Here is a 106049-nt window from a genome sequence, read left to right as displayed (position 1 = left end):
TTTAAACTGTTCCCAGAGTTAAGAATGAAATGGAAGGAGGGTCCAATTGTTCAATGGCAACTAGACTACAAATGGTTTTCTCCAACTTCTAAAAGCAGGGCCAGTTATAGCAACAACGAGAAAAAGACCCAGTTACAGAGCCAAGCATAATCCAGCAAAAGTACTGAGGAACACCACCTCATTTCAGAAAAAGAAGCCATCGCTAGGGGAGATGGGAGACCTCAAAGGGCTGAACATGGCATGTAGAAAGATTAATCTTTCATAAAAGGAAGATTAATGCCAAGTGGCTTTTCTGTTTCTCAGTTTCCTAGGAAAGCAGTAGGGTTGATTTCACTGGAGGGATGGTAGATACCATTCAGAAAGACAGGAAAAACAGTTTCCTCTGCTACAGATAATTTGGATGTTGCTATTAAGCTATCCTCAACACAACAAAGGAAAACAAAGGTTAACATAAGTAGTGAAACTAAATCTCCTGCCATCAATGAGAACCTGCAGTTAACCTGCCTGCATACTCTCCTGGCCTACTGGCAGCAGAAACAGCAAGGGGTGAACAAACAAAAGCCAAGGGTCTCAGTACATTTTAAACAAGTGTGGGTCTAAAGTGTACTTGATTATAAAACCTGGCTAGTTGTCTCTAACCTTCCAGAACGTTTCACCTGTCAGAATACAGCAGTGCTGAACGTGAACATTTATTTTATCCCTCTCTCTCAAGAAAAACAGAACTTGAAGCGTGTTCTGGAAAACTATCAACTTAGTTACAATCCAGAACTCCATCCAGGGAATCCTGGGACCAGCTAATAATCCATTTAAGTTAGACGTTTCGGGCAACTGCTACACCTTCCGACGTGTTTCGTATCCAGGCAACCCCAGTCGGGTTTTTTACATGTGCAAACAGGCAGGAAGCTTGTTCATGCGGAGAGGGGGTGGGGGTGGGGATGAGGGGAAACGCTGGAAGCCAAGACGCCTGGGTTCTTCTCCCTCCCTCATCCCCGCAATGACCGAAACCTTCCTTCATCCTCAGGCGCCCCTTCCTGTATCCGAAACCCCGTTTGGAAAAGGAACCCGCCCCACGAAGCCCTCTCCTTCACGATTCTTACCCTCGTCCGCTCCCTCGCCGGGCCCGTCCCTCAGCCAAACTACAGCGCAGCACAGCCGAACCTGTCCCCAGCCAGAGGCGGGCCCCAAAAACCGCGCCCACCGACCAATCGGAGCACACTTCGCATACTTCCTTAGCTAATCGCAGCATACTCGACTAAGGCGGGACATTCCTGGTCTTTCATCCCAAATCCTTTCCCTCCCCCCGCATTCAAGGCGCAATGGAAGGGGCGGAATAGAGCGCGGAGGAAAAAAAAACAGCACGAACGAATGGAACACGCGACCTTTGAAAAGGGGCGAGGAAAGGGCCTGTTTGGGAAAAGGTTCGGGATCCTGCAAACTCCATTTCTCCAACGCTCCGATCCATTCCTCTTCGGGAAGGCTACTTTCAGATCGCGCTTGTTCTCACGGCCTCCTAGAGCTCAGTTGTGCCCCTGCAGCCAGTGACGAGGCGGAAGGCCGGGCGCGGTCTGAACCCGAGGCATACAAGCTGATGGCAGGAGAGAGCACGACTTGTCGGTGCCTGGCGCTTATGTGCTGCGCGCTGTGGGCTAGGCATGCCGCTCTCTCATTGCACCGAGTTGGCCTTTAAGCCGGCTTGGGAGGAGACTAACATTCCCAACGAGCCCTGCCCCGAAACTAGTTTTCAGCTTGAAGGGCTGCTAGGAGAACGCAGAGATGGAATGGAAACGAGCGCCTTGAGTGTATAGCCTCGCCCGCCATCCACCCCACGGCCACGTCCGGTGGGGGTCGACTGGGGTGTGTGCGTGTAAGTTCTCCCTTGAGCCTCCACACCTCGGAGAGCCCTTTGTCTTGTCTTGTCTTTTGGCTGAGGAGGAGAGTGAAAATGATAAAGATGTAACTGGAGACTTCAGAGGAACCCAGATAAAGGTCGACGTGTAGACTCCCATCGAAGGAGTGGCTGTTGCTAGGCTTGGACTGTGTGGTTGTGTGTGCTTGCGTGCGAGTAAGCTCGGAGAACTTCCATGTAATTATTCCACCCATCTCAGAGTGTCTATCATGCTTGATCGCTATCCCGTCTCCCGCCATTTTATCTCCACAAATATCTTGATAAGGGGATTAGACAGGTACTGTGACCGGGGGCAGTCCTGCAGCGAGCCTCAATTCAGCGCATAAGGTCGGGTGTGGCAGCCCCCTTTAATCCTTCGGAGCAGGCCGGAACAACCATAAGCTGTCCCCACACTATATATTACGAAGTTTACTTACGATCTTCCTCACTGCAAATTCGCTGCACGCCAAGGAGAAAGTTCTGCCAGTGCTGGGACTGTGGCCTGCCTAAGTGGGGGAATGGACACATTCTAGATTTTCTTTTTAATGATTAAAACAGCTTACTAATTTTTCTTCAGCAGACCAGCAAACGTAATGAATTCCCCACTTTGGCTATACCTCCATTACTTAGAGGCTCACTAGGGGCAGGGGTTAGCTGATGCTCTGTCTTGCTGCCCTCCTCACATAGAAGTGCATTGAAGGTCATCCACAACCCACCACCCCGCATGCTAGCAAGCCATTCTGCCTCCACCTTCATCTGCACGGGTACCCCCGGGTCCTGCCAGCGAGCTACTGAGAATTTTAGTTTGATATCCTGTTGCCTGAAGAAGGCTGGTGGGTGGGATTAGGGTACTGCCAGTTACTGGAGAACGAATACAGTAACAAATTTTCTTCAATTTCATATAAGTCGAATTTATCTTCTCTGGGGCAGAGTGGGTGAGTAACATCAAAAAACAGAAGGCTCCATTCCAGCTTGTATGGGCCTCTACCACTGCATACTGTTGCAATGTGCAAACCAGACTCCAGTTCATTAATAATTTTCATATATAAAAACCATTCTCAGTAATTTGAGTTTAAAACATTACATCTATAAAATCCAAAAGTACATTACAGTATTTAAGGAGAAAAAAGAAACAGCAGATTATCAGACTAGTGATCTAAAATGTACTAAAAATAAGATTGAAAACCTTGGGAGACTAAAAACTGGCTCCAAGCTATTTAGCGCAGCAGCCTAGAACCTCTTTCAGCCCAAGGCCCAAATTCCATTTTGATCTCCTGGGTCTTGATGATGCAACAATCCAGCATGGACTAGAACACCATTACACACCATGAGTTCTCTGCAGGGTCTGTTCATATTAAACACAATGCACCGTCTTAACTGTCCATGGTAAGCTATCAATTTGCATCAGTGTATAAGCACAATGTTATCAAGCCACCTATAATATATACACGTGCAGGCAGGCAACTAACATTTAAGAGGGATGGTCCTCTTCTTCCACCATCCCATCTGCTTAACCTGTCTAAACAGACTATCATTTTTACATTGCTTCTCAAAGTTTATTTTTGGCATCTTCATTTATGGGTTTATTCTATTATGGGTTATTCTGGACTACTGAATTTTGAACAGCTACAGTATTCTTAGTCTATTGAACTTGCATGGTAAAACCATTTTTAGGGGAACTTTCATAGGAATTCCATTATGTTTTTCCAAGATTGAAACATCTGGTTTCTGGAATCAAAAATTTTACCTTTTGTCAGATGAACAAAACTGGCAATTTATTTTATTTAAAGCATTTCTATATTGTTCCTTTAGTCAAATAACTCTTAGGTGCTTCTAAGGTCATGTCCCCAAAATATTTTAAAAGGGGTATTGGTAAAGACTAGTTGCATCTGCAATTGCGGGGGGGGGGGGGGGGTGCCATAATTTTAAAAAATACAGTTTTACCACTTTCACTAGGATGCTCTTATGGCTATCCAGTAAGTAATGACAAGAGGCCCACTGTCACCTATTTTGAACACTGTTGCAAAGGACTGTGGAAGAAGTTATAGTAAGAGAAAAGAATAGCACAAGCTAGAAGCATCAAACATTAGGTATATGGGGAGAGAAGACTATCTCCCCATTTGGGAATGTAATCCTCAGTATTTTCTACCTTTTCAACACTTCTGACTCCAGTTAGTCCAGAAAGGGGAGATTTTAATTTCCCCCCACTTGTCCTGGTTCCTTTTTTATTGGTTACTGCAATTTCCTGACAGACTTTTTTTTTAAAGCTGAACATTTGCACACATTTAAGGTCTGGGAAGTATATGGCAGCAATATTTGCACATCTGCATGAAGTACTCGTTACAAACTTAACCAAGGAATATGGTTGAGCCAAAAGGATGAGCCAACACAACTTCAAAGGCATTCCTACAATAAACCATTTCAACATTAGAAATGGCATCTAATCTACTTATCGTTCATCTTTGTATATACACGTTCCAGTAATGGTACATATGCAGTGCATACAATGGAAGGTATAGCCAGTTACAGCTCTACCTACTGGACTACACATATACTTGATAATCACACATAGCACAGACATGGTGCAGACTGTTGGCAACAAGGAGTATTTTAGTTGGCAAAATGCTAGCCATACTTGAAGCAGCTCCAGCTCTGACAGGGTTGAAGTGTACCTGATGAATTAACCTGTGGTATTTGCCAGTCTGGGATAGGTTACCATATGTTACAGGAAGATGGTCTAATTATGGAATCTGAACAGTAAAACGGAATTCAGACTACTGTCTTTATCTGAGCTAGGGGTTCTTCTCATAGAGTTTCTATAATGCTTGTAGATAAGGAATTGTATGCACATAATTGTCATGTGGTAATTATACATACATCTATTGCACTGTAGATCCGCAAACAGTAAAGCTTCTGATAGCCACAGCTTTCAAGCATAAATATGCATCCATGCAAAAAAAGTACACAGGCAAACTTGACACATAGGGCAGTCTCTGCACACAGAATGAGATTTCCTATAATGCTAAACCTTAGACAATATGGTGGAAGCTCCCATTCACACTTTTGATAAGTGACTTTCTTTAGTTATTATGAAATCTCTTCTAGCAAATTTTTCTCAAGTCATGCAGTTCCCATGAGTTTTATATAAACAGTAGACTAGGCAGTACACTTGAAAGACATTATTTCCCTTTCGCTCTGGCCTAGACTTTCCCTGAGCAGTTTAGAGTATACCCCTTAAATATAATCCTGATACTATCATTAGGCCGTCGGGCATAGCAGGCAGAAACTTTTTATAAGTTTACATAATGCTGACTTTCTGCAAAGAGTTCGTGACCATTGTCATTATCACAAGACTGCTACAGAAGCACCCAGATAAAATAACTGCTGTAATGCAGCTACTTTTAGCATGTTGTTGCTGTCAGTACAATCTAGTAGCACAGGGCTAGGAATTTTTCTTGGGCTTTCAGCATATTTGGCAATTTTGAGAAACTTGTTGTGGGTTCCATCACAATCTGATTGCCATGGGAGAGCAAGTAACCTCCTCAAAAGACAAGGCAAAGGTAGAGCCTGTATTCCCAACATACTAGCCATTCTTCTTAACTGTTTTCAGCAACAAAAGAAATAAATTTCACAGCTCCAGCTACCAGTAAGAAACTGTTTAAAAAGTAGGGCAAGAAATGTGTTCAGGGATAGAATGGTCCTCATGGAAGCATATGGGCCATTACTGCAGCAGTGGGTCTTGGCTCATCAGCTGAAGACCAATATGGGCTTCTAACTAATTTCTCCCACAGGAAGAATCTTTCATATATGCATATTAAGTGCTAAACATTCACAAATACCTGTTTTATGTGCAAAACAACATATAGCACCTGAAACATGAGACAGACTGATGTTCTATAGCTGAACGTACATTTCTTGGTGAACTAGTAATGGTTACAGCACAGTGTCAACTGCAGTGATGTTGGGGAAACTATTTAGTGCAATTATGGTAGCTGGGCTACACATAGGATATCATTTTTGCTAAGTTATTCTTCTAAAACAGACACTGACAAATCCTAGTGCTCAACTGCCTGTGGGGCAACTGAAATAAAGTATGACAACCCCTTCCTGGGCATGATGCAGTTGACTCAGGCTGTGTCTGGACCAGATTTATACATGGTGTATTTGCCCTCTATTGCTAAACATTCAACAGATGGAAGGAAAACTGAAACTAAGACTGGGACTACTGCTTTTTTTCTACATTCCTTAACACAGCACCTCATTTCTTCTCTTGAATAACACATTAGGTCTCCCCTGACTCATCCAGTAACTTTGGTTACTTTGAGCTAAGTCAAAATGTCAAAACACAAGATTAGTGTACAGCACCACTATAGTAAAAACACTTAAGAAAAAAGACAAGTTGGTATACACAAATATCTTGGAGAGGAGTATGTTAACAATGCAACAAGAATGAAGCATGTAACACATAGAGAACAATCCTGAAAATATACATGAAGCATACAGAGAGATACTACAAAGCAGTGACAGAAATTTGAGTATTAGAAAATTTTCTAGTTCTCCTTTTTCTATAAAACCCACATCATTGGTCAATCACAACTCCTTTTAAGAACATTTTGCATAAAAGAATGGGTAAGAAGTGATCTTGCAGAGAAAACTGAGGACACCTTTCTAGAAGAAACTGGCTAAGCTTGACTATGGTAGTTTCAGCTTTTTCCTTCCCACTCAATGCCAGTTTAATCCTTCTTTAGGATCAAGACAGCACAGTTGAATGCCTAGTCAGAACACTGGCTAGTGGAAAATGTAACAAAATAGGTGCATAATTTGTGTTGTAGCTAAAAAATGCTCTTTGCACTGTTGAATGTGCCTATATATTCCATTGTAGTCTTGTTTTTGAACAGTGCATTACTGAAATACCTGTATTGATGAGGAAAATACTGCACTTGTCTGGTTTTGCTTCACAACCACAAACCAAGGACTACCTACTTTTGTCCTGAAGCATCTGCCCATTTTTAATAGTTGATATCAATTTTTATTTGAATATTTACAGAAGGCAATTGTTTACTAGAAACAAAAACTTCCCTATAAAAATACCTATTTTTGTACATACTTTTCAAAGGTTCACACCCTTTGAAATCTGTTTATTCAAACAAGTCTTTGACTATGAATATTTGACACAGATCTTCTGTGCGCCCAATCATTACACACAGGGTGAGTGACTCATCAGTGTATAGGAAAAAACTCAGATTTTGCTGAAAAGCTTGTATCTCTTTACAAGCTTTCCAGAAGTTATCAGGCTGTGTTGTTGGCCAGAATCTTACAATCTCAGAATGTCCACCCATGCTTCTGAAAGAGGGAAAATTATCTTCATTGCTAAATTTCAGAATACTTTCCTTCCAGAAGCATCAGCAGATGGCACCACTTAAGAAAACCTTAGTAAGGGCATTCATTAGAAGAGTGGAAAAGCTAGAGAACTGAACAGTGAAGATATCTCACTGGGAAAAAGGATGTGTAGAATGTGACAAGAGACAACACAATACAGCAGTGACAAGAGATGAAGTTTACTTATGAAGTCCAGTTTAGATTTTAGTCTCATTCTTTTCAATGGAGAACATACATGGGCACGCCCTAACTTAGGCAAGCCAAATAAATGAGGGCAGGAATCATGACTGGTTGTCATCCTTATGTTCAATTGTGAGATGTTCTGCTGACTTTTTATCAGTAACTGCTCATTGCTGTTAAGAGTTCTCAACAATGACAACTTGGGTCTACAGTCACTGAGCAGTGCAATATTCATCTTGCAAGATCTGGACTCTCTGAAAAGTTCTTTGCAACACGAAGGTACTCCATACCAACTGCCAAAACAGACCCTGAAATCCTGATTTCAGCCCCAAATCCTCTGGGTTTGGAGGCACTGCAGTCCAGCTCTGTCAGTCCTACTATATTGGCAAGATCTGTTCTAGGGTACTTTTGCAAGACGGTGGAATTCTGTCTGGGAATCTTATATCAAACTCAATAATAAGATCACCCCGCTGGTTTGGACTCTTGGGAAAGGGAAGGCCTTCTCCAGGAATTCTTCGCTTCATTCCAGGTTTAATGACATCCTTGAATACCATTGGTATGGACCTACCATCTAGTGTTGGTATATTCACAGTGCAGCCACACAGAGCCTAAATAAAAACAAAGAGCAGAGATTAGAACATTTTTTTTAGGTAGAAAAGATAGCCTCCTCTAGAAAATTAATTCTTGTTTTACTTCATGAACTCTAATTGTGATTTTATATCTTCATTAAGAAATAGAATAAGGTAGACTAAAATGAATCTACATCACCACACCAGGAATTCCCAGTGTGTCCCACTTTGCAAGTTATTAGATGAGATCTGCCTCAAGCATGGTTCCTTGAAGCTCTGATGTCTTGATAACTTAGCCATTCAGTATTGTGACAGACATAAATTTACAACACAGAACTTGTTCAGATGCTGGAAAGATGCTTCTAAGCATCTTACTGGATTGGAAATAGCAAAAGTAAAGTTAATTTAGGAACTTCAAACATGTGTCACTAACAAATCTGGCAGCACCACTTACCTCACGGAGGCTGATCTTGGCTGGGTATATAATATCAGACCCGTCTCTCTTAAAAGTGCTGTGTGGCTTGTCCTTTAAAACAAAGACAATATCAGCTGGAATGTTGCTTGGTGTTTGATCGCCTTCTTTGGGGAATGTAATCTTAGTTCCTTCTTTCCAGCCACGTTTAACTTCAATTGTTAGAATCTTGTCCTCATTACGAGTGCTCTTCCCATCTAGATTAAGACGTTTGTGAGAAATTTTCATTTTCTTGGTGCATCCACTATAAATCTCCTCCAGGGATACTCTCAATTCATGGGTAATGGGAGGGTCTTGTTTCTTGCGTAGGTTTTCATGGCCTCCCCGACCTCGAGAAAAGCCAATATTGCCAAAGTTTTGAAAAGATGTGAAGGCGTCATCAACATCCATGTCTTCATCTCCATTTCTCTGCACAAAGAAAGTATCAAAAGGATTCTGCCCGCCAAAGAATTCCGCGAACATAGCATGAGGATCTCCATGAAAGGTGTAGGTAAATGAAGTGCCATTAAGACCTCCTCCACTGCAGCTGGGACCACCTCCCTTTAGTCCTGAAATTCAGAGAACATACAAATAAAACCTCTTGAAACAGTTATTGAACTGATCTTTTATGTTACATTAGGAAGTGTAATCCTGAAAAGCTTGTCCTTTAATATTCTTTTTACTTTGACATTTAAGTTTACTGTTAAAAGAACTATTATTAGGATTGTAGTTAAATACTGTGAGGACACCCCATATCAAAGAGCTGATCTGCAGGAACCAACAAAAAATATATATTAACACATATCCTTAGAAGTGTTCTAACTTTTCTCTCCTCCTTTCCCCCTTCCTTGATTCCTTTGTTAAGAACCCTACTGTATAAGTCAAATCAATCAGAAACTAGCCATCTACTTCATATTCAGCAATCAAATTAATGTTGCTATGCACATAGTACTACTTCAAAAAGCGAAAATAGGCTAATATAATGTACAAGTTGATATAACTTACAAACTATTTGATCTATAAAGATTATTATGGGAAAGTAATCCTATCAAATGAAATATTCTAACAGACAGGTTAGTAAAAGAAAGTGCTAGAATATTCTAGCAGCTACTAGAAGACTTTTGGAGCTCCACCTATCTTAGATAGCCTGTCATGCAGCCCAATTTATACAAGCAGTACATGGCACCAACACAAATTTATAGGGAACTGTTCAATAATGTACTATGAATGCAAGAGGGTCAAGAGAGTTCTACAAACCTAGCAGTTTGTATTTGTACATTTAGGGCTTTTATTTCATGCACTATAGCCACCACTGATGTTCCTCAAAACAAGTCCTCCACAAATAAGCCAGAATGAGTTGACAGGAGGCATATACATAAAGCAAGCTTTACTACTGCAAAAAATCTTAACAAATCTTTGAAGCGTTAATTTTAAAAGCTATGCCCCCTATTCAAAATATCTTCCTTAATGGAATGATTTCTACTTGATTTCTGAGTAGGCTTTCCAGACAGGAAGAACCTATAAGATAATGGTGGATTTTTGAGGAGTGACCTTAACAGAATCAGAACAATTCAAAGATGGCAACTCATCTGGCTAGTTTCCAGGACTACAAGAACTTGTTCGTTCTTTTCCCCCACTTTCCCCTTCCTTTGTTGGGAAACCAGTCCTGGTGGATTAATTGCTAAACTGTCATTCTAACAACAACTCTATAGAGAAATGCTTCTTAACAACTCTAACAGCCACCAAAAATACCTCTTCTTTTAAAAAAATCGTAAGATTCGGTGAAGGCAGGTTAAGAGGAAAAATCAGGGGGAAGTTATGACCTAGAAGAACAGAACGCAGCTTGACGGCACTTATCGAGGCAACGTCAGCAAAAACGAAAAGAGCAATTGGGCGGAAAAGTACGCAATATAAAGTATTCTGATGTTCTGCTGAAAGCCATTCGAGCACAACGTTACGAGTAAGGCAGCGAACTTTGTTCAATTTAAGTTCCCATGCGTTTCAACAACAGCAACCCTCTTCTGCAGTCAAAACAAGTTCTTGAAGCATATTAAAGATTCAACATTCATTCTAGCATAAACGTTTTTCAATACCGTAGAAGGGTTATTTGTGCATCTGGCCGCTTACATTGCACAGCAATTTCTCTCCCTTATTTAATTCAATCCCTTCCAGAACAGAAGGGACAAACAGATCGAGGCAGCTTTTGCAGACTTACAGCACGATTGAGAAAAAAAAACTGGTGCGCGCCCGCATTAATTTACCCAGGAGCAAGTCCGACTGGTCGGTCTCTGTGGGACTTGCTCCCATGTGAACACAAGCGGCTGCTCTGTCCCACCACGAGCTTCTCCCTCCCCTCCAAGCCCCCTCGCCCTCCTCCAGCCAACTCCACGCACCCTCCTCGCCGAACTTGTCGAAGATTTCGCGCTTCTTGGGGTCGCTCAGCACGTCGTATGCCTCGGCGATCTCTTTGAATCGCTCCTCGGCTCCGGGATCCTTGTTCTTGTCCGGATGATAACGCAGCGCCTGCTTACGATACGCCTTTTTAATGTCCTCCTCTGTGGACCCACGGGGCAGGCCCAATATCCGGTAATAATCTTTCCCCATCGCCGATCGCAAAAACTCGCCACCAACCTCACAACACGCAGCGCAACTATAGCTCCGCAGAAAGTACGTCCCCTTCGGTATTTATACGACGGGCGGAGGAATCTTCCAGAGCTTACCACAACAGTCTCCGCTCCAGCCACGCCCATATATTTTATTCCAGCCAATCACAGTCTAGCAGCTTGTACTCTTCGCCAATAAGGCTGCGGCGTGCGTCACTCCTGGTAGGGAAGTAACGGTTGCTGGAATCTTGCCCCCTGCTTTAATTGCGGGGGCGAAAAGCGTTCGCAGGGTCAGCAACGGTTTTCGCCTTCCCGAGTTCTACGGTTGTGATGCTGACCCAGGCGAAGCAAAGGGCTTCGGCTGGAAGGAGATGATGCTGCCACTCTCCCATTAAAAGATCTCGGGGTCGGAGCCCTGCAGTCATTGGCGCTCGAGTGAGAGGGAGGAGCGCTGCCCATAGGCCACGCCCCTTGTTTGCTGTTGTCTGACTAACCCAGCCAGTCCGCAGAGGCATGTTCATAGGTTACATTTTAGCTGATCCTACGCTTGGAAAACCTAAGATTTAGTTTCCCCGGGTGGTTTTAACAATGGTCAGCTATGCAGAAGAAGTTTTGAATCACAAAACGCCCATTTGCTACAACAAATGTGTGAACAATAAGCAGAACTGCAGTGTTCCTCCTGATACTACTTGACAACATACTAGTCAACAACTAGCCAGTTTTATGTGTCTCATTCAGCCAGTGACTACTGCAGTCAAAGATTCATATAATCTTTGTATTATTATTTTATATTGTTATTTTTCATATTGTTATTTTTACATTGTTATTTCTGTATTTTACTTCATGTTGTGAGCCGCCCCGAGGCTTCGGTGAATGGGGCGGCATAGAAATGTTTTAAAAAAAAATAAATAAATAACCAACCCTTGGCACAATTTTATGTGTCCCTGTCCACCTGCACTCAAGCTGCATAGGGCAGGACCTGGTGTCAAGGTAGGCATAGTTGGGCAACCAACAGGGACTGTGTGATCAGAAGCCCCAGAGCCTCTTGTTCTGGCCTAGACAAGGAGAAGCAGCAGATAGCATTGTCTGTTTGCTCTGTTTCTCAAGCAAGTAGTAGCAATGGGAGGGGAGCCAGGGAGCTGTAACAATGTGGGTGTGAGAAGATGACTCGCTGAGGAAGGAGGCCCACTAATGGTGTCTTGCCCAAGGGCCCTACAAAAGCCTGGACCCAGCACTGGCAATATAGATGCAACCAAATTAACAATTACCTATCTTTCCTCAGGACAATCAAGGGATCACAAAAAATGTAAGCTTTTGAGATCTCTTCAGCTCAACATATTAAAAAAGCAAAGGGGTTGCTAGAAGAGCAAAAAAAAAAAAAAAAAAAAAAAAACCAAATTATAAAGTCACAACAGAGTCCCAGGATGGGATGCAGGCCATGTGCTGGTTACATTTTGGACATGCCTTTAGGTTGCCCAGAACAAAAATGGAAAAGCTAGCTCTTCTATTTGTAAAAATGTAACATCCTACTGTTGAAAGTGTTTCTGTCCTGGGAAAAACACACACATTCCTTTTACCAATCAAGCCCAGAGAGAAATTAGGCAGTCTTTATATTAACAAAGCAAGAAATTATTTTAGATATTGTACTAGTGTTTTGAAAAAGGGGAAAGTCTGGTGTAACTTAAAACAGAGTGGTCTTATTCAGTGAAAAGTGTGGCAAGACAGCATTTAGTATTAGAATAAACACAGGTTAGGATGAGCTTAGAAGTAGTTCGGTTCAATTTACTTTGTGTTTTTATACACTTCATTGAGGAAGGATATTGAACACTGTTCAACTACAAGCACCCCCAAAAGCTGGGTACATGAACTTTAAAAAGGCAGGGACAGGGCATAAAGTTACTTGACAGGAACCAATCCACATTCAATCCAGGACAACTAGGGGGGATGAACAAGAGAAGAACCCATTAATACAACACATACTGTATCATATCTTAGGCTTGGAAGCATGAACTGTCTGTATTATCCAACAGTGTTAACCTTCATTGCTGCTGAAATGGTTTGACCTTACTTTCAGTCCTTCCTCCAAATTCTCAGAGTAGTTCTTACGATAAAAACCACATAGTAGTGTATTGTGTAATGCAGTATATGAACTGTTGTTTTATGTTTGCAATTTATACCTGTGAATTCAGAAAACAATGGCTTTAGAAGTTATTTCAATCGGTGTCTAACTGGAAAAATAACAGCCCTCCTAAGCTAATGTTGTGACAAGAAAACAGAATGTGTTTCCTAGCTATATTCTGCTGTCAGAGAGCCGTTCTGAGGAAGAAGTAACTGATCTCATTGTCAGAATGGAGAACCATTATGATGTTGTGGTGCTTATCTTTTGGGGCTGCAGCATTCTGGAATGTTGAGTATGCTTGATGGAGCTGTGAAAGGGACAATCATTAAAAGAAGCCTATCACTGCTTTCTTTCTGCATTCATTATTCTAAAGTATAATCATGCTGTGCACAAACAATTATTCTGATAATAGATTTTTAAAATATTATCACTACAATCCTCTATATACTCACTTGGAAACAGAGGGAAACATTCTTCTGAGTAAGCATGTGCAGGCATGCATTTGTGTACTGTCTCACTGAAAGTAGCCAAGAAATCCTTGTTCATCTTCAAGGATTCACCTAGCAGAATTGTTTCAGCATGATAATGAATGGCCTACTAATTCCAAGTTCTGCCTAGCTGAGCACTGAGTCACCTGTGATTCATTTGTAACCCTGTACACTGAAAAAAAACAAAATCATTCAATTCTATCTGTGCATCCCAATTTTAAGGTACCACATGTTCAGGCGTGTCCTGTTACCCCACCCTGCTGGATTAGTTTCAAGCTCTCACTTCAGCCAATGCAGAGAGGATTCTTCAACTGGTGCCCATTCTGGCTTGTGAAAGTTAGTTGGGAAAGAAGTGATCCTCTGCTGCCTAGAGTTATGAATGGCTCATTCAGACAGAATAGGATTTAGGACAGGCTTAAATCTGCAACGATCCATTCTGTGTTAAATGCCTACCCTGCATTAGATTTCCTAATCTCTATGCACCATGGATGCCATCAGCTTTCCAGACCTCTGCAAGTCTTGTTTTCAGCCTGGTTATGCCAATGAGTCTACTAAGTCTCTTGGCATTTGTAGATGATCCATATCTAGAGACTGATAGGTGAAATGGCACCCTATTAATCCTGCAGATGGTTTCCTGGGAAGTGCCTCATGAAATATTGGGGTGTGTCCAAACGTACCTACTTCAAGAAGTGATGCTGCTATAGCTGCACATTTGTACTTTGTTCCTGTAATCTGCTCCCCAGAATTGAAGTCAGGGAAAACCAGTTCTGCATCTCTGGAGAAGCTGGTTGCTCATTAGATTGCCTTCTGATTGTCTTCTCTCCTGTACAATGTATTACACTACACACTGGAGACATTGGTATTATCAACTTTATTATTGTTGTTTTGAAATGGTATCAAATCAGAGTGCTTTGCATCTGATAAAATCATAGACAGGCTTCTCTCATATGCTCAGATTGTAAATTTTATATGGAGTCTAATGCTCTTGGTACAATACATCTTAGCTGATTATACCTGCTGCCTGCTGATAGCAGATGAAACTGTTCTGAGAAGAATGCACGGGAAAGTGGTAAATAAAGATTTCAAATATATGCAATTAAAATAAAACATCCAGCCCACTCCTTTTTTCATCTGGATGAGGCCCTGAATCTTGAGGATCTTCTCTGTGAGAGTGGGAACTTGTCCCCTCCTGAGGAACGTAAAGGAAAGTCTGGATAATGATCCAAGCTCCAGGTGTATCGAGGCCCTTCATGCTTGTAAAGACTAAGTTCCTCTTCTGGGCTTTATGGTTTTCCGAAAAGAAGAATTAGTTCAGTGCATGCAGGCGTTGTCCCAGGCAAGTGCAGGCACTGAGTACATATCAAACCATGGCTTCTCCAAGGAAGCAGCAAATAGGCCTTCTGCTAGTCTCTTAGCAGGCAATTGAATCCAAGCTGAGCAAAACAGTAAAACAGGGCAACGACGACTCTTTCAAGGAGTTGGGCAAAAAGGCTGATCAGGACTGCAGGCTTAGCTTGGAGCAAGGGTGGGTCTCTTCAGCTCTGTTCCCTGGGTCTGGAACTCTGCACAGCAAAGTTTGTTAGTAAGTTGCATTGGGAGGACTATGCTCTTTAAAAGCGAAAACAGGGTTAAAATTATGTACTGTGATGCTTTTTGAAGGCTGGGGAATTGGAAACAGAATTGGGTTTTGCAAAGGCATGAATGGTATAATGAAATATGGAACATGGTAATTAATGATGAACTGATGACAGAAATAAAAATTAAAAGAGGGTTAATGAAAGCAAATAAATATAATGAAATCTGGGAAATTTTTGTAAAAGCACTATTGATAGAAGGCAAAGGCTGTAAACCCAGGCAAGATGAGCTTCTGGAGGGGATATGGAAATAATTGAAGTATATTATATATAATTTATTGTTATGGTATGTGAATGGTGGTAGCATTGGTCTCCGGGGTGGCGGCACTTTATTATTTACTTTTTATTATTGCGTTTTTGTTATATTATTATTGTTGTGATGTATTGTAATTTTTTTTGTAAAAAAATAAATGGGGGGGGGTAAAAAAAATGGCTAGGGACTACCCAATTCAAGAAGTAGAGCATGCATGCCATATTTTAAATACCCGTGGTCTGCAGCATTATTTGTGCCATATTCTTTTTTTTCTCTCTCTCCCTCTTTAAAGAGTTATGTGTGTGGTTTTTTTAAAGCTTGTACACAGTTTCCAGTGCTGAATAACACATATCGTTTAGGGGAAAGCAGCAAAAAAGCCTTCTATTATATACTGGCTGTATACTACACTGTTGGCATTGCTTCAATAGTATTGTTCATGGGGTGGAGGTTAAGCCAGAAAATTACAGACATGTTAGTCTAATGTCTGTCCAAGATAAATTGCAGAAAAACATAATTAAAGGTAGAATTATTATATGCAGAAGAAGTCTTGCTGAGGAAATCAACATGGAAAGGAAGTCCTACAAAGGTAATTTTTGGAGTCCTTTAAGAATTTTAATAATCATGCAGATAAAGATGATTCAGCTTTCATTTCATAAAAGCGTTTGGTAAATTCCCTTGGGAAACAATCCTGAATAAGCTTGGCATTTATGAGATTAGACAATGAGTGCTCTTGTGGAATAGCGACTGGTTACCAAACGAGGCAAAAGAGAAGAGGGAAGGAATACACGTTCAGTTCTCAGAATGAAAAAAAGTGTTTGTGACCCCAAGACTTTATATTGGATCTAGTAGTATTCTGCGTCATACTCCAACCCTTTCAGAAGAGCTTCTGACTCCACCCTCAGGATGGCGCCTGAGGGCTGGGCAGCTGGAACGCAGGACACTTCTTAATTGGTCCACTCATTTTGTCTGTTGTCTCCAGACAGGGTCAAGGAACGTCCTCTGTCTCCTCTCCCCACAAATCTGCCATGTCCCCCTCCTTTTCCAAAGTGAGCTGCTTCTCTGCCTGAGAATCTTCACTGGGTAACCTTGAAGCTACAAAGCCATCTTCCCCTACTCTGCTGCTCCACTTCCTCAGAATCAGGCAGTACTACTTGAGCAAACTGTAAAGTGCAAGAGCTGGGCCCCCTCTGTACAGAGTGCTGTTATGTCCCACGCTGTCATCTTCTTTCTGTCTAACATATGAGATTCCAGCCCTTCCTCAAAGGACTTACTGGATGGGTTCACATATATCAATAAGTAATAGTGAAAACCACCATGGCTTGTCATTTTGTGTGAGCCCAGCAAGCGTGGTGAAGGGTGGTCAGGATGGCTTCTACAGATGGCTTCTACATGGAACTACAGAGGAAAGCAGGGCTAGTAGCCACGGATAGCCTCCTTTATCACAAATCTGTCCAATTCCTTTTTAAAGCCATCCGGATTGCTGTCCATCACCATTTCCCGGGGCAACAAATTCCACAGTTTAACTATATGCTGTGTGAAGTAGTACTTCTTTTTATCTGACCTAAACCTCCCCCCCACCCACCCGTCAGCTTCAGGGAATGACCCTGGGTTCAAATGTTATGGGAGAGGGAGAAAAATGTCTTTCTCCATTTTCTCCAAGCCATGCGTTATTTTAAACACCTCTATAAGGTCTCCCCTTACTTGCCTTTTTTCTAAGCTGAACAGACCCAATTGTTGTGATCACTCCTCATAAGGAAGGGAGTTGCTCCAGTTCATTTTTTCATTGCTCTTCTCTGTACTTTTTCAAACTAATAATGTCCAGAAGGTGACCAGAATGGAACACAATATTCTAAGTGTGGTCATACCAAAGAGTTGTATAAGGGGAATAAAATCTTGGCAGTCCTATTTTCTATTTCATTCCTAATTATGCCTAGCATGGCATTTGCCTTTTTCACAGCAGCTGCACACTGGGACAACATTTTAATCGAGCTTCCCGCTATTGCCCCAAGATCCCTTTCTTGCTCAATCACCACTAGTTTAGATTTCATCAACTTTATACTAGAAGTTGCAATTGTTTGCCTCAATATGTATTACTTAACACCTGCTCACATTTGAATTGCATTTGTCATTTTGAGGTTCATTGGCTTAGCTTGAAGAGATCCTTTTAGAGCTCCCCACAATCCCATTGGTTTTACCTAAATTATTTGTTGTCATCAACAAAACTGGCCACTTCACTGCTTTTCTAATTCTAGATCATTTATGTATAGGTTGAAAAGCATTGGTCCTAGTACAGAACGCTTTGGAACTCCACTGGTTACATCTCTCCATTGGGAAAAAAAACCATTTATTCCTACTCTTTGTCTTCTGTTCTTTAACCAGTTAGTGATCCACCAAAAAAAGGTCTCTTTATTACATGACTGCTTAGTGAGGCTTTCTCAAAACCCTTTTGGAAATCCAAGTAAATAATGTCTACTGATTGTCCCCATTTGTGGGCTTATTGAGACTTGCAAAGAATTCCAGTAGGTTAGTGAGACAAGACTTTCCCATGCAGAAACCGTGCTGCTTTTTTCTAGCAGGGCTTGTCCCTCTATGTGCTTACTGATTCTACCATTAATAATGCTTTCAAACAGCTTATCCAGAACAGATGTTAAGCTAACTGGCCTGTATTTCCCCAGACTTCCTTCCAGAATACATATAGTCAGGGACAGGCATCTGCTCTGCATCCTCTGGTTTTTTTTTTTAAACCAGATTAAAAAAACTCCCCAAAACATTCAACTTCTCTGCAATCTCCTTGTCTTTTAGTGTCTCCTTCTCTTTTAGTGCTCCTTTAATTCCATTATTGTCCAATGGGCCAACTGCCTCTTTACCTGTTTTCTTCCTTTTGATATATTTAAATTTTTTTTATTGTTGGCCTTGCTGTTGCTAGCAATATGCTCCTCAGTCTGTTTCCCTCCTTCTCTGATTGTCTGCTTGCATCTTCCTTGTGCAAGCTTACGGCTGCTTCTGTCTCCCCCACTCCCCCCAATTTGGGCAAGATGTCCTTTTTTCCCCCCAGGAAGCTTTCTGCTTCCTAATAGCTTCCTTGACTCTATCAGTTAACCACACTGGTGATTTCCTGGACTTTGTGTTACCTTTCCTCACCTGTGGTATGCATATTATTCATGCCTCTGTTACAGAGCTTTTGAGTAATCTCCAAGTGCTTTGAAGCCATTTAAACTTGATTCACTTCTTCAACTTCTTTATCAGTTCCCTCATTTTTGACGAGTTGCCTCTTTTGAGGTCAAAAGCAACTGTGTTTGACCTCTTTAGCAGTTTTCCACCTAACTATATTAAATCTGATACCATGATCATTGTTCTCTTTTGGCTCAATAACATGGACATTCTGTACTATGTCCTGGACAACCCTGCCTAGGACTAAATCTCCTGTCTGGTTGGTTCCATGACCAACTTGCTCTAGGGCACAGTCATTTAGGACATTGAAACATTCAACCTCTCAGTCAGACTGGAACTTTTAACCAGTCAAAGCATGTATTCTGTCAAAGTGTGGGTAATTGATCTGTCTTTGTTGGAGGCCTCCCTGATTTCATTTCCCATCTCAAGATCACCCTGAGCATTCCAGTCTGGGAGATGATAGCATACTCCTATGACTTAGTTAGTTTTAGAAGCAAGCATTTTCACCCATAGTGCTTCTGCGGAGGAGTCTTCACACTTTAGATCAGAGCAGTCCAGCTTTTTGTACCTTGAGGGCCACATGAGAACTTTGACATAGAATATGGGGGTTGCACAATGAATTACATTTCCATATCATAAAGTGTTTGCAATATATTTATTTAAAATACACAATTAATATATTTAATTAACCATTAAACAAGGGAGAAAACCAATATGAGGTCTCAGAATTGGCTTTTTTCTGTGAGTTTGAAGAAACAAAATGGATTGTATGCCAGAAAACAGGGAGGAAGAAATGAGGGAGAAATGACTGAGGTCTCAGAGTTGGCCTTCCTGTGCAAATTCAAAGACACAAAACTGTCTGTGTGCTGGGATACAGGTTCAGACTGAAAAGATAGTTATGTAGTGAAATGGTCAGTTTGGAGTCACAGGCAAAACTATGCTGGTTTTTGTTCACCTAGCAACTTCATTGGGATGTCTGAACTTGAAAATGCGTTACAAGCTGATTGATGTCTGCCTTGAGTTGTGTTGTTGACATCCACAGGAAACTCTTGAGTGAATTGCCTGTTCAGTTGTTTTGAGTTTTGGACTTGATGAAGTTCATGTTTGAAAAAGCTTGTTTATAGATGTATGTGGAGCCGAACATTGACAATATGCAAAGCCTGAAATTGTGAAACAATACAAACTGCTCCTGTGAAAGCAATTTGAAGAACTCTGTACCTGTGGAAGAAATGGGTCAACCTGAAGTTCATAAAGTTCCACCTGACAGTGGGGTTCCACACTCGAAATGTTGATTGTTCTGAATAGCACGAGTGAGGAGTGAAGTTCAGTGAAGTCATGAAATTGTACTTCAACATTATGTTTCAGCATGTCCAAGTAAAGTTGATAGGGGCTAAAATCCGCAGAATCTCCAAGTTCATCATACACCTCCTTGCAAGCAGGAAAATGAAAAAAGTCACCATGTTCAAACTGCTTCACAAGCAAAGAGCTTGTGCTAAAACCCAGCAATTGCAGTGCACATCTGACAAACGCCATGATTTGTAACCTGAAGAGATGTATTGAGGATGTTAAGGTGGCTCGTGATATCAGTTAGAAACACTAGTTGTTCAATAAACTCAGTATCAACCATCTTCTGCTGAAAAGTCTCATCACAGTTCATTTCAGTGAGGAACAGATGCAACTCTTTCCTGACTGCAAAAAAAAAAAAAAAAAAAAAAATTCAAGACATTTTTCTGGACTAAGCCAGCAGACATTAGAGTGAAGGAGAAGGTCTCTAAGCTCCACATCAACCTCTTTGAGAAAACCTTTAGCTTTCCATGAAGGAAGGAGTGAACAATTTCCACCTCAAATCACATTTGTGATCTTAAAGACCATCTCCATGGCATCCTGCAGTTTTAGTTGGTTGGCACAAAGAGATTCCTGATGAATGATACAGTGAGTGAAAGGACACTTGACACCATGTTTCTGAAGCAAACCCACAAATCCTGAAGTTTTCCCTTTCATCAATGATGAACCATTTGTTGGTACGGAACTTAGCTTTTCCAGACTTCCAATTTTATTGGGTACAGTTACAACATCTTTGTAGATTTCATCTCCTGCTGTTGTTCCATGAAAAGAAGCCATGGCTAGTAGCTCCTCAAACACAGTGAAATCACTGCGCATGCCCCGGAGGATTATTATGAGCTGTGCAGTGCCCATCACGTCACTGCTCTCATCCACAGCAATTGAAATATATTCTGTGTTCGACAATTTCTCATGCAACTTGTCCAACACATTCTCAGATAAAAACTGTACCCGACATGATACTGCTTGATGTGAAAAGGACACCAGTTCGAAATGCTTTGCTCTTTTTTATCCTGAAAGGCTTTGGTCATACATATGGCACAGGATTTCATTAATTCACCATTGTTAAATGCTTTCAGATGTTGCTCAATTGATTTTGCCAGAACAAATGGTGCTTGGCAAGCAAATATCTGGTCAGAGATCCATTTCGGAAAGAATTACGTCTGATAAGCGAATTTCCTCATTAGTTCCTTAACAAGGGTTTCTCTTGCTTCATTTTTTACATTATAACACTTTGACACATGATTCGCTACATAATGACAATTGATATTGTACTGTTGGAGCACACTGACTACCTGCATGCACTCATGACATTGTGCCTTGTTGCTAGATCGCACAAAAAGATCGTGCAGTGTTCAGCAATCCTGAAAACGATGTTTCTCATCTTTGAACCAACCTCTTTCCCTTCCCACTCATGGCACTGGGACAAATAACAATAAAATGTGGTGTTTTTCAACATGGAAATAATCTAACTATAGCACTTATTGTTTAGAACTGGAAATGAAGTAATGACCTCATGGTTCAGTATGACAAGACTACAGTTTGTTCTTGAGCACTGGTATTTTGTGCCAATAATAAAGTTGTCTTCAATAAGAGATTACAGGTTGGTCCTTCTGTGCTGATCAGAATTTTCTGGAACTTGTTACTGTTTCTGGCACTGGTTAATCAACTGATTGCTTTATAGGCCTCTGCAACCTGGGCTCACTTGTGGCAGCTGCTTAATTTTAAGATGATTTTAGGACTAACTGAATGAAAAAGAACACTTTGTGAGTTTTCCTTCTCTAACCACACCCCAAGCCCAGTGACTGCTTCTCTGGGGTGGCCCATCCCTTTCTTCCCTGTTTTTTCCACCCAGTGTGCCCCCGGCCCCTCTTCCTTCTTGGAATTGGCGCACTGAGCCTCTGATCCAACAAACTCTCCCTAGCATGCCCTGCCTGCTCCTGCGGACGAGCGTAAAGATCCTCAGCTCCTGGATGCCTTTGTGCTCGCCAGCTTGTGTAGCGCAGGGCGTGCTGGGGCAAGTTCTCTTGAGGCTGTCAGCCTAACCCATTCTCTTTCTGAGCCTCAGGAAGAAAGAGGGACAGGCTAGAGGCCTCAGGAGAGTTCATCGCAATCATGCCCCCGCCATTGCTGGAATCCAGACTTTAAGCGGCAAGACAGCCACAGAAAAAAGGCCTTGGTGGCTAGATGCTGTCTGTGGGCCATGTATTGGTCAAGCCCCATGTTCTTGTGTTTTGATATATCTTTTCACAAGTTCATTGTTTCATTGAACAGGTCATGTTTACACATCAAGGAAATATCCTTACTTTTTCTATGTGCCTTATTGTTCTCACATACACTTCACATTACAAAGCAGCTGAAGGCTGAATAATCACAGTAGTCTCACTCATCTAGCCCTCAGCTTCGGCCACTCCCTATCCCAGCCAAGTGGACAGAAAAGGAGAAACACTCAGCCAGCTACACCTGTTATACTCTCCTTTCACTTCTCCTAAATTATAAATGAACAGGCAGCAGATTTCAGTCTGTTCCATTCTGGGTTGCTTTATTGAAAGTTTCTCCATTTGGGATGTGATCAACAAATCCAAAATTGTACATTTGTCAATCTTTAGAGAAAACAGAAATATAAATACCTTAAGAGTCATTCAATGATTATTGTCAAATTACCTTGTTAAATAACTTGTTCATACATGTGACTTAATTTTGTTGGGAACCAGTACCAGGCATCTATTTAGCTGATTATAGGTGACAGCAAGACAAAGAATATGAAGAAGGAAAAAAACCAATTTTTAAAAATATAGCAACAATAAAAATACCCACCCTGATCTAGCAGGACAGAACAGGCTAAATGAGAACTCAGGATGGAATAAGGAAACCCAGGAAACAGGAGGAACAAGAACAGGAAATCCTGAAAAAATGCCTATTGAACTTGTACTCTGGATCCTTGCAACAATTACAAATGTGGCCACAAACCTGAAAAGATTGCCTAGCGCTGAGTAATAGAATGTATATGAGCTAAAGCACTTGGTTACATGTCCTGACAGATATAAGTAGAATAAAAACTCAGTATAGAAACAGAGAGTGCTGAGCCCTAATTACATTGTCATTAGAAACAAGAGCCTTTCCAAAAGGGCAAGGCTTAAACCAAGCAATTCCTATATAGTTCATCTGGAAATCACCCAGTAGTGTGAATCACAGTTACTAGGTGTATGACACATCAAGCACAAGAAAAACAAAATAAAATAAAACAAAAGGATTCCTGAAAGATATTTCGGGAAAGCAGTGGAACAACCATCCTTGAGACTAGACACTTGAACAAGGAGATTTGACAGCTCATGGTGAAATTCTGTGCAGATCTTCTTGGAACAAGTCCCAGTGAGCTCAGTAGTACCCACTCCCAGCCTAAGAGAACTTTCTAGGATAATTCAGTCATTTTCATTTCTCATTAAGGGGGAACGAAAAAGGAGACAAGTTTTGTAGCATGTCTGAAAAACTAACAAATGGACATATAACTGCTTTCTGTTATTAGGTGTATGACAGTAATATGTAGATGAAACTACTGTCTTATAAAATGGTATGATTTTATGCTTAATGCATAAATTCAAGGGAAAAATGTTTGCTTGGTTAGGTCATAGAAACATTATTATTATTACTAATATTTCTATACTGCCCATAACCAAAGCTCTCTGGGTGGTTCACAACATTAAGTCACCCACCCAGATTTCAACCAGGCCTAGCCCTGCTTAGCTTCCAAAATTAAGCAGGATCAGGCACTTCAGGCTATAGCAAAGTTATAAATGTTGAAGTCTATCTACTTGGCCATTTTCCTTTGGATAAGTCTCTTAGATACTATTTGTCTAGAACCTAAGTTGTGTATACTCTAAGTTGAATATTGGAATTAGTTTGGGGAAAAAAGGCACACTTTTTGGGTCTGGCAATCTCCCCAGTGCTCTCTATGTATCTCCATGTAATATTATTTTTCTGTGAGCTATAACAAATTATACAACAATGCACTTCAACTTTCCTGAATAGTTTCTCCAATAAAATTATGTTTTGGATGGCATATTTTAATGCAGAGTTTGTTTGTTTTTTGTTCTAGGTTGGGTTGAGAGTCTGTGACTGGTTCAAAGTCGCCCAGTTAGGTCTATGGGAGAATGGAGATTAGAACGCAGATATCCTGAGTCCCAGTCCTGCACTCTTAACCACACCACCACACTGGCTCTTATTTGTACTATGGGAGGGACGGAGGGAGGGAGGGATCTATCTATCTATCTTGGTAGGTCCCTGAGATTCTATAGCAGCCTTTGGATATGTTCCAACTCCTATCATTCTAAGCTAGCTGGCCACATTCTATGTTCTATAGTCTCTACATCCTCTGAGAAAGTAAGCAGCTGTCAGTGTTTAAAGGAAATAGACCTAACAATGCTGAATGATAATAATTATGGAGTTTTAGCATGTTTCTATTCTATTGTCAGTTTATCTTGTTCTAAAATGCCAGTACTAAGAACAGGTAAGTCAAAGAGAAAGTAAGAACAATTTGAATTCTGAGTTGCACTGGAATCATGTGTATGCTCCTTCCATTTTCTTTGAAACAAATGTATAAAATAAATACATTATTTAGGACTGGGTATAAATTGATCTGAGACCTGCAACAGCAGTCTCAGTTATGCATGCAGATTATGTGGCACAAATAGAACCAGCTGGTCTCTTCCTGTTGCCAGTTCACGAGATCATATTATAAAGGTGTGGGCTAGCTCTGCCCCAGTATGTCCCACAGACTTGCATGGTTTCAGATGGTGCACATCCTGGCAAGTGACAGCAGGAAGAACAGAGGACAAGAAAAAAAAAATCCCAAGTAAAAAAGAGTAAGTCTATACTGAAAGAAATAAAGTATTGGTATACCTTTTTCTTTTTTTATTGCTTTCTGGAAAAAAGGAAGTACAGAAAGGAAGAAAAATGTAAAAGAAAAAGAAAAATGCCCAAGGATCTTACACAAATATAACCCATATATTCATAAGCTGCAAATTCCCATAAAAGCAAAAAAATCCTATCTGTCTGTCAATTTGTAATTTGTTGAGGTTCCCAAAAAACATAATTATAGCTCTCTAAACTAATGAATTTTCCAGTCACTTTGAATCAATTATAAATCATCAATAATATTTTACGATGTAGTCAAAAGCATCTAGAAAAGTAAATGCTGCTGTCATCTTCTTCTTCTTGACCAATTCCATTACATTAACCACATACAAAACATTATCTTTCATAAGTCTTTTTGGGGCAAACCCAGTCTGGTCTGTATAAACCTGCTATTTTATACATTTTCTTAGTCTTTTTCCATGATTGAAGTAAAAAGTATGTAATCCACATTTCATAATGATGTGGTCAGTAAGAATGTGGCATGGTGGGGTCACTGCCTTCTTTGTACATCAGTGTTATATGGGCTTCTTGCCATGTTGGCAGTAGTAGTTCTCTTCATTCATTCATTCATTCTCATTCATTACTTGTTTGCTGAAGTGGTAATACAGTAGAACCTTGACTCACGAACTTAAGCTGTTCCAGGACTCTGGTCATGACTCAAATTGGTCATGAGCCAAGTCAAATTTCCCCATAAGGTTCAATTTAAATAAAGTTAATCCATTCTGTAGCTATTTTTTTGATCACAAAAATTTGGAGCAAAGTGACAAAGTACAACAAAGATCATGGTCATCCCCCCAGCATGACTGCGATCGCGCCCGTGATCCCTGCTTGAGTGCGCCCGTGATCGCAGTCATAGATGAGCACACTGGTGCGGGGGAGACAGGCGTGATCACGATCGTCACCTGATGCAGAGTTCGCAACCTGAGGCAAAAGTTTTCAGAAATTCTTGTTTGCGACCCAATTTGGTCATGAGCTGAGGTGTTTGTGAGTCAAGGTACCACTGTATTAATTTTTTCTCTAGAGTCTAGGCATTTGTAGTACATAGCAGAGAATCCATCTGGTCTGAGTGCACTTTTAAAAAAAATTCTGATAGCTTGTGATAATTCTTGAATAGTGACAATATCATTCAGTATTGTCCTGTGATTGGATGTAAGTTTTTCAAGAGATGTTTCTTCTATATACTGCTCCATTCCATCTTCTGAAGTTGGTATTTTTGTGTATAAATTTGGAAAAAAACCCTAGTGAACTGCTCATGAATTTCCTTTTCCATGTATGAAATTTCATTGACTTTTCCTATCCTATTAGAGATCTCCTTTCCATTTCTCTTTTAAGACATTATCTTCCAGGTTTATTTGCATGTTCAAAACATTTTTGTTTTAAAAATCTCATTTTTGTGTCTCTTCTGTCTCTATCAGATCTAAACAGCAGCATGGGGAAGGAGGTACTCTGTTAATTTTGTATGGCAAGTTTTTAATGATGTTTTAATATGATGTATTTTATACTGTATTTTTAGTGTGCTGTTGTGAACGTGACTATAGAGCCTCAGATGTTGGGTGGCATAACAAATTAATTAAATTTTCCAAATTGATTTTGTGGGCAGCCAGACAGGTCCTGTTACTTCCCATTGATGGCTGACTATAGGTTGCTATGTGTTTCACAGTAGAATCAGTAAATTCAGAAATTGTTATCCAAACTTAAAAGCATTTGAGACACTCTGTCCTAAACCACAAATTATTAAATATGACTAGTAGCAGTACTAACAGTGAAATTATTTTATCATCATTAATTCATCTGCTTTTGTCCATCAGAGCTTTTGCAGTTGGTAAACTCCTGCATATAAAGATCCATCTTTTTGAGCTGTCATGACTCATTTGTGAAGACTTTTGCTGGTAAAATCATTCACACCTCTAACACTAGGTTAGATATAGTGTAATGGCAGGATGTCCTGTTCACACTATCTTTTCACAATTGTTTATAGCACTTTCAGATGTGATATCCTCAACATGCTATTCAACTTACTAGTGTGGATTTTACTCTCAACCATTTTGGTATTTAGCATCAATATTTGGAGGGGAGTGGCTGACTGGGCGCAAAAGGTAGTTGATACTTCTTGAAATTGGGAACAGCCCCTAACTGACTTGAAAAAGCCAGTGCTTTTTTTGTAAGAAAAATGGTGCCGGAACTCATGAAATTATTTACCTTTTGCATGTAGTCAATCACTGAACACATACCCACACATGTCAGTTGTGTAATGAAACATAATGGTCGCCGCCTGCAGTAAGCTCTCAGCGTGCGACCACATGACTAATCATAAGTCAAGCAGCGCCATCACAACCAGCGCAGACGAAGTACACATGCATCGGATTCAATACTCAAGCAGCCCGCTTGCACCGTTTTAATGATTTTGCCGCCCACCTGCTACACTCAACAGGGGAATTCAAGTCCACGTGGACCAAACATCAAATTTTCAAAAGTGACTTTTGAAACTCGGAAAATCTGTCAAAAAAAGGTGCCGGAACTCCGTTCCGGTGCATTCTATGAAAAAAAAAGCACTGGAAAAAGCTGATTGTGAAGCCACTCCTAACAAAGCTTTCATTTTTTTAATTTAAGCTATGGTTTGGGAACAAGCCAGGATCCTCTCTGACCCAGCTGTGGGAGAGACCTCTTCAAAAGGAGAAGGTTGAAAATAGAATCTCCTTGTTTCACAGAAGACTGGGCAGACCTGCTGCAGACCAAAGGCACCCTGAGGAATGCAGTCACTGGGGTGCCTCGCTGTGGTTCCAGTAACACCTTTGATCCTGTTCCAAGCCTTGCTGTGATCTAACTCTTCTCCCTTGTCTTCTGCTTCTTCAGCACAAAGGTGGCAGCAAAACCAGCGGGACACTCAGAATTGCCAGAAACGTGCCCGTTTGGATGTCAGAAGGCCAGGGGCCTACTCAGGAGTACAGAGCTACTCATGAGAAAAGGTTTACTCAGTCAGAGGGATACTAGCTCCCTGAGATAGGATCTGAAATCACAGTTTGATCTTGGCATATTCTCATTAGCCTTTGTTTAAACAAGTCACTGTCCCCCAAGCTCAGACATCACAGGGAACTGTGGGAAGCTATGGGAACTGTGGGAAGCTTCCACTGCACAAAATGGAGAGACAGAGGAAGCATGTGAGCACAAGGCTCATGTAGGCTCATTTATATAATAGGAAACCACTGTTTCCTGTTATGTCTGAATCAGTCATAAGTCCAAGTGTGACAGTTTTGGTTTATGCATCAGCAATCCTGACACAGTAAAGAACACTGTTCTGGTAGTAAGACAGGCTCTGCTGCTAATCACAGGTTTAGCAGGAAGTAACCTCTTCTAATACTCACTGTTCCTTCTCAAGAACTTGCATCAGGAGACTTTGAAGGAATAAAGAGTAGGGACGACATTGGGCTGATGTGAAGGATGGGATTGCATCCAGGGGCCCAATCCTATCACTTGCGCTCTCTGTGATCAGAAACCCTCAAACTCCAAGACAACTGATCATCCAGTGCACTGTAAGAGGAGTAGCAGAGGGCATCGTCTTCACCTCTCGGTTCTCCTGTCCTGCAAATTTAACTAAATAGATGTTTTAGCATTCTAATGAGGACACTTCTGCAGGGAAAGAGAGGAACCTAGAGCCTCTTCTAGAGGCTCAGGATCTCATACTCTGGCCTGTCCAGGCTCCTTCCTTCTTCTGTCCCTTTCCTCCTCCAAGATAGTTTTTCTGACCTCAGCGGGTAGCCTTTACAGCTATTTCCACACAGCTCAGAGGGGGAAGGGGTGGGCGTTGGAGCTCTGTCTCCCCTTTCTGATGGAGGAGCACTATCTCCAGCCTCAGGAAGCAGAATCCCCAGGATGTTTTCCCAGAAACCATAGGATTGCTTTTCAGATATCTTTATTTTTATGAGCTTATTATAAATCCAAGCAAGACATATCTGTAACTCCCCTCCCATTTTCAACAATTTATTAAATGTAAGTACAACAATTCCCACTGGCACTCTGAAAATTATCTTAGAGACACTGCATTCTTAACATACTGTTGGCATTTGTTAATTTGCTAATTTCTTGTGTTTCTGGATTGTTCTAAATATGATGCAGCTTATTACATCATATTTAAAACAGGACTTTGTTTTTAAAACAACATTCTACTAGGTCTCTTCCTTCTTCTTTTAGAAATGTGTTCAGTTAATGGGATTTGGGGGTTCTATTCTTAGGCTTAAAGTTAAGAGAGAAGGAAAATACAGGAGCCGATGCTAAATTTATATTGTACTAGGATTCCTAATTCTAGCTTCTGTTGAGCTCTTTCAATGAATCTCACTCTGTTTGACCTTAGCCTCTTTGTGTCTTATGTTTCCTATTTACATTACTCAGTGTCACATATGTAACTATATATGAGTTGAGAACTGCAAGAGAGAGTTGAAAGCAATTATTAAAAGTGGAACATTTTAATTCTGAAAACCCATTAGTAGGGTTGAGTCATTTGGGTGTGGTGCTGAAAATGATGCAGGGAAAATGCAGTCATTGTCCAGCTCACTAGGTTATATTTTAATTTAAAAATCAAGACTGTACAGACCTGTTAAAGGCAGTGACCCATATCAGTTAATATTATTTTGGAGTCCATTCATGTGGTGTAACAAGTCTCAGCATGTCTCCTAAAATACTAGGTGCAAGATAGACTAATGGAGCCCTGGTTAGCCAGGAGTGCTTGTGAACAGCAGATGGAGCCATCTATTTGGCTGAAGTATCAATGATTCTTTAAATACCATGTTTAAATACCTCTTTAAATAGCATAGTCAGGGATTCTGGGAATTGTAGTCCAAAATATCAAAAGGCACTAAGGTGCCTACCTGTGATACAGTAGATAGAATAATGGCCTCGTGAGACCTGTGTTCAGATTATAGCACAGTTTAAAGCGTATGAGGAAAACATGGGAATAATGGACATTTCTCAATTTAACTTACCTGACTGGTTTGTTTTGAAATAAGGAAGCAGGAGGTTATATCCCTGTATGCCTCCTTACTCTGAGGATATCCATAAGGTAGCGGATAATTGAAATGAAGCTCCTGCTGCTTGAGTTTCAAGCAAAAGCAGTTGTTGTGACAGAATGATAGTCTTCACTCTCTTTTGTATTTCTCTGTGTTTGCTGCATTTTTTCTGTGTTATGGTGGAGATGGCAACAATTTAGTAATGGAGAAGTGGTTGCTGGGAAATAATCTCATACTTCTTGCATGAACAATGTGCTGATCATTCTAGTATCAGGCTTTGAAGTGGGTGTATCAGGAGGAAATCCTGGGTGTTGAATCATTAATGTGTATTTACCCTCATTTTGAAGGAGAGAATAAAAAAAGTTATCATGGGCAAAGAATAAACTACAGTCATTAAAAATAAATCAAGAAACAACAATACTCTGCACAGAGCTTGTCATTATTACATATTTGTGCAGCATTTTATGTTGCATAAGTACAACATGCATGATATTAAATAAAAAACAGGTTGCTTTGTACCTTAGGCAAAACCTTTGGAACAAAGGGGAAGCATAAATCACGTGATGTATAGTTAAAACACATGCAGCTGCATTTCCCCTAAACAAACATTAAGCAACAGTCTAAATTCCATGGGTTACACCCTTGCATGGCTAAATGCTGATAAAGCACAATCCACTTAGGAGTTAGTATAGCAAAAGATAGTATATGCCTTCCAAGATATTCAACATGCTCAGACAAAACAAGCACCAGCATATATTACACAACTTCTGACTTTGGCAATAGAAAGAGAGGAAAACGCTTAAAGCAAAGAAGCAGAATTCTCCCATGTGGATGACATTTCTACAGCTTCTCTAAAGTTTCGGGAGATAAAACATGCCAAGGCACTCATTTCTTGTGATATAAATGTGCATGTGCTCCTTCACAAGCAAGAAGTAAACTGAGAATAAGTTCCAAATGGTAGGTCCACCTTGCCAGAAGAGTATCCTATATAAGATGGCATTCAATCCCATGCAAGTCAATGTATCTCTGAGCCAGTATTAGCTGCTGTATGCCTTTCGAACTGGAAGTGCGAGTGACTGAAACAGTGTCTTTCAGTATGTGAAGCATGTGTTCTTCCATGGAGCTATGGTCCCGCCTCAGTATTCAGTGAGGTTTAGTCCCAAGCAGGTGTGCGCAAGACTACTGCCTTAAGTATTTTTGAAGTCATATGGAAACACTTGAATTCTAATCAAGAGAGGTTACGTGTATGTGGTGAAGTACTCTTATTGCCCCCACACCCCAGCACCATAATAGTGTTTCATAATGGCCTTCATCATGAAATACCAGACCACAATCCAAGCCAGCCGTAATGTACTTAGGCGGGGGAAAGAATGCATACAGTTGGAGAAGCAGATTCCCCCCTGCCCCCACAGCTGGCCACTTGGCAGCAAAGGCAGACTGCTTCTCCATTGCAATCAGCTTGCCTTTTTAACCTTTAAAATATCTTAACCGTGGGCATGCTTCACTGTTATCCTATGGATGTTTTAGCACTGCAAGCTGATGTTTTTCCTAGATGTAATCCATATGGCTGAAGGAAGCTTTTCACTCTTTGCAACTGAGGTCACACAGTAATTTAAGAGAATCTGGGAATATAGGGAATAATCTGGGCCTTTTAGCTTTTGGGATTCTGTCATTCTTCTAACATTGGCCATTTAGGAATAAGTATCTTTGTTTACTAGCAGTCCAGCTATTAATGTAAAGGAGATTCAAATTCTATTTAATTTGGAATATTTTCCTGGAAAAAAATATTTCTCTTTTGGAAGAGAAATTACACAATGTAATTCTTTACCTGAGAAAGTTTTGAATTTTTTAGTTATTTCTTGCCATTGTTCATTTGCCTACATGTCTTTCCAGTAACTATATTAATAGAACCTGTGCTTGAAATAGCCTTGCGAGCTGTACAGAACATATGAAGGACATTTACTGAGGAAAGAGGATTAGGCAAAGGAGCTCAAATTAATGAGACTCCTTCCTTAAGTGCTCACAGGCTTTTGCTCTGTAATCCTGATGCCCTCCTTCTCATTTCTTTTTGATGTGTTCCTGTTTGTATGTGTGTGCTTGCTCTAGCAGAATGACATTCCTTCCCAATTTGTCTTCCTTTTCACTATCATCCATGTTATATCCATGAATGCTAGTTAACTATGTCTTGCATTCTGCAAACATAAATATAGTCTTGGTTGTCAGTAGAAAGTGTGGTGTACTGGTTGAGAATGTGAGACTGGGACTTCAGTGATCTGAGTTCTAGTCCCTGCTCAGCTATGGAGCCAACTGGGTAACTTTGGGCCAATCAGACTCTCAGCCCAACCTACCTCACAGGGTTGTTGTGGTGGAGATAGGATTTTGAGTAGCAGCAGGAGAATGATGTAAGCCACTCTTAGTTCTTTAAAAGAGAAAAAAGCAGGATATAAATCTAATAAATCAAATTGCTCTTCTGACCTGAGACTTTCAAGGGTAAACTCCAACACACCTACACTCCATCCCCGCAAGGTTTGGCTTGCTCTGTGTTTGCGGCTATTCTAGGTGCACTTGTGTGCCAAGTTTTGTTCATCAGATGTGCAAGTGTCCACAGGCCTCTGATTCATTAGACCTAAGAGCTTAGCACACCTCATTTTATCAACCCTTAAAATGTTGTTTCTAAGTATGTTGGTACAAGGTTCCCTTGCTAACCAGTAGAAGTGCCACTTGGGGATCTCTGTGTGGAAGAGAAGGGAAAGGTAATTTACTGGCACCAAGCTGGTCTGGTCATCATGGCAAAGGGAAACCAACCTGGCCCTTTCCATCAACCAGATGAGAAGCTCATACTCCAGTGTTTGCTTTCCTCTTCCCACCCTATTCCTTTTTCGTTCTGTACTGTGTCTATTCCATAGTGATCCTGCAGGCAGGGACTTTCTTATTTTTCAACATATGCACAGTGGTTAGAAAATGTTGGTCACTGTGTTATATTAATACAATAATATCTGAAATGGTTTTGGGCAAATTTGTATTAAAAGAATGAGGATTAATGTAATTATTTAGGGAAAATCTGGACTAGGATTAAGGGAGTCTGCTCATCTGAAGATAAATTAAATGAGGAGGAATAATCTGATCCTGCCTGATAGTCACTTTTTGATATTCCCTTTCTGTCCTTGGGCAAATTACATTTCTCTCAGCCTCATTAGCCTGCCTTCTGTAAAATTGCTGTTGGCAAATGTGAGATCAAAAGAGTGGTTTGCTGGTTGGGACTGAGACCCTATCTCTGGTATACTGTAGTCTCAGGAAAATCACTTACATCCATTTAGCATGTTAATTTATTTCCAACAGTAACTAGTCAAAGGTCTCTGGAAAGCAGGGCACTGCAAAACGAACATTCACCTTCGTGTTGTCCCTGCCTTGGTATTTGGAAATAACAGCCTGCTTCAAATCATGGTGATTTCATTTAGCCATTGCAGCTAATAGGAGGAACATTTGTAGAGCCTGGGTGAAATGATGAAGAGGTGGTTTGGATACCTGGAGGCAAGGGAAGGTTTGGTGGTAGTTGTTTGGCAGGGGGAAATGGGACTGATGCACTTCCACTTTGTGGAGCCAACTATGTGTCTCTACTGTGTGATTCTGACCTGGTTACTTTGCCTTCCTGTCACCCTAACACTTCACTTGTTTCAGCAGAACTAGTCCTTTCCTGATCTACTCTGGCAAGCAGCCAACAACTCATTCAGAAACAATAGTATAATGTAGCTATATAACAGAATGATAACAGCAAAGTGGCATCTTATGGGAACTCAAACCACTACAGGTGATCTCAGTTTCGTTAACCCATTAAAAAGTTAATATTAAAATACATGGAGACCAACTGTAAGAAAGAAAATACCCCGATGCTTACTAATTTAGGGATTACCCTTGGAGGAACACACAAAGCACTACTGGCCTACTTCCAGCTCAGAGTGCAGATGAATCACTGGGAAGATCTGGTACATTTGTGCCTGTTCCTGCTTGCATGTACTATAAGAGTATAGACTTTTTCCTGAAACCGCAAGATGCAGTTAATCACCAAATGATTTACAGTTGTGTTACACAACTGTGAGAGAGGAAAGCCATTAGAGGAGTTCTACCAAAGGAATGGTTAGGGCATCCATGTCAAAAAGGTGGTGAGAAGCTCCTGGATGCACCTAAGCTCTGGGATTTCCTATTTAGCAAGGGTTATCTTGCTCCCTCTCCCCCTTGTGAAGAAGTTTCTTCCCAGAAGCAGAAAGTTCTCTGCTTCAGTGTATATTTGGCTTGCTACATTGAGAGAGTTTTCATTAAATAGCTGGAGAATAATTTTTATCTTGTTTTCATTTGCTGTATCCTCAGTGGGCATACATAATGCATTACTATTAGTGCTTGTAAAAAATGTTTACACAGTTTACTTTTTTTTAATGGAACAATAGGTTACAAAAAAACTTCTAGCCCATCATGTTTCAATCTTACTAGGCCATTCAACAATTCAAGTCTTGTTTCAGGTCCTACAACAGCCAAACAACAAATGGATAGAAATTAGAGAAGTGAAGCTGTCTATAGTGCAAAACTGTACCCTTAGACATTTTATCAGTTCTGTCCAGTTTTTGTCCAGTATTCAAGACAAGGTGGTGGGCTCTCCCACACTAGAGACATTCCAAAAGAAACTGGACAGCCATCTCAGTGAGATGGTGTGATGTGGTGGCCTGCAACAGCAGGGGGTTGGACCTGATGACCTTCCGGGCCCCTTTCAACTCTACTATTCTATGAAGACAGGATAGGCAAGCACTCCTAAGTTCCTGCCACTTCCCTCTGATAGGAAAAACATTTCCCCATTTTCAGAAGTTTCAGATTGCAATTCTATATTTGTGTACCTGGGAATGGGTATCATTGACTCTTGGGAGAACAAACATAATTAGGATCAGGTTGTTAATCACATTTCACAGTTTTCAGGTAGTAGCTTAATGCAGTTCAAACCAAAGCTACAACAGCCTGTTTCTCTAGTCAGCTAAAGCAACACAAATTACTTTTAGAATTATCCATTGCAAGTTTATTCAGAATTCAATAAATAATGCAGTCAAATGGCTAGAGAAAAAGCAAAGCATAGCCATTCCATCAATACTGCCGAAAATCTGTTTTTTCACCTTCTCTCCATATTCCCCTTTCCTTGTGCATTGTGTCTTTTTAAATTGTAAGCTTGTAGGCCAACAGTGTCTTGTTTTATAGATTAACTATAAACTAATTGGGATTTTTATATTTATCAGAAAAGCAGGAGAAAAATACTCAGGTGCAATGTTACATAGCCATACACACCTGGAAGTCCTTCTAATCGCAGCATTCCAGTCACCCAGCCATTTCTATTGGGCTAACTCCATAGTAAACGTGCATAGGATTGTTGCCAAGGCAGGGCTACCTGTTCCTCCTCTGACGGAACCTCTGTTCGTTTTAATGCGACTTACTCTAGAATATTAGACATGTAATATCCGAGTGCAACTTGGGTCTGGCCTGCCCCGCCCACTCACGGGGTTGCTGTGGTGATTCTGAGCAACTCGCCTCGTGCAAGGTTTTGCTTGCTCAACTGACGAATCGCAAAGCATCTTCCCCGTCCTGGGCGCCTTGGCCCTACGAAGCCACATCCAACTTGCGAGCAGAGATTCCAGTAAGCTCCGCCCAGGGTCAATTACGACAGCACCCTCACACTTTTATCACCTGCGGCAGCATCGTAATCGTCTTTTATACCTGTGTGGACTTTCTGATTGGCTCGTGCCCTCTTCTGCGATGTTACGATTGCTTCAGCAACCTGCCATTCCTACCACCTTGCTTGTTGGTTGGATAGAGCGTTGTCACGCGCTATGGGTTTCCATAGGGACGTTTGGGGCGGGTCCGTAGGTGAGAGGGGCGGCATTTTTTCTCTGATTGGCTGGTCGCCCGAGACCGGATTCCTGTGATTCGCCGTCTTGTTTCTCGTGTCGCGCCCCCTTCAATGAGGTTGGAGGATCACGTGAGGAGGAAGGGTGCCAGGCTGTGGTAGCGGCGGGCGACAGGGAGCGCGGAGCCATGAAGTACTATGAGGTGAGTGGTAACGGGAGTCCCGGAGCGGCAGCCTGGCGGGTGGGAGCCGTGTGGTCGTGCGACAGTTGCGGCCCTCCCGTCCTGCGGGAGATCCGCTTTCTTGCGCTCGGAGCTGAGGGGAGGCGGTGACGTACGCGTGGGACCGTGGTTTGTGGGAACGCATGCGCGAGTTTTGTGCCCAGGGCGGGAGAGTGAGGGGACGCATGGGCAGAGCATGAGCATGCGCTGATGCTGGAGGGAAGGGGTAAAGTTGTTTTGCTTAACCTGGTTTATGGTGATTGCAGCCGATCTCTGCTTTGTTGACATTCATTTTTCACCATATCTGTGCAGATCTTACATGCATTGTATTTCATGTACTCTTAAGCCTCACGCTGCTTCTCATGCTTGTGGAAGATGGTCTGTAATGCTTGAAAGACTGCGTATGACATTAGCCTGATTTGGTCCAGTAAAAACTGTACTTACACGTTTTGTTTTAATCTAGATGTTCCGTGTCACTATTTCATGCAAATTTGTCCTGATTGTGGCACTGACTTTCTCTCCTGTTGGGCAGAGCAATATCTTGCATAGTTTAGATTGCTCTCTCTATATTTTAAGTGGTCAATGAGTAATCTTCAGAAATATTCTAGTCTCTTTTCCTGTGGTGAAAGAGATGTTTCAGATAACCCCACTGCCTCCATTTTTCTGCAGAAATGATGCCTTTTTACATTCTCCAAAGATACAAAAAACAGAGCAAAATGCCTGGTCAAGTTCTGATATTTTCCAAGCAGAGGTCCATTAAGAGGTTGTAAAGAAGGTTTAAAATGCAGAGAAAATCTATAGAAATACAATTCTCATTCCTGAAGCTGAAATATATGTTTTCTGGTGCAGTAACTGGAAAATTTCATATAGATTTCAGCTGTCTCTTCTAATAAGCAATCTTTGGCAATGGGGGTGAGGGTTGTCATTACTTGATAGTGCTGTTCTTTCTCACATTGACTCCTTTTGATTGCGCAGTAAAGCATGTATTAAGTCAAATAATATTGTTCACATTGTGCAAGGCTAACTGGATATGTTAATTTTATGGCCTACCTTATCTGCAGCTGGGAGAAGAGAAAGGGTTGCAACACTCATTCACCTCTGTAGAAAATTTCATTTAAATAGGCCAGGTGGGTTGATGGAATCATAGAATATTGTATAACAGTATACAGTATTGCTGTATGTGTGAACACGTATTTCCTAAACAAGCGCATGAGTGAATGTGGGAGGAACCATTCCATTTAGTAATATGAATAGGAACTGGGTGGCACTGTATAGCGTATGGGTATGTGAATTCTTCTTACTGGATTTTTGCAAAATATATTTTAAAGACTGGTCATTATATAAGGGTCATCATAGGATTGCAGCTTTATAATTTTTAATAATCCTTGGTGGGGGAAGGGAAATGGAATGAGTAAGGTACAGCTTTGGATTTCTGTAGTCCTGTGATCATTCTAGTTCAGGATGCTGCAAAATCTTGTGTGTTCCATTCTGAAGAAGGCAATTATGTACTTATACAAGGTATATGAAAGGCTTGTTTCCTTTACGCATTAATTGCATTTGAAAGAAAACTAGGGATATGCATCTGAAGCATAACTAGCTACTAGATTTTAGAACTATACTTTTCTGAGATAGGGTTTTAAGTGCTTGATAGCAGCAGCTTGTAGTTCTTTCTGCAGTATTGATTGCTGTCATATTTTGGAGACTGGCTGTTGAGCTAGATAGATGACAGGGTCTGTTCCAACAAGAAAGTTTCTTTATTTGTATTTTTCCAGGCTCCTTAATCTAGAACATCTGTAATCTATGTTTCATGCACATATGGGACAAATTGATTGTCCCCTCAGTGATTGCTTGCATCTGCATGATGGTGCAATTTATTGTGACACTGGAAAGGAAAGCAAACTTGGTTGGGATCTAGGACAACTTGTTCATTTTTCTGTTGGTCCAGGGAAGTCCCAAAGCTCTCCTCAGAATGATGCTTTGAGCAAATCACATTTTTTCCTTGTCTGCTTTCTTCATTTTCTGGTTTTCACACCCATACACAGTATGGTTAGGTAGAAAAGAACTGTCTTTGATGCCCATATTCTATTTTAGTTTGCTGAGGATACAAATAGGGCTTATAGTCTGTATTTCAACTGGTTTTATTTTTAATAAATTAATTTATTAATTAAGGATGTGCTGAGATAATTTCAGTTAGCTTATGGCAGTGAAATAGGAGAATATTAGCAGGGTTTTGGACGTGGTTTGAGGGTCCCTGATTATCTGACATAACCCAAAAGATTGTTAGGCACTTTCACTTCAGTGTTCCAACTACTAAGAGTCGTGGGTGCAGTCTGTGATCCTCTTTGCCGTTTGGCAATTTCTGTTTTAGCAATATTTTCTGGCCTAGTACTTATCACTTTTGTCTAAACAGGTTCTTTTAAACTTCTTGTTGAGAAGATCTGTAGAAAAGATTTCTTGAAATACAGCTTGACCACCATCCTACAGTTGTTCTCATAAAGTATGCAGGCACAGGAGAGGTCATGGGTGCTCCCATAGTAGAGGCATTCAGAGAGAAACTGGACAGCCATCTGAGTGGGATGGTGTTAACTGGTGTCCTGCAACAGCAGGGATTTGGACCCGATGGCCTTCCTGGCCCCTTCCAACTCTACCATTCTATGGTTCTGTGACTTCCTTTGTAGACTGCACTTACATGGGGCTAATGTTAATATGCAGCTGGCCTGAGTAGCATCCGTATGGACTGAATGCATGCCCTAGAATTCTTCGTTGGATGCTTTGTTTCTGTTATGAAGTGACATGTTTTCTCCAGAAACATTTTCCAGTGCAAATAAGGGTAACTTTCATAGGGACATCTGGATGAGAAACATTTCTGATACCCTAGAAAGTTCTAATTTAGCAAGTTTGTTGTACTTGAAGTTACTAAACAACAAAGCTAAAAACTTGTGAATACTTCATCGTGATAAATACCAGGTATCTGACCTGACATTTGAGAGGAAAAATCAAACCACACCTAATGTGATTTATTGTTACATTATGTAGGCATTTGTATTGGAATATTTGTAAAACCTTGAAAATAGTATGTTCTCCCCTTACATTGTTTAAATTTTAAGAAAAAAAGCCAGGCTACTAAAAACTTCTAATTTATTTTAGCAAGTCAAAGAATTGTGCATGATATCCTGACAGTCACTCATCCATTTGAACAAAGTTCATCTCTCTTCCACTGAGGTTGTTGGGTCACCTTCAGATTTGCTGTTGCTTATTAGTTTCATTTCACTCTGGAGCATATACATGTTTGAATGATGTGTATATATTTTGTGTGTATCTAGGGATAATCATCTGAAAAACATTAATTTACCTGCTGTGTTCCTACTTGGGTGGACAGAGCCTAGCCACAGTCATCCATGCACTGGTAACTTCTTGCCTGAATTACTGTAATATGCTCTACATGGGGCTGCCTTTGAAAATGGTCCGGGCAGTCCCAACTAATTCAAAACGGAGCAGTGCAGCTATTAACGAGGACCTGTCCTAGAGAACGAACATTCATGCCAGTCGTCTGTCAGCTGCGCTGGCTGCCTGTTGGTGCTGCTTACATTAACATTCAAAGCCCTTCACGACTTGGGGTCAGGAAATCTGAAGGAGCGCCTGTCTCCATATATCCCTACCAGACCCATTAAGAGCTTCCATGGATGCCCCTCTGAGCGAGCCCCCACCCCCATGAAGTAAAGGGGAACCAACAAGGCAAGGGACTTTTTCCAGTCTTTGCACCTTGCCTTTGGAATGCCCTCCCTAAGGAAGCCTAACTGGCGGCCTCCCTGTTTAGTTTCCATTGCCAGGTGAAGACATTTTCATTTCATATGTTTTCTTATTGCTTGCTTCTATTTGCCATGTATAGTATCTCTTGTTGCCATTGTTTTAGGATGGTGTATTATTGCTTATTTTATTCTGTATATCGTTTGTTTGTGAGCCACCGAGAGAGCCTTTGGGCTATGGCCATTAACTAAAATAAATGCAACTTGAAAGTGCCAAACTTGCCTAATATACTGTATTTGCAACTGACATAATTTGTTTTTATGAATGAACTTACAAATAGTAAATTTTCTGTGAAAAAATGAAGCACTGGACATTTTTCCATGCCACATCGCTCCAGATGTGTCAGGAGCCCATGGCAAACAGATCTCTGGAGAAAGGGCTCTCTGAATGTAGAAAATTTAGGAATTTTAAAAAATGCAATATGCTTAAAGTTGTGGAAAATTAATAAGTTCTATTTTTCCTATGTTGTCAGGTAGTACTAAGGGTTTTTAACATGTAAGTGAAGTTTAAATGGCAAATGAACAAAATGCTTTGCTGCAGTCTGGAGAATGACCTGAACAGCTATGTCTGTCTCTCCAGCTCTGAGGTCAGACTAATCTTTGCACCTGTCCTGTAAATGGATATATGCCTAGCAGTGCACACTACTAAGATTGGCTATATGTACTGCCTGCCCAACCACCTCAGCAGTTTCTCAAATATTCTGTGTGGTAAATGGCTCTATCTGAATATTTAGCAGGACAGTATTTAATATCTCCATTGCCAGTGCTTTGATTCAGAATACAGCAGTATCTTTACCCCTCCCCTGAACAAACTCAGGATCCCGTTTTTCCCAAATAGAGAACAAATAGGCTCAGCTGGCTGGTTAGCAACAAGAACTCCTCCAGTTATATCAGACAGGGTAGATCAGACACATACAACACTTGCCTCCATGTTACCATTCTATTTTTGCAGACAATTTCAAGTCGAACCTTTCATAAATTAGTTTTATCTGATTTCAGCCTACTTTTATCAGCAGGGAAAGTTTGCTTAGGGCAGCCTTTCCCAATTTGGTACCCTCCAGTTATGTTGAACTACAAAGGTCATGCTGGTTAAGTGATGGTGGAACTTGTAGTCCAATATATTTGCAGAACATAAGGTTGTGAAATGCCGACTAACAGATGTTTAGATGTGGGGTGGGAAAAGGGAACAAAGGTATAATTCAGGATGGAATGTGTTGATGCTGCATTCTTATTTTCTTAAAATTATTCTCCTCAACATTGAAGACCCTGACAAATCAACTGCTTGCATTCCTCCAAAGCTATTAATGGAAAGAGGGAAGAAAACCTCACATGCTTTCGGTTGTCCACACTTGTTTTGCATTGTAGTGAGGCTGTACTCATGTGAGGAGGCGTGATCTTCACTGGGTATGGGTGACAGAAAGCAGGAAACCCATGGTTTTCCAAATGTCCCTCTTTACTTTCCTTGTCTTATAATTAAATTGTTGTAGGTCATTCCTACAGGGAAAGCATAGAACTGCGTGCCAAAATACTGTTGTAGTGAGGGCAAAATCTCTTCTCTGCCCATGCCCAGGGGGCTTTGGCTGTTTGGCAGTATAGAAAATGTAAGAAATGAGACGCCATGCCATGCCATTGGGTCACCCATCCCATTTTGATAAGGGAGACTGCTCTTCATAACAATAAGCTCATGCTTAAGTCAACTGACTTTCAAAATTTCACAGCTACATATTTATCAATTTACCTCTAATAATAGATGCTTTCTGTTTTAGAGGCTAGAAGCTGAATGATTACAGCTCATGGAATAAATGGAGCAGCTTTCATTAAGCTGACTTTTGCTTTTTATTTTTATTTTTTTTATTTAAAGTTTTTATATGCCATTCCATTACTAAAAGTCTCTGGGCTGCTTTTGCTTGCTAACTATGGTTTTGTTTTCTGTGGAGTAGGTAAAGAATGCTTTGGCTCATAAAATATAAAGGGTGTATAGACAACACAACATCAAATATTATCTAAATTGAGTGCGGGAAAGGAAGGTTAGTTGGGATCTGCTGATAGTTCTCCGAATGATTTAAAGCACATCAGCGAGGGGCTTGGGAACTCCCAATGGTTTAAGAATACCAACAAGAAAAAGCTTTTTCTTTTTTCCTAAATGAGCTGATAAAATCAAACAAATTTGGAGGAAAACAATTTGAGAAAGTATATTGTTGAACCCCCTAACCCCATTGTCTTAGGCAACTTGTTCTGCAATTCTTAGCCCATTTTTCTGAGACACAAGTCTGGTTGGTGGACTTTTGGGTCCTAGTGAAAAATATACTAAATCCTGAAAGTCTTCTCACCCCTGCTTTTAGTATTCAGAACCCATTTAGAAATGTAAAGGCATCTAAACAAAGTGTGCAAATTCAGGAATTTCTTTGTGGCTGTGAAGTCCAGAAAATTTCAATTTTTGAAATGTTAAGTTTGAATTTAATGTTTCCAGAGTCTGGTATAGAGTAGGAACTTAGCATCAAGGTTGACCTAAATGAATGAGTAAAGTTCTATATTTCTTGTATAAAATCATAAGATTTTGGATAGTCATGAGATCTAATTTATCAAAAAACTTCTGTTGCACAAGCAATAGGAATTATATTCAAAGGTTTTGTTCTGTAACATTTTGAACATCACCTGCATATGTAACACATGGTGGGCACCCTATTTCAGTCTGGGGATTGCCTCCCTTGGGTTCAGGGCAATCAGGTAATATCAGTGGGTGGATTGTTATCCATGATATCTCCACTAATGTAATTGGGTATCCAGCTCAGCTGGTGAACTTCCTTTGCTCTCCTCCAGCTTTGCTTCTCTGTTGTCCCACACAGGGAAGCTGAGAGACGAGAGAAGTTAACTGAGCCACAGCTCATGGTCCCTCTCCCTTTTCTCCTTCTGGGCGAGTTTTGGCCCACAAGTCAGAGACTCTCTGCCCCTAATGTAAAACAACCTCTCAGGCAAGTTCACAGAGACCAAGGATGACTAGTATACATTGTTTCAGTTGGGTTTGGTTGATGTTTCCATGTTGAGGTTCTGGGACATGATGAAGAACAATTGGGTGAGATCTGACAATATGAAGGCAGGTTGTGTGTCTGCATATAATTTAATAACTCAGAATGCAGACAGCAGAATTTACTGCTTTCAGAGGAGGCTGATTGTAAAGAAGCAATCCAAATCTTCTCCAGAGCTTTTCACTTCCTCCAGCACTTTCAACTCTGAACCCCAACACATGGTTTGGGAATGACTGGAGGAAGATTAGAACTATAATGTTTCTGAAGGTGTTACTGCTGTTTCCCTGGGTTTGTATTGTGCTTTCTCATCATTTGTCAGATTTCATAAAGGAACACTTGGGGATTTACGCTACATTTTCTACCAACTTTTTGATCTTTGTTGATTCTCAACTAGCTCAGTGTAGTTCTAATTTAGTAGTTCTTGGCCTGCAAAGAGCAAACTGCTATAGATACCTGACTTTGGAAAGAAATGTTCTCCACTTTGGTGTCCAGGCAATAAACCGATAAAGTATTGAGCTTAGTTTGAGAACTTGCATTTTCCTTGGTAGAAAGGTTAGGTACAATCAAATCAATACATAAATAAATGATAGGATTATTATAATTTTTGAATCTGAATCTAAGAAGAGCCATATAAGTGGCCAGAATGATGTGTGTTATTCTAACCGTGGTTACATGCTAGATGTGTTTAAAGACACATCATGGATTCGCATATAACAAGAAGTAACAGTAGAAACCAGAGAGTGTGGCTTATTATGTCTGAACCTTGCAGGCATGGGTGAAGCATGGCACATCTTGGTCTATGTGGAACCATGCAGAGACAGGCTTTTTCTAAGGTTTCCATGCTTCATTATTTGTTTTACTGTCTGAAACCAGAAACAGTTTTGGTCTTAGTGTTTGATTATTGAGTACTGTAGCAGGAACAGGTGTGGGTACCGCAGATGCTCCTGGCTATGCCTGTCACTGTCCAGATCTGCCTGGCTTTTGATGCCTAATGGGATCTCTCCAGCAGCGGGCATTGTGCCCTGTTGCCTCCAGCAAGAGCAGCTGTGGAAGCAGCTATGCTTGCGGCTCCAGTCTGGTCACTGCACTTTACAGGAGTGGCACTTTGGCATGACTCTGTGCTTGTGCCACTCAGGGCACCAGCGGTCTCTTCATGTGAAGGCTGCCATACGCCCAAGGCTGGGTGTGGCATACCCATCAGGGCAATCACCCTGAAAAGCTCGCGTCTCCTGTCCTCCCCTCTGTTTCTCTCTTGCTTCTGACATTTCTCAGGACTGTCAACAAGTCCCACAGTCTCCCACCCTCCATAGCTGCAGGACAAACACTGTTCTAACAGCCTGCCAGAAAACTTTCCTGGGCAAATGCTGAAACCCTTGTGAAAGTCTGCCTGGCAGGGTGCACATCCTCCAACCCTGGCATGAGTGCCTGGCTCAAAGGGGAGCCCTGAACGCAGTGTGTGTGTGTGTGTGTGTGGACACATGTGCAACAAGGGAGTGGGGAGAGGTGGGTGTGTATGCTTGCACGCTGGCGCAGGGCAGCACAGGGGAGAGCTCCTGTAGTATTGCTGTAGGACAACAGTGCTACTCTAGTGGGTAGGCAGGCGCTTCACTTAGCAGCAGAAAAACAACAGCAAAACAGGGCAGCTGGCTGAGGCCATGCCCAGGGGAGCATGTGGGCCAGTGAAGGAGAGGCAGGCGATGTAGGCAGGAACAGTGCACACTGGGATTGATTTTGAGCTGTGAGGGCTGATGGGATACCATTTGGTATGCCATCATTTGAAGGGAAGATGGAGAAGCTGGACATGGGAACCAAGTGCCTGTCTGAATGCTGCAAGGTTATTGCATGGTATTATGCAATATGGTATTGCACAAACATAAAGCAACACTTGTGCAGTGAAACTTGTGCTTACTAGGTTGGTGCGGGGAAAAGGTGGTGGTGTGGCATTGGAAATTGGTGTTAAATCATCACTTTTTTCCATTGCTTTAGCAAATAATAATGGTAGGGCATAGTTGGATGCTCCCTAATACTATATTGCCTTCTTTATTTTCCTCCTCTAATGTTCCACAGCACGGAACATTACCTTTTTCTCAGTAGTCTTGCACTGGATTAACATTTTCACTCACCACAACTAAGATGCCTTCCTTGATCAATCACACCAACTCTGACCTCATCACTGTATATGTGAAGCTGAGGGTGTGGGAGGCCATCCCTCTGTACATCATTTCACACTTGTGTACACCGAGTCATATTTGCCATTTCAATGCCCGTTCCCCCAACTTGAGAGCTCTTTTTGGAACTCTTTGCTGTCCCTTCTTTTTCTAGCCACCCTAAGTGTTTTGGTGTTGTCAGCAAACTTGGCCACCTTACTGCTTACCTGTGACTCCAGTTCATTTCTCAGCTAGTTAAAAATAAGCACCGCTTCCAGTAACCATCCCTGCAGGACTCTGCAGTTTACATTATTTCATTATGAGAAATGACAATTTATTCCCACTTTCTAGGTTCTGATATATAACCAAAAAGGACCTTCTTAGCCCATGATTGTTAAGGTTGCACAACACTTTTTCTAGAGGGATTTGGTTGGAGGTGAAGGTGAATATGAAAGTTTTGACAAAGTTATCACACTTTAGGCACAAGAAGCCATCACACTTATGCTTTAAGTAAAATAACCAGTAAATTACTGGTTAAAATAAAATAATGTGTTTTATTCCAAGTATCTCAGAAGGGTGTGAATTCTGGGGCCTATATGTTGTACCACAACTATGTGAGAACTGCTTTTATGATTAATGCCTTCTGCCCTGCTGGGGTTTCTTAAGTGACCCAACCGCTTAGGTGTTAGCAAGAATTGGATGCATTGGTTCCAAGCACTGAATCAGTATTGTATGATAAGTCTGAATCAGTCAGAAGGTAAGGTGCTGATCTTGTGGAAAAACCACTGTGGTCTGGACATACCCATTTGACTGAGCTATTTAAAATGTTGCCTCAGCTGTCTGAGAGCCAATTAACAAAAAGTGCCTCAGATAAAAGAGTTCTTATATCTCTAATTATCCCCAAAATAGTTTTAAGTGGATAAGAATTTTAAAAATCCCTAGATTCTAGGATCTGGAACATAGGCTTTTTTGGTTTGATATTTAAACCACAAAGTAAAATATCGACTGGGCATAATTTAATTTAAACAGTAATCCTGTGTGCCTTTATCTGAGAGCAACCTCCACTGAATGCAGTGGGACTTACTATTGCATAGAAATGTATGGATTGCACTCTTAGTTTGCCTTGCATTCGTAGTTACTTAGTTTGGAAGTAGCTGGGTTGTACATGCTGCAGTTTGATGCATTTTGCAACCTTTTCATTTCTATAGGCAAATTGCAAGAAATTCAACATCTTAAAAAAAAAAGATTAAAAATCCTTTGAGCAACAGAAATATCAGTAGGATTGAATTAGCCAGGTTAGGATTGTGTTTTATATGAAATTATTGGAGGGAAAACACCTTTAACAACTTAATTTGGTAAGCATACATTCCTCCCTCCCTCTACTCTTTATTTTTTTAGCATATTATTTTAGTAGTTTTATTAGTATCCCAACTTGAATATTTTAGACAGAATTGTGCTTTAAGTTTCAAGTGGAAACCTTGTATTTGACATGCGTTTTCTAAGCAGACATACCCTTATTTTGTGTAATCCTGTTGTCAGCCCAAGCAAAGTCTGTCTTGCAGAGTAGCTGGAGGCCTGCCCTTAGTCTTTTTTCGTTGTTGAGGCTATATGTGTACGCCAGAGGGTGCCATCTGCTAAAAATACGAGTATATGTACTCTGATTTTGATCTCTTTCCAGGGTTCTCATTTTTCTTTAGTGGCTTAGCCTGGTATTTAGCAGAAAGAGCAACCCAATGTAGATGGTGATAGCCTCTTATGTATCTATGTAAACTGAAGAGACTAGAGTTCTTATGTTGCAGCCAGTGTGAATTTAGCAGTCTGCCCTACTTTGGGTTCTGTAGCCTGAACCTTCACTTGTCAAAATCCAGACTTCCCTATTTTATGGCAGTATGATCTTTTGGGGCGTATCTGTTGCTGTTCAATGCAACTTTTCTTTGCCTTCTGAGTCATCAGAATTGAAATCATGCCTGCTTTCTGTCTGTTAGCTCAGCTTTAAACAGCCAGGTCTGGATGTCTGCCTCCAGATCTTTGGGATTTAGAATTAGCTAGATCACCTGTCCCCAGCTTGGTACTTCAGGGTGTGTTGGATTGCAGCTTCCATCTTTCCAAGCCAGGTGGCTGGGAATAGTGATGTTGCAGTCCAACGCACCCAGAGGGCACCAGGTTGAAGAAGTACAGAAACTTAGAAAATTCTGCTGCTTAGCTTCAATAGTTATTACTATTCCTGCTACCTTCTTTCAGCTACCAAATGCAGTATGGACAAAATCTAAAGCCTCATGTTAACTGTGCTTGTTTGCTTTCGTAAAATAATTGTAGCCAGCTGTAAATTTAAAATAGCCTGCATGCATTCAGCATTGGTTATCCTTCAAAAGGAGAAGTGGACATATTCTTGGCCCATCAGTTTCACCCTTCTAAAATTATTTCTAGGCCACCTTTGTGATCATATTAGATCAGGCCACTTCTCTGGCACATGCTGCAGGCCAGAAGGACCGCTTCTGTCAGGCTGCTGCAGCACCGTGTTGTATGCCAAGGGGAACACACCAGATTGGAGTTGGAGGAATGTGTGTTTAGTCCCTATGAAATAAATGTTACATAAGTGTGACTGACTCCATCTGGAGTCAACCCACAACATTGGTTTCCTTTTAATGTACACACATTGTTTTCTTTCACCAAGTGATGCACCTTTTAACATAGGCTACATGTACTTCAGCCTTGTGCTAAAGTTAAGCAGATATAAATGCATGATTGTGATTGTGATTATTTTTGTGACTTTGGAAGGAGGGTTAAGGAGGAAATAAAGGGAACAGGACAGTGTTGAAGAGGGAAGAGATGTGAATCCCATGGTTCCACAGGCTTTTCAGTTGCCCATCCCTGGTGCCAGTGAGGTAAATCAGCTAGATGGGAATTTTTTAAAGGTGAAATAGGAGGTATTCTTGCCTCTGTTGTTGAAGGGCTATGGATGGATGGAGGGCTCTGATTTCTGAGCCTTCCATCGAAAGAGTGACATTCCTGTTGGACTGAGCTGTAAGTATCCTTTTAAAAACAACCTGCCTTAAAATTGTTGAATGTAATAACATTAAAGTATGTATTCATTCTCTAAAAATTGACCATCTGTCAAACATAATGACCCGCTATGCACATAATGACCAACTATGGATGGTTGGGCCAGTGCAGGAATTTGTGCTGCCTTCCTCCCATTTATCGCTTTGCACTTGGTTTGGAAAACAACTAATGTTCCTGGCTTGTTCAATATGATGCATTAAAATTCTGGACTGCTTCCTGCTCAAGAACGCGGAGTTGTAACCCAGCAACATACTATGGAAACATCCTTGCCATGTGTTTCATAAGGTTCCTCCATGTGAAGCGTGGTAAGGTATCAGAAGGTGCATCTGAATACACTCCATAGGTTAGGGGCGGCCAGACTTGCTTAGCAGAAGAGCCATGTACAGTAAATGCCAGATGTTTGAGAACCGCAAGTGGGTGGTGGTGGCAGCGAGTGGCAGACAGGTGCTCATGGGCAGCAGTCTGCAAAATAAACTCAAAGAGCCTCATGCAGCTCATGAGCCTCAGTTTGGCCACCCCTGCCGTGTGTTACACTCCTCAAACATTTTTTTACAGCTCTGCATTTACTTACTTTTCTGCAAGCACATGATGGTGGAGTATTGGTCATGTTGCCTTTTGTTTGGAGTATTTCACACATCCACACTATCTCTATGCTCCAGTTTGCATGCAATGGAACCAGATGGTTGGTTGGTTAAAGCACAATTTGCTGCAGGGTGGAGTGGGCATAGGCCACTGCCGTTTTGCATGTGACCTCTGATCAGGCCAGCTAGAGGTTACTATGTTATGCCTGAACCTGGACACTATAGAATAATTATGGGGTGAATGCACAATATACTGCCATTATGCGCCGACAGTCTACATCATGGGTCCTCAAACTATGGCCCGCGGGACGGATCTGGCCTGCCATGCCCATTTATCTGGCCCGTGCTGCCGTGGTTTTGGGCTTGTTGGGAGATCTCCGACCGATCAAGCCACCGTCGCGCGTACCCGACACAGCCTCGCGCACCTGACACCGCCTCACGCATGCCCAATAATGCCTCACTGGCCCATGCGCCAGGCTTCTCCTCTTCACTGGCCCACACTGGTAGCCACCACCTTTCAACTGGCCCCCTATTGAAAAAGTTTGAGGACCTCTGGTCTACATGCATAGTTAACAGGACAGGGTATTTTTAAAACTGCCTCTATGAAAGTCCCTTTTTTGGTGTTGATTATTAATATAGCTCTACTGCTGAAAAAGTATTAAAATGGTATCTTAACAGAAGTGGCTTCTGAAATTTTTCCCAATATTAGCACATTGTTAGAGTCTTGTACCAAGTAATAGTGCAGCAGAAGCCGCAAAAGAGTTCCAGTTGGGCCTGGAGTTCAAAATTATTTGAAAGGTAATCCCAATGAAAAATTTGGGAACTGTTCTAACATCATTAAGAAGGCAAAATTTAAGAGGTTATGTGGAAAGATAATTGCTGTCTTGAAAAATGTGCAAATGTTTGGGATCTGCACATCTCTGAAGACCTCAAAAGTATTCGCATTTTTTAGAGGCAGGGAAGGATGTTATGGTTGGCCTCATAAAGGTATTAAGCAACATGGATTTTGGAAAAATTTTTATGGTCAACACTGCTACCTTTGCTTAAAAAAAAGAAAAAAATATCTGTAACATATAAAACACTTTGCAATTAAACTCTCTTGTCTGTCTTAGTTCATTTGACTGAAGTGACATAAAATATTACCAGCTTGGAATTGTATAGTATTTTCCGTGACCAGTTAATATTTTGAAATTCATGGCAGATCTTAATTCCTTTCTTGATACTGTAAACTTAGCCCACCTTATCCCAGGTTTCAGAGTGGTCATATTACGTAAGCACTGTTTTGTGTCCTGAGGGTTCATCTTTTTCATTACACTAGTAGTTATTTGTATCCATATGCTATATCTTGAATGTGTTCGCCTCCTACAAGCTCCGCCTCCTCATTCTTTTACTTATTTGACTTCTGCATGGGTTAGTCCTTGCTGTCGCTTTGTGTCTAAATTAATGGCAATCATTATCTCACTAGGTCTGGAAGATCCTTTCTTGCACCCATCTGAAAGGTGTTAAATGTTTCCAAGGGAGTCTTTTGGCTCTTTACTCCTTGCCTTGCTACTGTTGTGAGTCGTCACTAATTGATTTCCACATCTCTGCTCTTCATGGGACTTGTCTCTGGTGTTGCTGCATTAAGAACTTCCAGTCTTTTGGTAGCCATCTTCTAACCACTGCATGAAATAGCAGAAATGTAGCCGAGTGATACTGCAGTTGAGAATGCCTTAACTATAAAGCTGCCAGGATGGTCAGACAATGAAATGTGTACAAAGCTTGTAATTTCAAAGATGGATATTTTTGAATAATTTCAAATTTTTTTGAATTTTTGAATTTTGATATTTTTGAATAATTTGAATAATTTCAAAAATATCACAGTGGATATTTTTGATATTGGTGGAGTCACAAAATGCTACTCAGATATGAAAAATGTGCTCTTTATCAAACAACTTATGAATGGTGTTCAGGAATTTTACTGATGCCTTGCTATCCAGTCTGAATGACTTGGGGTGATCTCTCATGAGCTCTAAATATTGGACTCTAACAATTATTGACTGCAAAATGTCTTATCTAGGGGAATGGAATTGGTTTCTAAGACAAAACTGTCAATCATTAAATTACTTTGTCTGGTGTGAACTGCCCCAGGGCCATGCCTTAGGAGCACTTTGGAAGGACAGAAACAGCAGGGAATCCACATAGGCTGACATAGGTAGGAGTTGTTAATATTTTCAATCAGTGAGGATTAAGGGATACGGTTACCACATTCTTGCACCATCTTCAGTTGCATCTGAGGATTGGAAGGGGGCAAGGCCATAATTTCCTTTCTCTGATATGCTTGTTGCTAAAATCTAGGCAGCTGCATGTAAGCACATGTGCAAGAGAGATTCTGCTGTATTTAAGCCTGATGCCCAACTTCTTATTGTGCCAAAGCCAAAGCATTGTCTTGCCACATACCCACAAGGGAATGTAGAACTGCATCTAGCTTTTGACCTTCCAGGAAGAATTTCATGAGTAGTTTTCTTTTCCTCCCTGTCCACCTTCCCTAGTGGAAAGAGTGTGCATCTGGCAAGTGAGCCACTTCACACACACATGTTCACAAATGTTCCCAGGGAGGGGTGGATTACATGCATTTCACAGCTTTCCAGTTCTCCACTGGCTCAGGCCTATAGTAAGCAATGTCCTATTTCAGATAGAGCCTCCAGGGTACTCTTTACATTTGGCCCCCTACAAGAAGGATAAAAAACCATCAAGACCTGTTTAAAATGGGTGTGGGTGTTTGTGCTGGGATCTTGAGCTTTGTGTCAATATAGTCCTTAGAATTTAGGCAAATACAAAGTGCTTCTTAAGGCTAAATAGGAGAATTCCCTTTAGGTCTAAACTTGCCCTGTGTTAAGCTAGAGAAGTATTTAGTCTGACTTTAATTCAGCTTAGAGAAATTGACTTTATGCTTGACAAGTGGGATGTTTCCAAGGGAGAGATGGCTTATAGAGATGAAATTAAGTTCAGAGGTAGCAATATGAAGGAATGGGCCCTCAGAGAAGATCTTGCAGTAGGACTATAGGTGATAGACCAGGCTTTGCCTGAGAACTGCAGAAAGTTGCTTCCCTGCATGTTGCCTCTTTTCACATTTCTTTGGCTTTTCTCTGCATTTCTTATCTGAACAACCTCTTAAGAATGAGGAGGACATTATGACAAACTTCAACTTGGTTTGCAGGAGCTTGTGTAAAGCAGTGCATCTGAAATACTCTGTAGCATAAACTAGCCTGATTAGTATTGGCACTTTGGATATTGCTCTGCATGTCCCCTTCCTTCCACCCCCGCCCCCCATCAACAGTTCAGTCCACTGGTTACTTACCAGGGTGAATCGCCTACTTTGTGGGACTGGGGCTCTGCCTTTCTCTTGGTCCTTGGATTGTTTGTATTTCTTACTATCCTGGCAATCTTCGTTTTCCCCATCTGCGTTTCTTGGGGAAGTCTGCAGTGCTTCTGTGCTTTCAGTGTGTGTGTCTGAGCTTCCTCATCATTTCTTTGACATGCTGGTTCTTCTCTGGAACACTGTTCCTCCCCTCAGTAGCTCACTATGACGCCCTCCATTCTTGCTGTGTGACAGATTGCTGTTCTCAACAACTTAATATGGTCAGCATGATCTGTGTGCTGCTTTCCCCTGGAAAAAATTCTTTGTTCTAGAAGCTCCAAGGCACGAGAACGACCATTCCAGCCTGAGGCAACGTTCTATTAATACCTCTGTTTGGAGTTGGCCCTGGCTATCTGTTGAAGAGCTGAACGGACTCCAAATTCTTGCTGCCCCGCTTGAGACAGCTCCTAACTTTATAGAGGCCATGAGCTCTCAAAGACGCCGGAGGCTGTTGTGGGGGTGGGAGACTCTGCCTTTGCCTAGGAAAAGGTGTAGGCAGGGTAACGTAACCTAAGGACAGCTGTATTGTGTTAAACTAGTTTGTCATCTGCCACCACCATTGGCCTGCTCTGGAAGTGCAGAATAGTTCCTGACATACTCCGCCCCAGTCTGTCCAGTTCCTGGTTATTGCCACTTCCAGTCTGAGGAGAAACAAAATGGTCATAAAGGAATTGCAAAGGGCCTGCCGTGTCATTGCATCACAGATGTCCTTGAACTTTCCTCCTAATCCTCCACACACACATTCACATCTATTTGCCATTGGCTAAGCTGCTTTGATGCCACAAAGGCTGGTTTGTTTTGATCTAGACACTCAAATCACTGGAAAAATCCAAATGTGTCTTGGATATCTGTCACTTTCTTTCCAATCAGTTTTCCATGGGGAAATTCTCTTCTGCTTTTTGTGGCCTATCTCTTGCTAGTTTTAGACCACCCCGTATGATTACACTAATAATTTTCTTTTGAGCTTTTTTCTTACATAATTAATGAAGCTGGTTTTATTTTAGGAATCCATTATGAAGGCAAGACCTTGCTCAGAAATAGCTGAAAATAACCCTTTTTGTAACCCTCGCGTCTCCCCTTGGATGACTGACATTTTACTTATTTTACTTCTATGCTGATCCAGTTGTAATTGCTGTGGTTTTGTTGTTTTATGCTAATTTTTGTTTGTGTTTTTAGCCTTTGCTAACTGCCCAGAGATCCTCAGCTTTTGGGCAATATAAAAATGAAATAAATAAATATTTGAGTGTGTATTTGCTTATTCTTCCATTTATCTTGTTCTTCCTCTAAGGAGCTCAGGTTATCCTATATAAGAATTCCTTCCATTTTACCTTCACAACCACCCTGTGCAATTGGTTAGGGAGAGTGGATGTGACTCCACTATGCAAGACGTTGATACAACCACTGAACTTGACAGGAGTAGCATTTGAATCCAGGTCTCCCGTCCCAAGTCTGCCCAATATGCCTCACTGGCTCCCAGTTTCAACATAATTTATTTACACCATATATATGCATCCTGTGTTACAAGAAAAGTCCATAAGAGGCCTGCAGGATCAGGCAAAGAATTAAGCCACCTTGACAGATATTACATTTCCCAATACTACCTCTGGAAAACCGATAAGCGGAGTAAGAAGATAAGTGCCCCCCTTCATTATATGACTCCAGCACCTGCCATTTAGTTGCTTACTGCCTCCGGACAGGGATGCTTTCTTTAGCTGTTGTGGCAAATTGTAGATTTATTTGTTCAAAACCTGGATTATAACAAATAAAGGCAGAAATTTATCAGGTTAAAGTATAATATGTGCAGGCTGGTAGCTTCCCCAAATGTTGCCTGCAAAAGCAAAGCACATAACCGGGTATGAAAAGAAGCTATTGCTATAAGAAAATAAAGTCTGCATAATTCAAATATACTTACTGTTGTAGGCACATTGCAAGGGGTTTAAGCCAGTTGTGGCCAAGGCTCAGTTTAAAGATGGATTCAAGCATATTTCCAAGCTATCTGATATGGTAACTGGAGAAAAAGCATTTCCTTGATATGGTTATAAGAAATATGTGGATAGCCCTTTACAGAATTTGCAAGCATCATTTTCAGTAGATACTTTCCGTTCTTAAGAAGTTCAGTTCTGCTGTAGGCACTTGCACAATGCAGTCTGTTATTGCTAGTGGAAGTTTGATATGGTTTACGTGCTTGGAGGCTAAAATCGTAACTCTTCCTTTGCACGAAAGACTGTTAAGTACACTATGTTAAGGCATGGCTAGGCAACACACATTAAATAATTAATTTAGGAAGTGTTATTTAAGACAAGCTCATCTTGTGTGAGGATTTTGGCAACTCAGAAAGTCATGCCCATTTTTTCTATGTGCAGATTACACCTGTCTCTTTCTGGGTGGAAAAAAGTCACAAGCGAGCTTATACATAGTTGCCATTTTAAAATGAAACAAAAAATTATAAGATCAAAACGGTAACAGTAGTTTAAAATGGAACAAGCCAATTGGAATACACAGAAATTAATAATAAAATGCCCTCTACAATTTAAACAAAATCAAAGCATGCTTGAACATGTACAGAGAGAGGCTTGATTCCCAGGCCGCATTCTTGATACCACTACAGAAAAGGCCCTGTTTGTGGAACTCTCATCCTAAAATAAGAGGACCAAGTTTAAGATAGTGATATTGAAACCTGTGTAGGTCAATACTGGTAAGACAGCCCTTTAGGAAATCAATTTAATTTGCCAAATGAAGTCCAGGGACAAATTGGTAACCAGCAAAGCTGGTATAGAAATGGTCTTCCATGAACTGCCTGCCTGACTTGCTCTCATCAATATTCCAGCAGCCACATTTTTCACCTGTTGTAATTTCTAAACTGCCTGCAAGGGCAGGTCCACGCAGAGAGCTTTGCAGTAATCCAGTCTGGCCTAGCACAATAAAACTGCATTTTCCCTCTCAGAACGCTTTGCAGAGATTGCCCTCTTTGGGAATCTGCTACCTTCTGTGTGGCATTAATGCAACAGGCACTCTATCCCCCTGTGTTATGAGGGGCATGGCTGCTGGAATTCTATGCCTGTCGCGTCAGACTGGCGCTGAATCAGCTCCTAAGAATTATTAGTTCTGTAGAGCAGACTCCCTGTGCTGATGAGAAACCGAAGGGAGAATTTTCCTGGATACACACAGACCGCACACCCGGATGGCTTATGGAGTTGGAACAAGAACTGGGTGGCGCAGTCAGACAGAGAGAGAAATGTCTTTTGAAATTCTGTGGTATGGCTTGACTGGCCAGGAGGCTGCTTGCAAGGAGTTCTCTGCTGGGCTCAGTTTTATATTTAGCTGAGAACGGTAGCAGTGTAGCTCCCTGCGCTATCGACTTACGCCTTGGAACACAACCTGCTGAACAGACTAGAAGGGAACCCCCTCGGTGTACTGGGCTGGATCTCACTTGAAGGGCTGAACATGGAGCTTTAAGTCTCAGCAGGAACTATTTCTTGAGAGTGGTGGACAATTAATTTTGGAGAAGCGTGCTCTCCTGTTGACCAGAAGTGGTCCTCGTGTGGAGCTTGGACGTGGGGGAGGGAACTGATTGTGATCCCTTCATACTTGCTGCTATTTGGAGAGGGATGGATGGAACCTTAACTGCTATAGAGGGGTGTCCTCCCCTTCAGAGAAGTTTCAATGAAACTGGATCCAGGCTATCTACTAAAAAATCTAAAAGGGGTGTTCTTTTTTTTGAGGTGGAGATTCTGGATGCCAAGACCCGAGCAAAGCTGTGCTTCCTGGACAAGGTAAGGACCGTGATCAGGGAGAGGCACATGCGGGTGCAGTTGGCCTTTTGCCATCATAAAACTGCAGAGTTTGCCGAATAACTTCTTAAAGGGAAAGGCATTGGGATCATTTACTAGAGTAAAGAGGTTGACCATTTTTATTACTAAAAGCTGCCATAGATCTATATTGTCCAAGTGGGTTATGCAGAAAGATATTAAGTAAGGAAAAAAGGAAAAGTAATCAACAAGCTTGGCTGGACAGTTTCTGATACATGTGCGCTCATGTGAGAAGAAATCAGTATGTCTTGGAGGTGGAGATCAATTTCAAAGGAGCTGTTATTCTTAACATCCTGCTAGAACAATTTTCCTCACAACAGTGCATCTTTCCAAAAGAAGAGGAAAAAGTCTTGACAGAGTTTCATTTGCCTTTTGACATCTAGCTCCAAAGGTATTTGTTCTTGAGCTGGATGTGTTAACCTAGATTTGATTTCAAAAATTTATGTAGAGAGCAATCCTGGATGCTTTAATCATATAGTTAGTTCAAGCTGGTTGTCATTAAAGGATCTAGTGTTTTCAAGAGATCTGTAAGTGTGACCCCCCCACACACACACCATGCAAATGTTCACAACTTTACATCTTCACTGACAGCAGCTTGCTGGGAAATGAGAAATTAATTTCCGCTATAGCTGGGAGGCCAGGGCCCAGCACCTTTGCTTGTGAAGAGGTTTCTTATTGTGATGTCTCAGAGGAAAGAACTTGGCTTGCTCCACACTGTCATCAAAATTCCCTCTTTCATGGAGGAATAAAAAAACCTTGCAGGAACAACTTTGATTTATGAGATAACTTGACCAAAATGCTGTAGCAGTCTGTGTAAGCCTATGGCATATGCTAATTTAAGATGACTGGCTGGGATGAATGAAAGCCAAAAGGCTAAATTCCTAGCTTATTTCATTTTCTTCTAAGTTTAACATCAAAATCTATTTGACCAGATTTGTAGTTCCTGAAAGATTCTGGGAAGCTGGCAAAATCAACTGTTCTTTAGGGTATCTGCACATTTTTTCCAGAACAGGAGGAACTCTTATATGAAACTGCCAATAGTACTAGTAGATTACTCTGCACCAAAATATATAACTCCTGATGAAACTAGTGTATAGAATGACCCAGAAAGAGCAAGTGCTTGAGCTGTCTGTAGATCAAATAAGCTTAGGGGTTACCCAGACGATACAAGCAGTACATTGTGTCTCATACTGAATAGAGCAATGAATATCAGCCAGAGGCACTAACCAGTCTGATCCAGGGAAGCATTCAACCCATAGCTGAAAATGTTGAGCCTATAAATCAAACATAAATGGCATCTATCTCTCTATCCATCCCTATAAAGGAGATGAAAGGAGTGTTATTTTGTCTTTCTGTGAAGTCTATGTTTTGAACTGGGGATACAATGGGGAGGCAGCAAAAGTAATTCATAAGACAATAGGGAAGACAGTTGTGGGAAAACCTGAAGATCTGTAGGATTTGGAGGGGGAGAGGAGCAAGGGGAAGAACTTGCCAAAGGCTTGCTGATGGTAGCGCTTCGTCTATGTGCAAAGGCAGGACAGTAGTGGGCACAGTGCCTGTTTCTGTTTCAGTTTCCCCAAACATTGTTAATCCTTTCAGACAAATGAGGATCCTGCACTCACGGTTGAGGAAGCAAGAAGACTAAATATAGAGAAGAGATCAAAATAACATTTCAACATTGACATCCTGCAAAGGGACAATTATGGCCCCTCTCTATTGTTGAATGCAGTGTGTTTATCTGAAGCATATCATGGCATCTAGCAGCAGTGATGAGGGCCACTCTCAGTGTTGCCTCCTTCACCTATTTAAGAAGTGGAGCCCTGTTGAAGTGGCTCAGAGTGTTCCTTCCTTGGATGCCTAAACCAAGATGGGGTTGCCAAGCAATGCCACTCCAGATTTATGTCACCACGAGCCTTGTTTGCAGTGCCACCACCTTCCTCATTCATCCATTTGCGTTGCCTTGTCGTTCTGTAAAATTTGGCAGCAGCTTGCCTATAGGGCCACACAAGCTATAAAATGACCACTGGGGTGCTAAATGTCTCTGTCATATGAGAAGGAACTTGATTACAATATGGTCTGTTAAGTTACTTGTAAATTTTTTAGCTTGGCTCCTCTTCATCCCATCCAATCTTCTAGGTTGTATGGGTTGCTGTCAACAACGTTGCTTGTAACCTTTTGCCTTCCTGTGCTCTGTGCCATCCTGTGCAGGCCAACCAACGATGTCCTTTTGACCTCGGTGCTGCACTAACAAGTCACTTTTCATACTCCATAGAGCGTTCATTCACTCCTTGTAGGCTTGTACTGCATCTGATAATCAACCTTGTATGGGAAGAGGGAACCATACCTCCTCACTGGGGAACTGGCCTTCAGCTGCCTTGGACACTCTACACTCTACACCTGCTTGCGTTGGCCGTAATGGTGGTGGGCACACCCTTCTGAAATGTCAGCATCTCCTCCTTCACCTCTGCCAGTTCCTTGGATGCCAGGGGCATTCTGCAGGAGGGAAATGGAATGCTGTGTGTGCTTTGTGTTGAGTGTGAGATTCTTTCTGGGGTGGAGAGCGAAGAAGAGTGACAGAGCACGAGGAAACTCATGGGATTATAAGTAATAAACATGCCTGTTAATGCATATAAGGGTCCAGAATTCCAGGGTCGTTAAGCACAAACTTAGGAACAAACAAAGCCCCCTTGCTCTATGACTTTTTGCTGTCATAAATTCTTACCACAACACGTGGAGCTTTCCGAAATTTGAAAAGTTGCCAGGCCTTCAGGACACAGGCCTTCAGCAAGTGTTCAAGGATACGGGACATGAAAAGAAGCATGAAGTAAAGAAGCCTTGGTCCTTATTGCTGCAAAGGTCCTTATTCTACCTGGCTTGTCGGAGTTGGCTGGGTTCTAGCTGGTGGATGAAAGTATTGGGTTGGAGATTCTTGACTTTCGCTATTAGGGCTTTTGCAAATATTTTGTCTCTCACCTCCATTTCTTTCTTCACTGTTGCATTTGCTGAAGACTGGTCCTGCTTCAGCAGAATAATAACAGTGCATTTTAATAGGGTAGTTACATGTCCTATTGTAGGGGAAGAGTCAGTGTGTATCCTGTAATTTGAATCTGCTTGAATTGGTGGAACATTTCTGGAATGGTATAATTTAATAATCTATTTTAAAAGCCTTAAAAGTGTTCATGGGGTAATGTTGGCAGAAAATACCAGAAGTGTGTAGGCACGATGCAAGCGGAGCTGTGTCTTCTTGGTAGTGTTGTCATGGGCTCTGGCCATGGTGCATCAGTGCAGCACTGATTGAGCTATTAAAGCAATTATTTTTTCTTGCAAATCCAAGCTTCCGCTCGAATCCTGCCTCCCCATGCTTTACACAAAGGTTCAAAACAAGTGCAGCACACAAGTGCAGATGCTCTCTGATATGTGTGTGCATGCACACACACACACCATTTGACAGGAGTGGTTCAGGTTGCCAGTTAGGAAATGGCCTCCTGTCTACCTCCTATGGTTCATTTCTGTTACAGTACTACTGGTACTATTCTCCTATCTTTGAGCCATCACTACAAAGCTAATTACAGTTCCTCAGTAGAGAATTTTGAGTAAAATAATGATTTTGGAGCAAAAGAAAGAGGCCTCCTCAGGATCAGCAGCAGTGTACAGGAATAACCAATTCTAAAGCTGCATTCAGACCGAGTCACAGTTTGTGCTGCCTGATTAGCTGTAACACAAGTCTTGGGTTGTGCTTCCCAGGTTGCATTGCTTTTTCAAGCCATTAGAGGTGCTGATCCATGCTTGGCATCTGCCCGAGAATCTTCATACATTCCTTTTGCTTTGATCTGAAAGCTGAGTTGGATGGACACTCACAGGTCAGCCATCTGCAGGACTGTCCCACAGAGCACTCCTCTAACATCTCCACTGCTAGGGAGGTGCGTGCGTGTGTGTGTGTGTGTAGACATAGCCCACTTCTTTCAGTGTCAAGGTACTGAGGGCATTCAGGGATCTTGTTGCTAGAAACAACATACTGGAAACATCTGCCATTGAGAGAGTCATGTCCTAGTGAATGCAGTCCACCTGAAATTAGGCAGAGTGCCAGAGTGTTGTAGTGGTTATGTTGTTGCATCAGGACTGGGGAGACCCAGCTCACAGCTCCTATTTGACCAGGAAGCTCACCGGGTGACTTTGGGCCAATTGCTGATTCGCAGCCTAACCTATCTCACCAGGTTGGTTTGAGGGTAAAATGGAGAATGAAGGATTGTATAAGTTGGCTTGGACTCCTTGGTGGAAAAGGTAGGGGAAATATAACAAGTATTTCATCATTCTAAGTACTGATAATGATCAGGTTCTTATTGCTTCTGCAGAATAAGGATTTTAAATGCTGGACTTTTTTATATGAGGCCTTTACTCCTTTTAATGTGCCACTTTACTGAAGCATCTTTGCAGGATTAAGATTTTATTTATTTATTTAGAATTTGTGTGTCCCCCCTTTTACAGTGTCTCAGACTCCTTTAGATGCTTCCCCCACCCCCAGATTTTTCTTCCTCTGCGTTTCCATACACTCCATTACAATAACCATGAGGTGGCACTGTGGTATAAGGGAGCTGCAAAAAATGTAAGGCTGCTTTGTAGAGTTCTGTGCTATCCTTGTTCTAACAAATGGAGAAAAAGCCTTCAACATGCTTAGAAAGCATGTGAGAGGCCCTGGAGGATGATGACATCATGTAAAGCACCCACATACTACCTGGGTGAGAAATCACAAGGGTGCAGTGAGTGTCACGGGTAGAGAAGCCCCATATCTTCCATATGAAGTATCTCTTGCTGTGGCTGCAATAAAATGGGCTAAAAGTAGCGTCCCTCCCCACCCTACCACACACAGAGATACTCTTCCAATAATCACTGGCAGGACTGTGTCTATTTTGTGAATTAAACAAAACTGAGTCAAGAGATGCCGACGTCACTATCAATTTTGCGCATGAATTATTATTATTATTATTATTATTATTATTATTATTATTATTATTATTATTACATTTCTATGCCGCCCCTTGCCGAAACCTCGGGGCGGCTTACAACACGATAAAATACAATGAAATACAATGGCACATAATAAATTACCATTAATTACAAAATACAAAAAATACATTGATTTACAAATATAAGATTAAAATTATCAGTATAAATTAAGTAAATAAAAATATAGGAGGAGAAAGAGAAGGAAGAAGAAGTTGCCCTGGCCAGATCATATGTTTTAACAATTAAAATGATGTTTAAATAAAAAGGTCTTTACCTGGCGCCGAAAAACCAGTAACGACGGTGCCAGGCGGACCTCTTTGGGGAGTGAATTCCATAGGTTGGGTGCCACCGCAGAGAAAGCCCTCCTCCGAGTACTTACTCTCCTAATTTCTTTCATGGAGGGTTCCCGGAGAAGGGACTCTCCCGCAGATCTCAAAGGGCGGTTGGGCATATACGGATGTAAGCGCTCGTGTTCTGTTTTGCATATTCCTAATTTGAATATTTGATTATGTATCTCTGCTGCCCTCATAAAGGGCAGAAGTAGAATAAACCATGGAAGTCAGCCATGTGCAAGAATATCCCACTTGTGGGCTCTGTCCTTGACCAGTATGGATGCTGCGGAGTCCCTCCTCTGGCTTGTAAGGAAGGCCCATCTCACGGCCAACATCCATGACCAAAGTTCTCCCAGCCATTTCCTTGGGAAGTTGTTAGCCACTTTGTTCCAGAACAACTCCTGCATTTTTACTGATGCTATGACAGACAGTTATGCAACATGTGGAAGTGATCCATCTGTGGAGCTGTGGCCGTCTTGTGCTGCAGGAGTCTTTCCCTTCAGGATCTCGTTCGTCTTGGATGCTGTTCAGTAAAGGGTGATTGGTAGATAAGCATCCATTTCACCCAAGCTGGTTTTAAGTGGCCTAGGATGGAACTCAGGGCTGGGGGCACATGGAGGGAGCTTGATCAGCTCAGCAGTGCATCGGTCCTTCCTGTCTCTGCCCACCCCCAGGCTTCCTGGACCATGAGGGGGCAGGCTGCCCAGGGGGCACGGGAGAAATGGGTGTTGGTGCTGCCAAGGCACATAAGGCAGTCAGTTTGTAGGGGAGGAAAGAGGGAGGGATAGTGCAGGGGAGAGGCAATAAAGTCTGCTTCCTATCGGGCAAAATAGGACTTGTACATTGTTTTTGCAGGGGAGGTGGAGATGGAGGTCACATTGGTTGCCAGAGGGAAAAGGCTGGGCCTGAATGGCTGGCCGGCCTATCTGTAGCTTGCCTATGCAGTGCTGCTGCTGATTTGCTTGGGCATTCCCAGGTGGGTGGGGGGGGAGCTCTGTTTTCTCTTAGCATGAGGCTATACGCTGGATTAAAACGGGGACCTCGAGCATCTGAAATAAAAGCTGTTCCCCTTGGCTTAGGGTTATTCCTATAGCCCCTAAGCTCCTTGACTAGAGCTTAGGGCTGGACGTGATGGGGAGGATGATGAAGGCCTCATGATATGCCCCACTGCTGGCTCCTGCTGCTGGGGGTCAGAGGCTAAGAAACTATTCTGCGTTGTGTGCAGTGAGTTCAAGCAGCAGGTGCTCCTTCCTTCACCTTTATCCCAGGCAAGAATTGTTAGTGAGAGCTGCTTTTCAGTGGAGACTTAAAAAGATACTGTTATATTTTAGTTTAAAACCTCAAGCAATTCAGCCTTAGGAGAGGAATTTCAGCCTTTTGGGATGGGTGGGGGCGTGTACACCAAGACACCACCAAACAATGGTTGGAAAGGGGACGGAGCCATTTGAAAAAGCCAGAGGGTTGGATATGGCCCTTGGACCTGTGGTTCTGTACTTCTGTACTTGAAAATCATTTTGAAAAAGGCCAACTGTTTAAGACCTCCATATCACTGTTTTGAACCCACAGTTTTCTGCTCCCATTTCACAAGAGGTAAACCAGTGAGGCTCAAAAGCTTGGCCAGGAAACCGAGTATTAGGAAGATGTGGGGTCTGAGTCCCAAGCACCAAGTCACGTATGTGCTCCACAAAGCACCATGAATACTAAGACAAACAAATGGGTGATGCCCCAGGAAGGCAAACACCCATCTCAGTGAAACACATGCCTGCACCTCAGCCACATTATAAAACCCAAGCAACACACACAGACCACACAGGTAAAACACCCCATCACTCTTCTCCCCCTCACCCAATTCCACCAGGAAGCATGCTGCCACCTTTATAGATATTATTTTCTGGGCATGCTCAATGAAGTACCAGGCTGTGGCCATATGCTCCCCATTCATATTTTCTAAGACTCCCTCTTTGGACACGTGGAGCTCAAAGGCATTCTTGGAAATACTGTTTTGGTGACTGGCACTTCACTTTGCAGCACTTCCAGCCTTTAAGTTAACATTTCAAAAATCTATTTTTAAAAAATTAAGAGGACTAGGAAGATTGGTGGCCCTCAAGAGAAGAAGCTGTGGACACATGGATGCCCACGGAATGCATGTTGTAGATCCCAAGAATACAGGATTGCTTTGCCCTGGGCCATTATTTACCGAAGCCAGAATGATCGGATCAAGGGGGCTTGAGTTTCATTTTCTCTTCATGCATGCAGGCTATTCTGCTGTGATCCCTTGATTTCTCTTGTCTGTCTTGTTTTCAGGTGGAGCCAAATGCCACCATAGCAGAAATCAAGAACCTGTTCACAAAGACCCGTATGTATGAAATAAGACTTTGTGTGTGACTAGATGCAAACCTTCTGCTGGTTTTGTCATTTGTCATTTCATTTCACGATGGGACCCTCACCCTGATGGAAGGACAGAGTGTTGACAGAGCTGAGTAGCTTACAGCTTAAGTCAGGTTATCCAATGTAAATCCTCACCATGACAGTTAAATAATCTGCCCTTGAAAATGCTATTGTTTTCTTTAACTGGAATTGACTTCTGAAAAGTCAGTAGCTTTTGATCGCTCATTTTCATTGCCATAGGCCTCAGAGAATAGAGTGTTTGCCCACATTAAATAAGCTTTGTTACCCTTTCTCGTACTGCCACACTTTGTGATTTAGTGTATACATAACCAGATACAAAGCAGTTTTTTTATTTGTTGTAGCACATGGAGAATTCTGACGTAGACGAGAGGACTGGATTGTTGTATTCATCTGCAGGATTTGGAAATGTTGTAGATGGTTTTATCTAGTTACAAGCATTTGAAGGCTTATAGGGCAGCTAAGGCTGCCTTCATATGCCCACTTGCCTGAGCGTGAGCCCCATTGAACCGCTGTAAAAACAAGTATTGGACGGCACTTACACACTGCTTGGAATGTTGAACTATTTCTCCCTTTTTCTCAGCCTTCACATTCACACTGAGTCATGGATTCAATCAAACTGTACTCTGTGGATGGATGCTGCTTCCGCTTATCTGTCTGAATAGAGAATTAAGATAATAGACATAGACATAAGCATGGACAGGGCTGCACGGCATCATAAATAGATTACTTAAAAAAGAAATGTGGCAGCTGGAAAAGTGCATTATACTCCCATTTTGAAAGACAGCCGCTCTGACATTGCAAATGCTTCTGTGTGATGCTGGCTTATTTGAATGCATGGAGTCTTCTGGCAGCCATATTGGAGCGGATTTGAGGAAACAGCCCTCCTTCAGGATTGTTCAGTATCAGAACTTTCTGAACACCTGAGGGCTGGGAAAAGGTGATTCTTTGAGCGTGATGTATGGAACAAAAAGTAAGGTCTAATCTCCCCAAACTTTGTGGGGAATGTATAAGGTACAAGTTCTTGAAAATGTCAGGGCAGGGCTTGAGATTCGCTGCACAGTTAAACAGTTCCTCTACACTCGAGAATACTTTCCCTTAGCAGGTGACATTGCTGCGTAGGATTCAGAGAGCAGCTGTAAGGATGCGGCTCCCTCCTCAGATTGTAACCAGCCTGTCACACAAGAGCCGCTACCAGGCTCCCAAGGCTCAAATCAGCATCTCTGGTGTCTCCAGTTAGGGCTGCGAAAGAGTTGGGAGCTGCTTGAGAGCTGCCAACATTTGGTGTCCTCAGTACAGACTAGATGGACTGATGGACCGACTCCTTATAAAACCGCTTCATTTTTCTGATTCCAGATCCACAGTGGTATCCAGCCCGGCAGTCTCTGCGATTAGATCCCAGTAAGTTGGTATATCATAAAGCATGCTGATATTTTGGCATTATTTCTTCAGGGAAACTTAACTTAGCAATAAAGTTATGCAAACAAGAAGGAACCCACCCGCCACACCCCCCCCCCCTGCAAAATGGGCTGGAATTCTAGATGGGATGGGCCACTAAGTCTAGATAAGGGAATGCTGCTGACATGAGATTTTCTGACTTTGAAAATTCTTGTAAGAGGCCTAGTTGAAAGCCTGTATAAGCCTGCAAGGAGTAGTCATTTCTGGGAGTGCAGCTGAGTGAGAGCTGGGTGAGAGACTAATCTGCTAGGCTCTCATGCCCCCTCCCCGCCGGTGGCGGCTTCCCCCTTCTGGATGCCAGGCAGCCAGCACTGCCCTAGTGTGAAACCAAGAGCATAGCCGCTGCGTTTGGAGTCTCAGGCAAGGGGCGCTTCATTGCGAGTCCTCCTCTCTTCCAGAGGGGAAGTCCCTCAAGGATGAGGACATCCTTCAGAACCTGCCTGTGGGCACCACAGCAACCCTGTACTTCCGAGACCTGGGAGCGCAGATCAGCTGGGTGACTGTGAGTATGCTGCTTCTCTCTGCAGGAGAGCCTCCTCTGCCCCCTGCCTGGGCCCCTTGTTTCTTACCCTTCCTCCTCTTACCCTTCAGGTCTTCCTCACAGAGTATGCTGGGCCCCTGCTCATCTACTTGCTCTTTTACTTTCGGGTGCCCTTCATCTATGGCCGGAAGTATGACTTCACCACCAGCAAGTACTCTGTTGTGCAGTAAGTATCTACCGGCCATGGGAAGCATTTGACAAGCACGTATGTTTTGCTTGTACTGGACAATGGTTCCACGAACATATCTGGCAACTGGGCCCATGTCAAGGACAAAATGCATATCCTATTTGTCTTTCCTGCCCGGATGGGCTTGCCAATTTCCTTCCTCCCATTCTACTCCTTGGATGGCAAGTTTCCCTGTATCACAGTCCAGCCGGCGTTTCCAGAAGTAGCACTTAAGCAGGGTAGAACACTGGACTCTCTGTGGCTGTTAGGCCCAACTGGAGCATTGTAGCAGCCCATGGCTTCCCCGTGTACTTGCCCTGTGGCAAGATTTTAGGTTAATGCTTCAGTCCGTTTCCAGGGGCAATTGTCCTGAATCTTCAATGGTTAAGGGAAACCAGGAAAACTCTCCAAAGTCTCCTCCTAATTAAAGGCAGTTCAAAATATGGATGCTCAAAGCAGAGCACCAGGAGGACTTTTGGAGAGCTGCCAGTATCTTCTTTCTGGATGATGATGTTCGAAGGTGGCCGCATTCTCCAGTAACCCTGCTACATTATTCCCTTCTGCCAACCCTCTCTGTTTTTGCTTTCCAGCCTGGCCTGCATTTGCCACTCTTTCCATTACGTCAAGCGACTCCTGGAGACCCTCTTTGTCCATCGATTCTCCCATGGGACGATGCCGCTGCGCAACATCTTCAAGGTGAGCAGTGCTGGAGCAGACCCTACAGGAGGGGGCAGGAAAGGGCAAGCAACAAGAGGGCTAGAAAGGCAGCCCTCCAAAGTCCTGCTTGCAGCTTCAGCAAGTGGGATTGGGATCCTTCAGGGAAGGAGGCTGGCCTGTCCTCTGCTTGAGCCCTCCCCCCTTGAGCCATGAGGATGGTTGGCACAGCCGTCAGAGCTGCCTTTTGCTGTGGCTTCTCTAGAGGGCCATTATTTCATGTGTCCTTTCTTATACTTCTCTCCAGAACTGCACGTACTACTGGGGCTTTGCTGCCTGGATGGCATACTATATCAACCACCCTTTGTATACTCCGCCTGGTATGTTGAAAAATGACGAGGAAGCAGAGGTCTTGGTGGTCGGTGATGGCCAGTGAACTGGAGCGGCTTTGACTTTTTTTGTGCTTTACTGGCAGAGTCTGTTCAGGAGAGCAGCAGGGTTTGTTCGGAGGTCATTGGCTGCTCTGCCACACACTACTAGCTTCTGATAGGCTGTGTAGATTCCTCAGGTCTGGGAGGTACAGAAATATGATGGCTCCATAGTTCAGCAGAATCCTAGCTTTCATTCCTCCTGACCCAGATTTTAAATGAGTGTCTTGGTCTAACTGCTGCCAAGATGGGCTTGACAGTGTGTATGTGGTAGTAAGCCTGTGCAGGCATCAAACTGGACTTCTAGGTCATTGGGAAGGAGGTTTCCAGTGCTCCGCGTACCTACTTGAGTGTTAGAATAAGCAGGTATATGCAAACTCTTCCGTGTTCTCCACTCAGAGGGTAGGCCTGTGACTTCTCTTTCCCTCTTCCTGCTTCCCAAGATTGCACAGACTAAATAACCACAGGCGAGCATGATCTTCCCTGATCTCTGACCCTTCCTCCCAACTGATCTTTGCTGTGGGTGGGTGATAGTCACATTGCTGGGATCACTCAGGCATTCCTGACAGAGACTCACCTACCCTCAGAGAATGTTGCAAGTAATGCAAATTATTGCATGACATTTATAGCCCACTTTTCGTCTTCTTGCAAGGAACCCAAGTTCTCATCCTTTACATTTTTCCTCACAACAGTCCTGTGAGGTAGGTTGGGCTGAGGCCCGGTGACAGGCCCAGAAGTCACTCAGTGAGCTTCATGACTGAGAGGGGACCAGAACCTAGTCCCTTCCAGATTCCAGGCCAGCACTCTAGTTATTATGCCACACGGGCATTTAAGCCACTTCCAAAAAGACATGGCTTATACAGACAGGTGACGGAAGGAAGGAATTCTGTTTTTGTGCTGCAGGTGGAGTAGCAGATTAGGACTGAAGGGGCCTCAGATCAGAGTCCCACTCAGCCATTAAGTTCTCAGGAAGACTTTGCCCCTGCAGTTCAGCTAAGCCTACTTCAACAAGTTATCAAGAGGCTAAAAAGCAGGTGGAGAGAGAACCATGTACACTGCAGCAAGCTCCTTGAGGAAAGGCAAGATATGTGTGGAATATTCCATTTTGCCTGATATAAATAACTCCTACACTTAGTTCAATCTTGATACACTAGCCTATGAAGAAGTTCTGTATTAAAAAGGGATCTGCTTTTAGACATTACTTTTCTGAACATCCTGTGCATAGTAGCCCCAGTATTTTAAACACACTGCTGGTTTGGTGACTTGTAAATATTTGAAAAATGACAACAGATCTCTTTCCATTTTTATTTTAAGGGTCAACATACCCCCCTTTTCCCATCCTCATCTAATTGTAGGAGGAAGAAGGCATTTCTTCCTGCCATTTTCCTTTGCAGTAAAGGCAATCCTGCAATCCTGCAATCCTGCCTCACACTGCTTCACAGTCGCTATGTAAACTGCTTGTCATCCTCTTCTGGCAGACTTCTTTGATGCCTATTGTCACTATGGGATTGACTGCTTGTGGGAATGTATCAGTTGTGTCAGAGTTACCACAATGTGCTAACACTTCTGTTTTTTGCTCCCTTGCTTCATCTTCAGCATATGGACATGAACAAGTGAAACTGGCACTTATCATATTCTTGGTAAGGATATGTAGATCCTTCAGGATAGGATGCAGCAGCCCCACACATAGGTTTGAAAGTGGGGCGGGTAGAGGAGGATATGAGATAGAGCAGGGATGGAGGGATGTAGCAACGTGGGACCTACTAGCATGTGGCATTTGGAGCAATGACCAAGCTTTTGGTGGACGTCCGCCCCACATCGAGGCAAGGGTGTCGATCTTACTTCTTTGTGTTGAGACACTGTTGTGCCACACCCAGGGCAACCTGTTTGTGGCGTGAGCCCTGTGCAGACTGATACCTGGCACAAACTGCAATTAATTAATTATTGTTTTAGTTTATTGTGTATTTTGTTATGTTGTGAGCCGCCCCGAGGCTACGGCAAGGGGCAGCGTAGAAATGTTTTAATAAATAAATAAATAAATAAATAAATAATCAATCCTCCACGTGAAGAGAGAGATTTTATTTCCTTGGGAAGTAAAATAGGTGCAAAGTGTGGTGAGGTAGAATAGAATTTACTGGGTTAGTCTGTGGAATGTATTTTTTAAAAAGATAAAATACATCTAGAATTCTACATAAAAGTTTATGTAAGGCAAAATTTTATATTTGGGCTTTACTAAAACAAAATTTTAAAGGCCAGTTATCGATGGTGGGAGGAGGAGATACAGTGTGATTGTTCCTTGGATTTGCACATTCAGGTTTCTGTCTTTCCCTCCAAGCTGGTTCCTGAGATTTTTGCAAAAGCATGTGCGTAGCCTTCGGATTCCTTTCATGCAGGAACCTGTATGACGTCTGGTGGTACAGGGAACTGTGAGAGGTGTTTGGCTCCCGTATGTTGACAATAGCTTTCTTTTCTCCTGCAGTTCTGTCAGCTGGGAAACTTCTCCATTCATATTGCACTGAGGAACCTGCGCCCTGCTGGTAAGTAGAGAAGAGAGCCATGGGGACATCCCAAGGCAAAAAGAAAGCAGTGATCAGCAGTATGCTAAGGGCCTGCTGCTCTGTCTTGGAGCTATTAGGCTGAAGGGACACATGGCACAAGGCACTTGCAGCCCGTGGCAGGTGAATGCCCATGTGCTGTCTTTGATGGCCTTCTAACTGAGGAAAAAGACTGCTGAGATCTGAGCAGGCCAGAAAATGCCAGCACTCACAGTGAACTCTGATCCTGTGCAAAGGTGCACAGTTACTTTTTTGTAGGAAAGCTGGGATTGGCAGAGTTGTGCATTTGGAAAAGGATTTGAGTGGGGAAGAGCAGAAGAGGTGATAGTATTATGTACAGATCATAGGCCATTGCTTGAAAGCAACTCTGGCCAGCTTCTAAATTAGCCAGCCTCAATGCTTGGGTTGTTTGCCTGGCTAATTTAGAAGCTGTCCAGAGCTTCCAATCAAGCCAAGGGTGCTTTTGTTGACAGTAAGACACAAAGAATATTTAAGATATGGGATTCTAAAAACCAAATGCTACTGAAGTGGGCTTCCCACTTGTACAAGGCTTTGTTGAGACTTGTTCCAGTTTGTACACACTGAGCTTAACTGTGCTTTAGTGTTATTTGTGAATCAGCCAGAGCATCATGAAATAAATCTAATTCTTCTTACTACTTCCAGGCTCCAAAACTAGGAAGATCCCATATCCTACCAAGAACCCCTTCACATGGCTTTTCTTGCTGGTCTCCTGTCCTAATTATACCTATGAGGTGAGAAAAGCATAGAGCCCTATAGCAAATGGGTGAGGTTTGAATTCGGAAGGGACCTTCCCTTGCCTCCATGTATCTTGCTCTGTATCCCTCTTCACATAAAGTATGTGGCTAAGGAGACAATTTCTAGGTAGGCATTCAGACAGCATAGCGTTCCCCTCTTCTAGCTACGTGATGTGCTGGGTTAAATAGCAGGATGCTCCTTACCCTATTTTACACTGCAGAGACAGCACTGGGTAAACCTTGGTTTGATGTTTGCCGAGATAAATCTTACATTGCTCTGTAAGATGCAGCTTGAGCATTTGCTGTTCTCCAAAACTCGACTCCTGATTTGTTATAGCATAATGCCTCCCGTGCACAGGGATTTATATTGAGATCAGTTGCCCAGTGCAGACTTGTTTCAAGCCTGGCTGCCATACTCAGCTGAGCTTTGATATTTCCTTTTCACTGAGAGTAGCGTGGCTACTTCGTTCTGCTTGCACATTGACCAAGGGCCACAATTCCGTCTAGAGCAGTTGGGTGGTTGACCCGTTACATTTAAAGGGGAGTAGTCTGTTCCAGAGATTTTTCAGTGCCGATCATAATTGCCTCTCCTCTCCCTTGTGAGTGTGACTGGCAGCCAAAAGGGCTACAGCAGCTGTGTGTTTATTCGGCCATAGCTTAGGAACACGTTCATGTCTCGGGGCATTGCCTCGTCTGTCACAACCCTGAACTGGTGCTTCCTTCTCTTCCAGGTGGGATCCTGGATTGGTTTTGCTATTATGACTCAGTGCCTTCCAGGTAAGTCTTGCCCCAGACTTTACGCACATCAGGTTCTTACCTTAGATTTCCTTAATGATAACTTGTGGGGGGAAGGGATCGGTATAAGGCTGCATATCTTTCTTCCTCTCCCAGCCCCTTCTGTTTCTGGTGTGACAAGGTTCCCTTCCTTTTGAAGTCAATAGGGTCCATATGTTTAAACAAGCACAAATAGCTTGTTCTTCTTAGGCCAAGCAGGATAACAAATCAAGCCTGCAGGACACAGCAGTTGTGGCCTCTGCTTCTTACTCAGGCAGCTCCATTCCTTGTGGAGGCAGAACCCACGAGGTTTGTCCTCTTCTCTCTCCATGTCCATTGCCTCACTTCTTTTTCGGAACAGTTAGAGCTGAAGATGTTCTCATCTATTATTTTGATGTGTCATAAAGGTACTAGGTAGTACCTTAACATTTAGTAGTAGCTCTTGCTGAGACAATAATGCCAGGGTTTTATCTTAGGGATGCAGAACTTCAGACCCGGATTCCTAATCTGGTCATCCTGCATTCAGCAGAAAGCCATGCCCTCTTCTCCCAACCACATCTTCCTTCCCCCAACAACAAATCAGTCGGTAGCTCTCCAGTTTTTGTGCAGGTTTTCACCCATTTCAAAATATGGCAATAGCTTTCCTTAGTTACTGGCAGTAACAGCTTTAAACTAAAGTAATGCTAGTATTTTTGCTCTGCACTGAGCAATTCAGTCTCAGCATAAATTATATAAGGGGACCAAAATACTAGTGAATTGAATTCTGTAGAGGGCCAGAAAGAGGCTTTCCCTTGCTGTAGATTTTGAAGTAGGGTAGTAGGGTTGTAGTTCACCTAATGCCCTTCAGATCTTTTGGACTACAATTCTGACCAAATGTGACCATGGGCCGTGCTGCTTGTGGTTTATGGGAGATCTAGCCAAAACACTTGGAGGCCCCAGGTGGTGGGAAGTCTAGCTCTGGTTTTCCTGCATCAGGCAGGGGATTGGACCTGGTGGCTTACAAGCAGCACCCTAGTGCAATGATTCTAGATAATTTAGTAGCCCAAGGCAGACACTGTCGTCTCAGAATCACAGGCACTTTTAGGGTTGCTTAATTGGTGGCCCACTTGTCTCCAGTTTCCCATTACCTTGTAGAATGAATTTCCAGTGAACCCACTCCGATGATTATCAGAAAATAGGAAGCAGAGGTGTCTCTTTAGACACATAACAAGTAACGTCTCTGTTTTGCCAACAGTGGCTCTGTTCTCCCTGGTTGGATTTATCCAAATGACCATCTGGGCAAAGGGGAAACACCGAAGTTACCTCAAGGAGTTTCGGGATTACCCACCGCTGCGTTCGCCCATCGTCCCCTTCCTGCTCTGAGCTGGAGGTGGCTGTCTCCAGGTCTGGGCCAGTAGTTTGGATTGTTTTTTACCTTGCGAGTGGCTGTAATTGGAGCCTAGAATGGGGTTTTCTCTTGCTGTCTGCATTGTGGTTGGAGGGAAGCTGCAGGAATTGCTTGCTTATGCAGGTTATGGCCTCCTCACCCTCCACCCCCACCATCTTTGTCCTTATCCCATTCTGAGCTTGGAATAAGCATTTGCCACAAAGCACCATGAAGCCAAAGGCTGCAGCAGAGTACAGAGGGAACAATTCAGTTTTATAGAGGACAGCACGAAGCAGCTGCTGGGCATTATGTCTGTGAGAGCAGGTGCCAGAAAATTAATCTAGGCAGCTAGAGCCTGACCTAAAGAGAAAACTTGCCTCTCCTCTTGACTGCTTAGAACAGGTACCAGCCAGATACTTGTCCCTCTCCTAGCTCAGGTTTTGGCATCCTCCTTGGCTAAGTGAGCCCTCTAGTGGCTATTATTGGTAGGGCATAAGCTTACCAGGTCACCTCTTGACCTCAGTAGTAGCTTTCTGGAGGAAGTGATCCTGCTAAGAACCTCATGATGAGGCTGTCTTCTTTTATCAACATGGTCTTTTGCATCCTTTGGCCCCCTTACTCAGCAAAAAAGCATTGGTGCTTGAGACCCACATATTAAAGCTGGAAGATACGAGCAATACAATTAATATATTTTTCCAAAAGTTATTTTGTTATGTAATTCTAGCTACATAGGGCAGGTAAGGAAAGGCTGATTTATAGCAAGGTGTAGGAGTGATTAGAGATTCTGCTGCAGAAACAAGGGGGACACACTGGGGGTGACTGGGGAGCAGCCATACTTCGTATTGTATGGGTAGTTTCAGCACCATACAGGGTTGAAACCAGCAGTTCATCTTAGGTGTAAATGCCTCCCCTTTCCTGTAACAAGTGGATTCTAATTGTCACTGTGCAGCCCTGTTTTTTCTCCACACTCCACCTGCTAAGCAGCAAGCCCCATTGTGGGGGAATTGGTACAATAGGACTTAGCTGGGAGAGGAGGTCATTGAGAGGAGGGTCAGAAAAACCACTTTCCACATCATTTTCTTTCTGCTCTTTTGCTAATCACTTCATGCATTTTCTCCAGACTGCAGGTCCATTCCTGCCTAAAAGTGTGCATTCTTTGAAAGTGGCCTCTAGGCTATGATTGAAAACTATGCTTACAGTGGCACTGAGAAGATCTTGGGGAAAAATGCTTTGAAACACAGCTTGGAGTTGTTTTCAGTGACAGAGAAGAAAGAAAGAAAAGACCTGCAGTCTTAACTGTAGAAAAATAAAGTATTATAGAAATGGATAGTCTGTTGGATAGTCTGAGAAGAATCTGCTTCTCCTTTCCTGTTTGTCTTAAGGTTACTAAAGTTGCAATCCTTCATACTTTGAAGTCGGCCCCATTTAAGTTAGTGGGACATACTTCAACGCAAACATGCCTAGGGTCAGGTTGAAAGTTTGCAAGAGTCTTAGTTTATGCTGCATGTGAGCAGCAAGAAACTGGAAACCTGCTAGGCTCAATGGCAGCTGTTTAAATGAGCCACTGCTATGGTCTGTTTTGTGTCAAATTGACTTCTTGGAACTACACCAATAAAAAACTGATCCAGCCACTGGGTTGTGCCAGATTGTGTCTTTGTGGAGCAACATGTGGAAGGACTTGTCTCATTCAAGGGAGGACTACATGCAGGGAAGGGTATAAAACATGTTTGCTTCATATTGGATTATCCTTTCTGAAAGAGAGGACATATGTAGGATGCTAACAAGCAAACCAAGAAACGGGGAGTATATAGCGCTAAAAAGATGTTCTCATCTCACATGGTTAGTTACACCAAGACAAGGGTGGCAGTCTGGAAGAGAACCCACTCTGTATTCCTTGTGGGTGAGGAGCATGTCCCTGCCTCACCCAGTAAGTGCACACATACAGACACACTTCCAGGGGAAACTGTGGAGAGCTAGGAGGTTCTCCCACTCTGCACATGCTCCTTCCAATCCATGCTCTCTTCCCAGCCTGCCAAGCAGCTGCTGGGGACACAAGGGGAAGCAAACATGGAAGCTGCACTGAAGGTATTCAAGGCCCAAATCCACACCGCCCTTCTGTGTTTTAGCTGAATCAGAAAGCCGTGTGTATGTTTCAGTCAAGACCCAACATAAAAAAAACTTCATATAGTGCTGGTGCCACCAAGTCTGACTCCTCTAGATTACTCCAGCATTTACCATCTCCTCATAGGTGTAAGCGGTTCTACACCCTGCCCCAAGGATGCTGGCTGTCTTTGATCTTGGCTTACTACCACCTCTTCCTATATGGTGAAGCAGCAATTCCTTGTAGAACAAAGCATCTACACCAAACTCGAAGGAAAGTACAAAGGGAATACCCATTCGATATGGAATGCTGGCCACCTTCTGAATGCAGTTGGGGGGTCTCTGTGTGCACAAACTGTCAGTCCACTTTGGTCTGGCCAACAGTAAATGGTGCTTCCTACAGCCCAGAAATGAAAGACCACCTCTTATTACAAGATGATCATATGAGGAGTGGAATTTCACAATTCCCTTCCGAGAATTATGAGAAATTTAACATCCTTGAAAGCTAAGCATTCATTAGCTCTAACATTCAAGTCCAATCCACATTCATTTCCTCTCAAGGTATTCAAGGTAAACAGTAATTGTTTCAGACCCGGGTACAGGATACTGTCTTTATTGTTTTCAACGAAACAGACTCTGAGGTCTGTAGAAGCTTGCAGAAGGACCAGGAGACTCCTTGAAGCCAGTTAGGATGCTGCTTCTGCTTGTTTCTTTTGTTCAATACGTTTCTTCCTAGCCAGCAAACGCCGCTCCCGTTCAAATTCTTTCATGCGCATGACATAGCTATGGGAAAGTACACAAGGGCAGATCAGTTTGGAGCAGCTGACCCCTACCAAACTCACTGTACAAAGTGCAAGAAGAGGTTAGTTGCTTTGAATCCCTCAAAATTACCCCACTTGTATGCCTACATTTCATTTGTATGCCACTTGATACAACAAAACTTCGAAGGGTGTAATCTTACAGCTTCTCAATGTTTTCTGGCTAGCTACTTCTTTGAGGATATGACCAGGCCTTGGGGAGGCAAAAAGGGGGTGCAGTGGTGAAGGGAGGAGGCTGGACTGACAGGTTGCACTGATTCCTATCAGTGCCCCAGCTTCCTTTTCCTACCAGGAGTTAACCTAGGTAGCCGAAAAAAGCTGCTACTGCTGCAGAACAGAGCAGACTGTGCCCTAAGAAGTTTACATACTAAATATTAAAATACTTAACTGTATGTACAAAAATAACAACTAGAAAGCAACAGAAGATGGAGCAGCATCATATAATCTACAAGGTTCAGTGAGACCAGGCTTTAACATTTAGCTTTCCCACACATCAGGCAGATACTCTTAGAAATGTATACCAGTACAGGGCTCCCTCATAACTCTGGGAACTTGTACAGAAACAAAGCATGAGTGCTCCAGAGCCAACCCATGGTTCACCCAGAGTTAATAAGGAATAGCCAGCATATCAATATAGAAGATCTCCAACCCCCTGCCCATGGGGGCTGACCATCCAATAAATGATAGCTTGTTTCAAACTAGTCATGTTACTGGACAGGACATGTCCACCTCCAAGCCCAGGAAAGGACTGTTTCAGAACCACGGCTAATGCACAGCAAGGAAGAACGGACAAAGGGAAGCAATGAACAAGAAAGGAGGCAATGCTGCAACTTACTCCTGGTGCTCACAATAATCCCAGTCATGCCGCTCATGTTTGCATGCAAAGATATTAGGAAAATGGTCACGTTTGCACTTCAGCAGTTTAATTAAATAATGGGCACAATAATCCCGCTGTTGCAGAGTGAGCTTAGCATCATCCATCTGCTTCTGTGTTGCTATCATCACTGGGAAAATGGAAGAGGAAGAAACAGACAGAAATGTGGTTAAGAGCCAAATAGAAGGTGAACGGGTTGAAAACTTTCTATCGATGCTAGGAGTAGTAGTGCGATACGACCTTTCCAACTCTGATCTGCAAATTAGTTTTAACTGATCTAAGTCATATCAGTTTATATATCAAGAACTCCAGTCTCAAAGGGATGTGAACAGCATTCACAATCAGCAGTGGTTTTACAAAAAGTTTACTTTTATTTGTGAACGCTGCTTTTGTTGTATTTAATATATATTTATTATACTATGAATAGGCATCAGACAGGTAAGAAGGAAATCTTTCTAACAAAAGTTCTTGTCCTCAGCTTACAGCTATGTGTGTCAGGTCTTATTTCAATGTATTTCAGGCAAGTACATCATTATAGGCCATCTTTTGTGCTAGTTACACTTCAGATAACCTACATGCATTTTTCCCCTTGTGGAGCAAAAAAGTCTTTGCACCAAGTTACCAAATACTTTTGTGTGTTTTATTTCTTTCTCATCCTCCCCACCATTTACACAGACACACAAAGAGAAACCTGTATATGCATTTGCTCTTTTAATAACTCCCTGCATCTCATGAAGATGGCCTTAGTTCATGCAAGCTAATACCATAATAAATTTGTTAGTCTTTAATGTGGCACTAAATTCTGTTGATTTTACTGCAACAACTCTATCATAAATGCCCTCCCGCCCCTTGAGATCAGGGAATGTCCATATATGCCCTCCTGCCCCTTGAGATCGGCGGCAGAGGCCCTTCTCTGGGAGCCCTCCATGAAAGATATTAGGAGGGTGAGTACCCGGAGGAGGGCTTTCTCTGTGGTGGCGCTCAACTTATGGAATGCGCTCCCCAGAGAGGTCTGCCTGGCGCCGTCGTTATTTGCTTTTCGGCGCCAGGCCAAGACCTTTTTATTTAAACGTTATTTTAACTGTTAATTTTATTGATTTTAACAATTTTTTGCCAGAATGTCTCCAATATTTTATGTAATTGTATCGATTATATTTATTTATGGTTTGGAAGCCGCCCCGAGGCTTATGCGAATGGGGTGGCATATAAGTTCTCCAATCAATCACTAACAAGAATCCCTGTCTGGCTAAAAAGAATTCTGTTGAAAGAGATCACATTCCTTAGAAGCTGCACTGCAGGGATACGTCTCAGAATGCCTTTAATCGATACACCAGTACTAATGACAGCAAATATTGCACAAAACCACAGACTCCCCCATATCAGCTTTGTGGCAAGATGTGACCAGCAACCACCTGTCTTTCAACATAGGCCAGGTGTACAGATGGAGATTTCCGTTCGATTCTTTTATTACGTTTATTGCAACCGTTCTCTGAAGAGACTGGGGGTGTAGCGGTGTCCCCTGCCCCATTTTATCGTGACAACGCCCTGTGAGGCAGCGCCTTGCACAAGGCCACCCTCACCACTCGCGCTCAGGGCAGAGTGGGTACCTGAACCTGGGCGGCCACCTCAGTCCTAATCTGATCCAGCCGCCCCGCAACCTGGTTGCGGCTGCAGCTGCGTTGGACAGAAGCTCCCAGCCACGAATGGTAGGAATTGCAGGCCCGCGCACTTGGAAGGGGCCAGGTTGGTGGGGATGCTTCAGCCAGTGCACCACGCCGGTTGCCCGGAGCCGCAGCTGCCACGCTACGATGCCAGCCTGGGAAAGGGGGCTTCGCCCGCGCGCCCCGCTGCACCGCGAGCAGAGGGGTGGCCTGGGCGGGCCGGGCTCCGAGGCGGAAAGCGGGCAGGGGCGGGGCCAAAGCCCGGTGACCTTCGCCTCCGCTCACCGCGTTCCTTGCGCTCCGGGAAGCCATACAGAGGGTCGAAGGTGGGCATGTTGTTCGGGTCCGGCTCCACTTCGGCATCCCAGAAATACCGGCGGGCCAAGTGGGCCCCCATCGTCCCGGTCCTTGTCCCCGCCGCCGCTCGGTGCGACTCTTCCCAACCCCAGCTCCCTAGCTTTTCCCGGAACCGGAAGGAAATCCTTTCACCAAAGATGATAGGCTAGAGTGGCACACTATACTTCCGGTAAGGGAATGAATCCCTCTATTGTAGACGTATGAAAAATGGAAGAGTAGTGAGAACCAGCAAATGGCACCGCACGTTATTCCTCGGAGTCCATTTTTAAATGCTGCCATTTTTAACAACGAGAAGTGACTTGAACTACTCGTAGAAATGCCATCGTGGCTGTTTGCGTAAAGAAGGGTATTCGGAAAAAGAGCAGTGCCCAGTTTCTGTACCTTCTAAGATCTTTTATCGTCGGATTTTTTTTTTAAATTTTAGTTTTTCAGCATTTGAAAAATGGCCTCACTGATGGAAGTACAGTCTATTAGCCTCTGCTGCAAGGTGGATGAGGCTAGCTTATGACTGCTGATGTGGGAAGGTCAGCATTCGACTAGGGGTCCAGGTTATCGCAACCCTGCAGTGCAGCTCGGTAGTCTACCCTGATTGTAGTCTGAGGGTTGGGATGGAAGTGAGAGCACAGCATCCAACAACACTGCAAGGTTAGTCCAAGCACTACCCTCTCCACATTGCAAGTTGCGGGTTCCTTTTAAAGTGTTGTACACAGCCTTGCCCTATACAGTAGGTTGCTGTTAATATCGATGGGGCTGAGGCTGGCTTGGATTCCCATATTAAAGCAAAATAGCCTATTTGATCCTATATTATGAATACTCAAAACCCTGATTTTGGGGCTCAGTGAAACTTAAATAAGTGTATATAGGACTGGAGCCTAAATCTACTTAGATACTTCCCCTCACAACAGACATGATATACAAATCAATAGGGTATAACTTTCATAGGTAAAATCATGCAATCATCGACACATAGATGAGCCAGAGAAAAAACCCCTTTTCTAGAAATCAGCATTTGTACATCCTTGAATTGTAGCTGACATGAACCAGGCCCAGTTCCAGAGAGGGCCAGCTTGATGGATAACAGCAGCTCAGACTAGGGGCAATTCACAACCACCCACCCCATCCTCCTTCTCTTCTCTGAAATAGCACCCATCCTCCTCCCTTCCTTCCCAGGTATGCAGGTGGGAAAGAGCATGCCATTATAACCTTTTACTAATATAACCTAGCAGAAGCTGCTGTGTTATCTGTAGCCCTTTGATAGTCAATGTATAAAAGGGCCGACTGAGGGTTGCCCAGGTGTGCATTCTGGAATGATAAATTGGCAGTTGGTTATTCTCAAGAATAAATCTTCAAAAGAAAATCTTCCCCTGTTGTGCATTTTGGGCATATGCAAGATCAGGTCAACACACACGTTCTCTCAATCTAAAATCAACATTCAGTTTGTTAATTTATTCGATTTATATCCTGCTTTTTTCTTACAACAAACTCAAAGCAGCTTACACCTCCTCCTGCTCTCAATCTTATCCTCACAAAAACAACCCTGTGAGGTAGGTTAGGCTGAGAGTCTATGACTCACCCAAAGTCACCCAGTCTGTTCCATGGCTGAATGGAGACTAGAACCCAGGTCACCTGAGTCACAAACCTATGCTCTTAACCACTGCACCACACTGGCTTTCTATTGACTTGCATACAGATGAATCATATTTTTAAAAGTCTAAAAATGAAAATAAAGAGCAGGGATTCCTGTCTTTGCTGCTATCATTAATTGTTGAAGATGTACCTGCTGCCCAGTCATTCAGACAGTACAAAATTGAATTTCTCCATTTATTTCTATGGACAGATAAAACTTCCACTAAAGGGGAATACAAAAGCAATTTTTACATCTCTGTGGCAAAACTAATGCTTGTCCCCAACCCACTAATCATGTAAATAGAGGCTGCAAATAAAAGAGAAAACTATAAAGCACATCTGAGACTAATGTTCTATCCCCATTGCCTTGATGTTCTACAATTTAAACAAGGATAGGTGCTGCTTTGGCCCTGCACCTCTACAGAGAAAGTCCTGTGTGTTTGAGCTGTTTAACCACTGCAGGATAATTGGGGTTTTATGAAGTAGAGACGGGATTTTCAATGTATTCTAGAGATTAATAGAGATAGACATGCACTGTGAGATTTTGGACCAGTCACAGACTCCCAGCCTAACCTACCTCACAGTGTTGTTGTGAGGAAACAATTGAGAGGAACTTGTAAACTGCATTGGACTCCTTTGTAGGAGAACAAGAGGCAAGATGTAAAAGTTAAATAACAATAATCCTATAGCAAAGATTATAAGGTGTGAGAGAGGCAAAAGAACGTACTTGTATTTCAACATGATCTGCTGAGTATATCCTGTGCTCTAAGAGATTTAAAAAAAAATCCACTAGCCTAAAGTAGAATTTTTTGGAGTAGTTGCACCTCCAGTTTCTTAAATTTTGCCAGGTATTGCCACAGCCTACTTTTCATTTCTTTTCTTCTATAGTAAAATGCAGGCAGGTTAGAATCCTGTGGTTGGAACGTGAGAATTCTTAAGACAGTAACTGCTGCGCTCAATATTTTGCAAATAATGTTTATTCTACATAGACTCTAGCAGACAGTGCTATTTCATAGTGAATGTTCTAAGAATGGCTCAGAAACTTGCTAGCTGTCATGATTTTTAATGTTGACATCGCACTTCTAAACATGTCAATAAAGAAGCAATGATACACATCTTTGTTTATAGGTTATACAGACATTTTCTATCAAAGAGTTTTAGACATTTTGATTCCTTGGATTGCCAGCACCATCAGTACAACGCTGCATCAGCACTGCTAGAATAATGCCAGATTATAAGGACCACTTTCAGACTACAATAGAAGCATTCCCACAACACTTTGCCTCTTTTGTTTATGAATTTTAGGGATGACCTAATTTTCAGGAAGCTGCCTACCAAGAGCTAGACAGACTTTCACAACTGAAGAACCACAGTGGTGTCTTCTTGGCTGATGAGCTCACAGGAGTGCTCAGGCAGAGCATTGTGGGTGATTTTACCATTTTTAGGAATGAGAACTTTTTAGTGGAAACTATTCAAATTTGTATTGCAATTTATGAGATACACATACAGGGACAGGCTTAGAATCCAAAATGGCCTTGTTTAATGGAGAATTGGACTACACGGGCTCAGCCCACAGAAGGCTTCTCTGCCTGAGCTTTGGAGAGCCCTGGAGAGCTCTTTGGAGAGAGCTGTAGTTCACCCCATTTCAGAGGTGTCCCCCAACTCACCATGTCATTCTCAGGGTGTTGTGGAGAGCTGCTGCAGGAAAGAGGGAGCAGGGAAGTACATTTTCTTTAGCTCAGTTAGTCCATCTCAAATCTAAATCCAACTATGATGTGGACTATGACTCTCAGAAATCCAGTTCAGCATACCTGATGATCCAGGATTGGGGAAGTTGCAGTCAGAACATTAGGCAGGCACCTGGATGCCCACCATGGATAGCTAGACATCCACAGTACTGCTGCCCTTGAAGAGGCAGCCACTGGGAGCACGTGCCTGGGAACACACAGGGACAGTGGCTGCTTCATTTCTCAAGGACGCACGCGCTTCTCACAGATGAAGAGGCTTTTCGTATCGCAGGGAATGTCATTCCAGACTCCACCCTTGTATAAGGCAGCACAGTCTTCATTCGAACCACTGTTGTTGGGCTCACCAAGCCTCCAGTAACTGAGAAAGAAAAGCCATGAAGCCCATGGGGTGCAGCCCTGCCCAGGATGCCTGCAGGGTGTGGCCCGATCCTGCTTGGGCAGAACCCCCACAGGCCAAAGTTGTGCCCAGTCAGTGGACAACTCCAAACCATGGTGTGCCCCCAGAGACCTGACACACCGCACAAAGTCACTCAAGAATCCCGCATGACTCAGCTCCAAGGGATGACCCTGGTTCTCATAAGAGAGAGAGAGAGGAAGAGAAACGTCTCCATACCACTTCTACCACACCATGCATAAACTTATAAGCTTCTCATCATGCTCCTCGCATTCTTTTTTGTAAATTAAGATGCCCCAAATATAACTTTCCTTACAAGGGAGATAAATTTGGTTGCCCTTCGCTGAACATTTTCCACCTCTGCACTATCCTTTTTGTTTAGCAACAATCAGAACTGTAAACAGTGTTTCAGATGCAGTTTTATTATGGATTCTGCCTAGTGCTGTGCAGAATGTTTTTCCTACAGTTTTTCAGCTGTTCTCACTCAATTGAATAGAAAATAAGTTGCCTTCAACTAAAGTGGAGAAAGCCAAGGAGTCTGTAGGCTGCCCAAGGCACAGCTTGTACAATGAACAGCAACCTCATAAGTAAGGTGAAACCAGAATCCCAAAGGCAACCCATGACAATTCATTGAATATTTTCTCTTCCTGTGAAATTCTTTTTAAGTCCAGAAGAAGACATTATGAGATAATTCCTTCCAAGGGAATGGGGATTATAGAAACAGAGCGAGTCAGAAGGGGGCCTGCTGGGCCATCTAGTCTGACCTCTGGCACTAGCCAGCTCTGCTCACGACATACCCACCATGTGGACGTCCAGCCTGTCCTTGAACACCCGCACCGATGGGGCCTCAACCAGCTCTCGTGGAAGCCCATTCCACACCCTCGGGGTCCTGACCGTCAGGAAGTGCTTCCTGGCATCCAAATGGAACCTTGGTTCCCTGAGCTTTGCTCCGCTGGAGCGCGTCCTGCCTTCCTCTGCAGGGGAGAACAGGTCTCTACCCATCTCCATGTGACATCCCCTCACATACCTGTATGTCACCAACAGATCCCCTCTGAGTCTCCTCTTCTCCAGGCTGAAGAGACCCAGTTCCCTCAGTCTCGCCTCATACGGCATCCCCTGCAACCGGCCACCAACCTTGTGGCCCTACGCTGCACTGACTCCAACCTGGCTATATCCTTTCTGTAATGAGGGGCCCAAAACTGAACACAATACTCCAGTTGCGGGCGCACCAGAGTCATGTAGAGTGGTAGTAATACCTCTCTTGATCTAGAAGCCACACTTCTGGCTATGCAACCAAGGGTGGCGTTCGCCCTCTTACCACCGCATCACACTGCTGACTCATGTTTAGCCTGCAGCCAACCAGTACTCCGAGGTCCCTTTCACAAGTGCTGCTCTCCAGCCACTTCTCACCTAACCTGTACTTATGACAGCTATTCCTATGCCCCAAGTGCAAGACCTTGCACTTATCCACATTGAACGCCATCCTGTTGTCTCCTGCCCACTTCCATAGTCTGTCCAGACCCTTTTGGATCTGGACTACCTGCTCCTCAGTTGTGGCCACTGCTCCTGTTTTAGTGTCGTCTGCGAATTTGATCAGCAGACTGTTCACCCCTTCTTCCATGTCGTTAATGAAAAGATTAAACAGGATTGGCCCCAGGACAGAGCCCTGGGGGACCCCGCTTGTCATTGGCCGCCATCCCAAAGATTCCCCACTAATGGTTACCTTCTGCTTTCGGTCAGTCAACCATGCCCTAATCCACCGGACAGTGCTTTGGTGTATCCCAAAACTCCTCAGTTTCTCCACCAGGATATCATGGGGCACTTTGTCAAAGGCCTTGCTGAAATCCAGGTATACTACATCCACTGCATCCCCTCCATCTAGCCATCTCGAAACCTTGTCATAGAATTCCACAAGGTTTGTCTGGCAGGACCTGTTTTTGCGGAAGCCGTGTTGTGTGGCTGTCAGTCTCCCTTCCCTATCTAGCATCACTAAATCTCTCTCTATGATGAGCCTTTCCATTGTTTTTCCTACAATGGACGTAAGGCTAACAGGTCTAATTCCCCATGTCCCTTCTACTACCCTTTTTGAACATTGGGACCACTGACGCCACCCTCCAGTCCTCTGGAACTTCACCCGTTCTCCATGAGGCCTCAAAAATGAAGGCCAGCGGGCGTGAGAGAACCTCTGCCAACTCTCTAAGTACTCTCGGGTGTAACCCGTCAGGGCCTGGTGCCTTTGTAATGTCCAATGCCCTGAGGAGCCCCTCAACTTCAAGGGGGGTGACTCTAATCTGTGCCCCTAAGTCCCCAGCCTCATCTAATCTCCTATGCGGATATCCCCCGTCCTGCTTTGGGGAGAACACAGAGGCAAAATAGTCATTTAGCATCTGTGCCTGTTCCCTCATATCAGTCACTGGATCTCCTTCCTCCTTATTTAGCGGTCCCACCACTTGTCTCCCCCTCCTCTTCCTCTTACAGAACTAATGGGGATTACAGAGTAATGGGGAAACGTACACTAGAAAGACTCCGACAGACACACATGTACACACAGGGGACCCTTGGCCATTTTGCAGTGATTGGATATACTCAAAACACCACAAAACGAAATAATACAATATAAGTAAATAATGCATGAAGAACTATTTGCTGCCCTGAGAACGAGACAAACCCCACCCCACAAAAAACAGCCTCTTCTATTTTCTTTTTCCAGGAAGAAACTTTTCAGGAAATTGGAGGCCAGATTTGGGCACAGCGCTTGTTTCCTGGAGCTGGAGACAACACTGCCTCTCTTCCCCTTGCGTTGTGGAGAATGCAACACAGGGGCTAGGCTGCCAACACTGCTGATGCTGTTGCAACCTGCAGTTGCCGCGCAGGAAAACCACACTCCTTAACAGTAAAGGAAGAAATTGGGCCTGCCTGTGAGAAACTGTTGGATAACTCCTGTTCCACTTGGGTTGACTTGCTTGCCTGATTTGTCTCCTCACAAATAGGATGGGGAATTTTGAGAGGCCTTCTGAGCTGGCCTGCAGAGGAGCCTCCAGTCTCTTGAGCTGATTGTATTTTCCTGCTGCTGGAGGAAGCTTTTGAATCAGCCACTCTTTTACCTGCTTCAGCTTTTTTAGCTGTTTCCCTCTTTAATAGTTATTATACTGTATTTTAATTTTTGTTCTTGTTCTTCCATGTTGTTGCTAGCATCCTTGGGTGCATTATTGTTTTGGGGTGGGGGGATGTAAATGGATATATACCTTCTTCTGTGCCTGGAAATGGTTGAGACTTGAGCGCACACAGACCCAGGAAACTCCCTAGGCAAGGCCCCAGCCTTCCTGCCCATCTGGCTCTGGGCTCAGGCAAGGGAACCGCTGCCACTGCCACCCCATCCCAGTATTTCCTCACACAGGGCCCCAAAGTACCATTCACACACATACCTTTCTTGAAGACGTGATCCATCCACCCAAAGCCACTCATTTTCCTTCTGCGCATCAGTCAGGCCAAGCCAGTTGGAGAAACTCATTTTCGTGACCACAAAATCCTAAAAGGAGCAACACATGCTTTCTCAAGCACTTAATGGATGGAAACCACAATTCCACTATTTTGCCCCAACCCTGGAAGGAAGGGACTCTGATTCCCGATTTTTACATGTTTTATTAGACTGTTGCATTATTTCAATGTTGAACTGAATGGTTCCATATTTGCTTTGTATTTTTAGATATGATAGTTGCTTTGGGGAACTTAAAAGACAAGAGCAGAGGACAAGCTGTATTTATCTGTTCTGCTAGGCGTTATGGTTTGTCTTTAGCAGCTGCATTTTGGTGTTTTTATCAGTTTTCACAGTTTTAAGTCTCCTTGAGTCTCCTTGCAGGGAGGGTGAGTTAAAAACCCCTTTAGTGCATTCAGTAATACTGAATCTACAACACTATTATCCTATGTGTCTTTATTTGGGGTACATTTCACTGGGGTCAATGGGACCTGCATCCTGGGAAGGGAGTGTAGCAGGGAAGTCCTTTGGCCTGAGTGCTGAGCAGGGTGGAGGGCAAGGTGTTGGGGCCACCTGCCAGCAGAGGGGGGGGGTCCGTGTCCCCTGGCAGGTGCCTGCCCACTTTCACACTCACACAGAGAAATATCCATGGCACACTGGGATGGGAGGTATAACTGGGCACGTGCTTCTCTCAGGAGTCAGCTTTACTCTCCACTCGCTCTTCCTGATCAGGAAGGCATAGCAGAGAATGAAGAGCATTCCCTGTTTTCCCTCGCCTTTCTAATCAGGGAAAGCGAGTGGAGGGCAGAATCCTAAGCCAGAACCTTGAGAAGCAGTTGAAGGCTGAGTTGAGCACTGGTTTTGTCGACTTCTCATGTTTAGGACCGCAAGTCCTCATGGTGTAGGGCCTGGGCAGCAGGTGTCAAGGCAGATGCACTGGGGCCCAGGCTTCAGGATCTGAGGCTAAGCCAAGTCTAAACACAGTCCAAAGTCCAATAGTGAAATCAGATGCAGAGTCATAGTCAAGGAACAGGCTAAAGTCCGGAACCAGAAGTACATATCAGGATAAGGCAAGGGTGCTATTCCAAATTAGTCAAAAGCCAAAAACTTAGAAGTCAACCAAAGCAGAGGAACTTGGCAGGATTCAGGAGCTACAGAAAGCGTGGCAAGGAAGGCAAAACGGGTCTGCATAGAAGAAGGAGGGGCAGATGGTTAACACCTGTCCCTCTTTCTGGTTATTCCCCCAGCCAGCGGGTTCCAGGTAGACTTGTCAACTGACTCCCGGGCCTGTCGGTGCTGCTGCTTAATGCCAGGTCGGTCCAAAATAAGGCAACATTCATCCATGATTTGATCATGGATGAGAGGGCCGACCTGGCTTGCAGCACAGAGACCTGGGTGGGTGAGGTGGGGGATGTTGCCCTCTCACAACTGTGCCCGCCCAGGTACCTGGTCCAGCACCGACCACGCCTGGAGGGGAGGGGAGGGGGGTCACTCTGGTTCATCGAGCTTCTATTTCCCTTGTGGGGCTTCCTGTCCTCTCGCGGTCAAGGCTGGAGTGCCTCCACTTGGTGTTGGGCAACTGAGACAGATTGGGGATTCTGTTGGTGTACTGTGCACCCTTCTGCCCAACAGACTCCCTGCCTGAGCTGACGGAGATTGTCTCGGACCTGGTGTTGAAGACTCCCAGGATGTTAGTCCTGGGGGACTTCAGTCTCCATGCCGAGACGGTTCTAACCGGGGCGGCTCAGGACTTCATGGCCTCCATGGTGGCCATGGGGCTGTCTCAACACGTCAGTGGCCTGACCCATGAAAGTGGACACACACTCGACCTGGTTTTCTCAACGGGGCAGGAAGAGGGTGATCTGAGGGTGAGGAATTTAAGTTTGACACCCTTGTCATAGTCAGATCACTTCCTCATAAGGTTTGAGCTCGAGAGCAGTCTTTCCCTCTGTAAGGGTGTGGACCAGATTGTATTGGTCCGCCCCCAGAGCCGGATGGATCCTGATGGATTCCTGAAAGCTCTGGGGGATTTTCCGGTTGACAAGGCTGGTGATCCTGTCGATGCCCTGGTTGAACTGTGGAATGGGGAGATGACCAGGGCTATTGACAGAATCGCTCCCAAGCGTCCTCTCCCACCTGGCAGAGCCCATTCATCTCCTTGGTATACACCTGAATTATGGGCAATGAAGCAGATTGGGAGATGTCTAGAGCGTAGGTGGAGGAGATCACGGGGTGAATCTGACTGAACACACATAAGAGCCCACTATCGGGCCTATGCTGTGGCGGTGAGGACGGCGAAGAAGAAATGCTACTCTGCTTCCATTGCCTCCTCACAATGCCGTCTGGCAGAGCTCTTTCGGGTGGTGCAAGAGCTGATACATCCGGACCCAAAGAAAGATCTCGTACCACCCTCGAAGGCCTGCTGTGATGACTTTGCCAGGCATTTCAGGGAGAAAATCGCTCAGATTCGTCACGAGCTTGACTCTACTATTGAACCAGATTCTACTGAGGAGATGCCAATGACACCGTCAAGTCCACAATTAATGGATAAATTTCAGTTGTTGCGGCCTGATGATGTGGACAAGGTGCTTGGACGAGTACGCCCTACCACCTGCTTACTAGACCCATGCCCATCTTGGCTACTTAAGAAAGCCAAGGACGGGATTGGGACCTGGATCCTGGAGGTGGTCAACGCCTCTTTAAGAGACGGTCGGGTACTTAAAGACAGCATCCCTGGTCCTAAAGAAGGCATCCCTGGATCCAGAGGTGGCCGCCAATTATAGACCGGTGGCCAACATCCCATTCCTGGGCAAGGTGCTAGAGCGGGTGGTGGCGGGACAACTGCAAACACTCTTGGATGAAACTGATTATCTGGACCCATTTCAGTCTGGCTTCAGACCTGGGTACGGCACTGAATCTGCCTTGGTCACCCTGTATGATGACCTGTACAGGGAGAGAGACAGGGGGAGTGCGTCTCTGTTAGTTCTCCTGGACCTCTCAGCAGCTTTCGATACCATCGACCTTGGTATCCTTCTGAATAGGCTAGCGGGATTGGGAGTTGGAGGCACTGCGTGGTGGTGGTTCCACTCCTATCTCAATGGCCGATTTCAGAAGGTGGTGCTGGGGGACTATGGCTCTGTGCCATGGCAGTTATGCAAAGGAGTTCCGCAGGGGTCCATCTTGTCCCCTTTGCTGCTCAACATCTACATGAAACCGCTGGGAGAGGTCATCAGGAGGTGTGGGCTGCAGAACCATCAGTACGCTGATGATACCCAGCTCTACCTCTCGTTTCCACCAATCCAGGTGAGGCAGTGGCTGTGCTGAACCGGTGCCTGGCCGAGGTAATGGGCTGGATGAGGGCCAATAAACTGAAGCTCAGTCCAGACAAGACGGAGGTCCTGTTGGTGGGTGGTTCGTGCCTCGGGATGGGAGACTTGGGCCTTGTCCTAAATGGGGTTGCACTCCCTCTGAGGGACAGGGTTCGCAGCTTAGGAGTGCTCCCCGACCCTGAGCTGTCTCTAGAAGCTCAGCTGATGGCGATGGCGAGGAGCGCTTTCCTTCAGCTTCGACTGATCCATCAGCTGCGTCCCTTCCTGGAGAATGACTGCCTGGCGACAGTGACACATGTGTTGGTAACTTCCCAATTAGATTTCTGTAACGCACTCTATGTGGGGCTACCCTTGAAGACAGTCCGGATACTTCAGTTGGTGCAGAATAGGCTGCTGACGGGGGCTGGGCATTGTTCTCATATAACCCCAGTTCTCCGTCAGCTCCACTGGCTTCCCATTGAAGTCCGGGCCCAATTCAAGGTGTTGGTGATGACCTATAAAGCCCTAAACGGCTTGGGTCCTGGTTACCTGAAGGAGCGCTTACATCCATATATGCCCGCCCGCCCCTTGAGATCTGCGGGAGAGGCCCTTCTCCGGGAACCCTCTGTGAAAGAAATTAGGAGGGTAAGTACTCAGAGGAGGGCTTTCTCTGCGGTGGTGCCCCATCTATGGAATGTGCTCCCCAGAGAGGTCCGCCTCACACCGTCGTTATTTGTTTTTCGGTGCCAGGCTAAGACTTATTTTAATTGTTAATTTATTGGTATTTATAGGATTTTAAATCTTTTAAGCCGAGATGCGCTGGGTTTTAATATTTTTGTTGTATAATTGTTATATTTGTATATTTTGTTTTTGTTGTGAGCCGCCCCGAGGCTTTGTTGCGATTGGGGCAGCATAAAAATGTTATAAATAAATAAATAAGCAAGAGAGCAAAGCAAGGCAGGGAATGGATCAGGCAGAGGTGAGGCAGGACGCAGGTCCTGGAGCACACAACAACAAGCAGGCGACCTGTCTTGCAGAGGCAGGATACACCAAGGCACAATGATACAGCAAGGCAGAAATCAGATGCAGCAAAGATCACGTGAGATGCAGGAGCTGAAATGCACTATAGCAAACAGGGGAACCTGTGTTGCTGAGGCAAGACAGCAAGGCAGGGTGCAAGCAAGACAGGAACTAGATGCAGCAAAGCTCAGGCATGATAGAGCAGAACCAACAGCAGAACATGCATGACTCAGGCAGCCTTTGGAGAAAAGAACTTTCTCTTATATAACTATTTTATTTATTTATTTATTAAAACACTTTTATGCCGCCCCATTCGCCGAAGCCTCGGGGCGGCTTACAACAATTCCCTCAAAGCTCCTAAGCTGGCACTCATCAAGAGGCTGATGATTCCACTGGGGCCATTCCAGTCCTGGCCAGATAGTGGATCGGAGCAGTCCAGATCCTGACAGCTCTACAGAACAAATGAATGAGCAATTCCTGCTTATTAGAGTAGTGAAGCCTGGATTTCCTTCCTAGACTCTATGGGGAAAGGCTAAGATGAAGAGGCTGGAATTCTTGGTTTCCTATGAAAATCTGGTGGGTATCCTGCCAGGGCAATGGGAAAACAAAAGATGGGTTGCAGGAAGAGATCATGCATAAGCTCTTTCACATCACCTGCTCCTGCTTGCTGTTAATAATGATCAGATGGGCTTCAAACTTTGTACAGAACTGTGTAGCATTTTGCCATGTCTTTGGAATTTCTGAGAAGTAATAGCAGCTCCCTTCAAAAGTATGCCAACGTGGAGGGTTGCAACTGCTATAGGAATCTGAAAGAGAGAATGGTTATATAGAAAAATGATCAAACAAGAAGAGTGGCCGAAAAAGAAAGGCAGACCAATAGGAGAGACTGGCATAATACTTTTGGGACTGGGTGGCAAAAGATATTTTAAAATACTTATTTAAAAATAAATATATTTTTTAAAATAGGCATGTAGGCTGAGCTCCTTTCCCTTTGAATTCCTGGATTTAATGCACACCCAAATAATATGGATAGCTAAAATGGGAGCAATATGGGCTGAAAGGAAGGACAGCTGGGTGAGCATGACATGCTGTGCCAAGCTGGCTTATAAGCCTTGGTAGCCTACAGCGCCATCTGAACCTGCAATGGGTGTGTCAGGGTGGTTTAAGTTTGGGTTATTAGACACCTGGACAACCCACGGCTTGTCGTGGGCTTCACTTGACCCACGTTGGGTTGGCATGTCCTGAACCCTGATATCACAACGCATCAGGGGTCAAGTCAAACTGCTCCAGAGCCGTTGGGCAAAAGTGGCAAAACCCCTTTTCTGTGCTAGCAGCACTGCCACAACTGCTGGTAGCAGGCTAGCAGGGCTAGCAGGCTACCACAACTGCTAGCTGACCCAAAAGTACCAGTCAGCACTTGGGGGCAGCTGGCCAAAGCTTCCCCCAGCCCTACCACAAGCTTCTTTGGACTCACTGGGCTGAACTTAGCAGTTTCAGCCTTTCCCCACCGAGTCCGCTGAAGTCAGCTATGAAGCTGGCCACCATCTGGCCTGGGCTAGCCTTCAGCTGACCCCTCCAAGGTTCCTCAGCAATACTGTGCTCCCTAATTTTTGCAACTATTGGCAATTTTTAAAAAATCCTGCTTTTTTGCTACTATAATATAGTACCATTTTTAGATCCCACAAATGATTATCTCCACATTTACAGTCCAGTCCTATTCAGAAGTAGAGTATGAGGCCATTGAAAGCAAATAGTGTTTGTTTAGTTCTGCATAGGATTTCCATGTTCCTGTGGAATCATGCCATGCATTATGGAAACAGAAACTAAAGGGCTCTTCTCTTGACTGCCATCTGGGTCCATCATGGATATTTTTGTCTAGAGGTTTTTGTTGGCTAATTCTGTCCTGACAATTCTGCTTGCTCTTCTGTTAGTTGTTGGCCTGTTGTTTCTTATACTTACCCATTTTATTCTGCAACAGATTCAGTTTTTCTTCAATTCTCAGTATTTGTTCCTTCACTTTTCTATCTTCTTTTCTTTTTTCAATGTGTTTTCCTAACTCTCCAAGTTCAACTTCAAAAGCATTCTTTAATTCCTTGATCATCAGAAAGGCTGTTGAAAATTCACAACTTTCCTGCAGGGAGCTGAAATTCAGCTTCCTCAGTTCCAAAAATATGGAAGTTTCTAAAAGGGAAAGCAAGAAACATCATTTCATGAGCTGCCATGGAACTTTGCACGGTTGCTATGAGTCCCCCAGAGCTAAAGTGTAGCCAGAAATGTTGAGGTGACCAGGCCTGAAATGGGTAGGAAAACTGCAGAACAACCAAAACATACATGCAGTGAGCCCAATATGTTTGCAGTTACTTGACTGCATTACATGTCCGAAGAATGAAACACAATGCTACGTTATGCAGTACGTGCTTGTCAGATATCACCAACTCCTTTGTGCTCATTAGCCAGTTTACTTCTTCTGAGTTCACTCCTTCCTGTGCACACTTTTCCTTGCATCTGCCTCTGCAATGCTACAAAGGCTAGAGACAAGCCTAGCTTTGGAAATGAAAGCTGAATGGTCAGTAAGGGGCATAGGCCTCCTTAGGTCCTCCTGGGGCTGCAGGTCAGCTTGGCTACAGCATGGAGTTCAAGCGGGAACTCCTTGTGTTAGATCTTCCATGATGCACTCCAAAACAGATCAAAGGAAAGCAAACCAGCAATGTTTATTAAGAATACGGCTGTCAATATTACATGTGTAAGGCAGAACGCCTTGGAACCGTGCAGCATACAATTAGAACAAAGCTTTAATAGTTTACCTCTTCCTTTGACAACTTTCTCATGGGCCCCTTCCCTCCCAAGGCTGGGAAATGTCCTCCTTCCATTCACACCTGATCCAAGGATGACCCTTTCAAGATTGTCCTGGTTCCTCCATGTTCTCACTTATCTAGGAGCACTTCTCCTACAGCTACACACACACAGGTTGTCTCTTGAACGCTGTCTTTGTCAGAACAAAGGAGGTATCATCTTCTCCACCACTGGCTTCCCTTTGTCCTCTTGTATTGGGACTTTGGAGAGGCTCCACCCATGATCATGCCACCAATAGGAGGTCAAAAATGCAGGCTGCTGTGTTGATCCCCAGCATCAAAGCTGCTCTAGCAGGTTTCCTCTCCACCAGGGCAGCCCTTTGATAAAGCAAATCAATCTCAAATGCCCAAATACATTGCAGTATAGTGGGGAAGGCAGTATTGTTGCTGCTGGGGAAATTCACTTTGCACCCCCCCCCCAACACTCTGTGACTGTGAGGACCGCAGCTAAGCTCAGAGGAAAGACGGAGTCAGCATCCCTGCTCGTCCAAAGATGTGCTGGTGCTGCACCAGGCGCCGAGCCCTCGGAAGCCACAGGAACGCTGTGCCTGGCCTGGGGCCTGTTCCTGGGAAAAGAGACCAGCCTCTTTCCCCGGGAGAATTTGTGACAGCGGGAAACTGGCAATGATCGGTAAGTCAGCAAAGGGGAGAGTAGGGGAGAAGCTCCCAGACCATGCAAAGGAAGACAGCACATCGATCTTTTTCATGCTCAGCCCAGCCCCTCCTTGCTTGCTGCTCCTTTCAACGGTCGAAGCATTTTCCAAAGGGCAGCCCTGTTGAGCTCTTCCGGTAAAAGCACCAGTGAACGATTTTCAGGTGTGACATTTAAAGACTAGCAAATTTATGAGGGAAGACCCTTTTGTGACAGACGGTAGCCCGCCGAATCAGAGGCATGGAGTGCTACTGAGAGTTGCAGATGTAATTATATCACCAGAAACCTGGATACAGGAGTGTTTAAAATCAGACTGCATGTATTAAGTGGCTCACCTTGTGCCAGGATGTCTGGTTAACGGCAGCAATCACATGGGAAGGACCACTGCAAATAATGTGGTTGTTACTATCCATACTTCCTTCCTGTAATTTCTTTCTGATCTGACCATGTCCGACTTCCTGCCTCTCCTGCTGCCTCAGGCGTGCTGCACACATACATGAAACTCTCCGTTGCATTCCATGCCACCGAGAGAGTGACACAGAGTCACAGAAGCTTATGCCAGTGCTACTTCGTCATTCTTTAGGATGCCCGAGTGTGACCTTCCACATCTTCTTTCCCCACCAGGTGTGACTCCCCACATTCCCCTCCTTTTCCACCCTCCCTCCCGTTGCTGCCACCTCTTAGAGCCGGAAGGTGGCCGCTGCTTTCTCCTGCCACCCGCACTCACGCTGGGAGAGAAGAACGATGAGCATCAGGAGACAGACGCCCACGGCAGCCACGAGCACAGCTGTGTGGCGCTTCTTCCAAAGGTCTTTCCATTGGGGTGTGGCAAAGGAGGACTGAGCTGCAGGGAAAAGGAGGAAAATTTGGAAAACCTGGGACAGGAATTCCAGAGCAAAGAATGAGGGTTGCAGCAACCTAGAATGCGATTCTCTCCACCCTGGCACCTTCCAAGTCCCAATACCATGGGAACTGTAGTCCAGCACATCTGGTGGGCACTGACTTGGAGGAGGCTGGTCATTCCCAACCATTGGCTGTATTGGTTGGGGTTGATGGGAATTTGAGTCCAATAAAATCTAGAGGGCTACACGATGCCCCCCCCCGCCCCCACTATAAAGGAAGAGAACTGTGTGCATTCCTCTGCTATACACAGCAGCCAGCAGAGGGCAGCAGTCCCCAAGCAACCAAGCCGTCCGACTTCTGCCTACCTGTAACAGTGCTAATTTCAGGGCCTGGGGGTTCCGGCACTGCCTTTGGCTCCTCCATTTCACAAGGGTGGGTGATACAGTCATAGCTGCTTTCTTCACTGACGCTTTCGTATGCATCCAGATTACTACAAATGCCTGAATGGAGTAGGGGTGGGGAATAATGGGAGGAGTTCAGTCGAGAAACAGACAGGAAGCAGAAAAACAGGACCAGGTGTGCGGTTCCCCAGCCCTTCCTGCTACAGAGTAAACTCCGCTTCCTCTTGCTTTTGCTCCATGATTAGCTTGCCTTGGACTGGGACCCCACTCCTGATTTCCTTCACCTCTCTCACCAGGCTTCAGGTGGGCTGTTCCATTTCCTCCCCAAGCGCATGACCAGCTTTTCTACATAAGGGTTGGGTGTGTACTCATCATTCCATGCACACGGTTGTTTACAAGGTTAGACAACATCATCATCATCCAGTTTCCAATCTGTTTTTAAACTGCACTTTTGCAGGGGGTTTTGGAGCAGGGGTTCTTAAAAGCAAAAGAAAACACATTTCCCTCCTTGTGTAGTTATGATTTCCTCTATAGCACACTGCCACCTAGAGGTTATGCAGCAGAAAAGCAGGAAAGGACATGGTCTTGGGATAGGCTCTGTACCAGGGGTAGCCAAACCAAGGCTTGCAAACTGCATGCAGCTCGTTGAGTGTATTTTGCAGCTCACAGATGGACCAAAAAACTCTGATACAACTTCTAATCTGAGCAGCCAAGCTGTGGACTAGTGGAGGCAGCCTTTTTACCCTCAGCCTTACAGGGTGCTGGAACAGTATACTAAATAGTTTTTAATGTCTTGTGGCTCTCAAACATCTGATGTTTACCATCTGTGGCTCTTCCATTGAGCAAGTCTGGCCACCCCTGCTCCATACTGTTGAACCTGGATCTCAGTTCTGTGAAGTTAAACTAGATACTGTGGATTAACAGCCTCGTGTAGAAAAGTGCTACATGCTTATCTGATTAAACTTCTGTTCTGAATCCAATTTTTTAAGAACCCCCCCCTTTGATTATCAGGTTGTTGTTAATTTTAAAACATCTCTGAATACAGGTGGGTGGGCAGTGGCTTCATGATATCTCATGGGCCAGGCAGTCTAGATGGACGCACAGCCAGCAGGTACTGCTAGAAACACGGCAGCGCCCTTTTCTCCTGCGCTTGATCTTCTAGGGGAGGCGCAGTTCCATAGCTGCTTGGACACGCCAGTGATGCATGTGCCCTCTTTTCTGCTGCTGCAGAAGGAGAATCGCATCCGACAGCAAGGGTGCTGCACGGCCAGTGAAGGCCCACTGGAAGGAGTCCCCAGGAGCAGCTTCTCCTCTTCATCGTTACAACCTTCTTGCTCACCGGCCTCTCGCTGTGCCCCAGTCAATGTGGGAGTGTTGAAGTGGGGCAGCACTTCCTTGCTCACTGGCTCTCTGCTTGTCACACAAGTGGTGAGGAGCAATCGCCCCTGATGACAACAGTGGCGAGAAGAGAGGTTCAGTGCCTGGCTTCAAACAGCATGATGACCCACACTCAAGTGATACCATGGCTTCTCTTCATGGGTTGTTCGCAGTTAAGAAGCCATGGTTTGCTAGCACAGCTGGGTTCAGACAATATAATAACAACAACCCATACTCGACCTGTCAGCGTGGCTTATTGTGTTGATTGAACTGTGAGGGCAAAGGCCCACTGAGGGCTCTCCAAACCTGCAGTCAGTAGGGCTGGGAGACAAAGTTCTGGCTGGGCCCCTGGAACCCGCATCCAGTGGGCTCAGGAGCCATGTCTGCCAGGATCTGAGGTGAGGATCAAAGATTCTAGAAAGAACGAGTGGAGCCCTGAAGTTGAGCATGGAAACCTGCAATAATGAGCCAAAAGCCAAAGGAAAAGGCAGGAGTATTGGACCTCTTTCAGCATGAGGCTCAAAGGAGAGGCTCTCAGGTTGTGCCTCAATGTAGGTGGACCCAAAGGTAAGAAGATGGGGCCATGACACCAAACCTACCGGAGTATTTTTACTTATTGCTTTTACTGCCATCAACTAATGCGGCTCCACTGGCCAGAATGGGGGAAAACATCACAAAAGCCAGGATCGATGCCTGGGAGAAAAATCTCAAGAAGCCCAGAGGACTGGGTTGGGGCCCCAGACAGATCAAACTGTTTCCCAGCCAGGTCTGCAGGCATACCTGAAGCTGTTACCTGTGCTTACAACCTCCCGCCTTCCAGCATTCATGCTGCTGCATCAGCCTAGCACCCTCCAGGCTGTAACCACTTTGCGCAAGCAGGCCACTTGATAGGAGGGGCAACACTGGCAATCAGTGCCTGGCTTGAGAAGGTAGAGCCAGCTAACCAGCCACTCTGCACTGCCTCTTCCGATGGTCATTCCACATCCTTTGGCTCTTCCTCCTGCACCGCTCCAGGTGCAGAGCAAGCCAGGTGGCCAAGCAGGCTGTTCAGCAGGGAAGGGGAAAGGCCATGCTATGCCAAAAGAAGCACAGAGCCCAACCAGGAACGATGCTGGTGCTGTGCCTGCCTGCATGCATGCATGCATAAAAATATGCATCTATTCATACACAGGTTTCCCGATTTCTCCTGCTCCAATGCAGGCATGAGCAATATCTAAAAAATAAATAACATGGATAGAAATCCTGGTAGAAACAGAAACTAGTTTGCTTCCTTTGCTGAGAGATGGTGGCAGCAGGTGGGGAGCCTCCAAACCAGGCAAGCCAGTGGGTTTTTAGTTAGTTGGCAACTCTGCCATAAGGAGGCTGAAGTCCTTCTTAAACTGCTCTCACCCTCTAGCTAAAAAAGTATGCATCATGCACCAAGGATCTACAGCCTTTTATAGGTTTTCCTGGGACTGGAATGCAGCAACCCTGGCTCTTAATTTTGCTCTTTTACCCCAGAACTGGACAGGGCTCTTCCACCTTTAATAGCTGTGCTGAAGAAATTTCACTAGGAATGGCTTGTCATGCACTTGCTGAAATTCCCTCTTCTACACAACTACTCAAGGCAGAGGAGCCCTGTCTTCTTCCTTATTGGACTTCCCTAAATAGATTGTGGTTGAGAGATGGGAAGACAAACCAGGTACCTCCATATTCTTGTCCTGAACTCTAGTTCTCATCCCCTCCCCTGCTGGAGCTGAGGATTCAACCCGTGAGTTACAGGCTCATGGCTACTAACCCTGTTTTATACCCCTTCCCTGTGGACAGCTGCACGAAACCTTATCGCACCATCTTAAACAACACTGCTTAAGACCCATTTTAGTCTTCATCACATACAGCCTGGATCACTGCATCACATATCAGGCTCTTCCCTCCCAGCCAGATTTTGGGAAAATTACCTTCTGGGCTTCCAGTGTTCACTGTGGGGTTAGCAGGGAGAGGACATGAAGTCCTCTGGAGGACAACACTTCCTTTCCTGGATACTTCTGTGTCATCGTACATGGCGCATGCCGAGTCCCTTGATAACGCGAAATGTTCTGCGTGGAGGAAAGGAGAGCTTTGCATCGTCTTGTCCTAGCGTGCTCGTTTCATTTCTCTTGTTGCTCTTCCATTATTCCCCTTTCTTTTGTTTCAGTTCCTTTTCGAGGTGAGTGGCAGATGTGGCACCCTGGCAGATTCCGGAGCCTAAGCCGTGTGCTTGGACCACACCTGAGCCAGACGCTTAAGTAAAATGGAATTTATGAACAAACTGAGTCTCTTTTGTTGATTTGCCTGAATCACCTACAAAGAAGAAAAAAAGGGGTCATTTAGGGACCCAGACATTTCCCAGGTGACTCGTGTGCCATTTTGGCACTAAACTGGAAGCGCAGAAGGGGAAGCTGCCTTACCTAGGGAAAGGTACCTGGCCATTGGATCACATCCCTCTCGTGGGAGCACGATGCCAGCACCGAATTGGCAATATGGGGTGCCACTTGGAGGGCACAGCTGCCCTCCCATCGGGCAGAGCAGGGTGGCTGCCTCAGGCCACCAGCTCTGACTGTCATAAAGGGGCAGTGAAGGGGCAGTTCTTTCATTTATTCTCATTGTGGTTTTGCTGCCTGGAAAGGGGAGAGGTGCTTGTGAGATTTTTGGCCTCACATGCCAAGCAGACTGACCTTGGATAACTTGCCTCTTGGCTGGTGGGAGTGGGGAGCATGCAGTGAGTCCTGGGCCAGCCTCAGCAGCGTGGCAGGAATCAGGACCACTGGGCAGTGCAGCTTGTGAGCAATTTACTGCTCTTGGGATGCTTCCAAAAGGTGAGTGCCAGAGGCATTGTCAAGATATTTCATTTTTGTTCCAAATGAATTGCCTGAAAGAGGTTAGAAAAAAGATGGAAAAGCCAATGAAATAACATGGGGAGGGTTCTGTACAAACAGAATTCAATGACAGCTGGTTTCTCCATACATTCCATGAAGGAAGCTGGGCAACTGCACATCAACAACCTTGCCCTATCTTTAACTTCAGCTGGGTAAGTTTGCTTTCCTTCTCTCATTAAGTGTGCTCCAGATGGAGGGTTCAGGGCTTTTCTACATGAGGCAGCTATTGTGTGGTTCTGATTTCTCTCTCATGGTAGGTTGTGGGTACTTTACATGATGCTGTCATCCTCACAGCCTCTTCCATGTTTTGCAACCATTTTCCTGGCTTGGCTTGGCTTGGCTTTTTTAAACAGAGAAATGTACGCTCATGGGCATTTGTATGCGAGACTTTGAACCCACCATTTACTGAGGTTTCTACTTTCTGATCCTTTGTGGGATTAAGATCGTTTCCTTCACACATGGTTTTTTGTCCTGGGGTTTTTCTTTCTTGTCCTGGGGTTTTTCTTTCTCTTCCTTTATGTTCCATTGCACAACCACAGGATGGCACTGCACAGTGTAACCGAACTGTAAATATCTACAATTATTTCACAGCATGATGGCTTTTCAAGAGCTCACCTTCTTCAGTCCAAAATAGTGGCAAAAATTCTTGGAAAGCACAGGGGAGGCCCTGGAGGAGGATGCGGCCTCATGAGCACACGAATGTGTCAGAGAAAGAGGCCAGTTATTGTCCAAGGACAGAATGAGTTGAAACGAGAATTGGGTGCATTGTCACAATATGGTGATATTGCAACACCACCTTGTGGTTGTGAAATGGAACATAAAGACAGAGAACGTTTGCATGTGAGGGGGCTGATTTTAGTCCCTCAAAGCATCTGGAAACAGAAGCCACAGTCCAGCAGCAGGTTCAAGGAAGCTCCATGCAGAGAAGCGTCCAGAATGCCTCATGCAGCAGCGCCATCTTGTTTACTCAATGGATCCCTTAATAGGAAGAGATGCAAGAAGACGTGAAAAGATGGAAGAATTGCAAGTGGGTGGTGACATCTGGCTCCTGCATGATATTCTGTGAACGAGGCACAATATTGTACAATTACAAGCCTGGTCTGGGTGCACCCTAATTTTCCTGTGATTCTTCTTTTGTCCTTCTTCTCCCACTTCTTTAGATGCTTGCAGAGAAGACTTTCACTGTACAATCGCTCTGTCCCTTTCATAGATTTTTATGGGGAGGAGGAAGGGGGCCCAGACATGCTTGTCCTTTTCGCAACATTTCTTCCATCTTTTTTCTTAGCACAAGATCAATTAAGGAGGGAAATATAGAATACCTGCACAGTATCTTTTGATTAGTTGTGCCAAATGCCTTCTGTCTGAAAGCTTCTCCTCTCCTGCTTCCTCACACCTTGAGCTTTCATTCAATTATTTGCTATTATTATTTAAATTTGAGCCTTTTTCCACTCAGTTTCTTGAGTTTTGTTTCTTTGCTCCTCCAGCGCTGCATTTCTGTCTCCTCAGCCTTCAAGCGTCCCCAGTTATGGTTTCTCTCTCTCTTTCAAGATTAGAACCACCACCAACAGCAAAGGACTCCGTCCTGTGCGTGTTCTACAGAAAAAGCCCTACAACTCCCAGCATTCTTCAGTCAGCCAGGCTGGCAGGGGCGTGCTAGGAGCTGTAGAACTTCCTCGCTATGGAAATGTGCGTAGGACTGTGCACTGAAAATATAACATTCCCCTTGGGTGGGAGCTGCCTCCGTCTTTTCCACGTGGACTAAAGACTATCTCAAGCAAGCTGTTTGATATGTTAGAGCCAGCACTTTTGGTCTCCCCAGAATTATGAAATCCTACTAGCAAAGCCACCGCCAACCCTGACTACCCACAAAGACCTCCAAATAGCTTTGCCAGGTGGGTCCCAATGAGTCACATGCATCCGGACACTTCTCACTTCCTCAGGTGCTGCAGAGTGGAAGGAGCAGCACAAGCAGGCTGGGTTCCCTCTAGAGCAGCAGTCCCCAACCTTTTGGGGACCAGGGACCAGTTTCATGCGAGACAATTTTTCCATGGACTGTGGGAAGATGGCTTCAGGAGGAGTCAAGCGCTTTACATTTATTGTGCACTTTAATTCTATCATTATTCTGTTGTGGAATATAATGAAATAATTATACAACTCACCATAATGCAAAATCAGTGGGAGCCCTGAGCATGTTTTCCTGCAACTAGATGCAGCTTAATTAATTAATTTTATTTATTTATACATGTATTTATAGGCTGCCTATAACTGCCGAGGCCTTCCTAGGCAGCTTACAATAATTTTCACTTGCCACTCGCTGGGAGGGTTTTGATTGGAGTCTGCAAGCAACTGGTTGATTATGGCTTCTGTGCAGTCAGACCTCTCTGCTAATGATAACCTGGGTTTGCAGCCACTCCACAGCACGAGCACCACCGCCTCAGCTCCACCTCAGATCATCAGGCATTAGATTCCCTTCCCCTCCGTGACGGATTTATTTATTGGTGAAAAGTTGGAAGAAGGAAGACGCCATGAAAAAGAGCATTATCAATGGAAGACAGTATCTAGACCCCACTCCAAAAAATTCTGTTTGAAGCAGCCATGAAATTTAGCAAGCCATCCCATCAAACCCTCTCAAACACACAAAGCATAAATTAAGATACATGAATGAATCAGACCTCATTTAAAAATGAGTAATGTGGCTGCCCAAACATAGACACAAGCACACACATTTGAAGGCCGAAATTTGAAGTGCATTAATAGGGGCTACCAGGATGGGCATATCCTAGTCACTGGAGGACATGCTAAAAACCATCACTTTGGCAGCTGCTCCCTCTCTTCCCCGCCCCCGCCCCGGACACAGCCAGATTTGTGCGAGGACCTGTGGCGCAGGATTGTGCTGGCTCCCGCCTAGAGTGTGGGCTGCTGCGCTCTCCCCGCCCCTCCTCCTTTTCCGCATAAAGCAAACAAAACAGCAACCTGAAATGAAATCACTTAGATTTGCAAAAGCAGACCGGAGTAGAGGGGCTGCTCCCTCTGTCCCGCCTGGTCCGGGCAGGCTGCACGCAGTCCGCATGCCCAGTGGCTCCAGAAGCACATGTATTCGCCTAGGGTGCCCTGAGGGACACCCACGCTGGCCAGGGAAGGGAGGGCTCCCTTCACAGCGCCCGAGGATGGCTCTGGCCGCTTGCTGGAGCAGGTCAGTGGCAGCGCCGTTTCCAGGGAAGGCTCCCCCCGATGTCGCCCCCCCCCCCCCGGCCAGGGCGTTTCCTGGGGCGGGAGCTCTGCGCGCGCTCGCTTGGAGCGCGTGCGCCGCTGAACTAGGCGGCGAGGGCAAAAGATTCCGCAGAGCCCGGTGCCAGCGCGCGGTGGCGCCCTGTTGCAAAGAGAATTGCACTTTCCATTTGTCTTGCTCAAGTGTGTGAAGAACACAGCAGGGGAAAGCGGTGGGGTGCCTCCGCCCTCACGGGTTGGGAACAAGACCAGGCACGAAGGGCCCCACAGCGTCTGCAGCTCCTCCCCAAGTCTGTCCCGGGCCCCCTGTCTTGCCAAGGGTTCGCTGCACCCACACCGTTTAAGCAAAGCGCTGCCGCCGCTTCTCTTATGCCCCTCAGGACAAAAGAGTCTCAGGGCAGCTCATACAGCAAAACATCCTAAAAGCAGGTTAAATAAGTGCAGTGATAAACGACTGAGGAGCATCTAATTATTTTATGGAATTTAAGAAGTTTCTCTCTTGCCCTTCAATATCACACATTCTAGGGGAGGTAATAAGCAACACTGCCAACAGTATGCCCAGTTTCACTAGGAGAGGAAGAGGAGAAAAAAGCAGAAAACAGTATTAAATAATAATTAAAGAATCCATTGCAGCATAGAAGAGAGTGTGGTGTAGTGGTTAGAGTGCTGGACCTGGGAGTTCCAGATTTGAATCTCCATTTGACTGTGAAGTTCCTGGGTGACCTTGGGCCAGGTGTTCAACTCTCAGCCAAGCCTATTTCGTAAGGTGGTTGTTGTGAGGACAAAATGGAATCCAGGAATCCATGTAAATCTCCTGGGTTCCTTGCAAGAGGAAAAGAAGCAGGATATAAATGCAGTGATAACAATAGAAGCAGAATTTGAAAGTCCTGGAAAACAGAAAGGGAAGCTGGCCTCGGGTGGGAAAGCTGCACGCAAGAGGCGCATTAAGCATTGCTGTCATTTGCTGTGTCTCTGCTCTTACTTCCCTTCTCCTAGAACCTGTTTTCTTCCTTGAGAATTAGGGATGGGCAGCGTGGTGCTTATCTGCATGTTGTGTGTAGCCAACCGCTCAGAGTTCTAGCAGTGCATTTTTCCCGCTTAGAGGCAGGGATCAAAGAAAGTGCTGGAAGCGAGTGATTGCATCAGCTGTTTCATTCTGAGGAACAGAAATGCCTTCCCTTGAGAAACACAGGAGAGGTGCATCCATTACCCTTGAACAGGCTGCTGCTCTTGGTTTCACAACCGCTTTCTTCAGAAATCCCCCGGACAGCTTGAGTCACAACATCAGATCTTGACGGCCAGTGTGTCCAGAGCAGAGGGCAGTGTCTGAAAGCAAACAGGCTTGATTGTGTAATCCCATGCTTGCCGACTTGCACAGAATGGAATGGGTCTTCTTGCCACGTGTGTGTGCCCGGGACTGAGGCTTTAGGGCACAGTCCAGTGGGGTTGCCCCGTAGCCTCAGGGGTCCAAGTCACCCTCTGCAGGGCAGGGCAGGAGGCATGTGGGGCAGTCTTCACTCCAGGCTCCTCCTGCTCTGCAAAGCCGCTAAATGCATGGCTTCGGGTGTCTAACTGCAGCACTTTGGATGGACAGGGAAGGAAGCTGGCACACTGCTGAGCGGCATCATCTTTGCAGTACTGGTCTCCTTCGCTCCCCAATATCCAAAACTCCTTAGGATCCCTTCTCCAAGCTCACTGTTATTACCAGGGCCAGTGGGGAAGGGTTCCAAGATCTGAGGCCAGCCTGACCTCTGATCTGGGAATCTGAAAAATTCCATGGCCCTCTCGATACTGCCTCCATGCCATGAGGTTGCTCTCTCTGCCCATCGAGTAATTAATTCTAGAATGTATTTTCCATTGTATGGCTTTTGACACAGCACAGAACCCTAAAAGTTACTAGTTTACAGTTTTTGCATTACACTGTTTTATGCTGCCCTTATCTTGTTCTTTCAAAGGTTTAGCATATAACTGAAAGAACATCACAGTGTATAAAAAGAATATACAAGGACAACATAGTTTGTAAAAAATGCAACTGGGAAAGTATAAAATATAACATCATATCCAGCAGTAAATAAAACAGGTGTAAACAGCTAGTAAAACACCAACACAAGAATTTGAAGAATGCAGATTCCTGTTGCACCTTCAAGGCTTATGCTATAATATAACATTTGTTTTAACATAAGCTTTCATGAGATTGTCAGTCTTCATGGTTAATCTTTAAGGTGCTCCAAGACCTTTTGTTTTGGAGGAGATGGTTTGCTTACAAACTAAAGAAGGAAAGAGAAAAGAGACTAATATATATGTAATGCGGTATTGTCAGATGCTAAAATACCAAATACTTGGACCGAGGCAAATATTACCTTAATACCGAAAGAAGATACGGACTTGACACAGACCCAGAATTATAGACCTATATCACTTTTAAATGTGGATTGCAAAATGTTTGCCTCTGTAATGGCAGAAAGACTGAAGAAGTATTTAACAGACTTTATACATCCAGATCAAAATGGCTTTTTACCTAAAAGATAAATGAGGAACAACATGAGAATTATTTTGGATTTTTTAGAGTATTATGAGGTTCACTCTGAAAAACTAATGGCACTATTGTTTTTGGATGCACAGAAGGCCTTTGACAATGTTAACTGGCAATTCATGAAACAGCAACTAGCACAAATGGAATTTGGTGAAAAATGTATTAATGCAATACTAAGCATTTATCAAAAACAGACTGCCAGGATTATAATTAATGGAGAACTTGCAAATACTATAGATATTCAAAAGGGCACAAGACAAGGATGTCCTTTATCATCATTGTTATTTATATTGATTTTAGAAGTGCTAAATAGAAATATTAGAGAAGATATGGTTATTAAAGGCACTAGAATTAGAGATGAAAGCTATAAACTGCAAGCATTTGCATATGACTTAGTTTTTATCCCTGAGGAACCCTTGGTGACAATGTCTAAACTTCTACAAAAGATAGAAGAATATGGTGAAGTTACTGGGATGAAAATAAATAGAGAAAAGATGAAATGGTTATTGAAAAATCTCACATGGGAGCAGAGAAAAACTCTGATGGAACAAGTAGATCTTCAAATTGTTAAAAAGGTTAAATATTTGGGAATTTTCCTTACAGCTAAATGTACTACATTGAAAGAAGATAATTATGAGAAACTATTTAAGGAAATTAAGAGTGACCTGGAAAAATGGGCTAATTTGCAACTATCCTTGTTGGGAAGAATAGCAATAGTTAAAATGAATATATTACCAAAGTTCTTATTTTTATTCCAAACAATTCCCATAAAAATTGATAAAAAATTATTTGATGATCCAAACATCCAAATTTCGAGATTTGTATGGAAAAAGAAGAAACCAAGGATTAAATTTAAAATGCTTCAGGAGGCCAAAGGGAATGGGGGTTTTGGTCTTCCTGATTGGATGCTGTATTATCAAGCTTTTGTCAACATGGCTAAAATAATCTTGAGAAATAAGGGTATCCTCTATCTTGAAGGGCATGATTCGCAAATGGGTCGGCACGCTTATATGTGGTATGAGAAGTGTTAAGGCACATGGTTGCTTTTTAAACCATTATATTAGAAAGTCATTAATGCCGGTGTGGGAAAAGCTAAAGACAAAACGGTACACTAAATTACCAAGATGGCTTTCGCCTATGGAAGCTCTTGTATATCCAAATGCATTGAATTTTGATATGATTGTGAGATATGATGATATTCTGGATAATGATGGAGGATTGAAACCGAACCAAGAATTACAAGAGCAGGGAATTAATATTTCTTGGTGGCATAAGGTTCAAATACAATCGAGATATGTTAAAGATTATAAAATGTGGGGTTTTTATAAGGAGTTAACAACATTTGACCAAGTGATCTAAAAATCAGATGAGAAAATGATTAAAAGATTGCATAATTATCTTTTGGATAGGAGAATGGAAGATGAACAAGTTAAGGAAACTATGATAATGTGCGCACAAAATTTTGGATACAATATTGAACTACAGAAATGGCAAAAGCTGTGGGAAAGAAATATTAAAGTAACATTAGCAA

The 106049-nt window shown here is 43.7% G+C and overlaps 5 protein-coding genes and 1 long non-coding RNA gene across 8 annotated transcripts in view; 1 reads left to right on the top strand and 5 right to left on the bottom strand.

Annotated features, from left to right (window-relative positions):
- GIPC1 (GIPC PDZ domain containing family member 1) overlaps positions 1–1137 on the bottom strand; it is a 34687-nt gene extending 33550 nt beyond the window's left edge. Inside the window, exon 1 of the mRNA XM_044453859.1 lies at positions 1098–1137. The gene's annotated coding sequence lies outside the window, so the exon portion shown is untranslated. The remainder of the gene's footprint in view (positions 1–1097) is intronic.
- Positions 1138–7427: 6290 nt separating this feature from the next.
- On the bottom strand, positions 7428–11139 carry DNAJB1 (DnaJ heat shock protein family (Hsp40) member B1). The gene is made up of 3 exons (XM_044453903.1): positions 10858–11139; positions 8468–9033; positions 7428–8052 (listed from the first exon to the last, which is right to left on the bottom strand). The coding sequence occupies exons 1-3, from the start codon at positions 11066–11068 to the stop codon at positions 7822–7824; spliced, it is 1008 nt and encodes a 335-aa protein (XP_044309838.1). The 5' UTR covers positions 11069–11139; the 3' UTR covers positions 7428–7821.
- Positions 11140–19368: 8229 nt separating this feature from the next.
- Positions 19369–52803, bottom strand: LOC123035426. 2 transcript variants are annotated; one of them, XR_006416939.1, is made up of 3 exons: positions 36531–52043; positions 29964–30156; positions 19369–20421 (listed from the first exon to the last, which is right to left on the bottom strand). It is a non-coding gene; the product is annotated as an uncharacterized LOC123035426 (long non-coding RNA). The 2 variants fall into 2 exon arrangements; XR_006416938.1 differs by lacking the exons at positions 29964–30156; positions 36531–52043 and adding an exon at positions 52050–52803.
- On the top strand, positions 35513–73988 carry TECR (trans-2,3-enoyl-CoA reductase). Of its 2 annotated transcripts, XM_044453584.1 has the most exons (13): positions 35513–36068; positions 55832–55882; positions 63559–63610; positions 65017–65061; positions 65517–65620; positions 65710–65825; positions 66416–66521; positions 66787–66859; positions 68504–68547; positions 69387–69444; positions 70126–70214; positions 70949–70994; positions 72226–73988. In XM_044453584.1, the coding sequence occupies exons 1-13, from the start codon at positions 36054–36056 to the stop codon at positions 72351–72353; spliced, it is 927 nt and encodes a 308-aa protein (XP_044309519.1). In that variant the 5' UTR covers positions 35513–36053; the 3' UTR covers positions 72354–73988. The 2 variants fall into 2 exon arrangements, with proteins under 2 accessions (XP_044309519.1, XP_044309518.1); XM_044453583.1 differs by lacking the exon at positions 35513–36068 and having other exon boundaries at positions 55595–55882.
- Positions 73989–75054: 1066 nt separating this feature from the next.
- Positions 75055–78288, bottom strand: NDUFB7 (NADH:ubiquinone oxidoreductase subunit B7). The gene is made up of 3 exons (XM_044453798.1): positions 78096–78288; positions 76111–76279; positions 75055–75240 (listed from the first exon to the last, which is right to left on the bottom strand). Exons 1-3 carry the CDS (start codon positions 78205–78207, stop codon positions 75144–75146), a joined length of 378 nt encoding a protein of 125 aa, XP_044309733.1. The 5' UTR covers positions 78208–78288; the 3' UTR covers positions 75055–75143.
- Positions 78289–81763: 3475 nt separating this feature from the next.
- On the bottom strand, positions 81764–94508 carry LOC123035666 (CD209 antigen-like protein C). Its single transcript, XM_044454089.1, has 6 exons — positions 94451–94508; positions 93970–94086; positions 91698–91919; positions 90393–90550; positions 85361–85464; positions 81764–81899 (listed from the first exon to the last, which is right to left on the bottom strand). Exons 1-6 carry the CDS (start codon positions 94506–94508, stop codon positions 81764–81766), a joined length of 795 nt encoding a protein of 264 aa, XP_044310024.1.
- Between the last annotated feature and the right edge of the window lie 11541 nt (positions 94509–106049).

This window comes from Varanus komodoensis, unplaced genomic scaffold (genome assembly GCF_004798865.1).
Source record: "Varanus komodoensis strain SLA01 unplaced genomic scaffold, ASM479886v1 scaffold7_1, whole genome shotgun sequence".
Taxonomy (NCBI): Eukaryota; Metazoa; Chordata; class Lepidosauria; order Squamata; family Varanidae; genus Varanus; species Varanus komodoensis.
Note: the sequence above shows the minus strand (reverse complement) of the source record. Positions and strands in the feature narration are given on the sequence as shown.

Excerpts from the sequence above, each read along its gene's own strand:
- TECR (XM_044453583.1), top strand. The coding sequence starts at position 55,718 with ATGGATGGAACCTTAACTGCTATAGAGGGGTGTCCTCCCCTTCAGAGA. Across the intron at positions 65,621-65,709 it reads CGCAGATCAGCTGGGTGACT|GTCTTCCTCACAGAGTATGC; the intron begins GTGAGTATGCTG and ends CTTACCCTTCAG. Across the intron at positions 68,548-69,386 it reads TGGCACTTATCATATTCTTG|TTCTGTCAGCTGGGAAACTT; the intron begins GTAAGGATATGT and ends TTTCTCCTGCAG.
- LOC123035666 (XM_044454089.1), bottom strand. The coding sequence starts at position 94,508 with ATGGAGGAGCCAAAGGCAGTGCCGGAACCCCCAGGCCCTGAAATTAGC. Across the intron at positions 91,920-93,969 it reads CATCGTTCTTCTCTCCCAGC|AAACTTCCATATTTTTGGAA; the intron begins GTGAGTGCGGGT and ends TTTCCCTTTTAG. Across the intron at positions 81,900-85,360 it reads GGATCACGTCTTCAAGAAAG|TTACTGGAGGCTTGGTGAGC; the intron begins GTATGTGTGTGA and ends TTTCTTTCTCAG.
- NDUFB7 (XM_044453798.1), bottom strand. The coding sequence starts at position 78,207 with ATGGGGGCCCACTTGGCCCGCCGGTATTTCTGGGATGCCGAAGTGGAG. Across the intron at positions 76,280-78,095 it reads CCCGGAGCGCAAGGAACGCG|TGATGATAGCAACACAGAAG; the intron begins GTGAGCGGAGGC and ends CCATTTTCCCAG. Across the intron at positions 75,241-76,110 it reads GATTATTGTGAGCACCAGGA|CTATGTCATGCGCATGAAAG; the intron begins GTAAGTTGCAGC and ends ACTTTCCCATAG.
- DNAJB1 (XM_044453903.1), bottom strand. The coding sequence starts at position 11,068 with ATGGGGAAAGATTATTACCGGATATTGGGCCTGCCCCGTGGGTCCACA. Across the intron at positions 9,034-10,857 it reads CGACAAGTTCGGCGAGGAGG|GACTAAAGGGAGGTGGTCCC; the intron begins GTGCGTGGAGTT and ends TCTGAATTTCAG. Across the intron at positions 8,053-8,467 it reads CCAAGATCAGCCTCCGTGAG|GCTCTGTGTGGCTGCACTGT; the intron begins GTAAGTGGTGCT and ends GTTTTTATTTAG.